Consider the following 121,896-nt stretch of genomic DNA (forward strand, 5'->3'; position numbering starts at 1 on the left):
GATCAGGTAGTAGGTGATGTGAAAGACCTGCACCTGAGACCATGAAGAGCTGCTACTGCTAGGCAGAGAAGATACTACACCAAGGGCCTGATTCAGGATGGCAGCTCTGTGTGTGTTCAACTCAAAAGGCCCAGAACTTTTGGCATACAAATTGTGTGCTCCACCACCAACCTTAGGGTTGCCAGCTCCAATTTGGGAAATACCTGGAGATCTTTGGGGTGGAGCCTGAGGAGGGCGGGGTTTGGGAAGGGGGGGGACTTCCAATGCCATAGAATCCAATTGCCAAAGCAGCCATTTTCTCCAGGTGAACTGATGTCTATCGGCTAGAGATCAATGATAATAGCAGGAGTATCTGGAGGTTAGCAACCCTAACCAACCTATATAAGCAAAATGGCATTCTGTTTAATAATTGTTGAACTTTAGTTATAATGATATAAATGTGAAATGTTAAGAAGAAACAATAGATGCATATAACTGTATATCCCTGTGAACGATAGTGTTTCCTGAGGTGCATGAATATTATTTTAAAAAACTTTAGGCTTGTTTTCTGCAAACTATTTCTTACCACCTTAAACCATTTCAAATTTTGGTTCACTGCCCCTTACCTTGCACTTCATAACAATTATATAACCCCCTATAGAGGTAAAAAATTAACAGCGCGTTCTTGAAAGGAATGCCGGGCCAGGCTTAGGAGGCAAACTGGCGGTGTTGCCTCCTAAAGAGGTTTTGGCACAGCCGAAACCTCTGCCCGGCGCCAAAAACCCGTGTAACCCTCATAGGCTTCTAGCTGGTGTATCTTTACAAAAATAAAAAAGGGGTGTTCCTGAGCCGAAAGTGCTCGGGAGGCCGACTAATGTCGGCCTCGCCCCGTGGCCGGCACCGTTACGCCCCAGGAATGCCGTTATACCCCGGGAACGCCGGAGGCCGGTGGCGGCGGTCGGGGAGCGGCGCTCGGCCCTGCACACCGGCACTGGGGCCACTAATGCCGGCGTGCGCCTTCCAGGTGCCGGCGGTGTGGGCCCCTGCGCCAGCGGAGGCTACAGTCGGCCTCCTAAGGGCTTTGGGCCCATTTTTCAGGAATGGGCCCTAATCAACAGATTGTTTTTATAGCTGTCGGTAAAGCCTTTGTGACTTAAATGAATATAAATATATATATATATAAATATTAAAGACAAATGGATGCACAGCAAACACAATTTGATGGAATTCCTTTAATTAATCATGTCTGCCTTTTGTTTTCTCAGTGATGTATGTCAGGCGTTCAAAATTACTTCCAATTGCTGATCATTTTTACAGTACTTCAAAATGTGGCCATTCAAAGCAATGACACTCAAACTATTGCCTCAATACATATGTTTATGAACAATGTCTGTGTAAAAGTAATGTGTCCAGAATTTTGTGGGGACAGCTACAAAACAAACAAACCCAACAATTCCTCCTAGAAATTTGTCTTCAATGATGGTTAATCAGGATGTGGCTACTTGAGAGAACAGAATTTACTCAAACATGTGGACTGACAGTATAATATTGAGGATAAACACCTAAATCCTTAGAGAGCATTGTGGCAGAGCATTCATTCCAAAAACACCGCCGGGCAGTTATTAGCTTTCCCATCAATGCTCCACTTAAAAACACAATGTTCAAGACCTTGTGTCTCAGAATGGAAAAATGGGTTTCTTTCCAGGAAACATTTCACTGAAATTTAAATGCTGCTACAGCACATCTCAATTATTATTTTTTATCCCTTTTGAAAGGCTCTGTATTTCAGACTGTGAGAGGACACACTGTATATTTTAAATTGCTATTGGGGGTTAGGTAAAGGTCACCAATTGTATATAAAGTCATAGAAGAGACCATTTAAACTGGTCAAGGGAGACTATAATAAAAAGAATCCCTCCAACAAAGACAGGAAACATGTCTCGGCCTGACTGATTTTGATAGTTTATTCCGGAACACACTTGACCTAAAAACAATTAAAACCACAGAACGGGTTTGCCAAGCCCCTGGACAGGGCAGGGGATTCCCTGCCACAAGCTCCTGCCACCTCCTGCAGTGGCGGTGGGCGGTGGGAGGTATGCAAACATTAAATGGACTAGGTAGCCTGTATGGCCCCTTCCAACTTTATGATTCTATGTTTCTAAACACCTTGTATCTTGTCTGACCACTGCAATATGCAGTTACTGTATACTGGCTTAACAACCTTTCCTCTGTCCACAATTGTTAGCAGATGGTGACACAGGGTAAGTACTAGGGTTGCCAATCTCCAGGTACTCTCAACAATAGATGTGTATGCTGAACAAATACTAGTTAAAGAGAAATGCAGCACCAGCTCACTTAATTTTAATCAAATCAAAGAAACTAGACCCAACATTAAGAACTGTAGAGGTGAGTAAGTATGCAACTCGTAAACAATTCAAGCAAACATATATTAAAGCAATCCTTGCTGACCTACAGTGTCTATGTACAAAATATATGCGGTTACTTCACCCATATACATGGCATGTAAGCCATGTATTTAATTTAATCCAAGTAATTCAGTCCAAATCCTAATTATATTTCATCATCAAACTTCCGCGGTCCAAGGTACAATGCCCAAGTTCCAATGTCCAAAATTCAAATCCAGTCCAGGGTATTCCAATGTGGTATAAGGAAATAATAATGATCCAAGAGTTCAAAACACCACCTCCAGATTTGTGTGCATTTCGCCAAAGAGTAGCTTCTTCAGTTGATTTATGAACTAATAAGGGTACAAAGACCTCTGAAAAAATTGAAATCAAAAAGCCAAATATAATAACCATTCAAAGTCAACCCATAACATAGAATAATGTTAATATTTCATACATACCATCAACCAGCTGACCCTCAAGGGCTCTATCGTCTCTCTGCTGGTACCTATTGCTCAGGATACCGACATAAGTGCTACGTTGCCCAGCTGTACTACATCACCAGATTAGAGAAAGATGCTAATTCTTAAAGAAAAAGTACAGTTTTACAGGAAGCTTGTAAGGTCAAACTCGTTATTCAAACCTGTAGGGGAAAGCATCTTAAAAAGATATATGAATCTCATTTCGTGTCTACGAAGAATTTTGGCAATGTCTTCATGTTGATATCTACGCGGTTTATATTGCCAAAGTGCAAAAAATAGCAGGTCTGTATCGGAATGTCCCTTCTCTAAAAAATGGCTGGTGAGAGGCACTTCCAGGGTCCTAGAGTGAATTCACGCCTTATTGACGCCAATACGTAATTTTAATTAGTGACTTGTTGATCCAATATACATAAGAAAACATGGACAAATAATTGCGTAGATGACATTTTTGGAAGCACAATTAGTAAACTGATTAAGAGTATATTTGAAATTGGAGCTAGACGAGCTAACTTCCTTGATCGGTAGGCTTAGGGGACAAAATGCGCATGTGTCACACTTGTGATGTCCGGATATGTTAACCCCTTCCCTACTGGGTAACCTGTCAGTTTTTACAAGAAGATTGCGAAAAGATTTTGTTTTTCTCAGTCCAAAAAGAGGAGGTATTGAACATCCAGGTATAGAATATAAAATATGCCAATGGCGAAGAATGATTTTTTGAACTTCAAAAGAAAGATGATTATATTCTAAAGAGGCATAAATCCTAGAAGGTTTAGAGATGACATCCGTTTGAGGGTGGAGTAAGGTTTCTCTGTCCTTTAATGCCACTTTCACCATGGCGTCAGAGATCATGGAACGATCATAGCCTCTATTCAAAAGATTCTCATTGTAAACTTGAGCAGTGTCTAAAAAATCACCTTGGAAAGTAGTGTTCCATCTCAATCTCAAAAGCTGGCTGTAGGGTAAATTGTGCCGCAAATGCAACGGATGATTAGACGTGTAATGAAGCCCTGCTCCCACGTCAGTTGGCTTCCAATAAGGTTTTACAGCCACCCGGTTTTCCTCCACATCCAGAAAGGCGATGGCTTGTTTATGCATCTGACCAGAGAATTTTAAATTAGGGTTTAACGAATTGAGCCATCCTAAAAATGGCTCATAAGCTGAAGCAGAGTCTAGAATGCAAAATAAATCATCAATATAATGAAAATAGACAACCACGTGATCGTGAAACATGTAATGGGACCTCTAAGATTCATTCTCAAATGCAATCATATAAATATTAGCCACTGACGGGGCGCAGGCTGCGCCCATGGCTACTCCCCGTATTTGCAGAAAAAAAGATTCCAGATATCTGAAGATATTGTTTTCAAAGATAATATCAATCAAACATAATAAAAATTGTGTGGGAATAGAACTGTCTTGTCGAGTATCAAGTAATTTCTCAATGATGAATCCGACATCTTGCAGAGGAACGTTCGTATACAGGGATACCACATCAAATGTCGCGAAAACAGATTCAGAAGTGATACTGGTATTTTCTATCTTCCCAATGAAATCCCGTGTATCCTTGATATATGAACCAGTGCATTCAGTGAAAGGTTGTAGAAAATGATCAATGAACCGTGATATAGGTTCCAACAGACTCCCAATTGCAGAAATGATAGGGCGACCGGTGGATTCACTAAAGTCTTTTAGGAATTGTACCGTATATACCCATGTATAAGCCGACCCGCGTATAAGCCGAGGTGCCTAATTTCTCCCCAAAAATGGGGAAAAATTAGGCACCCGCGTATAAGCCGAGGGTCGGCTTATAACCCCTCCCCCCCCCCGCAGGCTTACCTGAAAGGCTCTGCAGCGGCGAGGGTCCGGCGGCGGCGCGGCCCGGGGGGGCCTGGGCAGCCTTCCTGCAGCTGCAGGAGGCTGCCCCAGGCCGCTCCCGGCGGGAGGAAGCGGCAGCGAGGCCCAGGGGGACCCGGAGCAGCCTTCCTGCGGCTGCAGGAGGCTGCCCAAGGCCCCTCCCGCCCGGGAAAAATGGCGGCGGGGGCAGGGGGGCCTTGGGCAGCCTCCTGCAGCCACAGGATGGCTGCCCAAGGCCCCTCCCGCCCGGGAAAAATGGCGGCAGGGGCGGGGGGGCCTTGGGCAGCCTCCTGCAGCCACAGGATGGCTGCCCAAGGCCCCTCCCGCCCGAAAAAATGGGGGCGGGGGGGCCTTGGGCAGCCTCCTGCAGCCGCAGGATGGCTGCCCAAGGCCCCTCCCGCCCGGGAAAAATGGCAGCGGGGGCCGGGGGGCGGGGCAGCCTTCCTGCGGCTGCAGGAGGCTGCCCCAGGCCGCTCCCGGCGGCAGGAAGCGGCACGGGCCCGGCGGCAGCGGCGACAGCGGTAAGTTTCCCCCCTCCCTCCTCCCTCCTCCCTCCCTCCCCCCGTATTGACCCGCGTATAAGCCGAGGCCGGCTTTTTCAGCCCATTTTTGGGGCTGAAAAACTCGGCTTATACGCGAGTATATACGGTATAAAATATAGGGACCCTCAGATATTTCACCATGAGAAATTCAGCCGTATTTTTATCAATGTAGTTTAAAGCCAAACCTTCAAAAACAACTGTTCTAATAATGTGCATGACTCTGGGAGTAGGATCAGAAAGTAACTGTTTGTAAAACCTCTCATTCTCCAGCTGCCCCCTGTTTTCTAAATCATATGCAGTGGAATCAAGGAAAACCATAGCCCCACCTTTATCAGCAGGTAAGCAAATGATGGAAGGGTCAGATGCAATATTTTGGATTAATACCAATTTCTTTGAAGAAATATTGGACCTATCATTCTGCCATCTTCTCCGTTTCTCCAACTTATCTAAGTCCCTCAATACCAACGTTTGAAAGGTATTGACCTTGTATCTTGTCTGACCACTGCAATATGCAGTTACTGTATACTGGCTTAACAACCTTTCCTCTCTCCACAATTGTTAGCAGATGGTGACACAGTGTAAGTACTAGGGTTGCCAACCTCCAGGTACTAGCTGGAGATTTCCTGCTATTACAACTGATCTCCAGCCAACAGAGATCAGTTCACCTGGAGAAAATGGGCGCTTTGGCAATTGGCGTCTATGGCATTGAAGTCCCTCCCCTCCACAATCCCCGCCTTTCTCACGCTCCGCCCCAAAAATCTCCCGCCGGTGGCGAAGAGGGACTTGGCAACCCTAGTAAGTAAACACAATGCAGGAAGGGGAGGGGACCTTGGAGATACACCACTATAACATCATTACAACACTGGCACAAACTGGACCCTGAAACCCCATTTGCAGGTGCAGGAGCATAACTACAGTTTCCGGTAACCAACTCACACAGATCTCTACTTACACAAAAACTCCAACCACCACCCCCGACAGAAAAGAGGAATAATCAAAACATTAATGGACCGTGCAAGATGGATCTGTGAACCACAGTTTCTCACGCACTGCTAGCAAACGGCTATTCCAGAAATGAAATCAGAAGGGCCATTAAACCAAACAAAAATCAGAAAACTCAGGAAAAACAGTCTCCCATAGGAAAGGTATTCTTGCCATTTATTAAAGGAGTCACTGATAGGATGGAGAAACTTTTGAAAAAACATAACCTACAACAAGTGTTTAAACCCACCAAGAAAATACAACAGATGCTACGATCAGCAAAAGACAAAAGAGACCCCCTCACCTCTGCAGGAGTATATCGTATACCTTGCAGTTGTGGACAAGTTTACATCGGGACCACAAAACACAGCATACAAACAAGAATAAAAGAACATGAAAGATACTGCAGACTTGGCCAACCTGAGAAATCAGCAGTGGCTGAACATGGACTGACACAAACAGGACACAGGGTCTTATTCCAAGACACTGAAAGACTGGACAATTCTACCAACTATTTTGTCAGATTGCACAGAGAAGCCATTGAAATTCATAAACATCAGCACAACTTTAACAGAAAAGAAGAGTTTAAGAATGAATAAGGCTTGGCTTCCTGTCCTGAAAACCTCCAGACTAACAAAGACTACAGTTCACAATAGCCATGCGGATTAGCTTTGGATCTCACACATTAACAGATCACTGCAGGATACAATGGTTCCATATTAACATACCACACCCTCATTAGCACATTATCTTGATACTTACAGGACAATGATTAGCACATTACCTTTGATACTTTTTGCAGGACAATGATTCAGCTCAAACCCAACCCCTTTCTGACTATATATTACTCTTCCTACACACTTGACACTGAGAGACACTGTCCTTCAGTGTTACTCCTCTGAAGATGCCTGCCACAGCTGCTGGCAAAACGTCAGGAAAGAAAATACCAAGACCATAGTCACACAGCCCGGATAACCTACAAGAACCAGTTTACTGAAAAGTTTACTAATTTTGCATGTTCTTTACTGAACATGCAAAAGTTAACAGAATTACTGAACATGCAAAATTAACAGAATTACTGAACATGCAAAATTAACAGAATTACTGAACACACTGAACATGCAGAATTAACAGAAGGAAAAGTAATAAAAGTAATAAATGCAGGTAGATTGAATAAGCAATATAAAATACTACATTTGGGGAATTACTGTAATGCAAATAACCAGATGGCATATAAAATCACACAAGCATTTTGGGGAATAAGCAACAAGCAAATGAGGTGATTCTTAGTGGAATCTGCCCCAGTTATGCTAGATATCTCCACCACCCCCCGCCAAGCTGGTCCAGAAATTCAGAACTCACCTTCTGTGTTTAAGCACACACTGTCCCCAGAGAGGGGCAGAAGATGCAGGTAGTGCTTCAAGGAAGGGATGAGACTTGGAGCTCTCACCAGGAGGGAGCTATCTGGTGCATTTTCATCCCACCCTTCCTCCAAGAAGCTCAGTTTGGGGAAAAACATGACTCTCCCCCATTTTATCCTCAGAACAACCCTGTGAGGCAGGTGAGTCTGAAACACTGTGACTATCCATGGTCACCCAGGGAGCTCATGAAATAGTGGACATTTGAAGCCAGGTCTTCCAGATCCTAGTCAAATACTCTACTACACCACACTAGCTCTGTGGGTCCTCCACTTTGGACAGTTCTGCTCTAGTGGTGGCCAGGTTCCCCAGGGTCACAATCCTGATCTTTGCTGATGTAATAAATCATGAATCAGGCTGTATGGTATAGAAGGGAAACAGTGAACAAAAACTGCTGACTTGGATGATTAACAGCACAGTGAGAATCAGCTTCTTGAATCCAGGGGAGGTTTGGCTAGATAGGAAAGTGCTAAGTAAAATGAATGGCGACTGAGGCAGCCAAGCAAAATGTGCTGCCTGTTCGCAGTTACTGGGTTTGGCAAGATGTATGTGGGTCCTTCCCAGGCTACCTAGTAGCCAAAGCAGAGCCTGACTCTAAAATAATAAAAAAAGAGCAAGAGTCCAGAAGCACCTTAAAAAGAATTGTGGCAGTCTTTAAGGTTCTACTGGACTTTTGCTCTTTTCTACTCCTACAGACAGACTAACACGGTCGGCTACCCATCGTGATCTGTCTAGAATACTAGACTTGCACTTTCCTACCATGCTCAGGCTCTCATGTCTGTCCTTCCGGTCCTGTTTCTGTCACCGGGACCAAACGTCCCATGACTAGGGTTGCCAACCCCCAGGTACTAGCTGGAGATCTCCTGATAGTACAACTGATCTCCAGCCGATAGAGACCAGTTCACCTGAAGAAAATGGCCGCTTTGGCCATTGGACTCTTATGGCATTGAAGTCCCTCCTCTCCCCAAACCCTGCCCTCCTCAGGCTCTGTCTCAAAAATCTCCTGCCAGTGGCAAAGAGGGACCTGGCAACCCTACCCAAGACGTATCCTTTTTCTGTATGTTCTGTTAGCTGCATCGTTGAAGGGATGCTGTGCCTTGAGTGAAGTCTAGCCTCCTCCTTCTGTTTTGTGTCTGATAGGATAGCTGTTGACCAAAAGGGGAGAAGGCAGTTTTCTATATAAAAAAAAAACCCACGATGCCAACAGGATGTAAGCAGCTTTGTCTGAAAGGGTAAAAAAAAAAAAATCCATTAGCAGCTGGGAGCCAAAATGGTTGTATCTGAAATGACACCCAAAATCCATTAGCAACTGGCTGCTCAAATGGAGTATAAGGGCAGTTTGAAAGGGGCCATGGTGTCATTATGGACTCCGGTGCTGTTCCTATGCTCTCAGTTCCTTAGTGATGCAATACTTATCTAGTGTCTTCTGGCAGAACACAGGATACTGAATGGCTATACTGGCAAAACATCAATGTGACAGGATTTTAGGATTGAGATGTTAATTGGTTACAGCCAGTATGTCCCTTTGACTTCCATTATGTGGGGACAAGTGTTAGTAGAGCTAGATAGGCCATCCTCCCTGGTTCTGGTATTGTTTGATGTGTTTTTATTGAAATATTTTATACTTTTAATTGGTTTTAATTGTCCCAATCTTTTTACATGCACTGCCTTGGGGACCTTGATCAGGTGGAAAGATGGCATAAAAACGTTTTAAATAAATAATATAAACAGATTTGTAACCAGCAAACAATGTTTTTGGTTTGTTTTTGACTGGAAAGAAATCCTATGTTGCATGTTCCTTGGTGAAACAACATCTCAAAGTCCCAAAGAAAGTTGAACTCTGCATCATATAAGTGATGGTTTCCATCAAGAAAAAATGTTTAATTTCTATAATATAATTAAATGACAGAGATGCTGTCAAAACAAATATTATTAACTTGCCAATAATTTCTAGAAATTGAGATAGACTCGCTTTTGGCAACAACATCATGCCTCCTTCCAAGGAAAACAATCAATTTAGGTTATGTAAGCACTAAAAATAAATGTTGTATAAGCATGACTTAAAAGTATTTAAAAAACCAGAAATAATTAAGCAGATTTCATGAGGACTAAGGTGGCCAAAACCAACATCTACTAGAGCTCAAAACTGTGAGGTCATTTCTTGTATTATAATCCAAAGGTTGGCCACCTGTAGAGATAAAACAACCTTCAGATGGATTAATTTAACAAATATTGACAATACAAAAGTCTCCGCTCCTAATGCAATTCTCCATCAAAAGATGAATGGAATGTATCCCAGTTAATTTACTTTATGCAAGTATCTGTTACTGTAGTGACAACACAACCTTTTTAGAACAGAACAGATGCAGGAGAGAAAATGTCTTAAAGATATCAGCTGAAACTACTCTAGCATATAATCAGTGTGAACAGTGGCCTATCCTGAACAACATGAGGCTGGCAACCTGGAGGAGACTAACCTGTAATGTAAAACTGTCACTTCTACTGTGACAGAAGCGATATCTCCATATTGCCAGTGACACTGTAGTCTTTGGCCCAAACTCTATGGTTTAACCAGAAACAACATCTCAACATCTCTGCCAATCACCCCATTTTTCTCCCACTACCCAGCTGAGTGGCAATGGGTAGGGCCAGCAGTGGGATGGGAGGGTGAGACCTGTAAACCCTGGCCTTGGCTATAGGCCAGTACTTGCCTACAGCCAGCTCCAAAGCTAAAACCCATCCCCCGCCATTATCCAGCAGGGACCAGGCAACCCTAAACCCAGTTCCCCATGTCCATTCAGGCAACCCTCCAGTGTAAGATATGCCACCATCTGCGAACATCCACAGAGGTAACAGAGATCAGTTCCCCTGGAGAAAATGGCTGCTTTGGAGGGTGTACTCTATGGCATTATACCATGTTAAGGTTCCTCTGCTCCCCAAATCCTGTCCTCTCCAGGCTCTGCCCTCAACTCTTCAGGAATTTTCCAATATGGAGATGGCAACCCTAGAAATCTGACATCAAAATCCGAAGGATTTCAATTTCCCTGGACATTCCACTGTTGATCTGAAAGCCACCATCCTCCAGAATGAAACAGAATTCATCAGCTATTCAATTATCTTAAATGACATCATGCATTTATCTTCCACAACATGGGCTAAACAAGTTAGCATAACAGGGAAGATATTCCCAATTATGGCTGTTGTGAATGAATCATTTTTGTCTTACACCAATGCATAAGATGTAGTCCATAGAATCATAGATAGAATCATAGAGTTGGAAGGGACCACCAGGGCCATCAAGTCCAACACCCTGCACAATGCAGGAAATTCACAACTACCTCCCCCCTCCACACCCCTAGTGACCAGAAGATGGCCAAGATGCGCTCCCTCTCATCATCTGCCTAAGGTCACAGAATCAGCATTGCTGACAGATGGCCATCTAATCTCTTCTTTAAAATCTCCAGGGAAGGAGAGCTTACCACCTCCCGAGGAAGCCTGTTCCACTAAGGAACAGTGTTCCATGAACACTTATATCACAATAAATGTGCTAATCTTTAAGATGCCACAGGACTCCTAGTTCTTTCTGCAACCAGTCTACCACAACTTGTTACTAAGTGAAGAAATATATGATTCAAGTGTTGCTGGTATAACTGAAAGAATGTTAATTAGACTTCCTTGTACAATAGGGAAGAAATTGAGCTGGCTAACAAGACCCTAGATCCAAGATGATAATCAAAATGGTCAATTCAAAATGACTGATGTGATGGCATAAACTAAGAGAAATATTCCTAAAAGAAAAAACCTTGATCTTCCAAAACAAAAACTATCTCCATATTCTGTGTTAGATAAAACTAGCATTAAATGTATGACCTTAGGATTCAATCCAAATGAAATATCAGAATAGTATTTCTCTAATATTAAAAAGAAAAGGTATTCTGATGTTTCCATAAGTGTAATAGCCATTGCACATCTGAAGTACCAACCAGCCAAAATTAAGCACTTTCAAGTTCTGCTGGTTTCAGTGAATGTGGTTAACTTCCTACTATTTAAGCCAGCAGGACTTCAATGTGCTGAAATGTGACAGCAGATGTCTATTAAATCTATCCTAGTAGTAACGGTCTAATGCTATGCTCTATCAGACTTCAGAGTCCGTTTCAAAAGAAATTTAGTACAGAGAAGCTGTACAGGTAGCTATGCTTTTGTGTGTGCATTTGCATACAAAGTCAGAAAAGGATCAGCATAGTTCTATTCCAAAATATTAAGATTACTTGCTCTGATTGGTACAAGGTACCAGAAGAGCACACTAAAAGTCAAACATCACAGTATATTTCTGGTATTTTGCACCAGAAATATGATAAAAACCATCATCTGCCAATGCAATAATGTTGTGCCGAGAACTAGACCTCAGGCTCCATGCAAAATCACAAGTCTATAAACCGTCACAAATAGCATTCTATTCTTGGCCACTATATCTTTCCAATGTTCCTCTGCAAAAAGACCAGAATTAATTTTAGATCAGCCCACAGAGCTTTTGCTGAAGCTAAGCTTTCTCGGCCACCCAAAAACAAGCTGAAGAATTGGAACTGATCTTCATTTTTGGCCATAATTTCATATTTGCCCATCAAGTTACTCAACAGGACTGGCTGTTATTGTGTTGCAAGAAAAGAGTGTGTTCTGAAAGCTTTCTTCTGAGAACATTCTGAGAGTGTACTAGTTTCTTCTGAACCCTACATCAACAGTTTATTTATTACTAGCATTTAAGAATAATCTTTCCCCCAAGTTGATACATAATAAAAGCACTAGTACACATTTGAAGTGGACTTTAAAAACTTTGCAGTAGCTTGCTTCTAAGTTTGTTACAGGGAAACATGCTACAAATTTTTGCCACAGATGTGTTCAACAGTTGAACTTATGACATTTAAAGGTGTTGGTCAGGTGTGAGCCTATTTATTGCAGCCTGTTCGGTTTGTGAGAACAGCTGCAAATGCCAGTCAAGCATTGAGGTTTTGCACAAAACGGCTCATATGCAAAGGAGGAGGAAGAAGAGTTGGTTTTTATATGCCGACTTTCTCTACCACTCTCCCTTTCTCTCCCCACAACAGACATACTGTGAGGTAGGTGGGGCTGCGAGAGCCCTAAGAGAGCTGTGACTAGCCCAAGGTCATCCAGCTGGCTTCATGTGCAGGAGTGGGGAAACCAACCCGGTTCACCAGATTAGAGTCTGCCGCTCATGAGGAGGAGTGGGGAATCAAACCTGGTTCTCCAGATTAGAGTCCACTGCTCTTAACCACTACACCGGCTTACGATCACCTTCCCTTTCTCTCCCCACAACAGACACACTGTGAGGTAGGTGGGGCTGAGAGAGCCCTAAGAGAGCTGTGACTAGCCCAAGGTCATCCAGCTGGCTTCATGTGTAGGAGTGGGGAAACCAACCCGGTTCACCAGACTAGAGTCCGCCGCTCATGAGGAAGAGTAGTGCATCAAACCTGGTCCACTGCTCCGAACCACCACTCTTAACCACTACGCCACTCTGGTAGCCACTGTTATCAGTAGGGACTACTTAGATGAACACCAATGGGGAGGATTTTATTATAGAATGTACATATGACTGCTTTGTGTGGTTGCCAGCCTCAAGATGGGGCCAGATCTCCTGGAGTTACAACTGATCTCCAGGCAACAAAGATCAGTGGAGAAAATGGCTGTTTTAGATGGGCTGTATGGCATTATGTCCCACTGAGGTTCCTCCCTTCCCCAAACCCCACCACCCCCAGGTTCCACCCCAAAATCTCCAGGAATTTCCCAACCCAGAGTTGGCTATACTACTGATTTATATGATTTGTGACTGACTTGTCTACTTAAACAACTGCCTACTAAGCAGGGCAGTTAAGCAATAAGAACGGGGGAGGGAGGAGTAAAATTCAATCAGGCTGCGTGAGAATACATGTGTGAAAAGCCCGTTGTGCAGTTATGTACATTTTGGAAAGAATACAGTGAAGCAACCTGCCAAACAGCTACAAACGGATTGACAAACAGCCAAACTGATCATCACAACAACAAAAAAGTCAGCTCCCTGTGTGCAACCAGAGAACACAACGTGAGTCAAATTGGCGGGTGTTTGATTATCCCTAGTTAAAGGCTACTTGATGCATTTTATTTACTTTATATTTTGTATTGGATATCTTTTATTAATGTATCATATTTTATACCATTTTTTAAAAAACTTGTTCCCTAACCAACAACATTCCAATCTGTAAGGGAGTGAAGCAGGGGTGTCTATTGGCCCCCTTGCTATTTATAAATGATATTGTTGAGAGGCTTTCAGACCCGCATTTTGTTCCACCCAGGTCAGGGCATTATATAACATGTATGTTATAACCATACATGTATTTAAAGGACTACATTTAAATAAATAAAAAAATAGTAATTAATTTCTCTCTGGGAGAGGTGGCAGCCCTGATGAAAGAGAAAAATGAAAGAGTCTGAATATGAAAATGCTTCATATTCAAATATGAAAATTCGCCGTGGCACGAAGTGAAAGAAGTGCGCAGGCGCGTTCGACCCCGCAAGGAGAGGCCGCAGCGCGCTTGCGCCGGTGGGCGGCGGGGGGGGCGGCAGCGCCATGATCCCCACGCCGTGGCACGAAGTGAAAGAAGTGCGCAGGCGCGTTCGGCCCCGCAAGACGGAGAGGCCGCAGCGCGCTTGCGCCGGTCGGCGGGGGGCGGGGCAGCCGCGTCATGATCCCCACGCCGTGGCACGAAGTGAAAGAAGTGCGCAGGCGCGTTCGGCCCCGCAAGACGGAGAGGCTGCAGCGCGCTTGCGCAGGTCGGGGGGGGGTCGGAGGAGGTCGGGGCGGCAGCGCCATGATCCCCACGCCGTGGCACGAGCATGTCGGCGCGCCGGGCCCGTTCAGCGCAGTCTACCCTCCCGCCGAGGACACTTTCCTGCTGCTGGACGCCCTGGAGCAGGACGCGGAGAAGCAGCTGAGGGGCGCCGAGTGAGGGACGGGAAGCGTCGCTTGGGCGGGGGACGTGAGCGGCGGCCAATCAGAATCGAGAATGTCCACTGAGGCGATGATGCGCATGCGCGCACACACACGTGGGCGCGTTTAGGGCAAAAACGCACCGGGGGTGGTTTGGCCTTAGATTTGCCGCTCTCTAAATGCACATTTTCCCCGGCCAAATTCTCAAAACTCAAAAAATAACCCCCCCCCTCCCATGCAGAGTGTTGAGAACTCAAGATGGGGAAAAAGTGCATCTAGAAAGCGGCAAACCCAAGGCAAAACCTCCCATGCCTTTTCGACCTATACCTGCCTTATACTAAATCTCGGGTTGCCAACCTCCAGGTACTCAGTACGGGAGCGAAAATAATTTAAACAAAGTGCAAAAAAATTGCTACATGAATATAAAGACAACACAAGTGTAGCAGTGTACACTTTGTATCCTTACCCTCTGTGGGACGTACACTAACACTTTACCTTTTGTGGGATATCCGATGTAACCTACAATTTGAAAATGAAATATGTAGAAATATATGTAGGATGCTTAATGAAGGACTGAAGAAGAATTGCTTAATAGCCAAGAATTTGAAACGGCCGTATCCTCCATAAATTGGTGGCTTCTGTCTTACTACATGATAATTGCCTTCAAAAAAGAAGAATTTGTACTCATATCTGAGACAACTATGAAAGATTTGAATAATTACTCTTCTTGTACAATTGAATACTCATAGATGGCTTTTGTAGGTCTTTTTTGTACACTTCGTCTTGTGTTGTCTTTATTTTCATGTAGTAGCTTATAAAAAAAAATTGCACTTTGTTTAAATTATTTTCGCTCCTGTACTGATTTCCAAATCTCCAGATACTTGTACAGTGGTGTCTATTTTCTCTCCCAACCTCCAGGTACTAGCTGGAGATCTCCAGCTGATGGAGATCAGTTCACCTGGAGAAAATGGCCACTTTGGCTATTGGACTCTATGGCACTGAAGCCCTTCCCTAACTAAATCCGACCATTGGTCTCTCAAAGCCAGCATTGTCTACTCAGATCTTTCTCATCACCTACTTACTAGGGGAGGGGCTGTGGCTCAGTGGTAGAGCATCTGCGTGGCATGCAGAAGGTCCCAGGTTCAATCCCCGGCATCTCCAGTTAAAGGGACCAGGCAAGTAGGGGATGTGAAAGGCCTCTGCCTGGGATCCTGGACAGCTGCTGCCGGTCTGAGTAGACAGTACTGACTTTGATGGACCATGGGTCTGGTTCAGTAGAAGGCAGTTTCATGCGTTCATCACCATTTTTTTTAAAGCCCCTGCTAGTGGGGGGGGAATGGCAGCTGTAAAGAAATGGGGCAGGGAAAGTGCAGGGAAACCCACTATCTGGAAACACCGCTGCTGCTGGTCTGAATTGGCGAGTGCAGCGGCAACAGGAAAACTACAGGGATTGTTGCTGTGTGGAAGATCCTTATTTCCTACACATACAAACTCTATTCCGGTTGCAGCAGTGCATTTTGAGTGTGATGTTCCACTTTGGAAAACTAGGGCCATTTATGCAGGGTCAATTTTGAAGCTTGCTCAAAGCCCTTTTTTAAAATGCAACCTTTAAAATGACTATTCATGGTCCCTATGCAAAAGGAGACATTCCACACACACCCCATTCGCCTGCTCCTTGTTTGCATAGTCATTAGAAATTGCTGGTGCATAGCTAACACGCGGCTGTCGTTTTGCATTGTTCCTTGGGATTATTCGGTGTTGGGGCGGAGCAAACACAAAAGGTTTCGTTAAAGGGGCTCTTAAGTAATGCGAAGCAGGTCTGCACCGGCTTCTCAGTCACTTCCTGAACTACTGTTCACAGTGAAAAACTCAAAACAATTTGTAGGGCAGTTCAGCCTGGAACGCGCTGCTAATTACCAAGCATAAATGGCCTAGGTGTAATGTTTAGAAAGAGAAGTACATGACTGTAAGGTTCTGAATAGTTAGGGTGTTCCACTAATGTAAATCTTCTGCTGAATGTCAGTTTCTTTACTTTTTTCATGAGTAATATGATACAGATTTTAAAAAATCAGAGGTTTAACAAAATTGTATGAAATAAATCAGAAATGTTATAACCTATATAGCCATTCTTATGCAATCTATATATATAGCCTTTTGACCTTCATTTTCCTCCAATATTTTAATGTTGAAAACATTTAGCATTGAAATCTGCCTTGAAGTAGGATCTGGATCTGGAGTAGTTTCAACTTTTGTGGCATCATTAATTGAATCTAAAGCTTTATACATGTAAGTATCATGCCATTTCATACTATTTAGGGCTATGTAAAGAGTAGAAATCATTTGTCTGCTTAAAGACATTCCCCCCTTCCCCACAGAAGTCATGTAACATTTCCTGTTTATTTGTAGTAGTGTGTTAGTTGTTGTTGTTTTTAGCTGTCCTCTCTTCTTTTTAACCTGTCCACTTTTCTTCATATTCACTCCTATCTAGTTGTGTAGCAGCCTCAGAAGCAAAGGGCACAATTTTTTTTCCAATGTGAAAAAAGGCATGCTGGTCTGGACTTGTTGGAAGAGCAAACTGGGTAAATAAATAAAATTAAATTAAAAAAAATCACCAGAACTGATTTCGTTTTGATGAATTTTGCCAGAACTGATCTCGTTTTGATGAATTAAGTGGCTATATTGAACAGATACCGAGCCGACTTTATGCATCGATCTGCTATTATTGCAACATATTTCTGCTTCATGGATGCTGTATGATCCAATATGTAAAAGTGGTTTTGGTGTCTCTAGTCACAGTTAGGTGCACTTAGCTAGTTATGATTCCTTGCATTGTTAAGTGACTTTGTATTGATATATTATTGTTTTTGTGATGTGTATGTTTTGTGATGTGTACATATATGTGTATGGAGACATACACATAGATGCTGCATTATTGATATTTATTTGTTTATCTAATTATCTAATAGAATTTGGCTTGCCATAGCGGCTGTGATTTTTTTATCAATTACTAGTAGTACAGGAGCCTTGTGGCGCAGAGTGGTAAGCTGTAGTACTGCAGTCCAAAACTCTGCTCACGACCTGAGTTCGATCCCAATGGAAGTTGGTTTCAGGTTGCCGGCTCAAGGTTGACTCAGCCTTCCATCCTTCCAAGGTCGGTAAAATGAGTACCCAGCTTGCTGGGGGTAAAGGGAAGATGACGGGAAGGCACTGGCAAACTACCCTGTAAACAAAGTCTGCCTAGAAAATGTCGGGATGTGACATCACCACATGGGTCGGGAATGACCCGGTGTTTGCACAGGGGACCTTTAGCTTTAGTAGTACAGCACAAGTCCTTTTTTCTTTGATTTAGTGGCAGATATCCCTCTGTCAGATAGAACCCCACTTAAACCTATGTACCAGGTATTTGATTACCGCTGCTAATGTTTGGGGTAATCTGTTGGTACAGTATAGTTTGACGAGCAATGTCCCTCATGTCTTTACTAGGAATATGCAGTATGCTATCAGGCTAGTTATTCTTCCGTTCTGGATGTGGTGTTCTTTGAAAATAGTATCCTAATACTTAAAAATCTAATCAAATATAGTATTATTTACCCAGTTTGCTCTTCCAACGAGTCCAGGCCAGAATGCCTTTTTTCACATTGAAAGGTAAAGCACAAGTTGCAATCCTAAACAAGCTTACCAGGGAGTAAGTCCCACTGAATTCAGGGGGATTTACTTCTACTTATCTATTTAGTAATAAATGTTTTGCTACATTTCCTGCCTTTTCCTCTTGGTGGCTTACAATATATTTAGGATTGCACTGTAAGTCTCCCAGTGCCCAAGATCTCCCATAAGCTTCATGGCACAGTAGGGATTTGAACCCATTCTGCCTCCTCTCTTTCTCCATTTTATCCTCACAGTAACCCTGAGAGGCTTATCTAGTGAGGTGTATGGAAGAATAGCAATTTGAGCCAGTGGCCCCCTGCTGTAGTGTGACTTTCCACCCATTACACCACGCTGGCTGCATTGCCTAGGCTTTTAGTAGGGAATGCAACTTACAGATATTTTGTATACATAATATTGTTCATAAGACCTGTCTAATTGGCTAAATTTCTCTAAATTCATAAATGATAGTGTGTGTTAATGAAAATGTTACTCATTTTGTGCTTACAGATGTACTGATATCAACCCTGTGGCAGGTCTGTGCACAGTGGAGACAGCTATACGTAATAAGGTTGACATTGAGCCCATAATTACTAATTTGGTGAGATTTAAATTATAACTGATCCTTCTAATATGTCAGTCATTTTAGGGTTTTTTAAAGTTAAATTAATTACACTGCACTAGTCATCTTATGATTACTGCATTAAAAAGTTGTTTTTGATACATTTCAACAAGCTCTTCAGGTTAGCTGAAATACTCTGCTTTATCCATTTAGTGATCTGTTGTTGTCATAAGAAATGGTTTTTCCCGGGTTCCTCATATATACAGTGCCAGAATTAGTGGTGTTTGTGGCAACTGACCTTGGCAAGCAGTGGAATCTACCTTACATATGGGATGAGCGGCTGTCAAAAACAACTGTTTCTTTGAGAAGGTCTCAACAGAAGGATACCAGAACAGCAGCAAAAAGGTTGTGGGGATCTTGGAGGAAAGTTGTTCAACTAGTGTTCAGTGTTGGTGTGACAGAAGGGAGAAAGAGACTGCTCCCTTGTCTCATGTTAGTTCGTTTTCCCAGTGAAGAGACAGCCATTTCAATTGGGGCTCAATGTATTTTAATAGCTATACATCCCATGTTACTCTCTAGGGGCTTATGAATCGTATTAACATTTTGTTTCACCTTGGGTAGGGTTCTACCATTCAGCTAAGCTCAGAACCTTTCTCTTGCGGATTAGGGTCTGTACTTTGGTTAGCAGAAAGACGGGATGCAATCCTTTTAATTTTCACTGTTCAGCCTTCAGTGTTTCCATTATAAGCAGCAGTTGTGACAGAACTGGACTTGTTCTAGCGGACTGGCAAATTCATGAAAAATTTCACAAGACTCTTTAGCTTTATAGTTGTGGGGTATTTTGAAAGACAGTTCTTAGTTTGTCAGTTTTCTGTATGTAAATACAGGTCAGTTGCATAGTTTGTATAGCTGTAATTCCCCCCCCCCCCAATCTGGAAGATGAGTTTTCTGTATTTGGCTTACACATGACAAAGTTTGACTCCCATTACATTTCATGTTATGAGATTTATATGTACCTTTAATACATAATGCAGTTTATTAAGAAATAAAAGGCATTTTGTTTTGCTTCCACCTACATCTAGGTAACAGGATTATTGCCACGACTTCTTGGGAAAGTTGATTTGCTGCTGTTTAACCCACCCTATGTGGTAACTCCTTCTGTTGAGGTGAGGACATGTATTTAAGGAAGTCATTGCACATTGGATACCAGTTGGCACACACAAAATATGCAGTGTTTCAGTGCAGTTATTTGAAAATGTTAGTTAAGGTCAGTGGAGGTTCTACTACTTAACAATTCTCTTGCAGTTCTGAAGCTGTTTTCATTTGAATAAAGTAATCTTGTGAGGAATTCTTATTCACAATATTAGTTAAGAGTGTGTTTTCTGACACCTGCATCATTATCCTAAGCATGCTTACTGAGAAGTATAGTCCTGTAATCTATGGGGCCTGCTCTCAGATAAGCGTGCAACTATAAGGAGGATGCCTGCAGTAGCTGGTGGCAAGTAAGACCTACTGGGGTGGGTCTGGTGGTAAATTTCCAGTAAATTGTGTATGTGAGAGAGATTTTTGCCTTTTTTTCCTCCCGCTGCACACCCCTCACCCCAGTTTAACACACATGCTGTTCTATAGGGTCCCCTATCCACCAGGAGCAGCATTATGGACTGCAGCAGGAGCAAGGAAGTCCCATTCCTCTGACAGAAATCCCTTCTACCAGTAAAAACTGCTGCTACATCTAACCCACCGTTTAGTAAACATGCTTAGGCTTGCAGTTCTCTAAAGATCATCAGTAATCCTTGAAAAGAAGGCAATTAGTAAAAGATCTAAAATGTACATTTGAATTTAATCATGGCAGCTGAAGTGATGCTTGGCTTCAGTAAATGCAGCAGTCATTGAGCCTAAGATGTGTGTTTGTTTTATTTATTTACAAAATTTATACCCGGCCTTTCTGGCCTCATCAGGGCCACCAAGACAGCTAACAGATTAAAAACATACATTATAAAAACATGTCTTAAAAACAGTTAACTAAACAAAAACCACATCATTAAAACAAAACCAACCTAAAGTACACATACAAAGACATCAAAACAGCAATTAAAGCATAGGGCTGGAAGAAGGGATCACTGAGGGAATATCAGACAAAACAAAAAGTCTTCCACCTACTGGTGGAAGATGGCAACAGAAGGGGACAGGTGAATTCCAGAGTTTTTGTCCCACAACCAATAAGGCCTAATCCCAGAAGGCTGGGGCACCTTAAGCAGGGCCTTGGACAATGTCCATAGAGGTTGGGTAGGTTCCTAAGGAAGTAGGCGGTTGTTCAGGTATGCTGGACCCCAAACATATAGAACCTTAAAGGGTAACACCTTCACCTTGAATTGTGCCTTGAAGTGCTGAGTGATAAGAGTGAAATTAGCTTATTTCATTTATTCTAGGTAGAAGGCCATGGAATAGAAGCAGCCTGGGCTGGAGGTAAAAATGGCAGAGAAGTTATGGACAGACTCTTTCCGGTTGTGTCAGACTTGCTTTCAACAAGAGGTTTATTTTACTTAGTTACAGTTGAAGAAAATAATCCAGGTATGCCATTTGCTTTAAACTCCTTAGTTCACTGAAGGACTTTGAAAATACCCACTCCTTCAAGATTACTAAGTTAGTCTTCACTTTTCATGTTAATAATTGCCTTGTCTGAAAATACTGCGAGTGAAATCTGTGAATGTGTCCTGGGGGTGATTTTATATTGAACTGGGTTCAACCACTGTGTCCAGTTTGAGCTACATATGTCCCTCATGGTGGAGTTATTGCTGTTGAACACTTATACTATCAGTAAATGGCCTTATCAAGCATGTAACAAAAGATGTAAAATTGGTAAATGGTACCTTCCAGCCCAGAAATTCTACATCTTTGTTAAGCAGTTAATGGTAGAGCAAAATTGGGGCCTGCCAGAAGTGACTGTATTGGTAAAATGGGTTTGTTCCTGGTAATAATTGCCCCCTCCCCTTCTAAATCCAAGTTTACATAGACTTTCACAGTTAAAGAAAAAAACGTGGTCGTTTCAGCTGGGGCACTGAGGGTGCTTTCTCATGGGGAGTATACATACATGAAACTGCCTTGTACTGAATCAGACCGCTGGTCCATCAAGTCAGTTTTGTCTATTCAGACTGGCAGTTTCAGGGCCTGGTCTTTCACATAATCTACTGCCTGATCCCTTTAACTGAAGATGCCAGGGATTGAACCTGGGACCTTCTGCATGCCAAGGAGATGCTCTTCCACTGAGCTGTGGCCCCTCCCTATGAGTAGCTGTCCTCTATACCTCTTGTCCTGTTATTTTTCTAGCTTCTGTCTCTGTCCTGTTTGTTCTTTGCTTTTTTCACTTTGTCTAATAAGCAAAAGAAGAGGATTTCCTAATCAGAATTAAAATAATGTTTGAAGTGGAGACATGGCAAATAATTATTTAATAGGTTATGACTGATGACTTTAAAATGAGTTTTAATTTGTTTAATTGCAGGTGAAATTATAGAAATGCTACGGAAATGTGGTTTAAAAGGCACCAAGGTAATATGTAGACAGGCTGGAAGTGAGAATCTCTCAGTACTCAGATTCTGTAAACCCTGAAGACTTCATATGCTATTAAAACCGGAGGGGGGATTAAATCTTAATTAAAAATTATGCAATTTTGCTGTAATGATCTTGTGAGTAGTTTGTCATGGGGGAGGGGCTTCAGAGGAGTCTGTGAAATAGGCAGGTTTTGTTTGTTGAAAGAATAATTTTATCTGCTGAGTTAGTTGTTTTATAATGTACATTCACAAGTGTGGAAAAGTTATTACAATGAAGGGGGAGAGCAGGCATAAAAACATTACACTACAAGATTTGTGTTTGGACCTGCTGTGTGCAAGTTTGTACCTTTTACTGCAAACTGGTACAAGAAACATAACTGGGAGAAGACCGTAACCAGTGACACAATGTGCTTTTCTGCTGCCCTGAGGACAACCATACTTTTGCCCCCCTTTATTTTACAGCATATTGTATCATTGTTAGGGCCATCTTCCATGCATATTTCCAACATTTTGGAAACTTATTTACATTGCAGTCATTTTGGGTATTGGTAGTGGGTGCACAACAAATAGCTGCTGTGGGGGCTGAGACCAGTAACTGGGAAGTTCCATGCTAAGCATCCTCCTTCAATGGATGTAGCTATTCCCAAGTGGGTGCTCCCTGTAGCATTGAAGGTGATGCCTCCTGAGCTCTCTCGTACTCCACTGAAATGAAAAAAAAGTAATAGCTTGGCTCTTTTTTTCTTGGGGAAAGAAGCAAATGGGCACTAGTAACGATATTGGTGGGTGCTTACAGGAATCACAATTGGGACAACTGTTGTAACCTTTCAGTAGGTTTATTGGCATACCTGTGCAGACATCACTAGTTTCTTTGATTTAAACATCAGATGGCAAATTTCAGTATTGGGGAGTCTGGGAGCCTATTCTGGTCTCGGACCAACTGAGGCAGTGTAGTCACCGCCCCCCATCTGCCACTAACATGCCACCCCTCCCTTTTCCCACGACTGACAGTGTGAGGTAGACAGAAGACCTTGGGCTAAGGGCTGGATGTTCTACCACTGGTGAGGGGAAACTAATATCCCTTTGATTTCAAACTCCTTATCCCACTCCTTGCACAATGTAAGTAACTGTGGGGAGGACGACCTACAATACTATTACGCTCCTCAAAACAGCACCAGGAATTCAATAGGGGCTAAGCTTAAACAAGTTAATGTAAACCTGAAGCAAACTGAGTCCACACTAACCCATTTGGGGTAGGTTCATTGCAAATCTAGCCTGCTTGTTGCATTTCCAGGTAGCCATTTGCATTGCTTTTATATAGTTTATATAGCTGCTGTGCAGTTTTCTTTAGAGGTCAGTAAAAGCACCCAGGAGGTTAAAAAAAAGTATTACCAGTTTGATTCAAATAGCAGAAGACTTTCACTTTAAATTATATATTAATAAATAGAATAAAGTCTCTTTCATAGAAATTGTTGTATTTCATTTTTGTGCAGACATGGATCACAATGAACAAACAATTCAAGATGTTTATTTTAAATAAGGCTAAACTAGCTTATTTCATAGCTAAATCCAGGTGTGCTTGGTGTCTGAGAAGTTCGCCATAGTAGAGATGTATTTCAGAAGAAGGTCTCTCGACAAAGCGGACAGGTGGACTTATTACTAGATGTAAACCACTTGTACTGGAAAAGGTAAAAAAAAAGCAGTCATAATCACAGAACAAATGTACTCGATATTAGGCAGCTATTTAAGGGGACAGATGGGCACTGCCTTGTCAAGAAATATTCATTTTCTCCTTACTAAAAGGATGCAATTTCTACATAATTGCCTTCAAGTGGCACATATAGCTACTCCAGTTATTTAACCATGGGAATCCTTGGTTCTGTTTCATTTCCTGCTGTTTTAAATCAAAAGTGTGCCTGTTCCAGGTACTTACAAGGCAGGCAGAATGGAACTTTTTCTTGCATGTTCTGCAGGCTTTTTTGGGAAGAGAGTAATTAGAGCCATGTATAACAGAGAAACAGATCATGCAGTCTTCAACACCCTCAAAGCGCTTATCCACATTGTTTTTCCATAATGCTAAACCTTCCATAATGCTTCCATTCTAAAAAGAAGGGGAAAAAAGAGGAAAGAATTCACAATGCATTGCTATAGTGTTTCCTACAGTATCCCAGCTTTTTTTGGATTCCCTCATGGGAAAGATATGCTGTGGTAAATACTAGCAGAACATACCGTATTTTTCGCTCCATAACACGCACTTTTTTCCTCCTCAAAAGTGAGGGGAAATGTCTGCGTTATGGAGCGAATGTGCGCACAGAGCCGGCTGGGCGCGCTGGAACAGTGAGCCGGCTTTCCCAGCTGGGAGGTGGGCAGGGCACACAGCGCGCCCAGCCGGCTCTGTGCGCTCCGGAACAACGCGAGCCGGCTGGGGGGCTGGCGGGGCGCACAGAGCTGGCTCGCGTCGTTCCAGCGCGAGCCAGCTTTCCCCGCCCCGACGGCCAGCTGGGGTGGGTGTGTTATGATCAGGTGTGTGCTATGGAGCGAAAAATACGGTATACTGTGCATAAAAACTGGCCACTGAGCACATACACTGAATGGTGATTTTCCATATTGCCTTAATATCTGATCATCAAGAGGGCACTAAACACATTGCTTGGAGATATTCATTTGTCAGTGTGTGCAATACCTCATCCAGCATAACTAGAAGTAATTCCACATGAGAAAAGGGGTTTCCTGCCATCCTTTCTACTACAGCCCTGTGAAACCACCCAAAACCTCTGGAATGATTGTAGTGCAGAACTCCCCGCCCCCCTGCAGATTAGCTACAGAGACTATAAGCAAGCTGGGGGATACTAGAAACTGGATATTTGAAAGATCTTCCAGCGTGGTGTAGTGGTTAAGAGCGATGGAGTCTGATCTGGAGAACCAGGTTTGATTCCCTACTCCTCCACATGAGTGGCGGAGGCTAATCTGGTGAACTGGATTTGTTTCCCCACTCCTACACATGAAGCCAGCTGGGTGACCTTGGACAAGTTACAGCTCTGTTAGAGCTCTCTCAGCCTCACCTTCCTCACAGGGTGTCTGTTGTGGGGAGGGGAAGGGAAGGTGATTGTAAGCCAGTTTGAATTTCTCTTAAGTGGTAGAGAAAGTCGGCATATAAGAACCAACTCTTCCATATGTCACTGTGTGCCAACTACAGTCACAAAGCACCCACTTAGAGTGGCCTGTCTGGCATCAACCACGACCCGGGCCTTTTCCATTGTGGTTCCAGCTCTGTGGAATGGGCTTCCTGAAGAAGTGAGAGGGGCCTCCTCCTTGGAGATCTCCAGGAGGCACTGCAAGGCCTGCCTGTTTGCCATTGCCTTTGGGGGGGGGGTTTGAATAGCAGGCATATTTTAAGGGGGGGATTTGGGACTTGTTATTTCATCTCCGGTTTTAGCAGGGGCTATTTTAACTTTTATTGTAGGCTGCCTTGAACCAAGAGGAAAGGTGGGATAGAAATGTTTTAATAAATAAAATATTGACTTAGCTGTATGAAATTTCAAAATAGCATTGTCCCTCAGAAAAAGTTGTGTCCTCTAAAGGGGCAGTTATACTGGTAAAGTCAAACCGGCACTGTCAAATGGTAAACCGCAGGACTGGCACAGTTTTCCTGCACCAGTTTGCTACTCTGAGCAAATCTATCTTGTATAATGTGGGTTGACTCTGATATTCCATGGAGTTCTGATTTGAGAGGGTTTTGATTAGACACATACCTGATGAGTGAGATATGTGCTCAACTGTAGCATCCAGTTGCGCCACTGTTGAACAGCTACTCCAACTCTCTTTCCACTCTCCACAGTGATAGAGCCCAGGGGGTAATTTGGAGGAAGCTGTATTATCAACTCAATGAATATATCATCGACCGAATATGTTGCGATGACTTCTCGAGTAGCAGATCGAGCCTTTACCTGTGGAAAACAGAACCCATTTTGTAAGGAGCTTTAAGGTGCCAAATGATTTTAAATGTACATAAATGCAGAGTGTTAGCTACAATATAGTGAAGCATAAGTGCCCACCTGATCTGACAATCAAATCGTAAAACATTTTCAACTGATAGAGACATAACATACAATGTGATCCTAAGGAGAGTTACTCCAGTCTAAGCACATTCATTTCAATGGGCTTTGACTGGAGTAACTCTGCATAGGGTTGCACTGATGTTTTTGCAAGCTTTGACTTCTTGTTTTCCTTCCAGTTACAAGAAAGAAAATTATCCTAGAAATAGTCGTGCTTCACCTACATTATTTCAGGTATTACAAGATCCTTTCAAATATCACTCTGTTCAGGGCTGGAAAATTCAACAGGAAGTACCACATACTATACGTAACTGTGGCAATCAGTGTGCTTTTTGAAAACACCAATAATTCAGAAACCTGAGTTTGTGGAAGTGGTTTTAGATATCACTTCAAATGTCTATTAATATTAGAGTTAACTTGAAGCATATTGTATAGTAGTGCAATTCTAGACAACCATATATTTAAAAGATTTTTGTACTGTCCATCACACAAGTAACACAAAAAGACCCTTTTAAACTGACAGTTAAAGTTATTAAAAATTCTATGTAGTTTTCTACAAATACAAAAGTAGAACCACTGTATACCAACACAAAAAAAATCCATGTAAAATATATATTTTATGTTGATAACAGAAAACTTTGTTCTTGCTTTTGCCACAACTTTTACTTGTTTTTAAAAAAGGAGGAGAGTCTGAAAGCTTCCCAAGACTTTTTACCCACTTTGACAATGCTGACTTCAGCCCATTCAAGATGGGAAGGTCAATTTATAAATAAGTACATGCCTGCAGACATGGTGAAGATTATACAAACCATCATGCCATTAAACAACTGTGTGCTGGTCTGCACCGAAGATATTTCTTGTGATGAAAGGACGTTACTGACATATTTGCTTGTAAATTTATCTACAATGCTGAAGACTCGTTTCTCACAGCTATTCCACCAAAGGCGAACCATGGCTGGCAAATCTTTTAACGTCATGGAGTAAACTGAGCAAGCCAGATGCGGGATCTGTGATGACAGCGTTGACTTGTCTAAAGAACACATTGGAAAAATGGTTATAAAAGAAGATAATTTAAACTGCTACTCCCCCAATTTCAATTGTTTTCTTCCCATGATATAATAAAATCTGTAACTCGATGTTGGGGTACATGATAGACTCACCAAGTGAGACAAAGCTTTGCCTGCTGAGAATTCTGACAACAGCCCTACCTACACAGTGGCTAATTTTCTCTGCCCCTCCCCTTCCCAGTGCTAAAGAAAAGTCAAAATAAAAAAATGGACAGGTAACGGCTTTCTTTTTGGGACAGGAAAACTATCACTCCTCGTCTGGACATTTATATGCTGTATTTTGCATGTTTGCAATCCACACATACACAACACAGGAGTTACCCACATCCTGCTATGGTTTTTAGTCATTAATAAACCTGCTTGTGCAAAGATGTGCCATCTGCCTGTTTAAAGCAGAAGGCTGCAAAGCTTACTGTCAAGCTTATTCACAGTTTCAAGTGTTAAAGTGCATGAGGAACACGGCAGAGAATCTGGCAGCTCAGGAGGTAGTGACTTTGCCAAACATACCTGTACATGGAGTGCTAATTTGGAAAACATTTGGCTTGAGGTGCAGACTACACCAGCTATATAATGAAAACACATGATGGCAGATGTAACCTAACAGTTCAACTTGGGAAACTCAAGACAAAACATACAGCGTAAATATTAAACTCAAATGGAGAATTAACTTTAACAGTAGGAGAACTAAACTCCAGGGTACTGTTCCGGAGTTGTTCTGTCATGATACAAAACATGCAAGAAAAATATTTGCATTGACTGCCCTGTGCAAAATTTTTAATTCCAGCTGTTTTCGAGCAGGTGCTCACTTGTGATGCCAAAATTAGAAATAAAAGGGTCTTTCAGGCTGCAAGCCTAAGAACACTTTCCTGGGAGTCTCATTGAATAAAATGGGACTCCTAAGTAGACCTGCAAGGGATCATTTTGTTTCACTTTGAAGTATGTTTAATGAAAAATCTTAAAATCATTTTGACTGACCTTTAATGTCTAGATTAACCTCTTCAGTAAAGTATGTTTTTGTGTCCTTATTGGGAAATTCAGCTGTTGATCCTGGAAAAGCTGGGTTTTCTGGCATAAGCCTGAACAAGTGATACAATAGTTTATTCAGACTCTTAGTTCTTCGAAGATATTGTGAATAAAGAGCTCGCAGCTGACAGTGAAGAAAAATATATATTAAAATGATTCCCAATGAAATTTGTTCTCAACAACAGACAAAGTAATGTATCCAACAAGAAAAAAGTTTTAGTGAAATTCAAGGCAGATTAGATAAGAATGTTCCCATACCAAGTTTTAACACATATTCTTAAGTAAACTGATGGTATCACTGCTCTAGCTGTTTAAAAAGTAGATCAAAATCCAACATACAGTCATTCAGAGAAAAGGAAATCATCCTGTCTAGCTAAACTGTATGTCGTATACTACAAAGTCCATGAAAATCTGTATGTCTATGGCTCACTACAGAAGGAAACAGGGAAAAGGACCATGAACAAGAACCACATTGAACAAAGGGTCCATGCAACAGGAGGCCACCCTAATTTCCACTGGGGTGGGTGCTAGTACAGAAGACACCTTTTGTAGACTCAAGCTGTTGGACACTAATATGTTACTGATGCACAGAGAAAAATTGGAACTGTATATTCCTATCCTTCCACACCTTTCAAATACCTGAAATTGTGCTTGCTGTTTATAGACAAGGTTTGGATTAATATTCAGTATATCATTTGTCTATAAATGTGGCAATATAGTATCTTGGCAAAAAGTCACATATGTAAGAGCCAGGTGTTGCCAAGTATAAGCAGTGCCTTATGTACTTCCAAATCTTTCCTTCCTATAGCTACAAATGGGAGCTGTAGAACTATATTGTCTTGTACAATTAAATGCCATTTATTCCAACTGTCGCAGAACTCATCTTTAGATATATGGGAGTGCAATTTGCACACTGGTTACATTTACCTGAGAAGATGCTGCCTTGAAGAAAGTTAATATTAATTTCCATGTGAGCAGATACCCTAAAACAAGGCAAAACTCCTCACTCAATGGCTGAACAACTGCAAACTCTCCAACTGGAATGCACTCTAGGATGTTTTCTAGTAAGTCTTCTTGAGTGGCAAGGACAGTCATAAGAGCTGCTGGGGGAGACCTAAAATGAAAGGGAGAAAGGAAGCCATTGGATTTTACAGTCAGACAGGTTTTTAACATTAATTCAGCCTTCAGATATTCACACCCAGCTACAGCTAAGAAGAAAACGTGCACAAACCTGGACTGTTGCCAGGATCACATGTGTGCCTCCCTCCTCCTCTGCCTCTCTATGCTGAGAATCATGGTTAAACACTTAACTCCAGTTACCCACGACACTCTCTGCCAATCTAAGTGTAGCTTCCTTCCTTAGTTACATGTCTGTCTGCAGTCTCAGATAAATCTGTACATATACAACTATTAAAGTACCTGGCAATAACTCCTCCTTTGCCCCTGGCTTCAAAGCTGAAAATGTGGTGTTATACCAGAGGAGCTATATTACTTTATCCAGGTACAGCTAATAAATTATGCTTTGTTTTTTGGAAGGTCCCCGTCTGAATGAAACTAATTTTTAGGAAAAAAATGTACTAGCAAAAAAAAAACCTGGACATCTGTACACAAAAACACCTGCATTAGTTTTATAAGCACCCCCTATATATAAAACCTGTAATATCCAAATACTGTTTCAAGTGAATCAGTTTCAACCCCTGATATTAGCAAAGAAACATACAACGACAGTTCTTCCTCTTCATCGCCATAGGATTTGAGATCTTTATTATCAAATTCAGGCAAATCAGACATTAACCTGGAAATTGAAAAAAAGAAGAAAACAACAAAACAGAATCAGTCCATATTTTTACAGCTCAGCATTTATCTTATTCTGAAAGGATTTTATTAACCACTGGTAATTATGTAGCAAAGTGAGCACACTGTTATGCATTATAGTCACCTACCTAAAAGACATGCTACAAATAAAATAAATAAATAAATAAATAAATAAATGTTTGGGGGAAAGCAAGGCTTCTGTCCTAAGCTTCTGAGCTGGTGACTTTCATAATGTTGTGATGCTGAGCTTGCATTGCCATCTCTCCTCCTCGGCCTGCTGCTAATTATGTTTAATATACTGTCCATTGTATGTGGCCAAAGGAGACCTGCATTAACACACCATTGGGTGAGAAGAGTCAGAAGGAACAGAAGACGCCTCCTTTTTCCCTTTCTCTCCCCCATTTACTCTTCCTTCAGGGAGGAAACCTGCAGAACCACCATCCATGGGACAGCAGTGGTTACCAATCTCTCTGCAGAAGAGTGGCCCTGAAAGAGATATTCTCTAGGCCCCTTATTCCAAGGACACTTCAGTTATATGAATTTATGGCAGAAAGAACAGTTGATCCCAGTGTCTTAGGATGATGGGGGGGGGGGCAAGAGAACACTTAAGACTGTAAGGGTTTAATAGGCTCCTTGCTGGGGGTAAAGGGAAGATGACTGGGGAAGGCACTGGCAAACCACCCTCTAAACAAAGTCTGCCTAGAAAACATCGGGATGTGACGTCACCGCACAGGTCAGGAATGACCCGGTGCTTGCACGGGAAACCTTTACCTTTTTTTTAAATTTACATGATTAACCAAGATCACTGCTACTACATAGTAATGTTTATGTTTGTGCATCCTGTGGAACAATAACACTAATTTGTTAATACAAGGTGATCCCTAGTGTTTTTTCCCCTAGATATACACAGAGGAGTAACCTACTTACTTATTTAGCATGTGGTATACCGTGATTTGAACAGGTCTAGCTCTGAAGAGCAGTAGTGGGGATAATGTATTTAACAAGGTCTGCACTTTATCAGGGAGGTTTGTCTTCTGGCTAGCAACAAATTTGGCAGGAAGTTTGTGGTTCAGTAACTGATCCTTTGAGACAAACATCAGAGCTTCACCCAAGGACTTCAACACAGAGTTCTGAAATGATGTTTCTGATGTATTTTTTTCTTCTCCCGGTCAAAGGAAGACAAAAGACAATTTTCATTCAGCTCTGCAGTTTATCACAGAAGTTATAGAGCGCTACTATTTCCCAAATTATCAAAAAATACCAAAAACAAGTGTGATACTGTTCAACAGCCAAAAGGAGAAGTGGGATACTAATATTTTAATAAACATATAAATAAACAGACTGTAAAAGATTAATCACTATCAGACACTTTAACTGGCTCAAAATTTTAATGAGTTTAAGAGTGTCGGAAAGCAGATGCAAGCAGATGCAACAAACTGATGTAAAATAGATGGATGTAGATCCTATTGTCGAAAGAGCCCCATGGCACAGAGTGGTAAGCTGCTGTACTGCAGTCCAAGCTCTGCTCACGACCTGAGTTCGATCCTGACGGAAGTCGGTTTCAGGTAGCCGGCTCAAGGTTGACTCAGCCTTCCATCCTTCCGAGGTCGGTAAAATGAGTACCCAGCTTGCTTGGGGTAAAGGGAAAATGACTGGGGAAGGCACTGGCAAACCACCCCGTAAACAAAGTCTGCCTTGGAAACATCAGGATGTGATGTCACCCCATGGGTCAGGAATGACCCGGTGCTTGCACAGGGGACCTTTTCCTTTAGATCCTATTGTCATTAAGTTAGTTACATAGTTTGGAAAAAGTCAACAAGGAGTGGGGAAAGTAGATAGAAGGAGCTTTTTATCCCACTACCATAATACTAGAACTCAGGAAGCACCTATGAAGTTAATAGGCAACAGATTCAGGATGAATAAAGGACTTCTTTACTCAACGAGCAATTAAATTGTGGCATTTGCTACCAGAGGATGCAGTGAGAATAGATGTCTTTAAAAGGGGATTAGATACATTCATGGAGGATAGGACCGTCGGGGCTGCTAAAGGGAACCTACACATTCAGAGGCAGCAGACCTTTGAATAGTAGTGCTAGGAGGCAACATCAGGCCTTAAAACATCATGACTCAGTCCCTATGTCCTGTCTGTTGACCCCCTAGGGCAGGGAACCCCAACATTTTTGAGACTATGAGTACATTAAGAATTCTGACATGGCATGGTGGGCACAGCAACAAAATGGCTGCCACAAAATGGCTGCTGCAGGAGGTGGAGCCAGCCCAAACTGACTGCCACAGCTTAACATCAACAATACAGTGTAGATCCTTGTGCTGTGGTGGCAGCCGCTGCCAAAGCAATATTTTGAGAAACCTGCACAGCCAATCAGATCTCCGTGTCAATCAGAAGCACTGATGAGCAAAAGCCCTACCTGGTCCCACCCACCCTCTGGTCCCACCCACGGGCACCAGAAAAAGTGCTGGTGGGCATCATTGTGCCCCACAATGGGGACCCCTGCCCTAAGACAACTGGTGGGCCACTGTGTAAAACAGGGTGCTGGAATATTGATGGACCACTGGTCTGAACCAGCTAGGTTGTTGTTATGTTCTTATGATTCTGAGAATGAGATCAAAGGTGTGACTTTTCACATATCTTTAAACATTGAATTCATTATTCAGTCGTGGCAGCTGTTAATTAAAGAAGGCTATTAAGAATACATGATAAATGATGTCTTCCTACACCCAAGCTACATGCTTAGCAGAAGATGGTGCACAGTTAAATATGTGTGTGTGTATTAGAAGAATATAGCCTCAGTACCTTCTGCGCCCTCACTAAAAGCTGCATTCACTGCATATAAACTTTTATTTAAGTGGTAAGGAACTGTGAAAAAGAAGGCACTTATTTAGACAGTGGTGAGGCTGCAAGTAATGTCACCACGAGCACTGTATAACCATAGATGTATGGGAATTTTCCTGAGGGATATTCTTACAAATGCATAACGTATCTAAGGAGTTTTCCAGTGGGATTGAAAACAGCAGGAGAAAAACTGGAGGCATGGACAGCTTGAAAGGAAATTGAAACCATGGGAAGAATACTTCTAATTTAGTATCATGCATCACCCTAGAATTATTGGCTATAGCTTGCACTGCATCTCTAATCTTGCAGTGTATGTTTTATTTAAATAAAATAGATAGAAATAAGTTTTATTAAAATAAATTATGGCATTGTAGACAGTGCGTCAAGTATTCCATGCCATGTCCGTTCGCACATTTGTCTTTTGCCTTAAACTTACTTGTGATTTTTACCATCAAAGGTAAAAGTAAGCTATGAATGCCTTCAGAAAAGAACTCCTGCCATTCACTTATGAGGTTTGCTGGAAGTTTTTCAATCATTTCTGGAGTTACTGCCTGGAAGAATACACTCAAGGCAGTAGTCAACTCACAGCTCACACATGCAAACACTTGTACCAAGGCAACAGAAAAGACTGCCTGGCTTTCACTTGCGGTCTGAAAAGAAAGACAGAGAAACTTTTATTTTTTTTCTCTCATTTTTAAATTCCAACACAATGTTAGTAACTCATTCACAGAACAAATTTTACTTCCATCATGTTATGAATTCTTTTATCTCTGTCAATCTCCTTTTTTCTTCTATGGCAGATAAAAGCAATTTCTGTCTTTAAGTATCTGTCTCAAACCTCTTTAAGTCATGCCTTAACAGTTCTCATGTTATATTGTTATCCACATCATCTATTCATCTAATAGTGACATGTGGCCCCCATCTGCAGATTTCTAAATCCATAGGACACCCAGGTTGACAAAAAAAATCTGAAATCTTTTAAAAAATACACTGAAGGGTTTAAATTGCCCCCCAAATAAAAAGTGTTCTCTGTGCATCTCCTCTAGACAACAGACACCTTATCAGGTAGATGGGGCTGAGAGAGCTCTAAGAGAGCTGTGACTAGCCCAAGGCCACCCAACTGGCTTCTTATGTGGAGGAGTGGGGAATCAAACCCAGTTCTCCAGATTAGAGTCCACCACTCCAAACCACTGCTCTTAACCACTACACCATGGTGGTTAGCTGGTGGGTGGGAAGGCGAGAAGGAAGCAGGAAAAGGGGAGAGGCTATGGGGACTTTCAGGGAAAGAAAAGAGGGGAAATGAGATCCCCCACAGATCCCCCGCACACAAGTTCTTGCAGGTCTTGCACTTGTGTATACATATTTTTGAACAGGCAAAACATTTATTAGTATTGTTATGAGAAAGAGACCAAGCAATTGTAAATTAATCTGGCAGAGTATGCTGTAGACAAATTGGTAAACAAGACTAGCTCGAGCTCATATGGAATAACACTGTAACCATCTTATTCAATCAGGATGGTTTACATGCTAGCCTATGGTAGTACTGCCTCCCAGTGGATTAAATGAGAAAAATATCTGTAGATTTAAGCTTTTTCATAGAAGTAATGCCATCATTTTCTGCATTTATATGAGTTACTTACTTCTAACCAAGCCAGCATGGAACACATGACAAAATCCCACTCACTGTCCAGCAAGGAGGAAGGGTTTTTCAGCAACAGAGAAAGGAAACGGATCATCTCAATATTGAAACCAAGTAACTGAGAACTTGCTTCCTTCAGATTGCTTGGGAAAAAACAGGGAAGGAGAGTTAAGACAATAAATGCATGTTTTTATAGTCTTTTGTATCACAACAAAAGCACAAGCCACACATTTTTTATTCAGGTTAGATTTCATTACATGAACTGGGAGCAATAAGCAAGAAAGCCAGACACAAATTAACATGCCAACAGTAGCCAACAATTCTGATTATGTAAAGATGCTTTATCTTTTGACTCTTATGAAGCTGTTCCTTAATAATATTGAGTTGTACAACTTTGCTTTCTGACAAGTCTTACATTCCTATGTTGGAAATCCTAGGCCTTTGGGGTTGGATCCAAAGACTTCCTTCCACCAAGTGAAAGTCTTTCTCAATCTGAATAAGTTCTTCCTCTGCCCCCCCTAAAAAACTCTTCCCCCAAAGACTCTCAAGAAAAGAGAATTTCAGAGCAACCCTATAAAACACTATGACTTCAAATGCTTAACACAGTCTAATCATAATAAGAATGTACAGAAATATCACCCACCAGCTGAAAAGAAAAATGTCTTCATAGTCATGCCGCCAGGATATGATGATCTTTAATATTCCAGGCATTAGTTCTCCACAGTCAATGTTTCCACCACTCAAGCAAGAATTTAAAATAGCAAGATATCCAAAAGGTCCTGTAACAGAGTCAAATAACAGGTTTAAAAGGCTACCTTAAATGTCCTGGCACATAACAAGAAAACAGATCAGAACAAAGAAAGAGAGGAGAAATCAACTAAATCATTCCCAGCATTCAGCATCTATCCTCCCACCCTTTATTTTACAGGGCTTCAGGTCTGCGTCAGAACAAGGTTGTGCTATATCTTCTCCTAATGTAAATTTGAGTGACCTAGAGCTGGAAGTCCCAGCTTTCCATTTCTTTCTGTTACCGCTGCACAGCTGTTAACTTTTCTTTAGTGCATATTGTAATAAATTCAAAACAATTAAAAAGAAACTTACTTACACCTAGAAATAAACCATACAAATGAAATCCACAAGTCAACGTAGAGCATTACGACCATTAAGGATTGTTCATATTGTCTTGAAAGACAGAAGCAATTATCAATGGCAATTAAACATCTGATTAAATATATGCCTTGAAAATCCTTCCTATGACATTTAATCTAGCACTGGAGAGAAAAGATAAGACACTGACCGTCAGTCTCGAAAAGTTCCATTTTGTTGCACGTCATAAGTTTAGCAGTACACTGAATGACAAGCTCTTCCTTGTCTTCTTCAAGTAAAAATGGTGACAGATTCTGAAGTGTGTGCAAGGCACCTTCTGTTAAAGGAAAAAACCTGTCCATGGAAATGAGACAAAGTGAATATGGAAATAAACATCCATTACCATTAAATATATAGTAGTTCAGAAGAGCCATGGAACAGTGGAAGAAGACCTCATATGCAGTTTTCATTGCAGAATTTTAAGAAGGATGCTTTCTACAAATAAGGGCACAGTATTTAAACAGATAGGAGTCTAAATAACAGGGAAATCTAACTTATGCAGGAAAATGGGACAAAAGGCACATAAGGAAAAAGAAATGTTTAAGATGTTTTACTAGACATTGTTTCTGTACTCTTTGATCACAAAACCATCCCAAATGTTTCAAATAATGTTTGCAATAATGTAATAATTATTACGCACACCTAGAGTTTTGTCAGAAACAGAAAGTTTCAGTGAAACTTATTCAGAAAAATGGGTATTTTGGACCTAGGTTTATGTAAGACTCAAATGCAAGGCAGTATCTTTATTACCTGCATCTGTACTCACATTTATTTGTCTGTGTACCTCATATGGTAGATATGCCCTGCTTGGAGGGAATCTTTGTCACATCTGAGAGCCAGAATGGTGTCTTTATGTATGTTTTAATTTGTTAGCCACCTTGGTAAAAATATTGTATCTTAACAACAACAATAATAATGGTTAGAGTCTCTAACTAAGATTGGGGAGACCCATTCAGCCATGATGTTCAGTGGGTGACCTTGGGCCAATCACTCTCTCTCAGCCTAACCTAACTTACAGGGTTGTGAGGATAAAATGGAGGGGAGAACCATGTTGCTTCCCCAGGCTCCTGAGAGGATGAGTGGGATACCAATAAGGTTGGAATGAAATTGCCATCTTGGCTTCAAAGTGCAACCAAGTTAGAACATCCAGAAGCTGCAGTGATATGATAGCTAATATGTGATTTTGTCCCTGCCACCACTTTGGGGACTAGAATAATGCTTCTCTTTCTAGCATTAAATTCAGGAGACAATTCCTGCTTTATCAGTGTGAAACAGTTGGCAGAGGGCTGGACCCAGCCAGCTTTTTCATTCAATCTCACCCAGTTCCCCCCTCCAGTGCAGCACCCATCCACCCATCCTAAAGTCTTTCTTTATCATCTGCAGAAAAGCTAGGTGCATCCAACCCACAACGAAACTCTAAAAAGAACTGAGCGCATACTACCTTTCTGTTGTATTGAAAAGGGCTTTTATCTCACAGGGTGAAATATTCTTTGTATTTATCAATTTAGCCAAAGTTAAGGCCCAGAGTCTTCCACTCTCTTTTGATCTACGAAAGAAGAGTATCCACGATACAAATTATTTGTTTAGGAAATATAAATATGTTCATTTCCATGAAGAATTTACAAGACAATAACATTTGAAGATAAGGAAAATTATATCCAAACTGGCAGAATAACAGAATTTCTGCTACTAAGAAACAAAAGCAGAACTATAAAAACGAATACTCACCTATTAAATAAGATTTGTAATGGACAGGGAATAATACTAAGAGCACCTAATTTCTCAAGTGAAATATTCATTGCTTGGAGTTCATGAAGAAATTCAAGAAGCAGGCATGGGGGGTTTACTAGTTCTTCAATCCACTGTAATGCATAAAGCTGTTCTGCAACTGAAGAAAAAAGCAAACAACAAAAAGCATTCCATAATAAACGTCTTAAAAGTATGAAATGCCCAGTTCAAAATGTAAATTTGTATATTGTCACTAAGAAAAACTGTCAATAGATTACTGCTGTTATCATGTCATAAATACTGTTTTGTAGCCACTGACTCCCTTCCCCCAATCTAGCTCTGGACTAGGCTGGACCCTATTGATCCATTCCACTAACAGAAGTGCTTTCCTCTGGTACAAGGAACCTTCCCTTGATGCAAGAGGGTTTTTCTCTCACAAAGGTGAACAGTATCTTTGTAAAAGAACTGTGGGATCCAACCCAATAACTCCCCTTCTGCTATGCCTTATTTATTTATTTCAATTTGTATCCCACCCTCTATCCAAGCCAAGGCCGGGCTCAGGGAGGCTTCTTTCAAAGCAAAGACAAAACAAAAGCAGAAGGTAACCACTGGATCCAACCCATAATGTTTTAGTCTCCAGTAGAATCTTAGTACACCAGGATCTTTACAGATAGTGAATTCCAGCTGAGACCTGCTGACATTCTCTTTTTCCTAGTTTTAAATTCAGTATACCATGCAATGGACCACACTGGTCTTATTGTCCACATGAGCATTCTAAAGATACAAGGAGTTTCCACACGGGCAAAGTCTTCTCCATTCAATTCAACTGAGGAGGCAGCTTAGTGCACAGAAAGATCATCACATATACACTGATGGAATCTGTGCTGGCAGTGACAAACCAAGAAAGGGATCTTGGGGTGGTAGTGGATAGCTCGATGACGATGTCAACCCTGTGTGCAGCTGCTGTAAAAAGGCAAATTCCATACTGGCCATAATAAGACAAGTAATAGAGAATAAAACTGTTGCTATCATACTGCCCTTGTACAAATATATGGTGAGACCACACTTGGAATACTGTGTACAGTTCTGGTCGACACACCTAAAAAGGATATTGCAGAGCTTGAGAAGGTGCAAAAAATAGCAACCAAAATGATCAGGGGGCTAGAGCAACTGCCCTATGAGAAGTGATTAAAATGCTTAGAGCTGTTTAGTTGGAAAGAAGGTGGTTAAGGGGAGACATGATAGAGGTCTATAAAATTATGCATGGTATGGAGAGAATGGACAGGGAGAAGCTTTTCCCCTTCTCTCATAATACCAGAACGTGGGGTCATCTGCTGAAGCTGGAAGGTGAGAAATTCAAAACAGATAAAAGGAAGTATTTATTCACACAAGGCATAAATTGTGGAACTCCCTGCCCCAGGATCTGGTGATGGCTACCAACTTGGAAGGCTTTAAGAGGGGAGTGGACATGGTCATGGAGGAGAGGGCTATCCATGGCTACTAGTTAAAAGGAATACTAGTCATGATGCATACCTATTCTTTCCACTATCAGAGGAGCATGCCCATTGTATTAGGTGCAGTGGAACACAGGCAGGACAATGCTGCTGCAGTCGTCTTGTTTGTGGGCTTCCTAGAGGCACCTGGTTGGCCACTATGTGAACGGACTGCTGGACTTGATGGGCCTTGGTCTGATCCATCAGGACTTTTCTTATGTTCTTATCCCTGTGCTGCCACTGAACTGGTTGTGCCCGGGAAAGTTCTGTGTGAGCAGCCAAATACCCACAATGCTTTAAGTCAAAGTTACAGCTTCAAGAAACAGCGAGCCGCAGAAAGCACAACACAGAAATGCTAGTGGATTATTATAACTAAAAATTATCCTTGCCAATTAATAAAATACCAATTATCTCATTACTTTGATTTCCCTTTTTTGCTGCTACTTACTGATACTTTCAAGTTTGCTTCTTTCCAGGTCCTGGTTTTCAAACCCCACTCCTTTCTCCAGTATCAGCAGGGTCACTCTACTTAACAGTGCTGCGGCGCACAGGTGGCTTGGAAGTTTATCCATGATGCAAAGCCACAGGTCTATTCCAGAAATCTGGCAATTCATACTCAGCCTTCCTTCTAAAAGAGGTTTCTTTAGCCACTGGGACAACATACAAGAAATGAAAATTAAATATTAATTCTCCAAAGAATAATGCAACATTTTAAATATTTTATTACTTTTGAAACAAGAATATCCCATTAAGGTTCCAAATTGCAATAACCGATCGTAGTTAAAGCTGGCAGAGGAAACTATAACCGCCAAGAAACAAAAGTGTGTTCCACATACAAATGTGGGATAATTTCACGTTCCCATTTTGTTCTCATACTCATTAATTTATTACACTGTAGAGAAATAATAAAGTCTTAACTTCCTAGTTCACACACAAAGCACTTCTGCCACATACACAAGTGTCAGCGATAGCAACATGCCTCTAAGTGGTTGCAAAGTGGTTGTAATCCTACCAAATTTAATGAGCTTACACTGTGCATAAATATTTACAACATCAGGCTATGGTACTACTCCTTTGGATAAATCAGTCAACTTAACTACAATACATTAAAAGGAAAAAATACACTTTAAGAGGGAAAAAAGAAGAAAAAAATCGTATTTGTAAAAAAATACGATGGGGCATCGTACAATACTTTATAGATTTGCAGTTTCCCTAGCCAAATCACTTTCTTCTTTTTGAAAAGATGCTTTTTCAACATATAGACATGTATACATAAAGCACACAGAAAAGCAAATCAACTAAAACATTGTTTACTTAAAAGTCCTGATGATTAGTGTTAATATGTAAAACTTAACTACTAGAAACAGGTTATATTTACAAAAGAACCTGTAAACCATAAATCAGAGAGCTAGGGTATGTAAAAAGGATGGAGATCTTTCCGCCTCCATGCAGACCCAGGCTTGGGGGTTTGCCCCATCCTTCTGTTATTATAGTCTCTGCTTGTGCTGTAGGAAATGGCTCTTTCCAAACTCTTTAAGGGCTTAACTCCAAGGCTGTTGATGGTGTGTCTACAAATTAGGATTCTTGGCTGTAGCTGCAGAGAATATTACTGCCATCATGAGAAGCCTAGCTTAGTTGGGGAGGTCAGAAAATAGAGCAGAAGAACCTTGATGAATCTGTTAATTGTTGAGCACACTAGCTCAGAAAGGGGAAGGGGCTCTCCTTTCACTGAAAGGGAAAAGGATTTCTTAATATGCAAGGCCTGTAACCTTTGGGGCTAACCTTCAACAACATACCTTTCTTCACTGATGGATAACATGTATATTTTTATATTTGAAAAAAAAATCCTGTGCAATATTCATGTTTGCACTCTCCATATTCAAGTTTTCATCTCTTGCATACATTTTTGGTTCACAGCACAAATTTTCTTTGGCAATATTGTTAGCCCAAGTCACCTTCCCAATGCAAAGAAAATTTTTGTTCTAAATTTTTATTTTCAATTGTTTTGTCCATCTCAGCCTCTAATTTGCAATGAGTAGCTTTTTGGAAGATAAGCACAACTGTTTAAAAATTTAATTTGGTAATTAGTCTATTGATCTACTATAAAGTCTCAAGACCCTAACTTGAATTACCATCTCCTCGGCCTGACTTCTAGAGCCAGGAAGGGACACTCTGTGCATGCAAAAAGGAATGGTGTCTCCAGTACACACTTTTTAAGGATGCATAGCCCTTCTGGGGGATCTGGTGAAGTAGGGTTGCCAACCTCCAGGTGGTGGGTGGAGATCCCTCACTATTACAACTGATCTCCAGGCGATAAGAGATCAATTCACCTGGAGAAAATGGCAGCTTTGGAAGGTGGACTCTATGACACTATACCCCATTGAAGACCCTCCCCTCACCAACCCCCATCCTCCTCAGGCTCCACCCCCAAAATCTCCAGGTATTTCCCAACCTGGAGCTGGCAACTTTACTGTGAAGGGATCCCAGTTATGTACTTAAGTGCTGATCTCTCATGAGGTAACAACATGAGAAACCACATTGAGTGGTATAAGTCTATTCTGTACCTCAGTAGATAAGGATTCCCGCATCTTTTCCCATTCAGATTTGCTTGGGCTCAGACATTCCATGTAGTCTTTCAAAATGTAAGCAGAAACTTCATCAGCTTCCAACAGTGCGGTTAACAAATCACTAACTGCAGAAATCAAAACCTGCAGACTGACATGAAATGAAACCAGCATTTTACAAGGAGAATAAAACAGAAATATCAAGTAACAGCAAAATCTGTGAAATCTGCACTGGCCTGAAGAAACAAGTCATAAGTCTATGTTGCTACCTTTTAATGTCCATCACAGATGACTGAAGTTGGTTCTTCACCCAGAATGCAGATCTCTGCAGGAAGGTGCTCTCTTTATGCGTATCATCGAGCTGATGCAAAAGCGACATTAAGCCACACAACCAAGTGTGCTTCAGCTTATTTACAAGGAAATCTACATCAATTAAAGAAAAGACCAAGGTATTTTTACAGATGAACTACAGCAAGCATAATGGCAAATGTTAATCTCTCCACCTCAGCACTATGATTAAGAACAGAATCCAACCTATAACTTGCTTTTAAAAGAGTTTTACGCTGTCCTTATTTCACAATCAATTTTTATTTATTTTCTAATAACTTGAGGGAGAATCCCACGAGTAGGAGAGAAGTTAGAGCACTTTGGAGCAAGCAGGAAGACAACTAACCAGGACTTCCTTCTCCTGCAAGGAACATATAGTTCAAATATTTACATATCAAAAGCTCTACCTGCTTAAGCAGGTGGAAGAAGTAATCCCACATATTGAACATTCCCCCCACCAAAGAAGCATCAATAAACAGCTGATGGTACAATACCTGACAAATATGTTGTATTCTGGCTTTTTGCACACAACTGGAAAATGGTGAATAACAAATCTTCTGATGAAGGCATCAACAAACATCCTTTAACTGAGCTAAAAAAGTTAGAGGCTATGTCACAGATGAAGGACACAGATGTCTCAGTATTTCCAGCTTCTGAAAGATCCTTCGCTTTAGAAAGAGCTGCTTGAAGTTTATCAATTATCCTTTTGATGTAAACTTCTCCAATCAAGGACTCTATTGATTGAAAAGGACAGGGTTAAAACTGCTCTGAGATCAGTACAAGCTTTGCATATCCTGTGCTCTGAACATTCCACCACATGAGTCAGCTTGCCCTGAAACAACCACAGACCCCTCTTTTAAGTGAATCCATTGAGGCTGCATTCCACATCTTAGAAACCCCAACCTTGACTGCTTATTTGCGTATTATCTCAGGTTTGCCTTCACAATGGTAGGCTTGTGATATTAACTTTCTACCTTGGCAGGCTTGTCATATTAACACATTTGTTATTTCAAAGAACTCTGTACAGTTTATTATTTCCAAGGAAAGCCAAAGTCCCCTACCGTTTTTTATAAGCTGTGATAACACCAGGCTTAGTAGGGCCCATTTTTCTGAGTGGAAGGATTCTGCTGAAGCAACTGTGGTTTTCAGGCTTGTGTCGCACAGATCATCAGCCAGAGTTACAAGCTTCTCCCCTAACACGCTCCCTTTTAGCCAACTAGAAACCAAGGAATATTTTTCTGAGCTTGAACACGCCTGAATAATAAAAAAAAAATACTGAGTTTGTCATGTTAACTATGAAAAAGAGACCTAGTTACTCACATTGTAGCAACAGAGAGAGTTTTATTTATTTACTTCATTAATACCCTTCTTTCTCCACAATGGGAATCCAAAGTCGCTCACCCCATTCTGAGAGCCAGTGTGGTATAGCGGTTAAGAGCAGCGGACTCTAATCTGGAGAACCAGGTTTGATTCCCCATTCCTCCACATGAGTGGCAGACTCTAATCTGGTGAACCAAGTTTGTTTCCCTGCTCCTCCACATGAAGCCTGCTGGGTCATCTTAGATCTGTCACAGATCTCTCAGAACTCTCTCAACCTCACCTACCTCACAAGGTGCCTTTTGTGGGGGGGGGGGAAGGGAAGGTTATTGTAAGCCACTTTGAGACACCTTTGGGTAGAGAAAAATGGGGTATAAAACCCAACCTCCTTCTTCTTCACATTTTATCCTCACAACAACCCTGTGAGGTAGATTAGGCTTCAAGTGTATAATTGGCCCAAGGATCATCTGACAAGCTTCCATGGAAGGAAGGGATTCAAACTACACCACACTGGCTTTTCCTTTGAAGAAAAGGCATCTTTGCTCACCCTTCACTTGAGAGTGTCATGATGCATCCCTACAACCAGATATTTCTTCAGGCCTAACTGCCACAACACACCACCAAGCAAAGAAATTATCTTTTCTCTTATGAATCCAGAGCCACCCAAATGTATCTCAGAAACTCAATAGGAAGGGAACCAGTCCTAAGCAAGGAATGCTTCCCTCCTTTTATATTTCCCTTCCCCTCCCATTCAGCTCCAGAGGCTGTCCCAGGTTTTCTCCCTTCCCTTATCATGATGCAAGCAAAGCAACCATTTTCATTTTGCGGCTGCCAACCATATAAAGAAAAAAAAAAGTAGGAGATCGACCCATGCCTTTCTTCAAATGGATATTTAAGTGGGAAACTTAATAAACAGCTTAAACTCTAGTGTAAGAGGTCTGCCTTTTTGGCAATACTGTTAGAAACCATTCAGGTTATTAGATTTGGATATCGGTTTGGCAACAAACCTCAAATTGAAAAGATTTACAAACCAGAAAATTCAGATGACACAACCTGTCTTAAAGCAGGGAATCATCACCGCATAACAATTGTCTCTATCTAGCAATAAGCTTAAATATTAAGGATGAAATCCATTCAGATCAATGGGACTTGAGCACACTGCACTGTTAAATCTGCTAACCCCTAAAGTACCGAAGAACACTCTGCCACACTGGAAAAATTATGATCAGACATGGAAATATGACCATCCTTTAACTGGAGATGCCGGGGACTGAACCTGGGACCTTCTGTATTTCAAGTAGATGCTATACCACTGAGCCATGGCCCCGCTGACTCAAACCAATATGTATAAAGAACTATAAAGCTTAAGATACCTTTTGAATTATTTGAAGGAGAATCTTCCACCTCAGATCCATCTAAAACAAAATAGAGAAAGTTCAAATATTATGTAACATAGAGAGACCTGCTAATTCTCTAGAGTGGCTTAAACTTTTAGGAACCTCTGTCATACAGACGTTCACATACACATGATCTGCGATCAGCGCTCACACCCACAAATTCATAAGCAAATATGCTGCAAAAGAAGCCCAACCACCCTTCTCTTAGCTTAGCAAGTTATACCGGTTCTTCAGGAGCCAATGTAGCCTCAACAAACTGCTGCTAGGTGGGGGAAGTGATCTGGATTCAATGAAATAATTTAGCAATAACTCTATGCTCTGGCCAGGAAATAAAATGCTGGTGAAATTGCATTGTGACCAACTTCCCGGTTTATGAAGGTATGTTAAATGATTGGTATATTTTTTTCCTTAAAAAGTTATTTCCTTAAAAAGTCTGTGGAGGTGTCCCACATTAATATGGGCACTTATTAGGCATTTCATGGCATGCAGTTGGGCTGATAGAAATTTTAAAATTAGGTAAAATTAGTTGAAATCTATTTTCAGGGCTGCCTTAACACTGCTCATTTCTCTGCTCATTTTTAATGCTAAATATTGAAAATATATAATCTGCATCAGAATTATCTAAAAGGAAGTTGGAAGCCACAGTCAACAAGCATCAAACAAACCAATTAACAGTTCAAACTACCCCTGCAAACTATCATGGACTATGAAATGAGAATATGTAACAGAGATTTTGGATTTAGATGTTTCATTTAAAAGACAACTGTACCTTTGTTAAATCACTGAGAATATTTTCTCTCTGTGTGGTGCTGCTGCAGCAATGGAGGACACTATACAAAATATCAACCAAAAAGTCTGTCTCTTTCCTCCAGTCTTCTTTCAGCCAGCCGATCACATTTTCATAAAGAAACTGGAGAGATGGATTTTCATATTGAGGTTTGATAGCTTCTTGAATATTGCTCCTACTCTCCAGGAGTACTTGGAAAACTTTACTAGAAGCAAAGCCGCTGAGCAGAGCAGAGAGAAACTTTAAATGCTGGTCAGATCTTTGATCGTTGGTATAAACAATACTAAGTTCTGCAAGTGTACAGACTAAATCTTCCAAAGGTTCTTTCCTCAGAGGGGAAAGATGCTGTGGATGAAAAATAGTGCCGGGTTCATTGCTACTTCCTAAATCCACATCTTTCTCGTTCTCAGTGTTGTTTCCAGCTTCATCCTCTTCTGAAAACCTGATCTTGACAGATTTTCTTTTGTTTGGTTTCATCTTGCTTTCTGGGTTCTGAAGGATTTGTAGCAAACAGGACACAGCCGCCAAAGCTTTCTCGTCTGCCTCTACTACATCAACATGGACCACACAAACTTTTGAAAGTCCGTCCCAGAGGTTCGACAACATTCTTTGGAAAGTGAGAGCTGTTTCTTCTTCACCACTTGAACTTTCTGTTCTTGTTTCCCAAGAACTTAAAAGGTCTGCTACCTCATAAAACAAAGGTCCGTTTTGCAACCTGGGCTCTTTAATCACCATGTCTATGAGAGGAATTAGCTGTAATGAGGAACACACATTAGTTTTAATACTGAGCAGAAGATGGTTGCTTTTCATGAATTACTTGTCTGTTACAAAAAAAAAAAAAAAGTTTCCTGTTATATGTTCATGGACACTGGGAAAGAACATCTGGCTCAGACGTAGACTCAGATGCGGGAAGAATTTCAGCATTCTTGTTACCAAGGCAAACAGGCCAGTGGCCTGTGTCTTGCTGTAGCAGCAGGCGACTGACTGAACTGCCACAGTGTAGTGAAACAAGGCAGGGAGCAGGAGCCCATTTCTTCCCTCTATATACCCCAACACCTATTCAGAGCAAGGAAAATGGGCTCATCGTTGATTGACCTCACCCTGACATCATCACAGAGTCTAACTGGCTACACGGCACTGTGACTTCATTATGTTATGCAATCTTTCATTGGTCAAGATTACACAGCAGAGAAAGAAGCCATTAAAATGACACCAAAAATGGCATCAGGAGCAGATTGGAATGGTAGACAGGCAGAGGAAAACTGTGAATGTCCTGAAAGGTACTTTTCAGAGAAATGTCAACTCCCTCACAACTACACCTATTGCCCATCAGTGGTAAACTTTTGTCATGGTCTCAATTTCTTCAGTATATTTTTTGTTTAATTGTAGAAATGCTTCCAGTCACACTCATAAATAACCTAGAGAAATAAAAATGGTAGAAATGATTCATATAGCCTCTAATTTGCTTTACCTGCTCTGAAATCTACTGTCATCTGTGGCTATTCCTCAGCAGGGCCTTTCCATTCATGGTCCTCTCCCTCCTGCTAAGGGAGGACTATTTGACCACTTCACTACAGACTTTAAAGAACGGGTTAAAACACTGTGTAGAAACATTTCAATGATCAAATAGCTACTGATGGGTTTAAAACTGCTGTGAGCTGATGTGTTTCAATTTTACAGACTGCTTATGCGGTTTAACAGTATTTACATTTTATTCCTATAATAATATATATGAAAGTTTATGTTTGTATCAGTGAGCAGGATATAGGGTTTCAAAATAAAATGGACCAATTTTATTTTGTGCTTCAAGAGTAATAAGACATTTCCCTAATTTATTAAGTTATTTCTCAAACTTGAACTTCCAAGGGCTGCAAGCTGAAGTGAGTCAGACTAGCCAAAAACCTTCATCTGGAGACCCACTTTTCAATCTCAGCTCAGATGAAAGCCTCTCAACCTTGCTTCCCAGTCAGTGAGGCTGCTATGAAGATTGATAAGCAATGCATTGCAAAGCCCTACACTGATGCTTCATAATAATCGGTAAACGAAATGAGAAGAGCTACAACCTGTCCTCACTTTGCCCACTAAAAATTAGCCAATGCCAGCTAACTGCCTGGAAAGTAATGTTAAGCGAATGAAGCTGAGTGAGAAGGAAAAGTTCCTCCAGGGCTTTCAAAGATTCCATGTGACAACTTTTATTATTTTATTTTATTATTTTAACCTAACTTTGATTTTTATTCAGAGCTGATATTGTATCGAAATAAAACTTGATTGATTCCATGTGATCCATACACAAACAGCGTGTGTGCACAAAGAAGACAGATTCAACTTATTCAACACCAACCCTTTGTTCCTTCTCACACTATCAGAGCAATCCTAAAGGGGGGGGCCAAAGGGGAAAGGAGACTTTGGCTGTTACCGCACTAGGTATTCCCAGCGATGTATCAAGAGTTTGGAAATGTTATAAAAAACATCGCTTTAAAAGGGTTTTTGGATACCACGGCTAAAAAATGGTTGGAAGACGTCTTCACAGCTAAAGGGGCCAAAGTGCGAACAGTATTTTTTATAAGTTTCAAACTCTTAATACATCGCTGGGAATACATAGAAAGTGCGAACAGTATTTTTTATAACATTTTCAAACTCTTAATACATTGCTGGGAATACCTAGTGCGGTAACAGCCAGTGTTAGTGCCACTTGTGCTGGCTAATTGGGCATTAATGCTAGCACAGGGCAACTTATGCCAGCTTCGCAAAGCAGCATGGCAGCGCAAGGCTCGGGCACCGGCGCTGCCTCTCTGGCAGCATTTCCCCAGTGCAAGGGCTCGCGCTAGCATTGAGGGGGGCGTTCCCAGCCCTACTGCCCCGGAACGCCCCCTTTTGCTGGTGCAAACTTGCACCTGTAAAAGGGAGGCGTGGCCCCATTAAACTGCATGGAGCAGCTTAACTTTTTGCAAAAGTTAGATTTTTGACTTGCTTGGCCAAGAGGCAGAGCTGGGCCTGACCCAACTCCCCCCTCCCCATTCAGGATCGCGCTATAACTCCAGTGTTGAAAGCTTCAGATGCAACAGCAGAGGGTATGGGGAGGAAGCGAGGGAGCCATGAAAGGCAGCTGGGAAAGTTTTTCTTCTCCATTAGCTGCCAATTTAATTAATGAATACACAGCTGGCATTTGGATCTAAACTCACAATTCAGAAGTTTGGTTAAAATATTTAAAAATAATCAAAACTCAATGGTATTTGAAGAACCCATCATAAATACCTGATCATTTATAAGCATTTCTTGAATTTTAATTTCTTCTTCTTCTTCACCTCTGTTCTGCAATATGGTAAATCGCAAACATTCCATAAACGCTGATAAGATGGCAGAGCACTCTGAACGGCTAGCTGTAGCTCTTTCAGTCAACATGCTAGGCAAGTACAAAATTAAGAAACAGGATGAACAGCCTTATTGACTTCGTATTAAAATGTCAATGATTAGAAATGTAACTACTGATTTTACAAAGTACTACAATACTGATTAGAAATTCAGTATGAAAAAGTAATAGTCTAGGTAATCAGTGTAGTGTAGGCAGTCGGTGTAGGTAAATATAAATTTTGAATCCCAGATTAGAAGAATTAAAAAAGCACAATAAAAAGAAACATTCATCAAGATACTATGGCTGACAGATACATGATATTTAAACTGAGGTTTGACACCTGCAGTTTTTAGCATAGTTTAAATATTGTTCATTACTTCCAGACACAGAGATAAAGCAATTATTTAACTGAATAACCAGAAACAGCTGTTCATACCCTTGAATTATGGAGGTGAAAAAGGTTCTAGAAAAGTCCAGCTTTGGTTCAGTAACATCATGAGGTACCTTGCTAATGAAAGGTAACAGATTAGGATATATGACAGTAGCAAGACCTCGTCCTCCTTCTCGAAGTACTATCCATAACTTTGGAAGAACTCTCTTTTTGGCATTCACATGAATCCAACAATCCTAGAGGATAATACAAGGCACATCAGTCAACTGAGTGTTCTTTAATTTACTTGAGAATAGCTTCCTAATACAACTTTCAGTCTATTTAAGAAATATCTACCCAGACTGCTTTATGTTACCTGCCATCCAGATCATAAATCTATTGATTTTAGTTCAAATTAGCAATTGAATCTATTCAAACAACAATCTGGTTTCTCATTAGACAAAACTTTGGTTTATATTCTTTCCCTCGAACTAAGATTCTAAACTATGCCATGTTGTAATGAATGAGTTCAGCCAATGTTACAGGTTCTAAAAAACATCTGAACGACTTACATCAATCATAAGTGCATAGATGTTCTATGTAGAACCCTCACTGGCCTCTCTTCAGAAAGACTGGGATTTATAAAATATATTCAAATTCTGCTTTGGACCCAAGTTTCTATAAGAGTGTGTGTGTGTGTGTGTGTTAAGTGCCATCAACTCGCTTCTGATTCATGGCGACCCTATGAATTAGTGTCCTCCGAAATGTCCTATCATTAACAGCCTTGCTCAGGTCTTGCAAACTGAGGGCTGTGGCTTCCTTTATAGAGTCAATCCATCTCATGTTGGGTATTCCCCTTTTCCTACTGCCTTCAACTTTTCTAGCGTTATTGTCTTTTCCCGTGACTCAACTTCTTCTAGCGTTATTTTTTCCAGTGACTCTTGTCTTCTCATGTGACCAAAGTATGATAGCCTCAGTTTAGTCATTTTAGTTTCTAGGGACAGTTTTAAATAGAGGGAATTATTTGTGCATCTTCCTCTCCTCAATAGTCCCCTGTCCCCCCCTCTTTCCTCCTAAAGTTCTGCTGGCAAGGGGTCAAAAGACCCCTGAAAAAAATGGCAATCAGCACAAGGAGCTACAAAAAGAAAAGGAAATTGGCCACCATCACCACCACCACCCTGTAAACCTCTGCTCTGTTCATGGAGTTTGTTTAACTCATAGTTGCTTCTTCTTTCTCTCTCATGAGACTTTTATCCTTTATGTCCCGTGCACAAAGGACTTTAGTCACTGTTCCAAGGGAGCTTACTACTATACACACCCACATCATAGTAATCACTTACTTAAGACTGTTTTGCAAGTCAATCACAAACCTAATGAACAAACTGATTTTTCCCCAAAAAGAAAAATCAAAGGCCATTTATGCATGGCTTTTTTCTCAAGGTCACCCCGCTGACTACTTCAGGGCTTTGCCTTGATTATTCATGTACTTTCTAACCATTGGCGGTCGCCTCGCTCTCCCCTTGAGTTCTGTGCATTTTGCCTGCATTTTCTGGATTCGTGTTTAGCCAGCATCCAGAAAACCTGGGCAAAATGAGCAGAAACTCAAGGGGAGAGCGAGGTGACCTCTGACGGTTGGAAAATGCATGCATAATCAAGACAAAGCCCTGAAGCGGCGGGGTGACCCTGAGGAAAGAGCCATGCATAAATGGCCAAAGTTTCTGAGCGACTTTGTGATTGTGGATCAGGGAGTTTGGATACTGTTTGGCATTTTTTTGTAGATTGTAAAAAGGATGATCTCACCAGAGACAAATGGATCACAATACACATTCAGAGGTGGGGACCTGCCCTAAAGAAAGATATAGTTGCAAAGTTATTGGCTGATACTGATCCAAATGTAACCTTCGCCATGGCAAAAAAATTATCTATGGTTTTTAATGATACCGCTTTTTAACTGTACTGTTTAGATATATATTTTTGTATGTTTGGGTATTTATGTATTATGGAATATATTGAATTTGTTTTGCTCATGACCTGTTGGTTCACGAGCATAAAGAATGGAATAATGGAAAAAGGATAAAGGAAAAAGGCCAAAGTTCAAATTCACTATGAGGGTCACCTCTGCACATACTTATTCTGCAGAAGCCGCGTGACTATCCTTAAACTCATTTGAGAAGCTAAGTGCCTATAAAATAATTAATGTTTATAATATGTTTGTGCACACATGCACGATTAGATCATACTAGAAAGAAGAATATGTACTAGATACCCAAAGTCTGTTTTTCAGAAGCACAGACTGAAAGATGAGCAACTCCCAGATAAGTGCAAGATCAAAGTCTCATTCAGCCGCTCGCATTACCTCGATGGTTGCAAGGACATGAAGCACAGCTTCCCACAAAGCAGGGCATACAATAGCATCACTGTCATCAATGCTGAGAAGAACTGCTGGGCAAGCCCTTGATGCTTCAGCTCTCACTGATTCAGGAACATATTGGCAAAGAGCAGAAATTAGTTCAAAAAAAGCTGAACGGACCTAGAGTAGAAAAGAGAGGGGCTAGATGAAATCTTGTCAATGTCTACGAACCACAAATTTTTGTCATTTTCATAATATACGGGTATAGCTTGTTGAAATCAAAGAACAAGAAAACATTTCATTAAGCCGTCCTACAAAATACTCGCTAAAGCCACAGGCTGCAAAGCTGCTTTGCCGATCACAACCAAAAGTAAACACAAGAACTTTGCAAGTTTATAGGACATTACATTAAAGAGAGCAGGCACCATAAACCGCAAGAGTGATACATTATTCTAAACCTCCCTAAGGATGTCTTCCAACATAATGTAATTTGAGAATTTGAACAAAGTGAGTTCCTGTTGGGCATCATGCTTGAGGGAGGGAGAGGATAAACAATCTCCCCAAATGTCACTCCACTCCACAGCTGTTTCAGCAGTGGAAAAGGCACAGGGTAGGAGAAAGAAGAGCGCCTCAGCTTTCTGGGATTGGGCCCTCACGGCAATTTAAAATGGTGCTGTTGTCCATGGGACCATGTCACATCTAGTTTGGCCTTAATTACAAAAATTGGAGATTACTGAGTGCAGTGGTTAAGAGCAGTGGTTTGGAGCGGTGGAGTTGATCTGGAGAACCGGGTTTGATTCCCCGCTCCTCTCCATGAGCAGAGGAAGCTAATCTGGTGAACTGGATTTGCTTCCCCACTCTCACACATGAAGCCAGCTGGATGACCTTGGGAAAGTTACAGCTCTGTTAGAGCTCTCTCTGCCCCACCTACCTCACAGGGTGTCTATTTTGGGGAGGGGAAAGGAAGGCGATTGTAAGCTGGTTTGAATCTCCCTTAAGTGGTAGAGAAAGTCGGCATATAAAAACCAACTCTTCTTCTTCTTCTATCTGCCTGCAACCCATTCCCTCCAGCCTAGAAATTATCCTGGCATAACCGGAAGACAAATGTGTGGGGTTAGTGTGTAGTGAAGAAATAGCACTGTGCCCATGTGAAGGGTGTATTCAGTCTCTGCATTCAGATAACTGATTATTATTGGCACAGATTTATTTAGATTGTCCAAAGACCTTATTTTTCTGTAGTGAGAAATAAGACTGAAGACTACCAGGATATTATGGCCCTGCAACCCTTCGTCTTTCTATAGTGAAGTACTTCTTTTTTCCTGTAGTGAAGAGTTCCAGTTTAAACCCCACTGAGCATTATGCTTCTTTAGCCCTTTAGCCCCAATCCGGGGGGGGGGGAGAGAAGAGTTTGACACTGGGTATTCATTGGCAAGCAAAAGGCATTCTGTACATGTTCAGAGGAAAGCATTGTTTTACGCAGGCAAGTTACACTAGAGTATTTTGCAATTTCTGGTTAAGACCAGATACCAGGCTAAATGAAATTGGGAGTTCATTTTTCTGCCTCCCTACCCCCATGACCTACCTATTCCTGAGACAAACAGAGGCATCAACCCAGTTTTCTGAGCAACGCTTTCATAATTGTGTTTATTAAAAAAGGCAGAAACCAGGAAGGCAGAAGCAAATGACATAAGGAGAAAAGCATAGAAGAGAATAAATTTGATCAGGAAGGGGTTAACCAATTCATCTCCAGCACTCTTGCAATATTTCTAAAAGCAGAGCTGTGTCTCTGCACAGCGGAATTCTATAGACTGGCTGCTTGATGAATGAGTTCACACTTAGATTCTTTACTTAGAAAAGAAAGAAGTTCTTTATGGGGAGTGACCTTCTTACCAGATAGGAAAACCAGAATAAAGGCTTCAAGTTGTCTTTCTAAGCTAGGATGGAGAGAGATGGTAGAAAGCAAGGTCATCCCTTATGGCGGTCAGAGGAAGAGAGAGAGAGAAGGGACCAGAAGGAAAGAACCCCTGAGAGTAGCAGTCTGGGTAACAAAGGGACAGCAGCCAGAGTGGACAAAGGAAAGGGCAGAGAGCACCCTATCTACCCCTATACTATCTACTGCCCTCCCTGTCCAATACTTCCAACAGTTTCTTCCCACATTCCTTCCCCGGCTACCCACACAAAAACTTGTACATTTCCTCTGGAAATCATACTCGATGCTCTATCTTAAAGGTCTGCTTTGAAAAGAAACTTTGATGAACGCAAAAGGGGGAGAATACCTGGGGAGTATTGTGCTTCCCATATTTCCAAAACTTGCTTTGAGAAAGCAGAGGTGTAAGTTTCTCTTCCAGTAAACAATTCTCACTACTGGGCAATACGCAGAGCAGTTTCTTTAAAGCTAGCAAAGAACAAGTTAAAATTCGAAAGAATTTGGCTTCCCTTTCTTCCTCTGGTACAGTTCTGGAAAAAAATGAATTAAATATATAACTTTGCAGTTCAGTTGGCAGCATTGCCTCAGTATTAGTGCTACAAATAAATTGTGTAAAGTGCAAATTCACATGTAGACAAGCTAAATTTCTAAACTGGAATGTTCTAATGGAGAATCGGCAGACAGAGGGTGCTTTTCTAAAAAGACAACTGTTCTGATTCAGAAATTTTTGGTGAGCAAGAAAATTATATGTGCCCAGAGAACTTTCAATTCACTTCAATGGAATCCGCTGGCAATTCTGCACATGCACAGACCTGTCCTTTCTACTGAGTTTAATGGAAAAGCCTCTTTTGTGGGAGCCCAGTGTGTGCACACTAAGCTGTAGAATGGGGAAAATGCCTCCTCTGATGTAGTGTGAGAGAACTGGAACATACCGTCTTTATTATTTTCAGGAAACACCACCAGTTTTACAAACGTACTGAAACTAACACAACATAATAAGCGTTATCATTCCCCTTCCCAAAATTAAAAGAACATACTGTGGATCACTTAGTGTATCTGGTGTTTCTTTAAGAAAATGATCTTGTAGCACCTGGGGAAGAAAAAATGCATTTAATGCTGTGAAAGGGAAAAAAACATACTCATAAAAGAAAATAATTAATTAATATGTTCTAACATTCTCGTCAATGCTATACTTTTCAAATTGTAAATAATTGTCATGTTAATCTTCAGTAAAGGTAAAAGTAGTCCCCTGTGCAAGCACCGGGTCATAACTGACCCATGGGGTGACGTCACATCCCGACGTTTACTAGGCAGACTATGTTTACGGGGTGGTTTGCCATTGCCTTCCCCAGTAATCTACACTTTACCCCCAGCAAGCTGGGTACTCATTTTACCGACCTCGGAAGGATGGAAGGCTGAGTCAACCTTGAGCCGGCTACATGAAACCAACTTCCGTCGGGATCAAACTCAGGTCATAAGCAGAGCTTTTGACTGCAGCATTGCAGCTTACCACTCCGCACCACGGGGCTCAGTTATTAATCTTCAGTAAGTCTACATTTAAGGACTTTTTCTACTCATAGACAGCTGCACTAGTATTTTCTTGTCTTTTTTTTGCTATCTAGATTTTATTGAAGCAAGTCTGCGAAACTGTACATCTATACATTTCCTATTGGAAAATGGCCCCACAGTTCTACCCTTCATCCATCTTTAGCCATGTTGTCACGTTCTTTCACATCTCAGACGCAATATTCACAGCTCCTTTTCATTTTGAACATAGACGTTTAAATATTTAGCACCACACTGCTGGAAGGGGATTTTCACTGGATATCATCATCATCAAACATATCTTCAAAACTGTTAAAGAAGTCTGTGTGTACTGCCTTTTCATTGGCCGCTAAATCCATCAACAGACCTGTACTTCCTCCAGCCTCGTCGAGGTCCACATAAGGACCCACACCCTCAGGAAATATCTCATCCACCGTGGGCTTCATCGCGGCAGTCAAGCTTCTCTCCCTTCTACTCGCACTAGTATTTTCTAATGGAGGTAAATTTGTTAGGAGCTCAGAGAAGTACACATGATTCTCCACTCCTCTTTATCTTTATATCTACCCTGTGGGTGGTTAGGCTGAGCAAGTGGCTCAGAGTCACCCAGTGTTCTTCATTATTCCTGTGCTAATAGCAGGGTCCCCAACCTTTTTGAGCCTGTGGGCACATTTGAAATTCTGACATGGCATGGTAGGCGCAGCAACAAAACAGCTGCTGCGGGAGGCGGAACCAGCCACAAAATGATTGCCAGAGATTAAATTCAGTAACAGTGTTGATCCTTGTGCTGTGGTGGCAGCTGCAGACAAAGCAACATTTAAAAAATCTGCACAACTAATAAAAACTCCAATAGTCAATCAGAAGCCTAGCTAGGCAAAAGTCCTACCTCACTTACTCAAGCCACTTGGCAGGCACCAGAAAAGGTGTTGGCAGGTGCTGTGGCTAATATCATTAGCTAGTAGCACTAGCTAACAGCTTTAGCTAGTCATAAAGTTCAAAGAATTTAAGTGAATGTGTGGAACCATTGTTAGTGGTGTCTGCAACATGGCTTCTCCTTATCTTCCTTCCTGACTTCTTGGAACTATCCATTTGAATTGTCTACTTTTTGGTTTTCACAACATGTGCAAGTTATACATTTATGTATGAAATCAAAGGACAACATAAACATTAAATATTAAACAGAAGCTCTGTCTAAGGAGAGAAAGAAAAGTGTTGGTGCTTTCTAAATTGAAAAATACCCTCTGCCTAAAGCTTTAAACAGCCATACAAAGTAGGAAACTCACATTCAGAATTTCATCTTTACAATAGACTAAGGCTTCAGGTTGTTTGCTTGGTGGAAAAGCTTTTTCAAATGCCACTTTAGCTGCCGATGCAGCTGGAGAATAAGTATCACACTGAGCTATCAGCCAGTGTCCCATGAGACTTTTTAAATGTGGAGCCAAATTTTTCTTAACTTTCAGAATAAGCTGCTCAAAAGCTTGTTGTGTTGCTTCTCGGACCCGGCGATCATGATCCTGTAAAACATGTTGAAAATATATGTGTAGGTACTCATTGAACATACTTCACGGACAAATATGCATGCACAGCTTAAAGCATTGGGTTGGAGCCAGACTAATATGAATGAAACAGAGCTTGAGGAAAACTCTGCTGCATTCCCCTTCTTTCTGAGGCCCTCTGCACTCTCTGAAAAATCTGCTTTTGAGGGTCAGGAAACCTTGGCTGCAGTGAAAAACTCCCCACCCCTCACTCTTATACAAGTTTCTGATCTTCTTGTATAAAAATTCATGCAAAAGCTGGGAGATGGTTATTTCTGCCAGTTCCCTTTTTCCACTGCAGCACCATTGCTACATCCCATGCTACTTCCAAGGGTCTCCAACCCTCCGGAATAATTTTTCAGGGGGCACAGAGAAAGGCAGTGAAGAGCTCTTCCACAAGCTCTATTTTACTTGGGATTGTCTGGATCTAAGCTTCTGGGCTGGATCCAAACTAAATTTTCCATCAGTGGAACAGAATTTTCATGCCTTCACCTTCTCACTGACGTCTATAAAATGCTGGTCCTGAAGGACTCAGAGGACTCTGAGGAACCACATTGGGGAGGGGTCTACAGCAATAAGAGGGAATTGGTGGGAATTACCAACTTAGTCTAGATATAGGCCTCTTCAATATAAACCAGTTTTTACTGACAAATAAAGAAACTATCTGCAACCATCTGTATTATTTAAAGATTAACTGTGCAATCCTAAGGGGGGGTTTAAGAAGTGCCTGGGGACGGAGCAGCCAAGCCGCCATCTGAACAGCTTGCTGCCAATCGCAGCAGGCCAAAAATGCCTTTTTCAAGAAAACCCTGTGAAACCCTCAATTGAGTTCCATGGGGCTACACCTGCCTTTTAGCAGGCGTAACTTGGTGCCTGCAAAAAAAGGAGTCTTCCCAGGTCAAAAGGGCTTAGGGAACTGACTAAAGTCAGCTCCGTGCCCAAGAATGCCCTCTTTGACACCGGTGCAAACCCTTGTGCCAGGAAACTGCTGCCGGTGTGGCTGCACCAGCGCCTCACACTGCTGTGCGGCTCCCCAAAGCCAACATAAGTAGCCCAGCACTAGCATTAATGCCACTTTAGCCAGCAAAAGTTGCACTAACACCAGCACGGGGGTCACACTGGCTCCTATCCCCTTCCCCCTCCCCTTAAGACTGGGCTGTAAGACATACAAAGCAATGCAAGTTTTCTTACACTGCTTTGTAAATATAACCATAAAACAGAGTAGTTCTTTTTCAGGTTTTAAACATTCTTTAAGGCAATCAACCTGCCAAAAAGTACAATTAAATGAACCACTAATTACTTTGACAACTACTGTGATAAATTCTGAGCGGCACAGTGTAGTCCACTTTTGCCATAATCTTTCAGTACTTACAATGGATATTTTACAATAAATTCTAGACCAGTAAGGCAGAACTCCTTTAACGGTCTCTGTTTCTCGCTCTTTACACATTGTCCCAAATTCTTGCATAGCCTAAAATAAAAAATGAAATTTTAAGAATTTATATGACTTTTTTAAAAAAGCAAGCTGATAATTTATTAACCTTTCCACATGTCTCCAGATATACCCATTACTTTATAAAGTAATTTCAACTCGCTGGCTTGCATCCAGAGCAGTGTTTCTTTGGGCACAAAGATTTCCACAAGCAGAATGCAATTTTTCAGCCTCACGCCATCCTGTGGCAGACTGAAATGCTCCCAGATCCTGTTCCTAGGGGATAGGAGATCCCTTTGGACCAGGTCAGGGGGTTGGTGTCCCAAGAGGGGGAGCCGGGAAAATTGAACTCCAAAGAGTGAAATCCTTGCTCCCAAAGACGTGCTGCTCTGGATCCAAGCTATTAATTCTGGATATAAGCATTAAAATCTCTGTACTTGATGTCACATCTCTTTTCATCAGTGCTAGATAATAATTTTACGAGACAAGTAAATGGAAGGTTATCAAATATTTTTAAAGCCTCCACTTCAGATATTATGGCTTACTAAGAAACACATAATATATAATCTAGAGACAAAGTATGCAATTTAATGAAAGGCAGCTCATGGAGATTTCAAAAAATTACCATTACTTTTCCTTGTATATTTAATTATTTGCATACATATATTTTATAATGAAAAACAATGGGGGAAGAAAAAATATATATACTCTGCCTCTTCTTAAAATCCAAGGCAACTAACAAATATAAAACAGAATTCCAGTGACATCTTAAAAACGAACAAAATGCCAGCATCCAGATTGTTATAAAGTAACAACCCCAAGTTCAGCCACTATGGCACCAAGATAGTAGCAAGCAAACTGAACAAACTGCATTACCCTACAATGCAAACATGTGTGTACAAAACATTATTTTGTATTATTACTCAAATTATTTCTCATCTCTTTTGTCTAAAGGTACTTAAAATGCTGAACCTTTCAAACTGTGCAACAAGCCTACCTTTAGTTTGGTTATAACATCTCTTTTGGAAAGCTTTCGTAGCACCATTCGAAAGTCAGCATCTACAAGGCTATCTATTTCTTCAGCTCCTTGAACTGCAGGAACATATCCTAGATCGCTAGGAGAAGTGCCAAAGCCAACAAACCCAGGAACAGTTCCTCGTTCTTTGGCCAGAAGTTCTGCTGCTCTGCCACTGCTAGAGGGCTGTTTTGAAAGAAAGAAAGAAAGAAAGAAAGAAAGAAAGAAAGAAAGAAAGAAAGAAAGAAAGAAAGAAAGAAAGAAAGAAAGAAAGAAAGAAAGAAAGAAAGAAAGAAAGAAAGAAAGAAAGAAAGAAAGATTAAATTTACAACACATTACTAAAGTTTACATTTACTGAAAACCTTGCTTAGTTTCATTTTTGTGCCCAAGACTTACAACTTCGCATCTTACGACTTTGCGTGCTTGCCTGTCTTTGGCTGTCTCTTTTCGCTCTAAGTAACAGAACCAGCTAGATGTCCTGAATCCAAGGGGCCAGTTACCAGTATGTGCTTGTCCACTAGTTACATTCCTTCTTGTTTAAAGTTTCACCTGGAATTTTTTTCTATCATAATTTTCTTTTGAATTGTACATTTAAGATAATTTCAGAACAGCCAAGTAGGTGTGCTATTGTAGCACAGTGAAGGCTGCATTCAGATGTCAAGAAAAAGCCACAGTTTGTTCCTGATTTTAACGAACCTCAAGTCTGGTTCATTCTCAGGTTTGCACACTCCCTCACTACCCTCCCCTTCCTATGGAGCTAGGACTGAATACTTCCTGGTTAGATATAATCAACTGGTTGTGGCATCCAAATTTCAGCAGGTTACCAAATTTGGATTAGTTTCTTTTTTATTAACCAGGATTCTAAGCCAGGAGCTCTGAGAATAAAACTAGCATTTGAGGCTTAGTCACATCATAAAGAAATCATGGTTGGTCTGTAATAAGTTAATGCAGAGAAAGAGTTGTGTGACACTTTAAAAGGCCTCAACAAAGGTGCCAAAGAACTCTTCAGCTCTGTATGTTTAGGATTGATTCTGACTTACAAAACTGTTAAACTCACCCATTTCTGCCATACACACACACACACAATCACTGCTGCCAACCAAATTCAACTATAGGTGGGACAGATATGTTCACATGACAACCAATGTGCTTTCAGATGCTTGCACATAGGCTGTTTGCCAAATTCTGATGAATAAATGGACATTAGGGTGAGATAAGTGGATGTCCCTAAATCCCCCATTATACGCCCATTCCCGCCAGCAACAAATGTCTGAAATCCAAACAGGGCTTTGTTACCCTCTTGTACTCTCCCTCAGCTGACTCCCCAGCTGTTTATCTTTTTTTGCTTAAGATACTTTTTGAAGCACCATGTACATGGCTCATACATTATAAATGAATAACTCAAGTTAGCATACTAGATGCAAGGAAAAGAGGCTAGAATTTGGAGAAACAGATGGACTTTTCTCTTTATGTTGCTGTTAATGTAAGTATAGAATAAAGAATACCAGATACCGACTACTCTACAGTCAGATAACCATCCATTTCAGAGAACAGTTCCATTGTTACAATTTCAATCACATACATGGAAACTGTAAATCACGTAGCCTCGTTTAACTTCCACTACCTGTAAGCAGTTTGGTGTTTTGCCCCCACAGTGCTCTGAGCATCAGTGTCGTACCCCCCCCCCAAAAAAAAGTGTGGAAAAATTTATTCTTGATTGATTGAAGCCTCTTAAAACTTCAAAAATACTGATCCAATAAGATCCTTGTAACAATCTTATATTTTCAGTGGATCTAAAACAGGAACAGGATTAATCAAAAGTATTGTTTGGTACACAAATATGGGTCAAAACTTTCTGACCCCTCTGCTTCAAAGCAAACATTTTAAACTAGCATATGTTAGGTGATCTTCATCAGATTTGTCTGAAAGCTTAGCAAGGTTATACTATTTACAAGACATTCTACATGCCAAATTTCAGATTAAAAGGACAACATCCTGTATTTTAAATAAATATAATTTTCAGATTCTATAGTGGTAGATTCAGGCAACAAAGGCACCAATTTATAAAGCCACTCCCTTGGCTATATAACTGCATTTGGCCAGGGGAGGGTGGGGTATAAAACAAATTAAACAATAAATAAATAAAATTAATGTGCCCAGGATAACACTGTGATCATATGCAGTCCGTTCCACAAAGATGCCATATATCTAAAGAAAGTCACCACACCACAGCAAAATATTGAACTCACTCTCTTAACAATTGTGTGTGTGTAAAGTGCTGTCAAGTTGCAGGGAACTTATGGTGACCCCACAGGGTTTTCACCGCAAGTGATTAAGCAGAGGTGGTTTGCCACTGCCTTCCTCTGCTGAGTCTTCCTTGGTGGTCTCTCTTCCAAGTACTGGCCCTGCTTAGCTTCTGAGATCTGACGAAATAGGGCTATACCACACCGTTCCACATCCCTTCTTAACAATTACAAGGTTTTTATTAATTTAGTCAGGGTTATATAGATTTTTGGTTATGCTCAAATCAAGGCAAAAGTTGGAAACAGCAGAAAAAGCTTTCCTATGCCCGGCACACTGAACTTTTTCCTTTCCTGACTGTCTGTGTCTGCGTTCACCTGTCAATCAAATCATTCCTTTATTGGCATAAAAAGGCACAATCCAAAAGGATACGAAAGGAATGGAGATATTAAAAGGTGCCCTTTAAAAGGTAGTTAGTAGACTGTTACATCGAATTTTGAAGCATGGCTGGCCGCTTAGACTTACTATCTGACAACTCCTCATCTTTCTAGAGCCTTTTGTTTAGCTATGGTTATGCAGGGCAGGATTTTGAATATACCATACCCAGACAGGACCTGTCCTTGTTCTTCTGGCTCTATTGATTCATTAGCTCATGCTCTCTTGGAATGCCGCTTTTATGAGGAACTTCGATGACATTATATCTCTCCCCTTTTAACATATAAATCTAATGCCTCTGTCTCTGGCATAATGCCTTTTTTATTAAGTGACAGGGATCCCAAGGCTACATTGTCAGTGGCAAGATTTATTTCAGTCCTTATATCTCTCAAACATTAGATTTACTCTGCTCAAGATCAATGGATCAAGGAGCTTCTAAGGGATAAAGGAAAGGAAAGTTACATCGAATAACATTGTTTGTTGATACTACCATCTAATTAACTGTTTGGCGGGCTTTTAAAACAAACTTTAAAAACAGAGCCATCGTCTCCAATATTTGAGGCGAACGGTTGTTCAATAAATGTGTGTGTGTTAAGTGCTGTCAAGTCATTTCCGACTCATGGCGACCCTATGAATCAATGTCCTCCAAAGCGTCCTGTCCTTAACAGCCTTGCTCAGATCTTGCAAACTGAGGGCTGTTGCTTCCTTTATAGAGTCTATCCATCTCTTGTTGGGTCTTCCTCTTTTCCTGCTGCCTTCAACTTTTCCTAGTTTTATTATCTTTTCCAATGACTCTTGTCTTCTCATAATGTCACCAAAGTATGACAGCCTCAGTTTAGTTATTTTAGCTTCTAGGGTCAGTTCAGGCTTGATTTGATCTATAACCCACTGAAATACTAGTCCATCCCCAACTGTCCCACTCTGAATTGAGACAAAATCCAGACAGATAACTGTGTTCCAAAACCAACAAACAGAACTATTGTAGAATAAGATTCTGTGACTAAAATCTTTATGCATACAAAAATGAAATGTGTCAGTCTTTGTTGCTTCCTGGCCAGGAGTTTATTGTCTTTTCCAGTGACTCTTGTCTTCTCATAATATGTCCAAAGTATGACAGCCTCAGTTTCGTCATTTTAGCTTCTAGGGTCAGTTCAGGCTTGGTTCAATAAATGTGTGTGTGTAAAGTGCCTTCAAGTCGCAGCCGACTTATGGCGACCCCTTTGTGGGGTTTTCATGGCAAGAGTCTAACAGAGGTGGTTTGCCAGCGCCTTCCTCTGCACAGCAACCCTGGACTTCCTTGGTGGTCTCCCATCCAAATACTAACTAGGGCTGACCCTGCTTAGCTTCTGAGATCTGATGAGATCAGGCTAGCCTGGGCCATCCAGGTCAGGGGGTTCAATAAATAGGCGACATTAAAAGAATCTGGGACATTACGTCTATCAATCAACAAGGAGCTTAATCGTTCGTTGCGATATTCTGCATAGAAGCTATATAGAAACTACAACTCAAGAAGACGTGAGCAACTGTTTCAATACAATTGTTGTCACGGGGGCCCCTGTCACCCCCCCTCCCCTCCCACCGCGTTTAAGAGGCGAGTCGTGGGAGCGGACGCTGACACGTGTCAGTAATAGGGTAACTATAATAGCAAAAAATTGGAAACAAGTAAATAAACCTTCAATTAAGGACTGGAGAAATTGTGGTTGTATATGCGGATGGTGAAACTTCCAGAGTCTTTACATAGTAAAGATATGGAAGAGTTCAAAAAAAAACTTGGTTAAAGGCCATCGCATTTTGGGATGAACTGGCAAAAATGAATTTTACAAGTACAGTTAATGAATTATAGATAAATGGGAAGGTAGTATATATAATGATAGTTTAAGGTAATTTTAAATACTGTCAGAATACTTCGTCCAGTGGTGGTGGGACACTCACTTAAGGTGGGTAGTGGGTATTTGGGCACTGTTTAGTCTATAATATTATAAAAGAAGATGTAAAACTGTAGTACAAGTGCTCTTTTTTGTATTTTGTCCTGCTTTTTAGTTATTGATGTGATTTATAATTTGTTATTTTTTTATTTTATGAAAATTAATACAAATTTATTTATTTATTTAATAAAAAAGTCAGTTTTTTATTTTATGAAAATTAATACAAATTTATTTAAAAAAATTAAAAATAAAAGTCATAGGGTCGCTGACAGGACACCATCGCGTTTCGCAGTTCTGTTGCCTCCGCGTCTGAGCCGAAGGGACGGCTGCCGTTAGACGGAGTCTCCCCCCGGCCTGGCCAAACGCCCCCCACTCTCCCGCCCGAAAGCCTGACAGGGAAAAGGAGAGCCCCCCGCCCCTCCCAGCCCCCCGAGAAGGAGAGAAACCCCCGCCGGCCGCCTCACCCGCACGTTGCCCTTGGTGCGCTGCTTGTTCTTGCCTCCCATGGCGGCGGCGGCACCAGACAGGCAGCCCCGGCCGGCCTCTGCCGCGGAAGGGGAGGGGGAAACGGGGCTTCCGGGGCGGAGGGAGGAGGCGGGAGGAGTGGCGGAAGCGCCGCTCGGAGGCCGCGCGCCTCCGCCCCTCCCCTTCCGGTCAGCCGAGTCGCTGAGACGAGCTCTCTGAGGGCGCGGAGCGGACGGGCTGTCAACATCCGGGTTGGACGTTCTTTCCGGTTTGTGGCTCTGTCTGAGCATTGCAGTGGCACCGGGGGGGGGGGGGGAGTAGGTTCGCCCTGGATTTCCTGCTCTCTCTGTGTGTGTTAAGTGCTGTCAAGTCGCTTCCGACTCATGGCGACCCTATGAATGAAAGTCCTCCAAAATGCCCTATCTTTGACAGCCTTGCTCAGATCTTGCAAATTGAGGGCTGTGGCTTCCTTTATTGAGTCAACCCATCTCTTGTTGGGTCTTCCTCTTTTCCTGCTGCCCTCCACTTTTCCTAGCATGACTGTCTTTTCCAGTGACTCTTGTCGTCTCATGACGTGGCCAAAATACGATAGCCTCAGTTTAGTCATTTCAGCTTCTAGGGTCAGTTCTGGCTTGATTTGCTCTAAAACCCACTGATTTGTTTTTTTGGCAGTCCACGGAATCCGTAACCCTCTCCTCCAACACCACATTTCAAAGGAATCTGTCTTCTTCCTATCAGCTTTCTTCACTGTCCAGCTGTCACACCCAAACATAGTAATAGGGAATACGATGGCATGAATTAATCTAGTCTTGTGTAAGGAATACAGGTACTTTAACTACTGTTCATTACTTCCAACAAGGTAGAGAAAACATGTTTGACATCTGAGGGATAGAGGCCGTGATATCTCATTTTGGTTTGGCTTCATATTTTTCACCGGGATGTAGGCTGCATGCAGAGTAGAGCCTTTTTCAGAAGTTGCTCAAACCTAATTTTATCTGTACCACTTTTTATAAGTATTTGAATAATGTGTGTGTGTTAAGTGCCGTCAAGTCGCCTCCGACTCATGGCGACCCTATGAATGAAAGTCCTCCAAAGCGTCCTGTCCTTAACAGCCTTGCTCAGATCTTGCAAATTGGAGGCTATGGCTTCCTTTATTGAGTCAATCCATCTCTTGTCGGGTCTTCCTCTTTTCCTGCTGCCCTCAACTTTTCCTAGCATGACTGTTTTTTCCAGTGACTCTTGATAGGGTCTCTAGATGCCCATTTTCCCAATCTGGATTCTCAGCACTCTGCAGGGGGGGCTTATTTTTGAGTTTTGAGAATTTAGCTGGGGGGGAATGGGCATTCTTAAGTGTAAGGATATGACACTGGCAACCAAGATCAGCTTAATTCATGCCATCGTGTTCCCTGTTACTATGTATGGATGCGAGAGCTGGACAATGAAGAAAGCTGATAGGAAGAAAGTAGATTCCTTTGAAATGTGGTGTTGGAGGAGAGTGTTACGGATACCCTGTACCGCCAAAAAAAAACAAATCAGTGGATTTTAGAACAAATCAAGCCCAAACTGACCCTAGAAACTAAAATGACTAAACTGAGGCTGTTGTACTTTGGACGTATTATGAGAAGACAGGAGTCACTGGAAAAGACAATCATGCTAGGAAAATTTGAAGGCAGCAGGAAAAGAGGAAGACCCAACAAGAGATGGATGGACTCAATAAAGGAAGCCACAGCCCTCAATTTGCAAGATCTGAGCAAGGCTGTTAAGAATAGGACACTTTGGAGGACATTGATTCATAGGGTCGCCATGAGTCGGAAACGACTTGAAGGCACTTAACACACACACACAATGTGCATTTAGAGAGCGGCAAATCCAAGGCAAAACCTCCCATGCGTTTTTGCCAGATATCGATACCTTGGCAAAGAGTTACAGAATTGTTATCCAAATATGCCGTTAATTCTCTTTCCCAAGAACTCAAGATTGCATTCAGTTATATTATTTGTTTACTCACTTTAAAGTCTTGTCTTTCTCACTGAGAATCAAGGCGGATTACAAAATTTTAAAATAATGGTATAGCTCCTGTACATTAGCAGTTTCCTTTCCTGGAATAAAGAATTATCCACTGAGGGTAGAGATAATTGAGGTCATAATTTGTTTTCTGAATCTCACTTTTAAAAACATATTTGGCATTTTCTTTGAATGGCATCTCACTGGTGCTTTTTTGGTTCTCCTGCTCCAACCAATAGGCACAGAAGTGTAACATCTAGGGATGCTCCAGATTGGGGAACTATTTGTTTACTCACTTTAAAGTCTTGTCTTTCTCACGGAGAGTCAAGGCGGATTACAAAATTATAAAATAATGGTTTAACTCCTGTACATTGGCACTTTCCTTTCCTGGAATAAATAATTATCCTCAGAGTGGAGGTAGTTGAGGTCATAATTTGTTTTCTGAATCTCACTTTTTAAAACGTATTTGGCATTTTCTTTTAATAGCATCTCACTGGTGCTTCTTTGGTTCTCCTGCTCCAACCAATAGGCACAGAAGAGTAACATCTAGGGATGCTCCAGACTGGGGAATTCCTGGAGGTTTGGAGGTGGAGCCTGGGGGGACAGGAACCCCACTCGGGTACAATGCCACAGAGTCCACTCTTCAACACAACCATTTTCTCCAGGGAAACTGATCTCTGTAGTCTGAAGATGAGCTTTAACTCTGGGGGATCCCCAGGTCCCACTTGAAGGCTGGCATCCCTAGTAACAGCACATTTAACTATACAATAGTTAGTCTTGATAGTTGTTATGTTTCAGTACCTCTGAAACTGAACAGATTTTTCAGTTTAGGACAGCAGAGTTCAAACTATTGTGGTAGGAAGGCTTTCTCAAGTGAGATCATTAATAGCAACTGTTCTTATATGTTGTATTTGATCCAATAATTAGATTTAATTTTCAAATGTTTTATAAGTGCAATATAGAAAACTTGATTTATTATAAGATGGATGTTAGGACTATTGGGAGCTATTAGTGCCTTCACTGATATATAATGTTGTGTTATTGTTGAGCTGGACAATGAAGAAAGCTGATAGGAGGAATAGGACACTTTGGAGGACATTGATTCATAGGGTCGCCATGAGTCGGAAACGACTTGATGGCACTTAACACACACAGACACACATTGTATATTGCATAGAAGATAATGGTTTGCTAAACTATTAGATGATTTAATGGTTGTTATGATTTTAACATCGGACTTATCTGTTTTTCCTTTCTGTATTCTTATCTTAATACACACACACACACACATATATATATCTAATAAAAATATATTAAAAATTAATAGCAACTGCTTATCCACCATTATCAACCTTTTCCTGAAATCTGCTGCAAGAGAGTACAGAACAGGATTAGCAACTTCTGGCATGCAGTCTAAACAGCAGCACACCAGACCATTTTGCTCAGTCTTCAGGGCCAGCTATATGCCCAAGAAATTAATGTGCTGAACAAGTCAGTTGGATTACTTTATAAACAGAGTATAGAAGCATTGTTTTTAAAGGTTATAACTAGAGAACCCAAACATAAATGACATAGTTTATGTAATGTAGATAATTTCCTTTTATTAAAAATTACAAAACCAAACTGCAAATCTAAATTAAGACAGTAATGGGCTACTGTGGTGCAACAAGCAGTACTCCTCATTGTCAGAAATTATTTGCAGACTGGTTGCTTAAATTTCTCTGAAATCACTGAACTTGCTTCCAAGCAAAATGTTTGGTATTAAAGTTCTTAGTAATAATGTTAGTAAAAATTCAGATCAAAAGGAAAAACAAGGACGTTTAATCAACTCTCATTTAACATTCCATTGATTTTCCCCAGCTGCTTGCCTATTGTCCTTCAACTCCAAAGTACATTTGAAAGATATCCGCACATCTGTTATCAACCAGAAAATGATACAGTTGTCCAAGATCCATATGGTTTCCCCTGGCACCATGTGCATCAAATATCTTTTCTTGAAAACTTGAAAATTTCCTTTGTTTCTCCATTTCATCTTCAGTCTCCTCTAAGGAAATGTCTTCTCTGTGACGAATCAAAATTCGTTGCCATGATAATCTTCTGATTCTAAATATGAGATAATCACAAATTCAAAAACACAATAAACAAAAACACAGATAAAGGTAGCCATGACTATGCCCAAGTGAACCAAAGAAAGCATGCAAGTTGCAACTAACGTAAATCTAATTGCTTTCAGTGAAATATGAAATGTACACGTCAGCATATTTACTTGTAAGTAAATCCCAGTTAAGTCCAATGGGGCTAACTCCAAGAAAGTTATGCTTAGGATTGCTGCCCTACATTGCTGTCCTATGCAGGGAAATGATATTAGACTGGAACAACTCTCCATAAGATGCACTTAGTTATGACTAACTATCTGGATTCAGGCTAGTATACTCTGAACCATTATTACAGTATTACATAAATTTGATTTTAGTGCATATCTGGCATAAGCCTATTTTCTAAACTATAGACAAACTTCCCTTACACAAATATTTCTGGAAGCAAAGTTTCTTTACCATCATGTAATATCCTATTATACAATGTCTAAACCATTTTAATTAAAATAGTTCAAAGAGCTTATACAAATTAGATTTATATGAATCAGGAAAAAATCAGGGTTGTAGAAAATAATCTAATTTGTATATGTTGTCCTTACTTATATAAGATATTCCTGGGTCACTATCCCACTGGCAGCCCTTGATATCAGTGGTAGAAATGGCTCTAACGGACCAAAGAGAAGCACACAGTTGGATCTCTCAGTGGCTAAAAAAAAATGAAGCTCCATGAGTTGTGTGCTTTCTCTTTTTGAAGCTTATGTGTGTGTGTAAAGTGCCTTCAAGTTGCACCCGACTTATGGCGACCCCTTATGGGGTTTTCAAGGCAAGAGACTAACAGGTGGTTTGCCAGTGCCTTCCTCTGCACAGCAACCCTGGTATTCCTTGGTGGTCTCCCATCCAAATACTAACCAGGGCTGACCCTGCTTAGCTTCTGAGATCTGACGAGATCAGGCTAGCCTGGGCCATCCAGGCCAGGGCACCCATTATTCTTACAGAGAATAAATAGACAAAAAGCAATATGACTGTTGGGTGCAAAACCTGCTTATCTCTCAAAACTGAGGTCACCTGGGCCATCCAGGTCAGGGCTTGTTTGATCAGGCTAACCTGGGCCATCCAGGTCAGGGCTTGTTTGAAGCTTATATTGAAGAAATCTTGTCTTCTGTGGGGGTTTCTTTCTTTTTTTTGTGGGGGAAAATATGTATTTGTTTATATCACCTTTCTTGAACTTTTCCATGTTTTGGAATGTATTTGGGATAATGTTTATGTCACACATGCAACCAACCAATTGTACAAAGACTTTAAATTCAAGATGTAACACATGAAGAACCAACCTTGCCCAGAACTCCTCACACATAGTCTGTGGGCCTTCTACACAAATAATACCTGGTTTCCCAGGCATGCTGAATCCAGACAGAGAAAGTTCCTTAGCCCAGTCAACTATATTCTTTCTTTTTTGTTTGTTGTAAATGTGATGACTGTAAATCCAGAGTCTAGTGAAAATATCTTCTGATTTCTTAACATCTGATTTGCCCACAGAGGAAGATGAGAGCTCCTTATTGATATAGGCAGCTGCATGATCTTTAACCCATTCTCTAGCATTTAATATGCAAACCTCACCAGCACAGGTTTTTTTCAAGTAAGCTAGGAGTTCTGTATTTAGCTGAATCTGTTGCAGTCGGCTTAGGGATGGCGATCTGAAAAGAAAAGCAGTGCATAATATGAAAAACAAAATAATGCAGACACACATAAACATCCTGGACAGAATGGGGAAGCTAATTGAAAAGAGGATGTTAAACTAAAGATAATGTGATAATAGTATTAAGTAGGATGGCACGACCTTTGAAAATCTTGTGAGGTTAAAGAAGAGAGGAAAGTTTAAGCAACAAACCTCCACTAATTAACAGTTACAATGTCAACAGGAACTACAAAAGATTTACATAAAATCTACTCAGTATGTTGAATAGAGGAAGGAAACTGATTAAATTTACAGTGATATCCCTTGTTTGGGTTCATATGACACACATTTATTTATTAAATTTCTGCCCCGCTCATCCCAGCCAACTTTAACAGTACCCTTAGAAATGCAGATCCTGATTTTGCAGACACTTAGAAATATGTTAACTTTGAGGTTACTGGCCCTAATATATTTAAAACATGAAGTCTCACTCCAGTCATTAGGATCTTTATACTACACAGGGATGGTAAATATGGAAATTATATCATGGTTATCCCACATCTCTGCATATCAGAACATGTAGTACCTGATAGTAATTTCTGGAAGAACAGCTGGGTACCTGAATGGAAAAGCGCAGGACAATGAAAGTTCAGCCTAGAAAGAGATTTTCAAACATTAAAGGTTACTAAAAATCTAGTTTCAGTTAGTCTACTTATTTTAGAATAAGAGCAGTATATTACCTTATTACCATCAGGAGCCAGTAATTCTAATTTCAGCATAAACTGTATTTTTGAAGATGGCGCTTCCAATGAACATCTTTCAACAAGATTCTTTAATTCTGCTAAAGCAAGTTGATCCGTCACCCTAAATTCATCTTCATTAGGAAACATACTAGCGAGCAAATCTAATTCAGAAAGTTGTACTTCAGCTTCTTCCCAATTGCTCATTTTGTTTATGATTCCTAAACAAGGTTAAGGAAAGATAATGTTAGTATTTGCAACTGCTAATGCTATATATGGCTGTATTTGAAGGAACAGGTTAAAACTTCCAATGATTCCAAAATACTCGTAATGAGTTATTGTAATGTACTGTATGCAAGGCTGCCTTTTCAGAAATTTAGTCCAGAACACAGCAACAAGGTTATTAATGAGGATATGTTGTAATGAACATATCATATTTGTTCTATGAGCCATACATTGGTAACCGATTGGTTTACAAGTGCATTTTAAGGCGCTGATTTTGGCTTTTAAAACCCTGAACAGTCCAGGATATCTTTTTTCCTTATCTGCACCAGAAGCGCTTCTGTTGGTCCCTCATCCATCAGACATGAAGCAGGTGGAGATTATTTAGAAAGTTTTTTCAGTTGCAGTGTACACCTATAGAATGCCCTCTCCAAAGAGGATTGCTGGGAATGTTTACTCATGGTTTAAGATGTCAAAAAATATCCTTTTGTTCTTTTCTGTTGGTTTTTAAAATACCTTTTAGTTCTTCTTGTTATTTGTTATTGAGTTTATATTCACGGTTATTTTACTTTGATTTTGTAAAACATTCTGATGGTTAACTGTTTTGGACAATCTTTTAATATGAAAAATCACAGAATCCCCTCTAAAGGGTATGTGCATTCCAATCCTATGCATGTTTACTCAGTAATAAGACCCTCTGTGTTCAGTAGGGCGTACTCCAAGGTAACATCATCATCATCAACATTTTAAATTTATACTCCGCTCTATTTCAGGCTCAGAGCGACTAACATTTATTAAATAAACCAATACATAAACTTCAACTATCGATAAAAATTATAAATACTTATACAGTTATTAAAAGAGCAATTAAAATCCAATTATACGAATTAGCGCCATTTATAAAACACTAAGCCACAGATAGTCCCGGGGGGCAATTAGGCCCCCCCATAGTCGATAAGTTGGAACCATGCATAGCTTTGCAGCCTGAGTTGTATATCAAGCCTTCCCTACTTCAAAATATCTGAGAAAAGGACAGCACAGTAACACCAAATTTGTATCTTTGGCATCAAAATGAAATAGCTACAAACAAAATCTTCATGCCTAAGCAAATAGGCCAAATAAAATTTTGTTGTAGACTTGGGAATAAGCCTAATGCAAGCAGAACCTAAATACTTCCCCCACCCCTACCATCATTTAGGTCTTCTCTATATGGAGATTTCATCATTTCGGTAACTATTGACCAGTCTCAAATGTTCCATTCCTGAGAAAGGTGACTGGACAAATTCAAGTTTTCCCAGATGAGGAAAATTTCGATCCTTTCTAATCTTGTTTTAGGCCTGGGTATGCCACTGAAACAGTCCTGGTGGATTAGCTGCTCCAACAAGGTGGAAGTACTAACGGTGAGTTGAAAGTCCGACCCGGGTTATAAAGTGTCACATATTCTAAATGGGGGTGCATTCTCCTTGAAGGAACAGGTCCATAGTCCGGGAGTGATCTTGGAACCAGGCCTACTGCTGGATAAGTAGGTGACAGCTCTGTAGTGTTCAAAGGAATGCCCTTTAACACTGGTTAGCCAGCTGCAGCTTTTCCTGGGTAGTATAGATCTGGCCATTGTGGTGCATGCCCTGGTTACATCTAGATCAGATTACTGTGCTATGCTCTACATACAGCTGCTCTTGAGAAGTATTAACTATGGTCATCTTTAGAGCCCTGCTTTAGGTGCCCCGCCTTCTGCGATCAGGCAGGTGGCAACCCAGGAGCCGGCCTTCTTGGTCATGGCATCAAAACCCTGGAACTCTCCCCAGTGACATTAGTCTGTCCTCTTGTTGCCATCTTCTGCTAGTGGGTGAAGACTTTTTTTGTTATGTTTGGCATTCCCTCAGTGATCCTCCTTCGTGCCCAATGTTTTAATTGTTTGTATGTCTTTGAATGTGTTTTACTTATGGTTATAATTGTTTTAATGATTGCTGCATGTGAATCTCTTCAGACAGAATATCAACCATCCAAATAATTTTGCAGGCTTCAGTAACATTGTCTTGTTCCATTAACAGACCGATTTATGTACATTTTTTAAAATGAAAATTAGGTACGCCTAACTACTGCACTCTTTATGGGGAAGAATAGTGCAATCCCATGCAGAGTTAACTAGGGTTGCCAGGTCCCTCTTCGCCACCGGCGGGAGGTTTTTGGGGAGGAGCCTGAGGAGGGCGGGGTTTGGGGAGGAACTTCAATGCCATAGACTCCAATTGCCAAAGCGGCCATTTTTCTCCAGGTGAACTGATCTCTATCGGCTGGAGATCTCCAGCTAGTACCTGGAGGTTAGTACAGGAGCGAAAACAATTTAAACAAAGTGCAAAATTCTTTATAAGCTACTACATGAACATGAAGACAACACAAGACAAAATGTACATCAAAGACCTACAAAAGCCATATATACATGTTCATATGTACAATGAGAATAATTTTCTTACTACATGATATCTGCCTTCAAAAAGAAGAATCTGTACTCATAACTGAGACAACTTTGGAAAATTATTCTCATTGTTGTCTTCATCTTCATGTAGTAGCTTATAAAGAATTTTGCACTTTGTTTAAATTGTTTTTGCTCCTGTACTGATTTCCAAATCTTTAGATACTTGTACAGTGGTGTCTATTTCGTTTCCCAGTAACTGGAGGTTGGCAACCCTAGAGTTAACCCAGTCGTAAGATTTACTATTGAATTTACTTCCAAGTACACAAACCCAGTCCAAACCTCTGTGTGCTTACTCAGACATAAGCTGTAAAGTAAGCGGCGCTAGCTTCCAAACAAGCACACAATAACCCGCAACCCCTAGGTCCTATTATACCTCTAAATACCTCACAGGAGCAGTGTAGCCTCATTTTGCTGGAACACACATGAAGCTGCCTTATACTGAATCAGACCCTTGGTCCATCAAAGGCAATATTGTCTATTCAGACCGGCAGCGGCTCTCCAGGGTCTCAGGCAGAGGTCTTTCACCTACCTGCCTAGTCCCTTTAACTAGAGAAGCCGGGGATCGAACCTGGGACCTTCTGCATGCCAAGCAAATGCTCTACCACTGAGCCACAGCCTAAAATGTACCACTGTCTCTAAAATGTCATACGCAAGTGATAGTTTGGAGTGGCTGAGAAGAACGAAAAAGATCTCCCTTATTGGCTGCCCCAGAGTGTATTTTCTAAGAACCCAGAGCGGAGGATTGTTACCCATAATAATCAAATGGAACCTATGTGTATAGAGGCACAATACCTCTGAATACTGCACACGTGTACAGGGACAAAAGGGGGAAGACGCTTTCCCCGTTTGTTCAAAGCGACGACCACGTTATCAGAGGAATCCAGCATATGGATCTGTCGAGTTCATACCCGAAATTCATCCAGCGGGATCCTTCTCTTGTCTCGTCCCAGCGTGCTTCTGCAGTCTCCCTGGGATTTCCTTACCTCGCTTTCATTTACACCTCTGCTTTCTCCCTAGCCTGGGCCCGAAACATGGTCCTCCCCTCCACCACTCTCCACAACAACCCCGCGAGGTGGGTGGGCGGGCGACGACTTCCAACCAAGTCTACTCGCAGGCAAGCTACAGCGACCTAAGCCGCACATCTGGCCACGAACCCACTCGCTCAGAAACGAGGAAAGGGCCCGCGACGACTTCGGAGGCCCCATGAAGCCAGCGCGCGCGCTCGGTTCCCATCGCATCTTCCGGTCCCCAGGACTCGCCGTACCGGAAGTTGCCCGGGAGCCGAGCGGCCGCTCTGCGAGACCGGGTCTCTATGCTCTTGGGCCGCCGGTCGCGTCACGCGGCGCTGAGGAGCCAAGCCAGCGCGCGCGCTCGGTTCCCATCACGCCTTCCGGTCCCCAGGACTCGCCGTACCGGAAGTTGCCCGGGAGCCGAGCGGCCGCTCTGCGATAGCGGGTCTCTATGCTCTTGAGCCGCCGGTCGCGTCACGCGGCGCTGAGGAGCCGTTTGGGAGGTGAGGGGAGACGCGGCGCGCGGGCCCTTCCGCGCAGGGCCTCGTTTCCCAGGTAGGGAGCGCAGGCGCGGGGCGGGTCCCGGGAGCTCCCCGCGCCCGCGGCTCCCCAAGGCGGCGGCCGCTGCTTTCCCGGCCGCGTCGGGAGGTTCCCTGTCCCCCGCTTCAACGTAACGCGGCTCGCCCATTGGCTTCTCTTAGTTGTCAGTCAGGGCAGAGGAGGCGGGCCGAGCCGAGGCTCGGGTGGCCAATCAAAGGGCGGAGGAGCCGAGTCGTGGAATCCTAGAGTTGGAAGGGCCCTCCAGGGTCATCTAGTCCAACCCCCTGCGCTATGCAGGAAATTCACAACTACCTGCCCCCCCCCCACACACACACACAGTGACCCCTCCTCCATGCCCAGAAGAGGGCCAAGATGCCCTCCCTCTCATCATCTGCTTCAGGTCATAGAATCGTATCGATCTGAAACCTATCAAATGCATTGCTTTATTAAAGTTGGGTTGGATACTAAACTCTCGTCATCTGCTTGAGGTCATAGATTCATATCGATCTGAAATCTTATCAAATGCATTGCTTTATTAAAGTTGGGTTGGATACTAAACTCTCGTCATCTGCTTGAGGTCATAGAATCATATCGATCTGAAATCTATCAAATGCATTGCTGTATTAAAGTTGGGTTGGATACTAAACTCTTGTCATCTGCTTGAGGTCATAGAATCATATCGATCTGAAATCTATCAAATGCATTGCTTTATTAAAGTTGGGTTGGATACTAAACTCTCGTCATCTGCTTCAGGTCATAGAATCATATCGATCTGAAATCTATCAAATGCATTGCTTTATTAAAGTTGGGTTGGATACTAAACTCTTGTCATCTGCTTGAGGTCATAGAATCACATCGATCTGAAATCTATCAAATGCATTGCTGTATTAAAGTTGGGTTGGATACCAAACTCTCGTCATCTGCTTGAGGTCATAGAATCACATCGATCTGAAATCTATCAAATGCATTGCTGTATTAAAGTTGGGTTGGATACTAAACTCTCGTCATCTTCTTGAGGTCATAGAATCACATCGATCTGAAATCTATCAAATGCATTGCTGTATTAAAGTTGGGTTGGATACTAAACTCTCGTCATCTGCTTGAGGTCATAGATTCATATTGGTCTTTTCTGAGAGACCGAAATTCCTGTGAGCTCTTCCTGCTTGCTCTGGCCTGGTCTAGTGCATAGGGTTGCTAAGAGGGGTTGTGGAGCCTGTGAATGTGCATACTGTTCCCAAGTCAGTAGCTCATAGTGTTAGCATTTGATTAAACAGAGTTGGCAGCTTTGGGATTGTCCCCCTCCTCAAATTGGGTCCCCAACCTTTTTGAGCCTGCCAACGCTTTTGGAATTCTGACATAGCACAGTAAAGATCCTTGTGCTGTGGTGTCAGCTTGTCAGACTGAGGCTGTCTTAAGCATCCCAAAAGCACCCTCTTTCAGGCAGATGACTTCTGAATTGAGTAATGCTTTATTAAGAACTAGAAACAGTGAAACAGATCTGGCTGCATACTAGCAAGGAAAGCTTGCAATGAGGAGCTACAAGTGAGTACATGTTTATAGGATTACACCGTAGGGGTAAACATGGTGAAGATAAGAAGGTTTTCAGGAGCGGAAGACTAAACATGGCTCCGCAGCTGGCCTGTCAATGGAAACAGAAAAGACAGGCTGTACACAACATTACATGCATGGGAACTGAAGGTTTGAAGGGGAGCTAAGCCTTGGCCTAACTCATGTCAAGAGCCGTTGAGGGGGACCTGACATTCTGTCCCCTCTAAGCCCCCCCCCCCCCCCAGTGTCAGGAACCGGTCACGGTTTTTGAGGATATACCAAAGCAACGTTTTTTTAAAAAAAAAATCTGCACAGCCAATCAATTCTCCAATGGCTAACCAGAATCCTTGACAAGCAAAAGCACCACCTGGCTCTGCATACTTTCTAAAAACACCTGGCTGGCACCAGGAAAGGTGTTGGTGGGTGCCATGGCACCCATGGGCACCACTTTGAGGACCCCTGTTCTAGATCATTAACATTTACTTAACATGCAAAAGATTAGTATGTGACACTTTTTCCAGAAATGGCATTAAAGTCATGGAGAAAGTTCCCCCCCCCACATCTGCTTAATTTTACTTGTTGGGCTGCTGTTAAATCATCAGTTAAAACCCTTCTTCACAAGTTCACAGTTGTTAAATCTTGCATTCATAGACATTTTCTTAAACATCTGTTGTAGTCATATTAAAAGAGGATTTAAAATGAGAAAGGAGCAGAAACATGGTCTCTTGTGCTTAGTATTATAATACTGTTTGCTCTTCCCTTTCATGAGGTAGCCAGCGTGGCGTGGTGGTTAAGAGCAGTGGTTTGGAGCGGTGGAGTCTGATCTGGAGAACTGGGTTTGATTCCCCACTCCTCCACATGAGCGGTGGAGGCTAATCTGGTGAACTGGATTTGTTTCCCCACTCCTACACATGTAGCCAGCTGGGTGACCTTGGGCAAGTCACACTCTCTCAGCCTCACTCACCTCACAGAGTGTCTGTTGGGGGGAGGGGAAGGGAAGGGGATTGTAAGCTGGTTTGAGTCTCCCTAAAGTGGTAGAGAAAGTCGGCATATAAAAACCAACTCTTCTTCTTATTTGACATATACTTGCAATAGCCTTGAGAGGTAGACTAAGAGACTAAGTCCATGGACACCGCTGTGCTTTATGGCTAAGCAGTGATTTGAACCCAGATCTTTGTAGCCCACGGTCTGCTTGATTTTTGAACTACAACCTTATTCCTCCTCTTCAGTCTTGTTACGTTCAGGATTTCTCTTCCTCTTAAGTCCTTAATGTTCAGTATTTTAGCAGTTTTTTAGGATTGTCAGACCTCCTGAAAATGAAGAATACTAATTTTTCTTTCTTTTAGTTCACAGTTGTGTCATATGAAATAAAACCCTGAAACGCTAACATGGGGAAGAAGCGAATAAAGGGAAGACAAGTGCAGCCAGATGAGTCAGTGGAAGTGCTAGGTATGATCCATAACTGCCTGTTCATTGGGTAACTCTAGGTAAGGGAAAGACTTATAAAAGAGCTTGCTGTTTCCCTAGCAGAAAGGTCAACCATCACAGATGTGTTGAGAATGTGGCAAAGGTAGGACATAGGGTTGAAGCTGGGGGAAAGAAGCTATGAATGCCATATGTCCAGGGTGGTAATTATATTGGCCTTCAGAAGTTTAGACAATTTTTTTAAAGTCTGCATCAGATGCCTTTCCTTTAAGAATTAAAAGATAGAAAAAGAGTTATTTAAAAGAATTAATGTTTAACCATTCAGAATAAGCAAACTGTTAGAAATGTAAAGATGTTTTTAACCTTAGAGAACAAACTCATTATATTGGATCCTATGAAAATGATCAGAGGGTGTTTACAGAAGCAGCTGCTTACCTCCAGCCCCCTAGTTGCTTAGATATAAGATGTCTTCCATTTGTGGAGGGACTGCTTTATATCTTGTGCTAGAGATGTTGTGTGGGAAGTATAAAATTCAGTCCAGAGATATTGTTCCTCTTGCACTAGACTCAAACAAAGAGTTTCCTGTTGTAGCACTGTACAAATTGTTGCGGAAGAGCACTGGTTTCTATGTTCCTCCAACATGTGGTTCTTGGGATCCATTCTTTACATATCACAACTTCATCTCAACCATTCTCCAATGAGCTGTTGGTAGCATACATAGGGTTGTGTCATGTTGTCACAACTGCCTTGAGGGAGGGTTTAGGCTGTGAGACTGAAACATGCCCAAGGCTGACCAGAAACCTGAACCCAGGTCTTTATAGTCTAGCACTGTACTTACTATACAAGCCATGATAATGATCTGTAGTTCCTTCTAACTGTGTTCCTCACTTTGTGTATCTTTTTTGATAGACCCTGTATGCAAACACCTGCGCAAAGGATTGGAACAAGGTAACCTGAAAAAGGTGTTGCAGAATGTGGACTGGAATGCCTGCCAGGATTGCCGTTCATCGGATAGTGAGACACGTGAGAAATGTGAAGAGGAGGAGGAAGACAGGCCTTCAATATGGTTGTGTCTCAAATGTGGCCACAGGGTATCTTCTCCCCCCTTCATTACATCCATACCAAAGTTGAAATATGTATAACTAACGTAACTAGCACAGTGTTATCTCTTACTGCTGTGTATAACCCAGATTTGGTCAAAACGTTAACTTGATTAACTATGTTTTCGTATTTCTTGTTGTCAATGTTTCAGGGCTGTGGCAGAGATTCTAAAGAACAGCATGCTTTAAAGCATTATGAAACGGCAAGATCAGAGCCTCACTGTTTGGTTCTCAGTATAGACAATTGGAGTGTGTGGTAAGTTTGTCTGGTTTCCAGCACCACTTGGAAAGACATGTTTGTTTTTCTTGCATGAAAGCTGTTGGAATGATCCTGTAACCCTGGGTACATGTGGCGTTAAATTACCATTCTGATTATCATTTCTGTCGTGCTTTGTTTTTTATAGGCTTCCTCAGGAATCGATAGACTTAAATGTGGGGTATAATTTTTTTAAAATAAATGAAATATGCACTTTCTTCTATTTGTCCCTTAAGGGGGTACATGGGGAGTTGTTATGGCACTGGTCATACTATTCCCTGAGGGCCAAACTAGAGGTGATAGTGTTCTTGTGGCTACTATAGGAAGACCACCACCATTTTAAAAAAAAAAATTAAGCACCCTTGTTCACCCCTGTGCACCTTTTCAGTTGCTGAAAATTGCCCCCCCCACACACACACACAGCTGTTTGAAGCACTTCAAAAGGGAAACAAGCGCATTGTACTGTTAAATAAATTTAAAACAGTGGCAGTATCCTTGTGACTGCCATGAGGACGTCATTATGTCTAGCTTGGCCCTGAAGTGGGTATAATCAGCATATCTGGAGCCAAATACACAGTTGTGGATCCAAACCTTGTATAACACCCCCACAATGGCACTTGCTGTGACAGAGGGTGGAACCCAATGCTGTTCGTGGAGGAGCCTGACAGCCCCCCCTCCCGAGGAGAAGTTAAGATGGTACTGTGGGCTGTAGTGTGGAAGGGAGGTGGTTTTGTTGTGATTTCTACTCATGCAGGATAAAAACAGCGTAAAAAATATGTTCAAATCTTACTGAAGTTTATCCTATGCTCCTTTATAAATCTGCTCATTAATTGGACTGGGATTTAAGTGTAGCTACTTTTCCTTTGGACAGCATATAGTATAATATAGCATAAACTGTGGGTGCCTACTCTTTTGTTTACAGCTGAACATTAGCAGGACTGAGAGAGAGCGGGTTGTTCCAGCAAGTCAGAATTTATTCTAAATCCTTGTATTGGGTTGCAGCCAAAGGTTTCTATTTAAACCTAAAGTACACTGTTTATTGTTCATATAGATTTTAAATGGAATTGGAATATTTTAATGAGTGTTGTACCTTTTAGTAGGTCTTATCATTTCAGTCATGCTGCACCCATTATCAAAACTCAGTAGTGTTGTTTGCAGTGGAATAAATGGTATTATTCCTCAATTGCTTACCAATAAATAAGCTAATTGAACTCACTGGGACTTGAATTGCTTGGTCTTTCTTTCTTAAATTAGCAAGGTTGGGTCATAGCCAACAGGTTCTAATAACATGGATATCGGACTCTTATGAGAGCAAAAGAACTGCAGTAGTGGTACTTCTGGTCCCTTTGTGCTATAACTACTGGTTCTGATTCATATCCAGGGCAAAAATCCCTTTATTTAAATTTATTTAAGCCATGCTGTACTAGCCCTGTAGTATTTTGAGCATAACCACACTCTTAAGGCTGAGTTTGTGTCTTTCTTCCCTTCCTTTGGTCTTTTTGGGGTAACAGGTGCTACCTGTGTGATAATGAGGTCCAGTACAACAGTTCCACTCAGTTGGGCCAACTTGTGGACTATGTTAGAAAGCAAGCTCGTGTGAACATCCAAACTCCAGGTAAGTTCCTACAACAGTAATGTCAAAAAGGACCTGTTTCCAATGTTTAATTGCCACTAAGCTCCTGGTTGGGAGTATCTTGGTTCTGGACCACATTAAACTGGTTTAGTAATGAATTCGTCCCCATCTTCCATACTGAGCTAGGAAAGCTAATAAGTCATCGGATGCATCAATACAGACATCAAAGTGGTTGGAGAATGTTCATGCACTTATATTCACAGTGACTAATCTCATATCACGTTTTTTAATTAATAGCCCCTATGTCTCAGCAGTGTCAGTATAGCAAGCATTTGAAAGTCTGACTCTTTTGTCTTCAGGAAAGTCTGCTACTTACCCACCTGCCCTGTTTGATGTAGCCAAGCTCTCTCAGGCTTCTGTCTTGCCTCCAACCCTAGTCATTGCACCTCATTATCACAATGGCAGGAGCCATAATCGCCTCTTTTGCATGATTTTGAACATTAATTAGCCTGCCTCCTTATGCTTTCTTGTCAGTAGTGTCAGCTTTTTGTTTTGTTTTTTCAACTGAAATGCTCTTGAGAACCACATGCACGGAATCCAGTCATCTACAATATATTACTGTTCTTGAACTTGTAGGGTTTAAAATCCTTCAGACTAATGGATTAGATCTAAAGTCCTTTTCCATGAGTGGAAGTGTAATTCCACATGAGCAAGAGAAGGGCCGGTTTTTATTGATTCCCCCGATTCCACTTCAGACCCGCCACATCTCACTCTGTGCTGATGATCCCATGGTCTCTAGGAATCACTTTTCAGGGAATTCAAGGGGTTGTGGCAGGAAGTGGGAGGTGGGAAATATCAATTTCTCAAGTAAAACTGGCTGTCCTATAGATCTAACCCAGTGTATTTATAACTCTACCTGTGGTATTAGTAAGCTCACTTGCATCCCTCGCTGACTGCTGTTTTAAAGTACGGATCAAATGATTTCATTTCAGCATCCACAGATGAACAGAACAATCAGCTGGAAAATAAGAAAATAAAAGACCACAGGAATGAGGAAGAGAGGGAGAAAAAAGAGATATTGATGAAAGACGACAGCCTTCACTTAAACAGCAATGCAGAAGTTACTGTAAAGGGTCTTTGTAACCTGGGAAATACATGCTTCTTTAATGCTGTTCTGCAGGTACAGTAGAAATTGTTGAGGTTCCAAAGTGACTAATGTATTTGCTCCTCTGATTATATCAATGCAGCATCAGGAGAACCGTTGGTTGCTAAATCTGTTCCACGAGATTTTATTAGCTGCCTCGTGTGCACTTAACCAGGCAGAAAGGCAGTAATACACATAGGGTTAGATGCAAACTAAATTTTCTATCAGTGGAATGGAACTTACCTGCCTCTTCCCCACTACAACATACTGATCTCCATGAAATGCTGCTTCTGTGGGATAGGGAACCATGGGGGGTGCAGTGGAAAGGGGCAAATGGTGGAAATTGCTAATTTAGTTTGGATCCAGCTACAAAGGTTTTTCTTACCATCTGAAATGACTTGAAGAGGTAATTTGTGGAGGTGTTCCATATCTGTGGTATTATTTAAAAAAAGCTTAGTTCTTGCATCTTTAATCAGAAGGACCGGAATCTAAGTCTCCTGTACAGATCTGAATGTTTATCTTGGAGGTTTATCTTGGAGACAGATTTCTTTCCGCTGTGCTGATAATCACCAACAACTAGAACCGTCAGGAAGCTGCTACTTATGAACAAGACCTTGCACACCTTATCTGAGCCCAGCCCCCGCCAAAAGACAGACAACAGCCTTCTTCACTGGCTATATGACAGCCCCACAGAGGTTACCCACTGTGCAATTGTGGCTGAGAAAGGCTGAGCTTACAGTGTACCATTTTTGACAAGTATAGTACAGTTGTTTGCTGGAGCATCTTCTATTTATTTAATGACCCCAGTTTTAAACAACTGCATCTAAAGTATAGGTTGCTGATGTATACATACACTTGCACAACTCCAGCCGCTGAACCTATTTGTAAGTGCTGTAAGTGCTTTCCTGTAAGTGCTGTTGCGCTAGGCTTGGATCCCACCTAGAATTTCCACAGGTATGTGAGGGGGGAATTTTTGCTAATTTTCCTGTGTCAGCACAAAACGCTGCTCCTGAGGGACTGGAGACCCCCCCCCCCAAGAATATCTGGGCTGAATATCAGGTCTCCTACGGGGAGGGGGCCCCTGACCTGGATGGCCCAGGCTAGCCTGATCTCGTCAGATTTCAGAAGCTAAGCAGGGTCAGTCCTGGTTAGTATTTGGATGGGAGACCACCAAGGAATACCAGGGTTGCTGTGCAGAGGAAGGCACTGGCAAACCACCTCTGTTAGTCTCTTGCCATGAAAACCCCAAAAAGGGGTCGCCATAAGTCGGCTGCGACTTGAAGGCACTTTACACACACACGGGGAGGGGGATTGGCAAAAATCATTCCCCCTCCCCTTGTGTCCATGGAAATTCTGGGCAGGATCTAAGCCCTTAGGTCCACCTTACTTCAACAGAGCAAGCCGAGTGGGAAGATTCGAGTAAGTGAAGCAGACGTTCTTAAGTGGTCAAGTTGCTAAAAATTTCTATTACTTCCTAAAGAATTTATCACAGACACCAATTCTGAGAGAGCTGCTGAAAGAGGTTAAAATGGCTGATTCAACGCTTACCATTGAGCCTCCAGAATTCTCAATAAAGGTAGGTGGGCTTCTGTCTTGTGGTGTGTGCAGGTGGTTAGGGGTTATTTTTTCAAAAATGACTATTTTCCTTAGAAATACATTTCCTTGGGTATTGCCTTCCAGCTCCCCTTGGTTTGATCACTGGTTAGTCTCCAGGGGTAGTCCTTAAAACAGGCGTGGGGAACCTTTTTCCTGCCAAGGGCCATTTGCACATTTATAACATCATTTGGGGGCCATACCAGGTGTAGATCTCCCGTGGGGGGGGGGGGAGAGGCTAGGGTTGCCAGCTCTCCGGCCACCACCTGGAGGTTGGCAACCCCAGGGAAGGCCACGCAGAGAAGGCCTGGAGGGCGCCCTTGCTCCTCCCCCCCTCCCAGGCAGGAGGGCAGCCAGCAGTGGGCCCGAGCAAACGAGGTGCCGGGGGGCGCAGCCCGCAGTCGATCAGCAAGGGAGGGAGGAAGGAAAACAGAGAAAGGAAAAGGGAGAGAGGGAGAAAGAAATGGAAAGAGGGGGAGAAAGAAAAGGACGGAGGGAGACAGACAAAGAAAGAGACAGAAAGAGAGGGAGAGAGAAAAGCCTTTCCCCACACACACACACACCCGCCGGCCCCACGCGACCTGGCCCCAGGCTCCATGCCATCCCACCCCCAGAGTCCACAAAAGCCCCCCCAAAGCCTGATCGGCTCCTGCGCGCATGCTGTGCCGCCGGGAGCCGCGGGCCTCTTTCCCCCCCCTCCCTCTCGCTGCTCAACAGCTGACAGGCAGCAAGAGGGGCTTATAGTGTGCCCCGGCGTTCCTGCACACTGCAGCTATAGGGGGCAGCCTTGTGGGAAGCGTCCCTCCCTCTCCTCTCGCCGACCAACAGCCGTCAGTCTGCGAGAGGAGGTCCAAAGGGCTCCGCAGCGCCCCTGAAAGCCGTGGCCCCAGGAACACCCTCAGGGAGGGCTGCCCTGTGCCACACCTCTGTGGCAAGTCCCCAGAGCTCCTGAGGGCCACAAAAAATGTCCTCGGGGGCCGCATACGGCCCCCGGGCCTGATGTTCTCCATCCCTGCCTTAAAAGGCTGAGAATTACTGTGTTGATTTGACAAAGCAAGACTCTGTAAAGCTATGGGAAGTTCAAGAATCCTTGAGTTTGGGGCAAGGCTAGATTCAAGTTTGAGTTCACACTGTGATTGCATACCATCAGAATGTGCTTCACAGTAGATGGAAGCTAATTCACCTCTTGCGTTACACTCCTTATTTTCTCAATATGTAACTTTTTGTGGGAAAATTGCCACTTTGGCTGGGATCCTACAGACAAAATATTGTATTGTTACTCATTAGTAAGTTCCAGTTTAAATTACCATTCTGAGATGCAAGGGCAGATCCTGACCTTGTTTTCTGATTGTGGAAAACTATTCCATCAATGGGGGAGGGCCTTTCATAGACACACACACACACACACACACACACACACACACTGCAGAACCAAAATTTGCCCTCGTGCTGCTCCTGATGGTCCACCAAGCCATGGAGGTATGGTTTTGGGTGGGAAGGAGGAAGCAGGAAATCTTGCTTCCACAAGTACAAGAGAGGTGGTGTACCATAATGATTATGGTAGGCTAGGACCTGGGACAATGAGGTTGAAAAACCTGCTCAGCTTTTCAGGTGACCTGGGCCTGTCACAGTCTTTCAGCCTAACTGGAGAGCCAGTGTGGTGTAGTGGTTAAGAGAGGTGGACTCTTATCTGGAGAACCAGGTTTGATTCCCCACTCCTACATATGAAGCCAACTGGTTGACCATGGGCCAGTCACAGTTTGCAGAATTCTCTCACCCCACCTACCTGACAAGGTGACTGTTGTGGGGAGAGGAAGGGAAGGCGATTGTACCCCTTTCACACCCATTAAGGTAGAGGAAAAAGGGTATTAAAACCTACTCTTCTTCTAACCAAACTCACAAGTTGGTTGTGGAGAGGGTACGTTAGGTACAATTTCTGGTACATTCTTTATGCTTTAACAGAACCTTAGCAACTTTACTGCATTAACAGTTCCATGAAAACATCTTTTAAGCATTGCTTTTATGTGCCTACAACGCTTTCTCCAGACCCTTTTTTGCTTGATTTTATTGAAAGTCTTCCTTAAGGTATAAAATAAGGAAATCGCAATCCTAAAGCAACTTCGTGTAATCGATCCCGTTCAGAAATAACTAGCGTAGGAACTTTCACTCAGCTGTCCTTTTTTCACGGCAGTTAGTTTACATTTGCCAAAAGAGATGCTTATTTTGCTTAGGAGAGCTGGTTGTTTAGATAGGCTTATCAGATATGAATAAATGAGTGGGTTATGTTAAATAGTTCTGTTGCTTTTTGTGTGTGGTGTGCAGGAACCTCTGGTGGTTAAACTTGATCAGCCAAGACCCCTGACACTGGCAATGTGCCAGTTTCTAACAGAAATGCAAGAGACTAAAAAAGGAACTGTAAGCCCCAAAGAACTGTTCTCTCAGATCTGTAAAAAGTGAGTATCTGTCTCTCTTCTGTGGTAATAAGGATTTTGAAAAACCTGTGTATTCCAGCAGTGGAGAACTGTATTAATATTCTGGCTCCTGCAAATTATCTTTATGTTTTAGATAATCCTAAGCATCGGAGGGCCTTTGCTTTGGCCCATTTTAATGCCCCCCCATCTGTTCTTCTTGAAGGCAGATATGCCCGTATCCCTTACGAATTTCGCCTCTGTCCTTGTCAATCTGGAATGGTGGAAACAGTGGAACATGTTCTTTTATACTGTTCATTCTATCAAGATATTTGCAATATCCTTATCAATTCAATTTTGGTTAGCTTCCCAGACAGAGCTAGAGATAGTTATTCTACTCTTTTACTAGATGATTGTGTGAATGACATTACCTACCAGGTTGCTAGATTTTGTGCCAGGGCATGTACAATAAGGCAGAAGATGTCATAATGTTCCGCATGATAAATAGACTATTTTATTAAGAGCCGTTATAATTAAATTCTTTTTTCAGCTGATCAAATTTTAGACATTATTTTAAATATTTATGAATTTTTTTATGTAAGCTTGTCTTTGACCTTAATAAATAAAACGAATGAATGAAAAAACCTGTGTACAGAAGCATTAATATCTTGTGCTAACTTGCACAAAACATACACTAGGCTAAATGGCCTGTAACGTCCTGCATATGGACTCTGGAGCCATCTTTAAAAATAGATGAAATATTTGCTACTTTCCAGTGCTCTGGTACCGAGACCGATTTTAGTGACAAGTTAATATTTTAATTATCTCTGAGCTTTACTGTTTTCTTTATAGACATCAGAATTCAAGTTCCTTTAGGAACATCAGTCATCTGTAGTATGTTTAAATTTTGTTTGTTGTGTTTTCCTATCAGTGTTATAGAATTCATGGAGGAAAGGGGTATTCATGGCTACTAGTTAAAATGGATACTCGTCATGATGCATACCTATTCTCTCCAGGATCAGAGGAGCTTGCCTATTATCTTAGGTGCTGTGGAGCACAGGCAGGATGGTGCTGCTGCAGTCATCTTGTTTGGGGGCTTCCTAGGAGCACCTGGTTGGCCACTGTGTGAACAGACTGCTGGACTTGATGGGCCTTGGTCTGATCCAGCAGGGCTTTTCTTATGTTCTTATGTTCTTAGAGTTATGTAGGACCATAGGGCTTTATCTTCCCCTAGCATGAACAGAGGAGTTCCTGCTACGTTCTACAGAGTTCTCAAAGGTTGCCTGATTCTCTAGCACAACTTTCAAGTTTAATACGAAACTTTTCCTAACCAAGTTACTTTTGCATTGTTTAGGAGCTAAACAATGCATGTTGGTGTGCATATATGGCTGTATCAGATGTTAAGGCTTGTAACTTGTACCCGTGTAACTTTTGTTTTTTCAAATAGAGCAATACGCTTTAAAGGATATCAGCAGCAGGACAGTCAAGAGCTGCTTCGCTATTTACTAGATGGAATGCGAACCGAAGAAACTCAAGTATGTATCGAGTATAGTATGGGCCCCAAACTCCCCATCTCCTTTGCGCATCATTAAGGAGAATCAGGTAGCCCCATGTTGGGGTGATTCTAGTGATTCCCTTCTACCAAGTTTTCCTCCAACAGAGAAAGAATTTGTTCAAATAAGAGAAAAAAACCTTCTTCGTTAGAAAAGTTCATTGGAAGTGGAGGTCTTTTTCTCCCTTGAAGGACGACTTAACAGAAGGTAGTCATAGGATCCAACCCACAGAGTTTGTGGGTTTGGGCCATCAAAATCTAATCATTGTGAAGTCTCCTTGAAAGTAATGAAGTGGACCTCCCTTTCAGTCCTATGTACTTGTGAGTACGTTTCATTGATCTCAGTAGGACTTGCTTCTAAGAAAACAGCATATGATTAGGCTCCCAAAACTGGATTCATCTATTCATAGTGTTTTGAGTTATGTATTCTAGGATGAGTTATGTATTCTACACATGCAACAGAAATATGAAAAATATATGGATCCAAATGTCTGCTTACTGAGCAGATTTTTCTTGCTTCCCCATTCCTTCTGCAGCTCCGAAATGTTGCTCCTCAGGGTTGGGGGACCTTTGGAAAAAACATGGGGTATAACATGGGTTCTGCAGTGTGATGGAGGAATAGAGGGACCTGCCTTCGCCCTCTCCCAGAAGACAATTTTGAATCCAACCTAGAACACAATGCACGAAAGTTCTTACCAAATTCTTCTACTAAGAAGAAACTTAAGCTCTGTTGTGCAATTAAACCAACTCTTTAGTCTATAATATTAGCAAGCAGGAGGCAATTCTCTTAAGTAAATCAGTATTTTCAACAAAATAAAAGAGTCTCTTTCTCAACTAACCTACCCTTGTTATTTTAAGCATAATCACAAATAATGTCTGGATTTTGTCCTGTGTGCACATGAGAATCCCGGTGTACACCCCAGAAATGTTGAATAGGCATGTGTATATGATACATGCTGTTATGAATATTTTTGTGGTGTAATGATTTGCAGATTAATTTTGCTGTTTGTCTTTTATGGTGGTTAAAATTACACTTTGAAAAAAGGTTGTTAGCTTTATAAAACAGTTAACAATTATGCTTGCTTTTAGAGGATGCGTGCTGGTATTTTTAAAGCACTGAATAATTCTGGTGACAAAGAAAATGAAGAGCTAAAGAAGAAAATCAAAGGTAGCATGAACTTTTACACTTGTTCACCACTTTTGATGTTCTTTGGAAAGGCTCCTGATACTTATTGTAGTTTATTGCTTGGCTTACATTTAAGTAGCATGATTGCAGAACTATGCTTTAAAAAAACAACATAACTACTACTTCCTTATATTTGGCTCAATCTGTATGCCTCCTGTACATTAATTTATTTTCTATGTGTGTGTACCCTCAGGCTTTTGGAAGGCTAAGCCACCTTCAACTGCAACTCTACCAGTAAATATTTGCTCTTAATTTGTAAGGGAAAAAAAAAAGGAAGATATAGTAAAATGAATAGGTCATTAAAAGAAAAAGCTGGGTTGTATGGTAAGTTACATCAGTGTAGTTTAACCCCATTGGTTTATTAAGCTGTTTTCTATCAGCTACTCCGTACCCACAGTGGTCAGCTAGGATAATCCATAAACTTTCCTCAATTGGCATCGATCCTGCGCATTTGATGGACCTAGGGCTGGATAGAGCAAAAGCTATAGTCCACCAACACTGGCATGATATGGAGCTTCAGTCAGAGATTGCACAACTTTCTGGGGGGGGGGGGGGTATAAGGACTTATTACCTGTGTTGGCAAAGCCATGGCCCCATATCACTTCAACATTACTTCACCCCAACTGAGATGGGCATTCTCTAGAGCACGATTTGATGCCCTCCCCTCGGCTGTTCTCCTAGGTAAATTCTTAAATCAACCTAGAGAGCTGAGAAAATGCCTATGTACAGCGGGAGCAGAAGAGTCCTTGTCACACATTTTATTATACTGTGAATTTTATTTGGAATTTAGAAGATCCACAATAGAATCCTGGTTACAACAATCTGGCCTTTTACATCAATCTATAACCAAAGAGTTTAATTATTCAATTTCTGCTCGAGGATAAAAATCGTGCTATATCTTATGATGTAGCTAAATTTTGTTGGAAGGCCATTACCAAAAGGAATGCTCAAAAGAAAAAGGGTTATATTATTGGTTCTTGTAGGTTATCCGGGCTGTATAACCGTGGTCTTGGTATTTTTATATTATTTGTGATGCATCAGATGACGAGTGATGGGTGAAGCAAGGTATTCTTGGGGTATTTGGTATTTTAATATGCTGATAAATGTATTTTAACCTGTCTATTTTAGGATATCTTATTTTATTCTCTCTCTTTTTATTTAATGTTATAATGTTATATATGTAGCTGTATTGTTTTATAATTCTATGCTGGCCATTGGCTATAACAATAAACAACGATAGTGTAGTGACTTGATGGAAACTATTTGTCACCATCAGCCTCTTACAGACCTTAGAATGCCCAGCTGAAGGTTGCAGGACACTCCAGAGCAGAATGGCATTGAGGAGGGGATTTTAGCAAGAATCACCTGTCCAAGGTTCTCTCCTTACTGCACCCCCTGTGTTGCTAGGCATCCTTTTCCTGAAGGCCGTGTGGTACTCAGCAGGGGCACTTTGGGAGAACACAGGAAGTGGCTATGGAAGCAGGGAACCCAGTGACATATAGCTTCCATCCCATTGCTGCATTGACTTAACTGATTCAGTCCTTCCATAAAGATAGTTTCAGAGGGTAGCTGTGTTGGTCTGCAGTAGAACAGTCCTTTGCATCCTGAGTTGCTTCTTTGCAATCTTCTGGCTGGGCTATAAGGACTTGGAGGTATAAGGACCCAGGTTTCCATTCTGACTTGTATCTGGCTAAGAGAGCTTTAACTCAAAAGCTGATACCCTGAAACTCTTGTCAGTTTCTGAAATGATATGGGACTTGAATCAATCCTCTGATTCAATCCTCTGTTCAAAAGGTTTTCGTTCAGTATCTTTTGAGTGTTCGTTCCTTTTAAATTGCATGTTTACCAGTTCAGTCTTGTTTTGTCCAATTTGGAAACTGATGGGGTTTTCAAACACAGATTGTGATAAAGCGGGCCGATGGTCTTATGTTTATTTATTAAAAACAATTTTTCTTTTAAAGTTTAATTGGGCATGAGATTAAGTCCTTGGGTGCCTCTAAAACAAGATCTTGGCATGAATTAAATGAGAGGGATGTATCACTGTGTCATTTAAAACTGAGTTTTATCTCCATTCCTTTCTTTTGCCCTGCTCAGGATTTGTAGCTATTTTTATTTGCTCCCAGGATGTAGTTTGTATTTTTCTGGTTCTGATCACTTTTGCATCATAATGTTTTCTAAAAGTCCACATAATGGTTCTACGAGATAATTGTATTACCTTGTTTCTCTTTTCAGAGTATGATAAGAGAAAGGCACCACATAGCTTTGTGGATCGTATTTTTGGAGGAGAATTAACAAGTACCATCATGTGTGAAGAGTGTAGAACTGTAAGGAGGTTTATTTTTTTTAACTTATGTTTATTTAAATGGCAGGGACTCATTATTGCTCAACTCGATCATTCAGTTTTGTAGCAAGAGAATAATTTGTTGCTAACTTTATACATACAAATAACCTTTGGTTGGATTCTGACATTACTTTCTGCTAAATAAACACTTGACTTGAAAGATTTTCACTTAGCAACGGAAAACTGCAGGCTGCAACCTTTGGTACTTACCTTATTCCATTTCCGATGTTCTGCTTTGTAAACATAATGGTTCTATATCTATAGATAGGGTGATTCATGGAGCAGCCATAGCTTGTTTTAGGAAGGAAGAAGCAAAGCAAGTAGCAGAGTATATAAAGGTTTTCATGGAGCTGTGAGCAGTCTTGCCTTATGATTCTTTTTGATCTGGATGTTGGGCACGCTCTGTTAATTTTGATGCCTGAACAAACATATGTAAGAGAGCTGTAGAAATAATTGGATGAGTCTTTTGGCTAAAAAAAATGATAATGCTTTAAAAGTTGCAATAGATTTCTGATGGGGTTAGCTGGCTGGGGTATGATTATGTATTTATTACCTTTAGCAGAAAAGGATATTGCTCTCTCTCTCTCTCTCTCTCTCTCTCTCTCTCTCTCTCTCTCTCTCTCTCTCTCTCTCTCTCTCGCTCTCTCTCTCTCTCTCTCCCTCTCTCTCCCTCTCTCCCTCTCTCCCTCTCCCCCTCTCCCCCTCTCCCCCTCTCTTCAAATTTAAGAACGGCTGCTTTGAATTCACACAAAAACAGCACTGGGAGTTTGTGGGGGTTTTCTTTTTTTAGAAACTAATTTAATTCTGGTGGTTTAGAAGTAAACTGAATCTTGCATATCTTGGTTCTGAGATCTATTGTTTGTTTTAAGCAGGCTTAAATGATTCAGGTTGTTTTTGTAACAATAGGTCAAATTATTTATTTCAGGTTTCTTTAGTTCATGAGTCATTCCTTGATTTGTCACTCCCGGTCTTAAATGATCAGGTAAGTATAGAAGGATGGCAAGGTTGGTTGTGGTTATGAATTGTCCATGAAATCCAGGCTTTGCTAAATAGATCCTGAAGAGTGGGGAATGGAAGGTACATTATACAAATGGAACAAAATAGAAATAAGTAACAGCAACATTTTTGTCATCTTGTTTTGAAGAAATCGGAATGAAGAAAATTTTGAAAGAAAGCTCCTTGTGTGTGTGTAAAGTGCCGTCAAGTCGCAGCCGACTTATGGCGACCCCTTTTTGGGGTTTTCATGGCAAGAGACTAACAGAGGTGGTTTGCCAGTGCTTTCCTCTGCACAGCAACCCTGGTATTCCTTGGTGGTCTCCCATCCAAATACTAACCAGGGCTGACCCTGCTTAGCTTCTGAGATCTGACAAGATCAGGCTAGCCTGGGCCATCCAGGTCAGGGCAGAAAGCTCCTTAGTAGGAGCTAAAGATAATTAAAAAAAAAAACTATTGTCATATGGCAACTGTTTTAATTGAAGGTGCTGTTGCTGTCTAGGGCAAAGAGAAATAAAAGGGCCACACCAGTAACAGGAGATAAAAGCCTTCTTCAGGGGAATCTGTAGTTATTGCAGTAGTCCTTCAAATGAACATAAATTCTGTAGTAAGTTGCTAATGAAAGAAGTATCTAGTCATGGCAGTATATCTCTAATGACTAGATACTGAAAGAAGTATCTAGTCATGAAAGAAGTATCTAGTCATGGCAGTATCTCTCTAATGACTATATACTGGTATATAGACAGGTTCCCTGAAGAAGCCTTTGAGTGAAACACAAAGGGCATTTCAATTCTGAGTGTAAAAAAACCAACTTATTTTGCACCATTGGCCTTGGCCTTATTTTTATCCGATGTCTAGGGCAACAACAAAACTCTCAAGCCCTCAAACATCCTTGGTGCAATGTTTTGTGTTCAATGATGAGTTTAAAATAAAACCAGCACTACGATAGTAGCGCATGCTGGTTAGTGTGGTGATTTTGTTTAATCAGAAGAGATATCCACAAGACTGATTTGGACAGAAAGCTCTATCCTTTGTATTGTGAGCTGAATGAGTCCAAGTTGATCGATGGAAAGATAAAGAAAAAGCCATCATTTCCCAGCCAATGATTGCAAATAATAATTTGAAGTGGACTACGAGCTCTTTCCATCTTGGAGATTTTCTTCTGTATTCGATAGCGCAATGAGATAGATATGAGATGAATCCAGCATGGTGGTTTGGGGCGGTGGAGTCTGATCTGGAGAACCGGGTTTGATTCCCCTCTCCTCCACATGAGCGGCGGAGGCTAATCTGGTGAACTGGATTTGTTTCCCCACTCCTACACACGAAGCCAGCTGGCTGACCTTGGGCAAGTCATTCTCTCTCAGCCTCACCTACCTCACAGTGTGTCTATTGTGGGGAGGGGAAGGGAAGGTGATTGTAAGCCGGTTTGATTCTCCCTTAAGTGGCAGAGAAAGTCGGCATATAAAAACCAACTCTTCTTCTTCCTGTCCCTATATTGAACTCGTTCATCATTTTCTTTTTTAAGAGTGATAAGAAGAAAACAAATGATAAAAATGTTAAAAAAGTACAGGAAAAGGAGATGGAAGATGAAGACAACAATGTGGAAACTGACAGTTATTTGAAAGAGAGAGATGAGGCTCCTGGGACCAGTAAACACTTCCAGAAGAAGGCAAAGAAAATGGCCAAAAAGCAAGCAAAGGTTGGTAATGAGGTGGGGCTGCAGCGAGGCATAAAAAGAGCCTTTTGTTTTGTGCCACTGCCCCAGTAACTTTGGTGGGCAGGGAAGTGTAAAGCAATTAAGCAGTTGTGTTTCTTAAATGTATTTAATACTAAAAAGGATTAGTTTTAAAAAATTAAAAGCATCAATATGATTCCTTTTGGAGTGAGTAGCATTGTTTTACCGATGTTTGGTTTTCTCCAGCTTTTGCTTATGTATATTATTTTTACTATATGAACTGCTTCTAAGTGGTACTCCATATGCCATTCACACAGTGTTTGAGAAGACACTTCAGTATCTCTAAATTGCAAGTTATACATCTGTGTCGTGGATCTAAAAAAGGCTTAAAGCAGAAATACCTCAAAGGTTTCTGCTTTCTTCCTCTCTTCCCCAAGCCCCCTCTCCAACTGTAACCCTTTGGCAAGCGAGCACGGAAAGATATTTATGGTGCTGTTTATGAGGCTGGAGACTAGTGTCAAGGGATTAATATTTTTAAGAGGAGTGCACACACTCCTGTGTAAGTCACTGTTGGAGGACAGGTGGATGCATGACCAATAATACTGCTCAAAACTGTGACTAACAATGTGATGTTAAGAATCAAATTATTCTTTAGGTTAATATATTTTCAAGTGCTCAATTTAGGTTTCACCACCTGTTTGTCATACCTAATAGGATATTATTACTTCAGGCGATTTAAGGTATCGTCATCTACTCGGATGCACTTTTCCTTCACAGTGACTACACACACTGCATAGAATTCAGTTTATATGAACTTTATGTAGTATAATCTGGGTTGTATCAGATGACATCCTATTTACATACGAGAGGGATAGAATCCATATTGGCTGACTTGCCCCTTCACAAGGTTCCCATGACCCCAGCATCAGGGTTTTTTTTTGGGGGGGGGTGTTGCAAGTTGCTGTTGGGGAATGCGCTGTTGGGAAGGGGCATCTGCTTGGAATACTCTGTATTTAATCTTTTGTACAACACACACTGAGAGTATTGACCTTTTGAATTCCCTCTTAAGTTAAGTATATTTAACTTGACAGAATCAGCGTCGACAGCAAAAACTTCAAGAAAAGGTGATCCATCTAACAGATCCTTGTGTCACAGAACAATCTGAAGTTTGTCAAGATCGCAGTAAAGACACAGAAAGTAGTACTGAGGTTACTGACCTAAAACAAGAGGAAGAATCTTTAAACCAATGTGAAGAACACTATGCAGATGAACAAGTAAACAATGGTGGGCAAGAGGTAACAAAAGAGGTACAAAACACAGAAAAATGTAGTGAAAATACAGAATGTTGTAACAAAGAACACTGTGCACATGAAAAAGAAAATGATGGTGGACAAGAGGTAACAAAAGAAAAATGTAGTGAAAATACAGAATGTTGTGACCAAGAGGCAAACAGTGACTCTGTTACGGATTTTCCCATAAAAGATCTGTTTTCTGTTGTGGAGTGTGTGAATAAATTTGATCACCTGTCTCTCAGGGTAGAGGAGATTTCTGAGGAAGAGGAAGAGATTTCTGAGGAAGACAAGATGGCTAAGGAAGACGAGGAGATGCCTCACATCTTTAACAAATTATCCTTGGATGCGGAGTCTGATAATATGGATATCACATATAAACTTGATTCTGATTCAAAAACCTATGAAATAGTAAATGAGGACTCAGAAACAGCATTTTGTACTTTAGCAAACAGGGAACTGATGAGCACTGAAGAAGGTTCGGTCTGTCATTGTTTGTATCAGTTTACTCGTAATGAAAAACTCTGTGAAAATAATAAACTTCTCTGTGATGTATGCACACGAAGACAACTCTGTGGACCAAAGAATGCTGCAACAAGTATGCTAAGTCATTTCTTACTGGCTCAACTTTGTATATGTGATTACCATTAGCAGTCATTTTGTTGGAAAGTCTCACTTCCATAAAAGTATATAAGAGTTTAATTAAAGCATTTTTAGCCTGCCTTTCTCTGAAGCGGGATTTAAAGGATGCAGTTTCATGTAGCATTGTTGCATGCGGGGCTAGAAAATTGCGATTACCAATGCAAGGAAAATATGCAGTTCACGGAAGTAACTTTTTGAATGATGGCAAAACTGAATGGGGGTCATGTTTGATACTAGCAGTTTCTACATTGTAACCTTTAGCATAGAATTTGTGAGGCTTGTCTGGTGAGGCAAATCTTACTTTGTCCCCATAGTTGATCAGAGACATGAAAAGCGGCAGGGCTTAAATTTCATTGTAGAAGAAAAAAGGACGTGATTAGCCCTGTCGTCGAAATCAGTGGGACTTGGAATGCTTAAATGGGGGTGGGGGAGTGCTTGCCATTCAGACTAGATTTGGGCAATTTAACAGCAGGTGGTATTGTTGACTATCTTATCAATCATGTTCTTTTTCTCCCTCCAGATGCCAAGAAACACATATACACTAATGCCAAAAAACAAATGCTTATTTCTCTCGCTCCTCCAATTTTAACACTTCATTTAAAGAGATTTCAACAGGTATAATTAACTTTTTAAAATCTTCCATTGTTTCCTTAAGTCCAGTACTCCTGGGTTTATCACTTCCTGGTCATGGCAATTGCTAACTGCTAGAAAAATGAAACTCAGGAGAGTAGGAAATTGGACCAAGTGGGTTGTCTGATTACATAGATTTGTAATACCCAAGCTTATAATTCAGCATGTTGCCTTCTGCTGGTTTTCTCCCAGGCTCGGTATAATCTCCAAAAAGTGAACAAGCACATCAGATTTCCTGAAGTAATGGATTTGGCACCTTTCTGCTCAGTTAAGTGTAAGGTAAGCATTTAGATTTCATGTTTACGCACAATCCAGCAAAGGTTTTTCTACAATACTATACAGCACAGAGCCTATCTTTCTTCCGTGTATATGACATGGGCAGTGGAAGAAAAAAAGGAGGGGAATAAAACCCAACCTAAAAACAAAAGTTGGGTACCCAAGGTTGGGTGAAAAGAAAATATATATAAGTCTATGTATAAATACTGAAAGTATAATTTATTAGAAGCGCTGTATAAAAGTTAACATGATTTAGAAGCATTAAAATAGCACAATGGCAATAGTACTGCTTTACTAGGTTGATACCTGCTCACAGTATTTGAGAGACTTATACTAACCAGTATTACAACAAGAACCTATTATACCAGATGTTTGAGTATTTGGGAATAGAATTTACAACATATACACAATCCTGGTTGGGTTTGAACGGTTTGTATTTGTATTCATTAATGTATTTCTGTAAATGTGTGCAGGTTTACAAAGGGTTTTAATTAACCACTGATGAAGGCCCCATAAGCCGAAACGCGTTTGGTATGTGGTTATAGTTATCAACCTCAGGAAATGCCGTTGTGCTATTTAAATGCTTTTAAATAATTTTAACTTTTATATAGCGCTTCTAATAAATTATACTTTCAGTATTTATACACAGACTTAAATATATTTTCTTTTCACCCAACCTTGGGTACCCAGTATATGACATGGGCATACAAACCAAAAAGCTAGAATTGGCCACAGTTGTAAAAACACACCATTCAGTGGAACAGCATGTATATTCTCTTGCTACCCCAAAACTGAATGTAGAACTTAATTGGAAATGTTGTTGCCAGACCAGAAAACTGTCTCCTAATTTTGCTGTTGTCCAGACGTACAGAATTCCTGTCAGGGTCTAGAACTGAATGGCTCCTGCCTAGGCCGACCTGCATGGGAGGGAAGAGATTGGGGGTGGGGGGAGAGGTCAGGTAGATCTTAAAGAAGTCTTTGCTCCAGGACTAACAGGCTTCTGGAGTGGCCTTCTTCTGGGCCAACTACCAAAGGTAAGAAATGCTTTATTGTTTCAAACTAAGGTCCATCTAGTGCAACACTCTGCCTCGCACAATGCCTAGCCAGATGACCTTGGGAAGTTGTCACTCCATGTAATGATAGCCATGTTGTTTGTACTGTTACCCTAAGTAGGCAGTCTCCAGTTTAGTTTTTGGCCCCCGTTCCTTCATGGCACCCCTTAGCGGGAGGAGAGGTCCCACTGCTTACAGTGTATGCAAGCTTGCGCACCATTGTGCACTACCTGCACGTCCTTCCTTGGGGCACTGGGCAGCATGTTCAGCTGGGACCACAGGTGGCACTCACGAGTGGAGGAGGGAAGGGTGCATGGGTGGGTGGCAGGGGAGGAATATAAATGGGGTATTTTCATTGGTGGCTGTGGGCCCCTCATAAGTCTTGAGCCCTGGCAGCTGCCCCACCTCAGGGTATGTATATACATGCTTGCACACACTTCCTATCTCAGGAGGATTTCAGAATGAATGTTCTGTGCTTCATAGTGTATATAGACCACCCAAAGTGTAGTTACAAAATTAACAAGGTCAAGGCATGGAGTGAGGACACGTCCCGTTTCTCTCATATGGTGAGACACAATATGCGGGGGGCAATACTAGTGTTGCTTCGTGTGCTGAGGTGTGATGGTCTCTAGCATCTTGTTTGGCCTCTTGCGCACCATTCTTAACTGCAGCTAAATAAGCCCTGCCCTTTAAGCTAGCTGGATGGGAAGTCTCGTGGGAATGAGAGCCAGTAAGGTATAGAGATTAGTATATTGCCCCAGGATCTGAGAGAGCCAGGTTCAAATCCCTGTTCTGCTATGAAACCCATTGGGTGACGTTTGGCTGGTTACTCTCAGCCTAACCTCCTTCACAGAGTTGGCAACAATGTACATTACCAAGAGCTCCCTGAAAGAAAGGTGGGATGAAAGTATACTAAATAAATAAACATGTGGAAAAGAGTTTTGAGTTCTTGGAAAGGTGAGCCTGGTAAGTGGAATAAATTCCTTGCTCGCTCGCTCGCTCTCCACCCCCAGATTTCTTAAAGATTAGCAAGTTGAAGTTAATGCCACAAGGGTGGGTAGCTGAGGCTAACCATATCTTCATCTACTGTGCTGTTGGGAGTGCTTGGGTCCACTGGCAGTTCTGTAGGATGCTCCTGTGTTCCACTTCAGTTTTAGATCCTACCTAGTTGTGTTTTGCTCCTGGCACCCCATCCCTCAGCTTACTTTGGCTTATAGCACCTGAAACTTAACACTCTCTGCCCACCCTCCAAAACCTTAACTGTGCACGATGATTCTTGGAATTCTCTGCATAGGATAGGGGAAGGAAAAGCTAGCTGTGAGTCCCTGGAAATTCTCTTCCTTCTCATTAATGTGATATGAAAGCAGTGGAAAATCAATATCCGATGAGGTTGGAGAGAGGTTTCAGAGAGTTATGGTTTCCATTGCTTCTGCCTTCAGAGGTGATGGGTTCAAGCTTCCTCTCGCAGATGGTCAGTAGTGCTTTCTTTTGCTTTTAGGTAAAGTTTTCTTATTCTCCATGCCCTCCTGTAAATGTTTGTCTTTGTGCTTTCTCCCTAGATTTTCTTTGCCACCCATTTTTTCCACACGTTTGTTTGTTCAGAAACTTGTGATTTTACGTGTCCCTCCCTCCCCAAGTTCTTTGTGTGGATGTAAATCAAAGTCATGACACTCACAGTATAATTCCATTTTCTACTGAGAAAATCAGTGGGGATTTGTATGTTGCATATACGCAGCATTTTTGCCGTGGATTAAAATGAGCTTTCAGTTTATATTGTTTAGGTTTCTGATAAAACACTGACACATGACGCTGCCTTATATTGAATCATACCCTTGGTCCATCAAAGTCAGTATTGTCTACTCTGACTGGCAGCAGCTCTCCAGGGTCTCAGGCAGACGTCTTTCATGTCACCTACTTGCCTAGTCCCTCTAACTGGAGATGGCGGGGATTGAACCTGGGACCTTCTGCATACCAAACAGATGCTCTACCACTGAGCCACGGCCCCTCCCCTGGCCATGTTTTGCATCCTTATCTTTGTGCTGCTTTGAGCAAGACATTAAACCCCTTCTAGCTTAGTAGGAATACACTATCATTTCCATAAAGGTTTGCTGGAAGTAGTCTGGCTTTGTAGAGAAATGATAACAGTGGATAGCACAGAGTAACTAAAAATGTTAAAAGTTCAAACATGTTTATTGAAAATAGATCAAACTACTTCAAGGGCTCTGGATATATAATTCTCTATTCACAGAATGTTGTGGAGGGGTGTCAAAGAGTATTGTATGCTTTGTATGGTGTTGTTGAACACAGCGGTACTATGAGGTCTGGCCACTACACTGCGTACGTGAAGACAAGAGCTGCCAATAACCAACTTTCCGATCTTGTGCTCCATGGCAAGATTCAACAAAGTAAGTAGGATATATTAACTTGGAATGCTAGATGAAAGAAATTAATTCCTGCAAGATAATGTAATAGTAGAAATACATAAGATATTTTTTGTTGTTTTTTGCAGCTTCAGAAATGGAAGCCTGTGAAGGACAGTGGTTTCACGTTAGCGATACCCATGTGCAAGCAGTACCCGTGTCAAAAGTGCTGAATGCACAAGCATATCTCCTATTCTATGAGCGACTACTATAAATGAGCCACTTGATCCTTTTTCAGAAAACTAAATTAAATGAAACCCAGGGAAGTTGTATCAAAACTATAATCACGTTCAGTCTGTTGAATATACCATGTACAGCTGTTCCCAGTCACCTCCATTTCAACAGAACAAATTTACCTTCATGCTTTTAAATAAAAATACTTTAATAAAATGAATCTTGTTTCTCTTCCATAGAGTAGCCAAACAGGACTGTTAGTTTAACAAAGGGCATATGCATCTAGACATTCTTCCCATAGCATAAATTCTGGTCCACACAGATATGCAAGAAATTGAAAACTTACCATATGGACCACAGAGAGATCACTATGAGTTTGCAATCTTTTTCTTTAATTTGGTATCATGGGTTAAGCAGATGCCAGTTTTAGAATGCTTATTAGCAGTGTTACAAAATAGCTTATGTACTAAAATAAATTGAAGTAATTAGCAAGGGTAGAGCATTTCTAGTTGAGATGCTAAAGAACCAGTAGACACTGACCTTGGTAGATCAATGACCTCAGTATAAAGGTAGCTTCATGTATTAAAGTTATCATTGCTGGCATTATAGTGTGTGCAGTTACTAAACGTGATTAATTTCTAGCGCTTGGGCTATCACGTTTTCAGGGACATTCACCTGAAGAATTTACAATGCAAGATTATCTAAGAGCAAGCCTTGTTTGCTGAGAACGTAGTTTAAACAGCTAGCTTTTCACATTTTTTTTAAAAAAGTACTATCAAGTCACAACTGAATCATAGCAACCCATCATGGGGGTTTAGCGTTTTAGAAATATACGGGGCTAACAACAAGCTGTGATGTAACAAAAACCTTGTTTTATTACATTGACCTTAGTTTTAGGTGGAAAAGCCTATGGGATACTTTTGGAACTTAAATGGACAAGGAGAGCAGATATTACCCTCCCTCAAAATCAGTTTTTTAAACTACAAAGGGAAATAAGAAAAATTTCTATGCTTCTAGAAACCATTTTAGGGCTTAAAAATGCCAACATGAATGGGGAAGGGAACAGACTTCTTTCAGGGTTGTTAGAGCCAAGACCAAATTTAGTTTATAAGTACTGTTACTGGGGTAGATTGAACCATCCCCCAATAGCTTCAAACTGGAGCCCAAAGGAACAGCAGGGTAAAAATATTTCTGTGAATAAACTCTGCTCAGTTGAATAGTAGGACTGACCCTCCTATATATAAAATCCATTTGAAATCATTGGCTTATACAAAGAAAATTCATATATATGCAATGGTTTTATAATGTTTTATTACAATTAGAAAGTTACATCAGAACAGGTGGAAACACTTTACTGAAGTTGTGATACAAGACAAGCATCTAACAGATTAATCTCATAATTTAGGTGATCAACACTAATGCACAATCTGCTCAGGAACTGCAGTAACACCTCAGTCATTTTGGTCATCGTCCAAATCTTTCTTCCCTGATGGAGGCTTGGGCCCACCCGCTGGTTTTGCCATGATGATCTAGAAAAAAAGGAAATTGTCAGCCTCCTTTCCCTTTCCTCATGCAACACAAGATCCATCTGAATGAAAGAGGCATGACAGAACTGCATTTCATCCATTACTATTCAATAATATCCATCCACATGCCAGGTTCCTTTAATGCATAATGTATTAAATTGGAAAGAAAGCTGTAGATTTTAGTCTTGACTATGAACGGTTTAGATGTCACTATTTGCAGTGTCTTATAAAAAAATTACCAAATGTTCCATATTTCTCCCAAGTCTAAATGTTTTTTTTTTAAAAAACAAGCAAACCACAAATACTATGTGCCCATCATATGTTACCAATACCTCCTCAAAGTTCTGTTGCGTTTGCATGCAATTTTAATTAAAAAAACCCACTAAGCCAACAGTATTTCGACCACAATTTCATTTACAATAGTATCAGGGGTTGTCCCATGCATGTTGCTTATGATCCCTGAACACTGAAAGGCAAGTTTTACCACCTACAATGGCATATCTGTCAGTAGGATCTTTTAGGGAGTTTCCACAAAGTACTACCAGATATTCCAAGAGCATTCATTGATCAGCGTAAATCTTAATATCAGGTGGTGGTGGTGGAAAGTGCGCTCAAGCCGTAGCTGACGGGTTGAACCCTGTGGGGTTTTCAAGGCAAGTGATGTCCTGAGGTAACCTGCTATTGCCTGCTGTGTCAGGACCCTGGATGTCCTTGGTGGTCTCAGATCCAAATACTAATCAAGGCCAACCTGCTTAGCTTCTGAAATTTAATGAGATCAGGCTCGTCCAAAACATTAAACTAGCAAATAACTGCCAAAATACATTTAAACCTGAATGTACTATTGTGTACATTTCACTTGTAAACTTTTCATCAGGCAAGAGGAAAGGTCCTAGCATAGATCAGTAACTGGTTGCAGCAGTTCACAAAACAGTATTTCGCAGCTGCATTAGGAACTATTTAATTTGTTCATAAATTATCTGGAATCAGGAATGAATTGTGAAGTGGCCAAGTTTGCAGATAACAAAATTATTGGTAATAGTAGGAAATAAAATGGATTGTGAAGAACTTCAACACTTTTTCAAGCTAGGTGACTGGGCAAGAAAGCAAATAAAAGGTTTAAAAGAGGGTAAAAAGCTTAATTTTTTGTCACCCAAATCATACATTTATATATATTTGTGGGGTCCAAATAATGGTGACTGACTACAAAAGATCTTAGGATCATGGTAGATAGTTCAATGAAGTTCATGGGCATTAGATTCAAGACAGACAAGATAGTACTTCACATAATGCATAATTTTTAAAAACTGCTGAAGGATATGGTGATAGCCACTGTACAGATGCCTTTAGAAGATTATAAAAATTCATGAAGGATAAACTTGAAGGTTAGTTGTTTTGTGACAAAGGAAGGCTTTCATTCTGTGCTACTAGGGAAACCAAACTGGCCATACAGCAGGGCTCTTGTGTTAGTTCACTGTAGTGAAAAAACCCCACCCTGTAAAGTGTATCATGCACATTTGTTTCCAAATTAACTCACAAAATCCTGTTTTAGGAATATCTAACAGCACCACAAGATGCTGCATCTTTAGTATTTTAAGCAGGCTGTTAGAAGGTGACATTGCCTTGAACACACATGCTTATGTGAGATCTGGGCAGAAAATCCAGGAATAAAGTACTCATGCAAACACCTGTCATTATGTGGAACTTCAAACTAACTCTTACTCCACACTACTGTTCATGATCATCTTTCCAGTCATCCTTGTCCCAGTGTCCTGGTGATTTAGGGGCTTTTGGACCACCTGCTGCTTTTGCCATAATAATCTACAGAAATTTCACAAAAATTTCCACAAAGTTTCATTAGGTCATTGTATACTAACACTATGAACACCTGTTTTTATATGTGCAATGGGACAGATCCAAATCTCATTTTCTACTAGTGGAATGACACTTCCATCAGGGATGGGGAAGATGATTTTCACCAATTTTTCACTCCCACTACAGATCCCCACACTGTACCCGTGCTGTTCCCACATGTCCCCCAGTGAGGGGGTCGCAGTTGGAAAGGAGAGGCAGGAAAGCTTAATTTTGCAAGTTAAATTTACAGTACTTTGAATCTATCTCATTATCCCTTTGAAGATACTGACCTGTAGTCCCTAGCAGAAAACGCTATACGCTAAAATGACATTAAGTTAGCCCTAAACAGCACAACATCTCAAAGTAGCTGAATTCTGGGAAGTATGCATCCCTGCAATAAAAGACTATCAACATTACATTAGCTTGACAACAAAACCCAAAACACTGAAAACTTATTGTGCCAACTCACCTGATCAACTCTTAAGACAGTGACTGCAGCATTTGTAGCCAGCTTGATACCCCAATGTTTGCCAAGGTATGTGTCTAATACACCAGCTTCTAACATGTCTTTCACAGCCGCAGCTTCAGCCTGTCAAAAGGACACAGAAAATAATATTAATATCTGAAGAGTGTCACAGCTCCCACCTTCCCATCTTCTTGCCATGACTGTTCTGCCTCCGTTTTGTGGCTCCATCTCTACCCCTCTCTTTGGTCTGTGGCTAAATCCTCCTGTTCTTCTACCTTCTTTACTGTACTTTTATCCAGCCCTTCCTGCAAGGAGCTCAGGGCAGCACACACTGTTCTGTGAGGTAGATTAAGCAGTGAGAATGATTGGCAGCGCATGAATTTGAACCTGGGAATTCCACCAACATGCCAACCACTAACACTAGCTCTTTCAAAAATCTTGCCTGTATTAATCTGTAGAGCTGTTCACCAAAACGAGGTGAGCTGCAGACAGAATGTGCAAGATTAAGCAAATTACATTGACTAAGAGAAAGAGTAGGAGCAGACCACATTTGCAGGATTGAATTTAGATCATGAGATATAAAGGCTAGCTTGTTTGACCGTGAAGAGATGAAGCTATGGCACAAACATCAAGTCCACAGAGAAGACTATATATAGTACAGTCAGCCCCATGGCTATTATTCTGAAAAGTCTCAACCCCACCCAATCGTACAATACCTTGTTGTCAGATCTACCCAAACAGAAAGGACCTCCAAATGTCTCAACCTGTTACCAAAGCAGACTATCCCTGACAAGTAACCTAGCTCTTTCTTGTTCCTGCCCTTATTTCAAAAGCATTCTATATGAAAACTCTTCCCAAACTCACCTTCTCTACAACCTCAAGCCTCTTCCCTCCGCTTCAGCTAATCCAGAGGTTTACTATTTTAAAGTCACAGAACATCCATTGTACATCAGTAAATGTCAAGATCAGGTAAAAGCTTGATTTTTTTGGGGGGGGGGGTCTATTGTCTTAAGATATAAAAAACTGCCCCAACGATCCTCTCTGGGAAGGGTCTTTCACAAGTTTGTCTAGAGAAACATGTTCTGTTGGCTACTGTAGACAATTAACTTCTTACCTCAATATCAAACCCAACATTTTTGTTGCCTTCTTGATGTACTGCGTAGAGTTTGGAAATGAGTTCATTCGCCTTAACCCCAGAATTTTCTGCCAGAGCACGGGGTATTATTTCAAACGCCTCAGCAAACTTCTTGATAGCATACTGATCAAGACCTGGACAAGTCTAAAAGCAAAATCAATTGTTTAAAAAAAAACAACAACCAAGCAGCATAACAGAAAGCTACATTTAATAAGTAGGTCTGCAATTTACCTCTCCATATGAAGTGATCTGCTTAGCCAACTCAATCTCTGTTGCACCACCACCTGGAACAAAGCGCTTATCCTGCAAAACAGTGGAAGTAACTGCAAAGCTACTTGGAAGGTAGGAATTTTTGTCATTAAGTATAAAAGCTTCAGAGTTTAGGTTATTTTTTATTTTATTAATTTCTACCCCGCTCTCCCTAACCCAAAGGTGAGACTCAGAGCAGCTTACACAATCTAAAATAAAAAATTACTCAAGCTTACCTAACAAGTACTCTATCTTGGTAAAACAGTACATTTGTACTTGCGTTTTGGCAACTGCATGTACTTGCATTTTAACAAAAATGTCACTTCCTACTCACCCGAGTGAGCACTTTGAATGTATTGACACCATCATCAACTGCTCGCTCCACATCATCCATGAGATTGTCTGTAGAACCACGAATTAGTATAGTAGAAATGGCACCATCTTCGTTTTCTGTTAAGAAATTGACTCTTATGAAACCTAAATGCAGCACCTGAATATATATTATAGTCAAAGTATAAACTGTAGCACAGAGCTAGGTAAACTCCAGCATGCATGCTAAGCGGCATGCCACACTATCTTGCTCAGCACAAAGGGCTAGTTCTCTGCCCAATCAACCAATGGGAGTCCCTGAGGTGTGGCAGTGCCAGTGAGGATGGTGGCATAGGTGGTGATGGGCATGGCTTGAGCCTGGCACTCTCTCCTAAACCAGCACAGCCACTAGCTGAATCCAAGGCAAGTCCAAGCCTCTAGCAAAAGCACTGAGGCTCAGCCTCCCTCCAGTGTATTTAGCCAAGTACAACCCTCGTCTTCTCTCAACCCCCATCCTCATCTTTGTTCGCACAAGCAGCCTACTCACTGAGGGACACTGCAGTTTTGGGGATCTTGAGCCAAAAAGGCTTATTACACCTCATCAATTAAAAACACAAAGAAACATACCATGTTTAAACACAACTACTTGTGTTTCTCCAACTTCTGACAAATAAACATTATCACAATGACCCATTTCTTCTTGATTAGGCGGTGTCTGTAAAAGAAAACAATAAGACTTATGTTTATGCCAAGACAGACACCTACACTGCATGACTTCTTGTTATTTACATACCAGTCTGGGGAGGGCTGAAGCACCAACTGTTTTACACAGTCTCCTGAGATCCCATTTAGAATTCAGCCTTAAAAAAAAAAAAAGTCTTCAGGAAAGACATGACGGTTATTTGAAAAATGTTATTTCTACAATGAAATCAAATTTCTGTGAGTGTTTACTACCAGCCCAGTGCAAATAATTTACAAATATCACAAGATCCATCCTGGGTGCTCCTCTGACAGCTAAAGAGGGCTGTGGCTCAGTAGAAGACCATCTGCTGGGCAAGCAGAAGGTCCTGGGTTCAATCCCCGGCACTACCAGTTTAAAAGAACCTGGCAGTAGGTAATGTGAAAGCCTCTGGAGAGCTCCTGCCAGTCTGAGTAGACAATACTGATAGACCAAGGGTCTGATTCAGTGTAAGGCAACTTCATTCCCGTTTAAATAAACCCTGTGCAGACAACTCATCTGCTCATGCTCTCCCAGATGAGGAGGACCAGTGACCCAAGTACACTGGCCCAGCCTCTGCACATTGAGTCGTCTGCATGGTGCAAACGCTTGGAGGAAGCACCCTCATGCACACCCCCTCTCCGATATCAGCATTTCTTCAAAGTGTTCACACCGTTAAGATAATCTGGTGATTGTGCAGAGGCACAGCCAGTGTACTTCCCCCTTCCTGAGCAGTGAGGGAACAAGCAGATCATCTACAAAGGCCTATAGCAATACAGTGTTCTGGAAAGGGTTGCTGCAGTACAATTATCTCCAGCAACCCTCTCTAGCACAAGAGTAGGCTGGCTTTCGTCTTGCATAGTCAGCAAGTTCCATGATCCACTGATAATTACGATCTCTTGCAGCAAAGACATGAACTAATCTGTTAACTGATTTGACAATATTGTTTAAAAAACTAAAAAACAAGAACAAGTGCTTTGCTGGATTTGATCAAAACCTAACCAGCCCAGCATTCCTTGAAAAAATTCAAGAGACAGAAAATATTAGCTGGTTCCCAGATGTACTGTGGTCTACTTTCTATCCCTCCATTAAAAGAAAAATTGGGTTTTGATGTTTTTATATCGGACTTTCCAAAGTATCCTTTTCAAGGCAGCAGGGGTTTTTTATAAGTCTTACCTGACTACCATGAGATTGTATTTGTTAGCATAATGAAGAGCCATGTCTGCTATTTTCCCACCAGATACCACAACATTTGCACCAGCATCAGCAATAGCTTTGACTTGCAGTTCCATTAAGTTCTCTTCTCCTTTGCTGAAAGTCATCAATTCTTCAGCATTCTTGATCAGTACTGTTCCCTATAAAATAATAAAATGTGAGGTCGAAGATTATTCTGAAATGGAAATTTTTCCATGTAAGACATTTTCCATTTCTACAGATGCATAGTTTCATAAGATTAGCAACAATGAATAGATGCAAACTTGCTAGTTTAAAAATTGTAATTAATATTTGTCAGGTAACTCAGAAAGATCCATATTCCTGCTATATACAGCATCACCTATATAAGCCCCAAAGAAGTAATTGTGTACTTTTTTTCCTGATCCACCAGTTCTTCATTTAGACTCACACAGCATGTACAAAGACTTGGGGTAATGGGAACTCTCTCACTTTATACAGGAATTCACGATAGAACTTTTTGCAGGCATAACTGTATAACTGGCTGTGGGATATGTCCGGGTACCACTGAATTTACACTGAAGTTTCTCTGCAGTATCCCACTGGGACCAAGCAGAACACAAAAAGAAAGCCCACCACCTGGCTTATGCTGAGGGTTGCTTATGCAACTCCATACATAAGAGAAATCATTTTGGGGGGAAAATAAGCAGCATATATATGAACGAGCCCTTAATTAGAATTAATTATAAGCATTTATTGAAAACTCCTGAACATACCTTGGTCTCCGTTATCATACCATCAAAAGGACAAGAATATACAGCTATTTTAGCATCTTTGACAGAGGTAATATCACCTTCAGTTTCTTTTTTAAAAACCATGCCATGCAATACTGTAGAGGCACAAATACCACAACCCTGAAGAAAATACAAATTACAATCACTATTAAAATGTAGTAAGTCACAATTTTAAAGCAGCTTTATATACAATCAAGAACAAATTGTGTTTATATACACTGATCTTATCTTAAGAGCTCACAGTAAAATGAAATTTGTTATAATTAGACTGCTTTTGTGTCTTCTCATGTGTCCCTGCCTCCACGTATCCCCCGGCACATACTAAGTCCTATCTTTCTAATTTGATGTATGATAAAGCGATGTAACAGAAAAACGCCCTTTTATACTCACAACATTCTCTATTAGAGAACATTTTAATGATAGCCTGATGAGTATTAAATGCAAGCATTCAAGTTTAAAACATTTCAATCTGAAATACTGACAAAGTGTAGTAGAAACTAAATTCTGCACCTAACAGACAACTAAAAATGCCAACACTATAGCAGTAATTCAAATCAATATGCTACATCACTATATAGATATCTCAAGTTCTAGCTTTGACAAGGTGTAGAAAATTTCCACACAAAATTTTCCAGTGCTGTATTATTCTGTACAATTGCGTTAAGGTCTGCATTTATATTTTATGATTTTGTAAACTGGTGGCTGGGGGGAGAGCAATAACAAAAAGTCATAACAATGAATTAAAAATAAAGTTACGAATTCAACAAATGTATTTATTCAATTTGCTTTCACTGCACACCCTTTACAATATTAAAATAATGTAAATGAGTTAAAAATACATAAAAACAGCTAACCAATATAAAATATTAACACTGAAATACTGAACTATTAAAATATGTAGCTTGCACTATCCCACTAATAGAACACAACCAAACCTGTGGATTACACTTAAAGGCCAACCTAAGCAATTCGGCCTTGCATGCCCTGTGGAAACTAAAGACCAGCAGGGCACAGGCGTCATCTGAGAGTGCATTCCAGTGTAGGGTCCACAACTGAGAAAGCCCTTCTCCTGGAGAAGGCTAACCGAGCCATCCTGGGGCCAGGCACCTTAAAGAGCCCCCTCGAAAATGACCAAAGGGAGCACGGGGGGTTGTAACAGGAGGGCCAGTCTCTTAGGTATGAGGGTCCCAGACCGCTAAGGGCTTTAAAGGTTAACACCAACACCTTGAATTGGATCTGGAAACTAATTGGTAGCCACTGCAGCTGCTGCAAAATTGGAGTAACATGAGCTGACCATAATGTTCCGGTCAGCAACTGGCAGCTGCATTCTGGACCACCTGCAGTCTTCAAATCATTTTTTAGGGTAGCCCAAGAAAAGCAAATTACAGTAGTCCAATTTGGATGTGACCATTGCGTGGATCAATGTGGCAAGGTCTGACTCAGACAAATAAGGAGCCAGCTGGCATGCCTGGCATAACCACTGGCTACCGCATTAACCACTGGACACTGCATTAACCACTGAACTACCGCATCCAGGCACTGGGATAGTGCCGAGAGCCCTGCCACCGGCTGCTTATCCAGCAGGAAAAAGAGCTGTCATCAGCATTTTGATGGCCCCCAACCCCAAATCTCCTGACAATCTCAGCAAGAGGGTTCATATATATGCTAAATAACATCGGAGAAAGGATCGAACCCTGTGGGACCCCGCAATTCTTATCAGGAAGACCTTTCTTTCCTGATAGCAATCCTCTGAAAGCATCCCTGGAGAAACTAGGAGAATCAACTAAGGGCAGTGTCAATCAGGACCAAATGATCAAATGTATCAAAGGTGCTAGAATTTGTGTGTCAACTGTTTTCAGTGCCTTAGGTCTTTCCCCCGTACATTTAAACTATGTAAAAGAAGTACACTCTATACTGTATTTGAATGTTTGCAATTATTATTCCAGTAAAAATACTTCTACGTATAGTTGTGAATTTTTTCTAAGCAAATGTTTCGATTGGGGACTAAAGTTAACATGTGCTATTTTAGTTCAGTTTATTGGATTTATATCCAAGCCTTCCCTGATTACAGTCAGGCTCAGGGCAGCTAACAATCAAAATGATACAATCAATTTAAAATACATACTGTAAAATAGACTATAATTAAAACCTTATTATTTTAAAATCCAGTTAATATTAATTTCAGTGATGGGGACAACCAGTCAGAGAGAGGGACGGGGAAAAGGAAAGGGAAAACAGAACCAAGATACCAAGATCAACTGAAGAAATAAAACTAAGGTTTGTTTACTAAATATATCAAAATAGATGCACAAAATCAGATGATACTATTTCAGTACATTGAAAAACATTCCAGAAAACCTATCTATAAAAGTTTCCAATTCATACTTTTCTCTGGGGGAGGGGGGAGCTGCCCACAGCCAGCACTATTCCTTTCCCACAAAATCTGTTCCTAAACAATCTCGCCTTCTGTGTTTTTAAGGACAAGTCTTTAATTTTGTGATTCTACAGAAAACTTTGTAATTATAAGAATACAAAAAAGAATCACAGGTTAATTTAGACATTTATACTCTGCTTTTTTCCCCAATGGGGACTGAAAGCAACTTACAAGTGGCTGTAAACTGGCTATCAACATCGTATCCTTTTATTTGTTTCCAACTAAAGTTCAGAATTTTTTCAAAAATAGTTTTAAAACTTCATAATTTACAAGTTTGTTTAAGAAGTTCTCAGAACTCCAAGATTATCAAACTTTGCGTCACAGACACCTGAAAGATCCCCAAAAACGTGCCGCTACAGAACACACAATATTGAGAAGAAAAATTACTTACTACGATCTTGCATACTCGGATGTTATCAACATTGAAATGGCCCGACTCAGGAAAAACAGACACTGTGAGAATAAAACAAAAGCCACACATTTTTTAATGAAACACTGCTAGGTAAACAAAAATCTTTCAGGGTTAGTTAGATTTGGCTTAAAGAATATGCAAGAACTGAATTAATGACAAAGATCAGTTCATGCAACTCAAAACCAGTTTGGCACTACAGGAGCCATATCATGAGCTATGATTTAGCTACTTCCTCTTCAGCACAAACTAGATTCAGAAAGACAACCTAGGCTTTGTATTTCCCCTGGAAATTAGTTGATGTGACCCAGTGATCAGCAGAAGGCATTGACAGTTATGGATCCTTCCCTGCTCCACAGAAATTTATTCCCAAGGTCATGGAACCCACATGGGCAGAAAAGGAGGGAAGTATTTGATTCCTTTCCCCTTCTCAAGACAGCCTCCTGACCTGTAGTCCCATAACAGAAAATAAACTTCCTGAGACCAGAATGGACTGCTGGGGGGAGGAGAACACAGGAAAAGTCCTTGATCCTTGAGTTCATGAATCACAGGGTCCAACCCAGTGGTATACAAACATGGTTTGGCAAGAACACACAAACCCCAAATTAGCAACCTGGATGTAGCTATGGTCTCCCCTGAAATGGAAGTAACTGACTGTAAGCATGGAAGGTGAGAACAGAGCACAGGAACACAACGCCAAGCTATAGTATGGTGCCACGGGAAACCACACCAACATTATGTTCATAATAAGAAACAAACATTGCTGCAAATGGGCCCCAAATGCACAGTGCATCTACAGACCCTTCCTTTTAAATAGGAGTTGTGGACCAAACTGAAATTAGCAGCTCTCAGGTCTGCCAACATCACCTTCTCCCAGTGGTGCAGCTGGCCAATGGGGGTTGGGGTGCAGAAAGCTGCTTGAGAGCCATCTGGCTAAGAGCTTATGCTGAACCCAGTTTTACCTTGTTCCTTCACCCAGGCACAAATGATGCTCCATTTACAGCCTTTAGCTGTAGGGCATTATAAGAGATCTACCCAGCAGCAACAAGAATGATATGATCTAAATGCTGAAAGCAGCATTCAACGTAACCAATCCAAAGGTTCCCAGGAAATCCAGAAAGCAATTTTAACTGTGTTTCTTATTACAAAAGCCAACACTTGATCCACATTAACGTGAACATAAAAGATCAAAGATATCACAGACACAAACTTCGTATCGTCTTTAGATAAAACCACGCTTACTTACCACATGCCTGTGCAATAAGCTTAGACAGAAACATTTCATTGCCACACTGTTTACTCATTATTGAAGTATGCAGCAAAGATGCCACTTCTTCAGCGTCCCGAAGATTTTTTGCGGAGCAGCACACCAGATCAGGAAGAATCTCTAGTGCTTTTTTACAAGCTTTTTCGTAGCCTTCAATGACCTAAACAAAATATATCCACATGTATTACAGTACAGCCAACAGTAAATTTGGTATTGTTTCAGGAACCACTTCTAACAGTCTGGCTGTGCAAAGAATCTTGTACATACAAGTACAGTGGAACACAATAAAAGTGCATTACTGTTCTGCAAAGATCTCAAGCATCAAAACAGTTTATTCCTCCTCCTGCTTCTTAAAGTGTTGCCTAAAATTTATGTTCTGTAGATCTAGGGTTCCTCAAGACCTTTGTAAGTTGCAGTGCCATGGGCTGCAGCTGGAGTGAGAGATCTGTAAAAGCTGAAGATTCCTCCTTGCTTTAAGAGGAACGCCTTACAAATTAAGTGATGTCAAGTCACAACCGATTTTGGCAACCCCAGCGAGGGGCTTTGAAGGAAGCAGAGAAATGCCATTGCCTTCCTCTACAGTTTTCATGGGTGATCTCTTATCCAAGTACTGACCCTGCTTAGCTTCCAAGATCTGACAAGATCAAGCTATATAATGCCACCTTCCCATAACAGGGGACCTTAGAATACCTTTTTGTTAAACTTTTCTCCAAGCAGTTTACAACAGAACCAACATAAGAAATATGTCTTCATTTGAACAAGGTTCCCAGCTCATTACTTGAAAGTGGTGCAACTAAGATATGCATTAGTGATATAAGACTCTTTCTAAATTCTATGTTTCTAAATTCTACTGCTGTTTCTATATGGAGGATGAAGTGAGCTTAGGTGAACTAGCCCTTCAAGGAAACGTGCTGCCAAGCAGCAACTGTATTTTTAAGAAGACTATGATGACAGAAAGAATCCAATCTCTGTAAAAATTACCAGAGTTACATGGTTTTGGAATACTAGTTTGAATTACAATAATCTGTTGGAGGGAATTACCTCTGAAACAGAAAGTCCCATTCTTAGGAGTTCTTCCGCAAGTTCCAAGAGAGCTCCAGCAAAAACAAGCACAAAATTTGTTCCATCACCAACTTCTTGCTCTTGCATGTGAGAAGCCATGACAATCATTTTTGCAGCAGGGTGCTGAACCTATTTAAAATTTTATGTAAGAACTGTTAAGCATAACCACAAATATCTAGTGAGCACTAGCATGCTTCACCATGCTATAACAGCAACAGTACAAAGCCTACGTGGACTCACTCCAATCTATCCATGGGTTTAAAATAGAGTAACACTGTACAGGATTGCACAGTAAGGGACTTAGCTTAAACGCTGTTATTGAATGTTTTATGAGAGATAAGTTTAGCCATGTGAACATCCGTATGAAATACCAAGGCTACTTCTAAAAAATGTTTGGTTAAAAATAATGTTTATTTCATATTTAATACACAAAACTACACAGTACAGAACATACAATACAATAGCCACATTATAAGATTTGACAATCTAAACAAGATTCACTATCTCTTTTTTGATAATGCTTATTTATTCCTATTCCAAAAAGTAATGAAGGCAGGCCAGACTTGTACAAACTTATCCCTGGCATGTCTGTCTCCATCCCAGTACCTCCTATATGCAGATATTTCCCCCATTAACATAGTATACCTTACTTTTCTTAAGTCATTTTTCAATATCTGGTGCTTTCTCCTGTCTCCAAGCCACAGATATTAACATTCTGGATGTGGCAAATAAATTCTTATTAACTGAGATCACTTTAGACATAACGTTCAAAAAAGGTACACTAGGATCTTTTCACATTTCTATACGTAGAATTTCTCTAGCAAGCGTTGATGTAGCACTAGCAGCAATAATCTATTTCAGCATGAAATAAGCTTCTTATAGCCTTTCAAGTTGTCTGCTCTAACCAGCACTGGTTGAAACTGCTCCCCACACCCATCTTTTTAAAAACATAATACATCAGGTGTGGTGGTTAGAGTGTCAGGCTAGGATCTGGCAGACCAAGGTTCAAATCCCCACTGCCATGGAGGTTTGCTCAGTGACCTTGGAACAACTCAGCCTAAACTACCTCACAGGGTTGTTGGGAGGATAAAATGGAAAAGAGAATAATATAAGCTGCTGCTGGACCCACTGGCGAGAACTGCAGGGCATACATGTAGTAAATAAGTAGGACAAGTTACACAGATCTGCCTTTTGTTCAAATCTCCTCCCACACCATACCATCTCATCTTTCCCTCTTTTTCCCTCCCCTCATCAATCTCTGACTCAGAGAGCCTCATAGAGAAAACTTAATAGCCAAGAAAATAATGTCTCGAAAAAGAATATATTAACAAAATACTTCAAAGAACTCCCATGTTTAATGTGGCTCATTTTAAAACTGATTCTAGGTAAAAGTCACAGAAGAACTTACCTCTAATTCTCTTAAAATAGTAGCAGCGTCATTAGTAACAAACAGCTTTTCCAAATGGTTGATAACCATTTTGTTCATTCCTAAACAAAATAAACCAAAACACTTTAAGTACAGCTTCAGTCTACACTGTGAGCTACATTAACCACGCTATTAATCATGCTTGGAATTTAATGAATACAGAAGAATATTTTGCCTTTGTAAAATATGAAAAAGTTTCAAAATTAGAACAAGTGGCAAATTCCTTTAATTTGTCAATAAAATAACTAAAATGTTATAAAATGTTATGCCTTTATAATTGCCCTTTTAGGTCTAAAAAAAGGTCATAGGTCTCTTTATAAACATTAGAGAGAACTTACCATTTGGTCCATAAGCTGTACGAGTTGTTTGAGCAAGCTCTTTACATGCCTGAATGTTTCGATACACTGCCTCCTCCAATCCTGAGTAATGCTACAAATAGAAAACACGTATTCGGTATTTTCTGTGAATTTCCGAAATGTTAAAATACACGACTTTAGACCAAAAGCAAATGCAAACCAAACATTTTAAAACTATCAGAACAGTTTAGCAATCCAAAGAATGTTTAGTAGATCCATTAATTTACATTTGTTCCATTCAGGTATCTGTGTGTAAATCAGAGATCCCATAATTTGAAACTGCTTTCCTCAAAGTATCACTTCAAAGTTATACCTTACGTTAAATTTTTGGTTATGAGAAGGGGATCTTCAACATCAGTACGCTGTTAACAGCTGGATCAGGGCAGGCCGGCACTGCTGTTATTATTAGATCTGACAGCTGAGTTCAACGCAGTCGATTACGACCTATTGACCCACCGTCTCACTGATGCTGGCATTCATGGGACAGCCCTCCAATGGGAGCTCTCATTTCTCCGAGATTGGGGACAGAGGGTGGTGCTAGGGGAGAGTTTCACCATGACACCCAATGGTGTGTGGGGTCCCTCAGGGGGTGATTCTTTCCCTAATGTTGTTTAACATCTATATGCACCTCCTCGCCCAGTTGGTGCGGAGTTTCATCAATATGCAGATGAAACCCAACTGTATCTGTTGGTGGATGGCTAACCGGATACCATCCCAGAACATCTGAGCAGGTGTCTGGAGGTTGTAGTGAAATGGTTGAAGCAAAACGGCTGAAATTAAATCCATCAAAGTGGGTGGTTCTGTGGCTGGGTAAGGGAGGTGCAGATGTGGGGCACCTGCTACCGGCTCTTGACAGGGTACAACTAACACCTGCACCCACGCTGAAGAGCATGGCCATGATACTGGATATCTCCTTATCAATGGAGGCCCAGGTCACAAATGTAGCCAAAATGGCATTTCCCCATCTTTGCCAGGCTAGACAGCTGAACCCTCCCCAACCTAGCTACTGTGATCCATGCAATGGTCACTTCTAGGCTAGACTACTGCAACTCACTCTGTGCAGTGGTGCCCTTAAGGCTACTGCTCTGGAAGCTTCAGCTTGTCCAGAACGCAGCGGTGAGGGTCCTTACTGGAACCCCATACAGAGCACACATCCAACCGGTGCTCCACCAGCTGCATTGGCTCCAAGTTGAATACCAAATACAGAAGATGTTTAGAGCCATCTTGATTTAAATTGATTCGCGTTATATTGAGATAATCTAATTTTAAATTATTATTGCATATGAAGTTGTTGGAATTTTGATGTTTATTACGGAATGCAACCTGCCCTGAGCCCTCTTTTGAAAGGGAAAAGGTGGGATATAAATCTAATTAAAAAATAATAGAAATTTCTGTCAGCAGAGCAGTCTCAAGATTCGGTACACACATGCAACATTATACCAGACCAAATCAGACAACTGAACAAATTGGCACGAAACTTTCATAGGCTAAGATGGGTACCCAAGTGCTAGCAGTCAAGGTCAGAGAAGCCCCGCGTCGTGTCCCTCACATTCAAAGCCGGTTCTTGCTACCAACACCCTTCTTGTGCCACAGCCGCCAATGGCGGGGAAGGGAATGTCCATCCAGCCGGTTCCACCCTCCAGTTAAAACTGTTACCAGGCGAACTGAAGAATGGAGTGCCTCCCAGACACCCCACGGAGGTCGTAGGGAGAGGGAGCGCTAACCCCACCACGCTCAAGGAAACACATGAAGTTGCCTTATCCTGAATCAGACCCTTGGTCCATCGAAGGCAGTATTGTCTACTCATACTGGCAGCGGATCTCCAGGGTCTCAGGCAGGGGTCTTTCCCATCACCTACTGCCAGATCCTTTAAATGGAGATGCTGGGGATTGAAATCAGGACCTTCTGTGTACCAAGCAGATGGTCTGCCACTGAGCCACGGCCCCTCCCCAGAACATAAGTAAAGCCATGAACACATGAAGCTGCCTTATACTGAATCAGACCCTTGGTCCTTCAAAGTCAATATTGTCTACTCAGACCGGCAGCGGCTCTCCAGGGTCTCAGGCTGAGGTCTTTCACATCACCTACTTACCTAGTCCCTTTAACTGGAAATGCTGGGGATTGAATGGGGGGCCTTCTGCATGCCAAGTAGCGGCCCTACCCCTGAGCCACGGCCCCTTCCCAAAAAATCAAATACATTATTATTAACTGGAGGTTCTGGGGATTGAACGTGGGGCCTTCTGCATGCCAAGCAGAGGCTCTACCACTGAGCCATGGCCCCTCCCCAAAAATCAAATACATTATTATTAACTGGGGATTGAACGTGGGGCCTTCTGCATGCCAAGCAGAGGCCCTACCCCTGAGCCACGGCCCTTCCCCAAAAATCAAATACATTATTATTAACTGGAGATGCCGGGGATTGAACGTGGGGCCTTCTGCATGCCAAGCAGAGGCTCTACCACTGAGCCACGGCCCCTCCCCAAAAATCAAATACATTATTATTAACTGGAGATGCCGGGGATTGAACGTGGGGCCTTCTGCATGCCAAGCAGAGGCCCTCCCCCCGAGCCACGGCCCCTTCAGCAAAAACGGTTGTTCGGCCTTGCGCGCGCCCAACCGGCGCGTTGCCATGGGCGGCGGGGGCCCTGCAAGCTCCGCCCCTCGAGAGGCGCGTGGCAACGGCCGGACGGAACGGCCCGCGCGGCCTTCGCTTCTGGAACCTTCCGCGCCCCTCACCCGCCCTTCCTCTCCCCCTCCCCCCCCGGCACGTCATCGCCCGCCCCTCGCTCACCTTCGCCCCTTCCTTCAGCATCTGAGCAAAGCCCGGAGCCTTGGGAACGTGCAGCGCCATCTCCGCTCTCGGGACGCCTTTCTCCGCTGCCACACGCGCGAGCACGGCCACAAAAGGGAAGCGCGAGGCTGAAGCGGCGCGCGCAGCCGCCGCCTCACGCGCAGGCGCGAGGGCGGCGGGAGGCGGCCGGAAGCGAGGGAGCGAGGCTGGGGAAGGCGGGCGGAGCGTCCCGCGTCCCATCACGGCGCATGCGCGGCTGCAGAGCGCCCTCCCTCGGTCGCCATGAGATTGTTGCCTTGCGGAGGGCGGTGGAGAATGATGGGCGCCTGGCTTGCCCAGTCATTTGCATTTTTGTAATATTGGTGGACGTCGGTCGGCCGCCCTGATCCGAAGTGCATTTTCGAGCCGGTGGAGCTTTGCTTTCGAAGTTGCTGTTCTTTGCTTGCAAGGGCCATTTATTCATGGAAGGTTTTGCATTGGATTTGTCACTCCATAGATGCACATTTCCCCCATCTGAATTCTCAAAACTCTGCATGGCGGCTTATTGTTGAGTTTTGAGAATATGGATGGGGGAAAAGTGCATCTAAAGAGTGGCAAATCCAATGCAAAACCTTCCATGAATAAATGGCCAAGGAGAACCGAGGAAGACGGTGGCGCGTAATTCAGGGGCGTAGCCAGCCTGCCTCAATTCCAGAATGGGAGGAGCGATGATTTCACTGCAGTCCACAGAAAAGGATGCAATCTTCTTGTGAAGCCCAGATGCATCAGTGCATTTTACCGCATATGAATTGTTAACGGCACATGCCGAATAATGCGCTTTCAATCCGGTCTCGATGCACTTTGAAGCTGGATTTTACTGTGCAGAACGGCAAAATCAACATGCAAACTGTCGTTACAGCGCATTGAAAGTGCATTATCCAGCATGTGTGGGGACCCCCTGTGGTACATAATCTTTAGCCAGCAATATTCAGTCTTTCAGAGAACGTTGCACAATTTTACTGATCTTATGGAAGATCCCTTGAGAAGCTTAGAAACATCAAGGTTCCCCGGGACATAGTTTGATAGGGGTTGCCAAAATCCAGGTGGGGCCTGAGGTTCTTCTGGAATAATAACTGATTTCCATAGGATAGAAATCAGTTGCTTTGGAGGAAATGGCATCTTTGGAAGGGTAGACTCTATGGAATTAAATCCCTGTTGGCCTCCCTCCCTAAACTCACTCTCCCCAGGCACCAACCCCAAATCTCTAGAAATTTCCTAAACCAAAGTCGGCAGCCCTAATAACCACTGTCCTAAAGCACTGCTGGCGCATCGAATGTGAATAAGTGTTGCTGGAATACTAAATAAATACCATGGAAGCTGGCTCTAATTCATGCTGTGATTATGGCTAGAACATAATTGTCCTTGAATATAAAGCATAGGGAATGGATTAATTGAAAACTGGCAAGTGTAATACAATTAAATTGGTTGTATATGAAACTTCCAAGGGTTTAACAGACTGCAATGGAAAGTGATAGCTTTCTACCAGAAAGGAATAGTACCAGAAAAGAATCCTTGGACCCTAGCCACAGTTCATTTGGGTCTCATATATAAATGTTTGGATACCTAAAAGAAGCCCGTCAGAAAAGATGTGACTGTGTATCACCAGCCTGTTCTCTTCTGACTAAAGATTGGCTTTTCTATGGGACCACACAAATAAGACCACACCCAAGACCAGGGCCAGGTCCAAAAGACAAGTCAAGCTGCCAACGAGAGGTGTAAGTGTCACCCCATGCAACAGAAGCACTCTGAGCAGGGACCCCAACCTTTCTGAGCCTGTGGGCACCTTTGGCATTCTAGCACAGGGTGGTGGGTGCAGCCACAAAAGGGCCACTATGGAAAATGGAGCCAACCACAGAATGGCCATTGAAAAAGACGAAGCAACACAAACACACAGGAAGCCCAAGTGCAGGGTTCAAGAGGAGTAACTTTTTTAAAAATACACTGGGAAAGAGGAGTAAGAGAAAGAATTAAAAAAAAAAAACAAGACTGGTGGCAGCTATCAATGAAACATTATTTTAATCCTCACAGCCAATCAGATCTCCAATGGCCAATCAGAAGCCCTGCCTAGCAGGAGCCTCACCTGGCCTCACCCAAATTCTAAAAACACTTGGTGGCTGCCAGGAATGGGGACCCCTGAGTTTGAGGATCAGAGAGGTTCCCAAATGTAGTAGAGAAGAGAAACCACCCATTTCTCAATTTTTTATTGTTAATATTTCCCTCTGTGTTATGCCACATAAGTAAACTTAGTTCTTGCTCTCTGATTTTTCTTCTTCTCTTTTTAAAGTTATCCCATGCCACAGCTTTTGACCACAGCTTTCAGTGGGATTTATATTTCAGCCCGGATTCTATTCCAAAACTTTATTCCCACTAGGATTCCCGGTGTAGTGGATAAGGTAGAGACGTGACAAAACCTGGGGTAGAGTCTGATGGGATGAAGCTTTTAAAAGAGGAACATCACAGGAGGCAGAAGCAATTCTGTGTTCTCTGGATGGGGAGCAAGATCCTGTAAAATACCTAGACAGAAACCTCACCGATAGACAATATTGTCTGGATGTCATCTAGACATAAATATTAAGCACTTTCCTTCACTAGTGGTGATCTTAGAAATTAATATGTTTTTAAACAGGTGTAAGGCTAGCCGGATCTCATCAGATCTCAGAAGCTAAGCAGGGTCAGCCCTGGTTAGTATTTGGGTGGGCGACCACCAAGGAAATCCAGGGTTGCTGTGCAGAGGAAGGCACTGGCAAACCACCTCTGTTAGTCTCTTGCCTTGAAAACCCCATAAGGGGTCGCCATAAGTTGGCTGCAACTTGACGGCACTTTACACACACACACAAGATAGAAGTGCTGTTCGTTTAGAAATTATCAAGTAGGCATCTTTCTCCATACAAGGGGGTGGGGGAGTGAGGAAGATCCTGCTGACTTGCAGGCAGCAAGCTAGCAGCAGTTGAATTCCATCTAGGCTGAGCTTGTCTCTTCTTCCTACAGGTATTTAGCCACAGTACGGTAAGAGGCGCAAGCCCTTTGGCAGTAGTCAGCTTCGTGGACCTGGATCAGCCCAGATGGTTGTATTTTCTTTGTTTATTGTTCAAATAATGTTGTAATTTGGAACTTTTTTATAAGTCACTTTGGGTTGCTCCAGGGAGAAAAACAGCCTAAAAGTGCTTAAATAATTATAATAAATACATGTACCGAACTGAGATATTCCTGCATAGGACAGGAACACTTTGCTGTGAGAATACAAAATTATGATAGCACATACTCTGGAATTTCAGCCACCTATGAAAATATGAAATATGAACCCAATGCCTTAATGGTTTGGAGATAGAAATAATTCACACTGAAATTGGTATGATTTGTTCCGCTGTTCTCCAACTATGTCAGCAAGGCAAATAAACTCAAGATTCTCCTTGGAGAATAACTGAATCCACTCTTAATGATCAGAGCAGAAGGCTAGACTGCATAAACAGTTAATAAATGATAGGGTCCCACCCCATCCTGTTATCTCATTGTGGTTCTTGGGAGTAGGAAGCATTTTTTTAAAAACAATATGTTATTGGCAACTCTATATGCAATATTAGTGCTTATGACAGCAAGAGATGGGATTTATGGCTTGGTGGAACACCATATTTTATTTTTTACAAAGGCTTACTGAAGACAGAATCCA

At 41.5% G+C, this 121,896-nt stretch overlaps 6 protein-coding genes across 7 annotated transcripts; 2 read left to right on the forward strand and 4 right to left on the reverse strand.

The window, feature by feature from the left end:
• The first annotated feature begins 16,788 nt into the window (after positions 1–16,788).
• Positions 16,789–22,468, forward strand: N6AMT1 (N-6 adenine-specific DNA methyltransferase 1). Its single transcript, XM_056858145.1, has 5 exons — positions 16,789–16,926; positions 18,793–18,883; positions 19,927–20,010; positions 21,274–21,415; positions 22,344–22,468. The coding sequence occupies exons 1-5, from the start codon at positions 16,823–16,825 to the stop codon at positions 22,448–22,450; spliced, it is 528 nt and encodes a 175-aa protein (XP_056714123.1). The 5' UTR covers positions 16,789–16,822; the 3' UTR covers positions 22,451–22,468.
• Positions 22,469–23,956: 1,488 nt separating this feature from the next.
• Positions 23,957–64,231, reverse strand: LTN1 (listerin E3 ubiquitin protein ligase 1). Its single transcript, XM_056858147.1, has 31 exons — positions 64,187–64,231; positions 59,104–59,307; positions 58,047–58,145; positions 56,423–56,653; positions 54,635–54,687; positions 53,947–54,127; positions 51,677–51,850; positions 49,387–49,577; positions 48,854–49,001; positions 45,581–46,351; positions 44,788–44,829; positions 43,159–43,351; positions 42,592–42,831; positions 42,040–42,193; positions 41,771–41,921; positions 39,655–39,856; positions 37,714–37,873; positions 37,427–37,531; positions 36,137–36,279; positions 35,483–35,618; positions 34,841–34,982; positions 33,637–33,850; positions 32,110–32,115; positions 31,277–31,508; positions 30,255–30,329; positions 29,462–29,648; positions 28,487–28,658; positions 27,254–27,474; positions 26,142–26,336; positions 24,323–24,490; positions 23,957–24,068 (listed from the first exon to the last, which is right to left on the reverse strand). Exons 1-31 carry the CDS (start codon positions 64,226–64,228, stop codon positions 24,006–24,008), a joined length of 5,295 nt encoding a protein of 1,764 aa, XP_056714125.1. The 5' UTR covers positions 64,229–64,231; the 3' UTR covers positions 23,957–24,005.
• LOC130485032 (COP9 signalosome complex subunit 9-like) lies at positions 55,292–55,600 on the reverse strand. Its single transcript, XM_056858146.1, has one exon. It carries the CDS (start codon positions 55,586–55,588, stop codon positions 55,415–55,417), a length of 174 nt encoding a protein of 57 aa, XP_056714124.1. The 5' UTR covers positions 55,589–55,600; the 3' UTR covers positions 55,292–55,414.
• Positions 64,232–68,026: 3,795 nt separating the features above from the next.
• RWDD2B (RWD domain containing 2B) lies at positions 68,027–70,921 on the reverse strand. Its single transcript, XM_056858453.1, has 4 exons — positions 70,703–70,921; positions 70,549–70,616; positions 69,619–69,981; positions 68,027–68,294 (listed from the first exon to the last, which is right to left on the reverse strand). Exons 1-4 carry the CDS (start codon positions 70,907–70,909, stop codon positions 68,060–68,062), a joined length of 873 nt encoding a protein of 290 aa, XP_056714431.1. The 5' UTR covers positions 70,910–70,921; the 3' UTR covers positions 68,027–68,059.
• A 6,909-nt stretch (positions 70,922–77,830) lies between these two features.
• Positions 77,831–100,405, forward strand: USP16 (ubiquitin specific peptidase 16). The gene is made up of 17 exons (XM_056858461.1): positions 77,831–77,944; positions 78,830–79,011; positions 79,173–79,276; positions 80,788–80,891; positions 81,842–82,029; positions 83,474–83,569; positions 85,909–86,039; positions 87,442–87,529; positions 88,636–88,714; positions 90,965–91,056; positions 91,999–92,055; positions 93,592–93,765; positions 94,833–95,628; positions 96,193–96,287; positions 96,495–96,581; positions 99,879–100,035; positions 100,140–100,405. Exons 1-17 carry the CDS (start codon positions 77,884–77,886, stop codon positions 100,262–100,264), a joined length of 2,616 nt encoding a protein of 871 aa, XP_056714439.1. The 5' UTR covers positions 77,831–77,883; the 3' UTR covers positions 100,265–100,405.
• Positions 100,406–101,577: 1,172 nt separating this feature from the next.
• On the reverse strand, positions 101,578–118,274 carry CCT8 (chaperonin containing TCP1 subunit 8). Of its 2 annotated transcripts, XM_056858480.1 has the most exons (16): positions 118,191–118,274; positions 115,382–115,472; positions 115,026–115,105; positions 113,597–113,746; positions 112,535–112,715; positions 111,271–111,332; positions 108,428–108,565; positions 107,655–107,833; positions 106,554–106,620; positions 106,388–106,475; positions 105,786–105,901; positions 105,434–105,505; positions 105,182–105,346; positions 104,071–104,190; positions 103,470–103,568; positions 101,623–101,753 (listed from the first exon to the last, which is right to left on the reverse strand). In XM_056858480.1, exons 1-15 carry the CDS (start codon positions 118,248–118,250, stop codon positions 103,476–103,478), a joined length of 1,662 nt encoding a protein of 553 aa, XP_056714458.1. In that variant the 5' UTR covers positions 118,251–118,274; the 3' UTR covers positions 101,623–101,753; positions 103,470–103,475. The 2 variants fall into 2 exon arrangements, with proteins under 2 accessions (XP_056714459.1, XP_056714458.1); XM_056858481.1 differs by lacking the exon at positions 103,470–103,568 and having other exon boundaries at positions 101,578–101,753.
• Positions 118,275–121,896: the final 3,622 nt, after the last annotated feature.

This window comes from Euleptes europaea, chromosome 12 (genome assembly GCF_029931775.1).
Source record: "Euleptes europaea isolate rEulEur1 chromosome 12, rEulEur1.hap1, whole genome shotgun sequence".
In the NCBI taxonomy this organism is placed as follows: Eukaryota; Metazoa; Chordata; class Lepidosauria; order Squamata; family Sphaerodactylidae; genus Euleptes; species Euleptes europaea.

Bases quoted from the DNA above. Each gene is read 5' to 3' on its own strand.
- N6AMT1 (XM_056858145.1), top strand. From the start codon at position 16,823: ATGTTGAAAACATTTAGCATTGAAATCTGCCTTGAAGTAGGATCTGGA. The intron at 16,927-18,792 runs GTAAGTATCATG...TTGTGCTTACAG, and splicing joins GAATCTAAAGCTTTATACAT to ATGTACTGATATCAACCCTG. The intron at 20,011-21,273 runs GTGAGGACATGT...CATTTATTCTAG, and splicing joins TGGTAACTCCTTCTGTTGAG to GTAGAAGGCCATGGAATAGA.
- LOC130485032 (XM_056858146.1), bottom strand. From the start codon at position 55,588: ATGAAGCCCACGGTGGATGAGATATTTCCTGAGGGTGTGGGTCCTTAT.
- LTN1 (XM_056858147.1), bottom strand. From the start codon at position 64,228: ATGGGAGGCAAGAACAAGCAGCGCACCAAGGGCAACGTGCGG. The intron at 54,688-56,422 runs GTGAGTTTCCTA...TTTCTTCCCCAG, and splicing joins GTAAAGATGAAATTCTGAAT to GTGCTACAAGATCATTTTCT. The intron at 42,832-43,158 runs GTAGGGGACTTT...TTCAATCAATAG, and splicing joins ATCACAGCTTATAAAAAACG to AGTCCTTGATTGGAGAAGTT.
- RWDD2B (XM_056858453.1), bottom strand. From the start codon at position 70,909: ATGAGCAATTGGGAAGAAGCTGAAGTACAACTTTCTGAATTAGATTTG. The intron at 69,982-70,548 runs GTACTACATGTT...TTTTCTTTTCAG, and splicing joins CTTCCAGAAATTACTATCAG to ATCGCCATCCCTAAGCCGAC. The intron at 68,295-69,618 runs GTTGGTTCTTCA...TCTCATATTTAG, and splicing joins TGTGAGGAGTTCTGGGCAAG to AATCAGAAGATTATCATGGC.
- USP16 (XM_056858461.1), top strand. From the start codon at position 77,884: ATGGGGAAGAAGCGAATAAAGGGAAGACAAGTGCAGCCAGATGAGTCA. The intron at 79,012-79,172 runs GTATCTTCTCCC...TCAATGTTTCAG, and splicing joins GTCTCAAATGTGGCCACAGG to GGCTGTGGCAGAGATTCTAA. The intron at 82,030-83,473 runs GTACAGTAGAAA...TACTTCCTAAAG, and splicing joins TCTTTAATGCTGTTCTGCAG to AATTTATCACAGACACCAAT.
- CCT8 (XM_056858480.1), bottom strand. From the start codon at position 118,250: ATGGCGCTGCACGTTCCCAAGGCTCCGGGCTTTGCTCAGATGCTGAAG. The intron at 115,106-115,381 runs GTAAGTTCTCTC...TATTTTGTTTAG, and splicing joins TACAGCTTATGGACCAAATG to GAATGAACAAAATGGTTATC. The intron at 111,333-112,534 runs GTAAGTAAGCGT...TTATTCTCACAG, and splicing joins GCTTATTGCACAGGCATGTG to TGTCTGTTTTTCCTGAGTCG.